This window comes from Rutidosis leptorrhynchoides, chromosome 11, assembly GCF_046630445.1.
Source record: "Rutidosis leptorrhynchoides isolate AG116_Rl617_1_P2 chromosome 11, CSIRO_AGI_Rlap_v1, whole genome shotgun sequence".
In the NCBI taxonomy this organism is placed as follows: Eukaryota; Viridiplantae; Streptophyta; class Magnoliopsida; order Asterales; family Asteraceae; genus Rutidosis; species Rutidosis leptorrhynchoides.
In genome coordinates this window covers 128,296,693-128,440,871 of record NC_092343.1, presented here as the reverse complement: position 1 = coordinate 128,440,871, position 144,179 = coordinate 128,296,693, and the positions used below count along the sequence as shown (strand labels likewise).

Sequence of the window (144,179 nt, the reverse complement as noted above, 5' to 3'; positions counted from 1 at the left end):
TTTCTCTTTAAGAATATTAAAAGATTTGATACACTCATCTGAAAAGATGAATGGCGCATCCTTTTCTAGGAGTTTATTCATAGGAGTGGCAATTTTAGAAAAATCTTTTATGAAACGTCGGTAAAAACCGGCATGCCCTAGAAACCTCCTAACTCCTCTAACATTGGTGGGATGTGGAAGTTTAGCAATTACATCAACTTTAGCTCTATCCACTTCAATTCCTTCTTTTGAAATTTTATGTCCAAGAACGATTCCTTCTTTAACCATGAAATGGCATTTCTCCCAATTAAGAACTAGATTTGATTTTTCGCATCTAATTAGCATTCGTTCCAGATTAACTAGACATGATTTAAATGTATCACCGAAGACTGAAAAGTCATCCATGAATACTTCCATGCATTCTTCTATCATGTCGTGAAAAATCGCCATCATACACCTTTGAAAGGTTGCAGGGGCATTACAAAGTCCAAATAGCATGCGTTTGTAAGCAAAAGTACCATAAGGGCACGTGAATGTGGTTTTCTCTTGATCTTCGGGTGCTATTGGAATTTGAAAATATCCGGAAAATCCATCTAGAAAACAATAGTAACTATTTCCGGCTAATCTTTCCAACATTTGATCTATGAAAGGTAAGGGAAAGTGATCTTTTCTGGTGGCGTCATTTAATTTTCTATAATCAATACACACACGCCATCCTGTTACAGTCCTAGTAGGAATAAGCTCATTTTTCTCATTTGTAATGACAGTCATGCCACCCTTCTTAGGCACGCATTGAACTGGGCTTACCCATGGACTATCAGAGATTGGATAAATTAAACCTGCATCTAGCAGTTTAATAATCTCTTTCTTAACTACATCTTGCATATTAGGATTTAGTCTTCGTTGGCGTTGCACATAAGTTTTATGACCTTCTTCCATAAGGATTTTATGTGTGCAATACGAAGGACTTATTCCTTTAATATCATGAATCTTCCATGCAATGGCTGGTTTATGAGCTTTCAACACAGAAATGAGTTGTGATTTCTCATTTTCAGTAAGAGAAGACGATATTATTACAGGTAATTCAGATTCACCATGTAAATAAGCGTATTCCAAATGGTTTGGAAGTGGCTTTAACTCTAATTTCGGAGGTTCCTCTATCGATGATTTGTATCGATATCTGTCTTCTTCTTTTAGCATTTGAATTTCTTCTGTTGTTGGTTCATATCCATTAGCTATAAGTGTAGCTAACATTTCAGCTTCATCAATTGGTTCATTACCTTCTCCTAAAGAACATTCTCCTGTTCCTTGTAATTCTGGAAATTCTTCTAATAATTCTGCATGTGCATCTATAGTTTGAATATAATAACATGTATCATCTGCAGATTGTGGTTGTTGCATTGCTCTATCAACTGAAAAGGTAACACTCTCATCCTCTATACTTAGGGTCAGTTTCTTACCGAACACGTCTATCATTGCTCTAGCCGTGTTTAAGAATGGTCTTCCTAATATGAGAGGAACTTGAGAATCTTCTTCCATGTCCAAAACAACAAAATCTACTGGAAATACTAAAGTACCAACTTTAACTAGCATGTTCTCCATTATCCCTCTAGGATATTTTATTGATCTATCGGCTAGTTGTATGCTTATTCTGGTTGGTTTCAATTCTCCAATGTCTAGTTTAGTGTATAGTGAATACGGCATTAGATTTATACTAGCACCTAAGTCTGCCAATGCTTCTATTGAACTAAGACTACCCAGAAAACATGGAATTATGAAACTTCCTGGATCAGATAGTTTTTCTGGTATCTTATTCAACAGCACTGCTGAACAATTAGCATTCATAGTAACAGCCGAGAGTTCTTCCATTTTCTTTCTATTTGAAATTAGATCTTTCAAGAATTTAGCATATCTAGGCATTCCTGAAATCACATCAATGAAAGGAAGATTTACATTTATCTGTTTAAACATATCCAAGAATTTGGATTGCTCGGCTTCAAGTTTTTCTTTCTTCATTTTACTCGGGTAAGGAAGTGGTGGTTGATATGGTTTAACATAAGGTTTATCCTTAACTTTGTTATCTTCATTAACCTTTTCAACTACCGGTTCTTTTTCCTTATCTTGATCAGGTTGTGGTTCTTGTGGAGTAGGAATGGCTTCATCAGAAGTTACAGGTATTTCAGGTGGTTTAAGTGTTGTACCACTTCTTGTGGTAATGGCTTTAGCTGTTTCATTCCGGGGGTTAGCGTTTGTATCACTAGGTAGACTTCCCGGTTTTCTTTCACCTATTAACCTTGCTAGGTTACTTACTTCTTGTTCCAGATTTTGAATAGAAGCTTGTTGATTTCTAAATGCTTGAGCATTTTGTTAATTAGTTTGTTTCTGAGATGTGAAAAACTGTGTTTGAGTTTCAACTAGCTTCGTCATCATATCTTCTAAATTCGGCTTTTTATCATCGGTTTGTTGTGGTGGTTTGTTTTGAAAATTCGGTCTTTGCTGGTTGTTGTATGGAATATTTCGGTTATAATTTTGGTTTTGATTGTAAATCGGTCTTGGCGGTTGATAATTATTCTGATAATTATTTCTAGGCCTTTGGTTTATGTATGAAATATTCTCTCTTTGTTCCATTGTTAATTCAATACTGAGACAATCTTTTGTCAAATGTGGTCCTCCACACTGCTCACAACTAATTCGTATTGAGTGAATATCCTTAGTCATCTTTTCCATTCGTCTCTCCACAACATCTATCTTTGCGGAAATGGAATCTAAGTCATGGCTAGAATCGGCTCTAGCTGCTTTAGATGATCTAACGATGTCTTTTTCTTGGTGCCACTCATGTGAGTGGGAAGCAGTGTTATCAATAATTTTGTAAGCATCAGTTTCGGTTTTCTTCATAATAGAACCACCAGCTGCTATATCTATGTCTTTTCTTGTAGTGATGTCGCATCCTTGGTAGAATATTTGTACTATTTGACAGGTGTCTAAACCATGTTGCGGACATCCTTTTAACAACTTTCCATATCTTGTCCATGCCTCATATAGAGTTTCATTTGGCTTCTGTGTAAACGTAACAATTTCTGCTTGAAGTCTTACGGCTTTAGATGCAGGAAAGAATTGTTTAAGAAATTTGTCAACTAAAACATCCCATGTATCAATCGCCCCTTCAGGTAACGATTCTAACCAATCTTTGGCTTCTCCCTTTAAAGTCCAGGGAAATAACATGAGATATATCTGTTCATCCTCCACTTCTCGGATTTTAAATAGTGTGCAGATCCTATTAAAGGTACGTAGATGTTCATTTGGATCTTCCTTCGGCGCACCACTAAATTGGCATTGATTAGTCACCATGTGTAGAATTTGTCCTTTGATTTCATAATCTGGTGCATTAATGTCTGGATGAGTAATTGCGTGACCTTGGCCAGTGCGTTTAGCTCTCATTCGGTCTTCCGTACTTAAAGGTTCCAGATTCTCCATAATTGAATTTGTTGAATCGGTATGACTAGATGATTCTGATTTAATGGTTCGTTCCTCAACAATCTCTGTTTGAATGATTGGTGGTTTCGGAGGAAAGTTTAATGGTTCAGGATCTATGAACCGTTCCTGAATATTCTCCGGATTCTCAATTGTGAGGTTGGGTTCAAAAAATGGATTATCGGAAATTTGAACTGAAGTACTTGGTTGACTGGATGACGATTCTAAAGAAAAATCAACGGCGGTTATATTTGCTAAATGTCTTGATCTAGTTACAGGTGGTGAACGTACAAAAGGTGGTGAACGTCTTGCTCGGTGCATTCACTGAATATCCTATTAGTTTTAAAAAGGAAAGAAAAAATTATAATAAGTTATCCAATTAATAGACTTTTCTGATTTTGCCCACGTTTCGAATAGCCAAAAGATGCAGCAGGGGGGCAGGATTCGTTTGGTCTCAATATAATTGAGGACTGTTTGGCTCCAATAACCCGGTCCACGTACAAATCCAACTATTACTACGAACCAGAAAATTTTGATGTCTATCAATTTAACCACTTAAAATAAATTTTCGTAATTTTAAGAAATTTAGATAAGAAGTAGAATAAAAATCTATGTCCTAAAACTAGAATAGCGAGAAATAAGAAAGAAAAAGAGTTCGTCGAAAAAAAAAAATCGAAAAAGAAAAATGGTTGAAAAATAAAAGGTGACGGAAAAATAAAAGAAACTTATAAAACTTAAAAATACTTGACTAACCTAACCTTATTACTACAACTAACTTAAAATTATAATCGCAAATTGAGATTACTAATTGGAATGATAATTGATACATAGTAAAAGGTCGTCTAAAAATATTAAAGCTTGCAAGAAAAACTAAATCCCAAATGGAAATAACTTAAAAAGAAACTAAAACTTAAAAAGGTGTCGCAAAATTCTAAAGTACCTAAATCTTAGTCTAAAGAAAAAGCACTTAAGGAATTCTACAGCAAAGCCTAAAAATCTAGGAGTAAAAATAACTATAGCAAAAACTAAGTTTAAAACTAAATATGAGCTAAAAATACAAAAGTTACGCTAAAGAGATTAAAAAGGGACAAAATATAAAAATATACAAAAAGTTGTAAAAATTACAATTTTTATAAAAATATTATTTTTATATTATTTATTTAATAAAACTACTAATTTTACAAATTAATTAAACTAATTTAAACAAAATATAAATTAAATAAAACTTTAATTAAAAATAAACTTAATTATAATAATAATAATAATAATTAGGGTTAATAATAATAATAATTAATAATAATCCGTAATAAATGCAGGATTAGGGCTTCCTGTTCGCGTGTCAGAGCAGCTCCGCGAGTCGCGGTAATTAATGCAGAAAACCCCGCGAGTCGCGGGGTTCAGAAATTCAGATGACAGCTTATTAAATTCGACGCGTTTTTCTTTATTTTTTATTTTTTTTATTTTCTGTTTTCTGTTTTTAAATAAATAAAAGATATTTAAATAAAACTTATATTTTTATAAACTAAAATAAAAATAAAGAAACTTATAAAACTTAAATATTTAACAAAATCTTAAAAATACTTATATTTTTGTTTTTCTTTTTATATTTTTGAATAATTAAAACGTATTTTTACAAAAACGAATTTTAATAAAAGTTAACTAAAAATCTCTTTTTTTTTTTTTAATATTAGCGTTGCGCTTCCGGCATTTAAGAGGGTTCCCCGGCAGCGGCGCCAAAAATACTTGATGTCAAAGCTAAGGTATACGAAATAGTTATTAATTTTAGCAGAAAATACTATTAAATACGATACAATTTTACACAAGATATTTATTTATTTATAGAATGGATATACTTAAACCTTGCTACAACACTTATAGGCAGTGTACCTAATCGTACAGTAGTGTAGTTTTTAGTAAGTCCGGTTCGTTCTACAGGGAAATCTTTAAACAAAGCTTAACGCTATATTAGTTTACTTTTATAAAAATACAAATATATATATAAGTAATATTATTATTATAAAGGGGGGTTTTTACCGTTTAATGACCGGTTTGTCGATTTTAAAACTTTAGTCGCAGTTAAAACCAAATGTAAAATATTAAAAATAAATACAAGACTTAAATTAAAGCGTAAAGTAAATAACGATAATGAAATTGCGAATAATAAAAGTGCGATAAAATAAACTTGCGATAATTAAAGAGTACGATAATTAAAAGTGCAATTAAATAAAATAACAATAAAAATGCGATAATTAGAAGTGCAATTAAATATAAAATAAAGGAAATTAAATATGAAATAAAAGAATTATGCTTATTTAAACTTCCATAATCATGATGTTTGACGTGTTGATTTTAGTTTTATGCCCATGGGTTAATTGTCCTTTGTCCTGGATTATTTAATATGTCCGTCTGGTTTTTGTCCATAACAGTCCATCAGTCATAAATATAAAGTGCGAGTGTCCTCATCAAATTATTCTTATACCCGAAGTTAAATATTCCAACTAATTGGGGATTCGAATTGTAACAAGGTTTTAATACTTTGTTTAATGAATACACCAGGTTATCAACTGCGTGTAAACCAAGGTTTTACTACTTTGTTAGCAATTACACCAATTACCCTTGAATGTAATTTCACCCCTGTTTTAATTATTCTAGTGGCTATTAATCCATTCCCGTGTCCGGTTAAATGAACGATTATTCGTACATATAAATACCCCGCCCATCGTGTCCGATCGAGTGTATATAGTAATTTATAGGGACGCCCAATTGTAAATCTTTATATTAACATTAACAAACTTTCATTTAGTTAAACAAATATAAAGCCCATTAATAGCCCATAGTCTAATTTCCACAAGTGTCGTTCTTTTGTCCAAACCCCAATTATGGTACAAAGCCCAATTACCTAATTTTAGTAATTAGCCCAACATCATGATTACTTCGTTTTAAATAAGCATAATAATAACTTAGCTACGAGACATTAATATAAAAAGGTTGAACATAACTTACAATGATTAAAAATAGCGTAGCGTTACACGGACAGAAATTCGACTTACACCCTTACAACATTCGCTAACATACCCTTATTATTAGAATTAGAATTAAAATTAAAATATAAATTATAAATATATATATATATTTTACGTATGAGGAGAAGAAGAAAAAGATGGATATTTTGGTTCACCAAACTGCGAATTTATAGGAGATGTGGCCTGACTTTTCATGCCATGCGATCGCATGGACTTTCTTCTTCCTGGCCATGCGATCGCATGGCCAGTTGGGAGAGCTCACATGTTGCTTGTTTCCTTGTGCCGACGTTTTATAAATAATATAATATATTAAATAATTATAAGAATTATTTAAATATTATATTATATTTATGTGCATAGTTGACTTGTAATTTTTAGTCCGTTGCGTCGAGCATTGAGAGTTGACTCCGGTCCCGGTTCCGGATTTTCGAACGTCCTTGCGTACAATTTTATATTTTGTACTTTGCGTTTTGAATCTTGTACTCTTGTAATTTCGAGACGTTTCTTATCAATAATTGGAACCTCTTTGATTGTCTTTTGTACTTTTGAGCTTTTTGGTCGTTTGCGTCTTCAATTCGTCGAATCTGTCTTTTTTCTTCACCTTTTATTATTTAAACGAATATCACTTGTAAATAGAATAATTGCAACTAAAAGCTTGTCTTTCTTGAGGAATAATGCTATGAAGTATATGTTCGTTTTTAGCATTATCAGGTATAGACCACCGTTTTAGCTAGAACTAGATATGAAAGAAATTTGTCAAAAGCAAAGACAATAGCAAGGAGTTCTTTTTCAGTAGTTGTGTAATTTGTTTGTGCTCCTTGTAACGTCTTACTAGCGTTATAAATAGGTTGAAATCATTTTTCAATCCTTTGTCCTAAAACGGCTCCCATTGCAAAATCACTTGCATCGCACATTAGTTCAAACGGTAGATTCCAATTTGGAGTTATCATAATCGGCGCATTAGTGAGTTTTTCTTTAAGAATATTAAAAGATTTGATGCATTCATCTGAAAAGATGAATAGAGCATCCTTTTCTAGGAGTTTATTCATAGGAGTGGCAATTTTAGAAAAATCTTTTATGAAACGTCGGTAAAAACCGGCATGCCCTGGAAAAATCCAAACTCCTCTAACATTAGTGGGATGTGGAAGTTTAGCAATTACATCTACTTTAGCTCTATCCACTTCTATTCCTTCCTTTGAAATTTTATGACCAAGAACGATGCCTTCTTTAACCATGAAATGGCATTTCTCCCAATTAAGTACTAGATTTGATTGTTCGCATCTAATAAGCATTCGTTCAAGATTAACTAGACATGATTCAAATGTATCATCGAAGACTGAAAAGTCATCCATGAAAACTTCCATGCATTCTTCTATCATGTCGTGAAAATCGCCATCATACACCTTTGAAAGGTTGCAGGGGCGTTGCAAAGTCCAAATGGCATGCGTTTGTAAGCAAAAGTACCATAAGGGTACGTGAATGTGGTTTTCTCTTGGTTCTCAGGTGCTATTGGAATTTGAAAGTATCCGGAAAAACTATCAAGAAAACAATAGTAACTATTTCCGGGTAATCTTTCCAACATTTGATCAATGAAAGGTAAGGGAAAGTGATCTTTTCTGGTGGTGTCATTTAATTTTCTATAATCAATACAAATACGCCATTATGTTACAGTCCTAGTAGGAATAAGCTCATTTTTCTCATTTGTGATGACAGTCATGCCACCCTTCTTAGGTACGCATTGAACTGGGCTTACCCATGGACTATCAGAGATCGGATAAATTAAACCTGCATCAAGCAGTTTAATTATTTCTTTCTTAACAACATCTTGCATATTAGGATTTAGTCTTCTTTGGCATTTCACATACGTTTTATGACCTTCTTCCATAAGGATTTTATGTGTGCAATACGAAGGACTTATTCCTTTAATATCATAAATTTTCCATGTAATAGCTGGTTTATGAGCTTTTAGCACAGTAATGAGTTGAGATTTTTCATTTTCAGTAAGAGAAGACGATATTATTACAGGTAATTCAGATTCACCATTTAAATAAGCATATTCCAAATGGTTTGGAAGTGGCTTTAACTCTAATGTTGGCAGTTCTTCTATCGATGATTTATATCGATATCTGTCTTCTTCTTTTAGCATTTGAATTTCTTCTGCTGATGGTTCATATCCATTAGCCATAAGTGTAGCTAACATTTCAGTTTCATCAATTGGTTCAGTTCCTTCTCCTAAAGAACATTCTCTTGTTCCTTGTAATTCTGGAAATTCTTCTAACAATTCTGCATGCGAATCTATAGTTTAAATATAATAACATGTATCATCTGTAGATTGTGGTTGTTGCATTGCTCTATCAACAGAAAAGGTAACACTCTCGTCCTCTATACTTAGGGTCAGTTTCTTACCGAACACGTCTATTATTGCTTTAGCCGTGTTTAAGAATGGTTTTCCTAATATGAGAGGAACTCGATAATCTTCTTCCATGTCCAGAATAACAAAATCTACTGGAAATACCAAAGTACCAACTTTAACTAGCATGTTTTCCATTATCCCTCTAGGATATTTTACTGATCGATCGGCTAGTTGTATGCTTATTCGTGTTGGTTTCAATTCTCCGAGGTCTAGTTTAGCGTATAGTGAATATGGCATTAAATTTATACTAGCACCTAAATCTGCCAATGCTTCTATTGAACTAAGACTACCCAGAAAACATGGAATTGTGAAACTTCCTGGATCTGAAAGTTTTTATGGTATCTTATTCAATAGCACTGCAGAACAATTAGCATTCATTGTAACTGCCGAGAGTTCTTCCATTTTCTTTCTATTTGTGATTAGATCTTTCAAGAATTTAGCATATCTAGGCATTCCTGAAATCACATCAATAAAAGGAAGGTTGACATTTATTTATTTAAACATATCTAAGAATTTGGATTGCTCGGCTTCAAGTCTCTCTTTTCTCATTTTACTCGGGTAAGGAAGTGGTGGTTGGTATGGTTTAACATAAGGTTTAGCCTTAATTGTGTTATCTTCATTAACCTTTTCAACTACCGGTTCTTTTTCCTTATCTTGCTCAGGTTGTGGTTCTTGTGGAGTAGGAATAGCGTCCTCAGAAATTACAGGTATTTCAGGTGGTTTAAGTGTAATACCACTTCTTGTGGTAATGGCTTTAGCTATTTCATTCCGGGGGTTAGCATTTGTATCGCTAGGTAGACTTCCCGGTTTTCTTTCACCTATTAACCTTGCTAGGTTACTTACTTCTTGTTCCAAATTTTGAATAGAAGCTTGTTGATTTATAAATCCTTGAGCATTTTGTTCATTGGTTTGTTTCTGAGATGTGAAAAACTGAGTTTGAGATTCAACTAGCTTCGACATCATGTCTTCAAAATTTGGGTTTTTATCATCGGTTTGTGGTGGTTTGTTTTGAAAAATAGGTCTTTGGTGATTGTAAGTATTATTGGATACTTGTTGATTGCTAGGACCTTGTTGGTTGTTGTATGGAACATTTCGGTTATAGTTCTGATTTTGATTGTAGATTGGTCTTGGTGGTTGATAATTATTCTGATAATTATTTCCAGGCCTTTGGTTTATGTATGAAACATTCTCTCTTTGTTCCATTGTTTGTTCAATACTGAGATAATCTTTTGTTAAATGTGGTTCTCCACACTGCTCACAACTAATTCGTATTGAGTGAATATCCTTAGTCATCTTTTCCATTCGTCTCTGGTAGAATATTTGTACTATTTGACAAGTGTCTAAACCATGTTGCGGACATCCTCTTAATAACTTTCCAAATCTTGTCCACGCTTCATATAGAGTTTCATTTGGCTTTTGTGTGAACGTAACAATTTCTCCTTGAAGTCTCACGGCTTTAGATGCCGGAAAGAATTGTTTAAGAAATTTTTCAACTAAAACGTCCAATGTATCAATCGCCCCTTCAGGTAACGATTCTAACCAATCTTTGGCTTCTCCCTTTAAAGTCCAGGGAAATAACATGAGATATATCTGTTCATCCTCCACTTCTCGGATTTTAAATAAAGTACAGATCCTATTAAAGGTTCGAAGATGTTCATTTGGATCTTCCTTCGGCGCACCACTAAATTGGCATTGATTAGTTACCATGTGTAGGATTTGTCCTTTGATTTCATAATCTGGCGCATTAATGTCTGGTTGAGTAATTGCGTGACCTTGGCCAGTGCGTTTAGCTCTCATTCGGTCTTCCATACTTAGAGGTTCCAGATTTTCCATGATTGAATTTGTTGAATCTGAATCACTAGAGGATTCTGATTTAATGAGTTGCTCCTCGACAATCTCTGTTTGAATGATTGGTGGTTCTGGAGGAAAGATTAATGGTTCAGGATCTCTGAATTGTCCCTGAATATCCTCCGGATTCTCAATTGTGAGGTCTGGTTCAAAAAATGGATTATCGGAAATTTGAATTGGAGTACTTGGTCGACTGGATGACGATTCTAAAGAAAAATCAACGGCGACAATATTGGCTAGATATCTTGATCGAGTTATAGGTGGTGAACGTTTTGCTCGGTGCATTCACTGAATATCCTATTAGTTATAAAAGATAAAAATTATATAAGTTATCAAATTAATAGACTTTTCTGATTTTGCCCACGTTTCGAATAGCCAAAAGATGTAGCAGGGAGCCAGAACCCTTTAAATCGGAAGCTCACAACTCAGCCACTAACAAATTCAACTATTACTACGAACCAGAAAATTTGGATGTCTATCAATTTAACTGCTTAAAATAATTTTTCGTTGAAATTTAAAGAAATTTTAGAGAAGAAATAGAAAATTCTATGTCCTAAAACTAGAGCGGTGAGAAATAAGAAAGAAAAAGAGCGCGTCGAAAAACGTCGAAAAATAAATGGTCAAAAAATAATAAAAAGAACGTAGCGCGTCGAAACTTAAAAGTCTAAAACTAAGAATTAAAGGTTGCGTCTAAAGGTATTAAAGCTTAAAAGAAATTCTATATCCAAAACGGCAATTACTTAAAAGGGTACTAAAATATTAAAACGGCGTCGCAAAATTCTAAAGCACCTAAATCTTAGTCTAAAGAAAAAGCACTTAAGAGATTTTACGGCAAAGCCTAAGAATCTAGAAATAAAAATAACTATGGCAAAAACTATGACTTAAAACTAAATACGAACGAAAAATACAAATATTATGCTAAAACATACAAAATATAAAAAATAAACTTAAAGTTGTAAAAATACAATTTTTATAAAAATATTATTTTTATATTATTTATTTTATAAAACTATTAATTTTATATATTAATTAAAACTAGATTAAAACTAAATAATACAAAATAATAATAAAACTAAAACTAAATATTAAAAATTAATTAATTAATAAACCCTAATTAGGGTTAATAATATTAATAAAAATTAAATTAAACCCTAAACTGGTCGGCTGAGGTTACAAACCTGTCAACTCAAGCCATGCGATCGCATGGCTTCGAGGTTATATTTCCATGCGGTCGCATGGAGTAGAGTTTTGGGCCAGGATTTGGGCTGCTACAGTTCTCGGGCCGAGGCTTTTATATATATATATATATATATATATATATATATATATATATATATATATATATATATATATATATATATATATATATATATATATATATATATATATATATATATATATATATATATATATATTTTCTATTTTTAAAATTCTGTTTTATAATTATTAAATTATTTATATAAAATAAATAAAAACTTAAATTTTAAAAACTAAAATAGAAATAAAAATACTTTATAATTTATGTATTTTAAACAACTCTTAGAAATATATACTTTATTTTTCTTTTTATATTTTTGTATTTTTAATAATTAAAACGTATTTTTACAAAAGAACTTAATAAAAACTTTAGAAAATTTTTTATATAGCGTTGCACTTTCGGCGTTTAGCTTTCCCCAGCAGCGGCGCCAAAAATACTTGATGTGCGTAGAGGTGTATATGAAATAGTTATATTTTTACTACAAAAAACTATTTAATACGATACAATTTTACACAAGTTATTTATTTATTTATAGAGTGGATATACCTAAACCTTGCTACAACACTTATAGGCAGTGTACCTAATCGTACAGTAGTGTAGTTTTTAGTAAGTCCGGTTCCTCCACATGGATCTTTAGCCAAGTTTAACGCTATATTTTTAAAACTATATTTGTAAATATATAAATATATATAAGTAGTATTATTATTATAAAAGGGGGTTTTTACCGTTTAATGACCGGTTTGTCGATTTTAAAACTTTAGTCGCAGTTAAAACTTAATGTAAAATATTAAAAATAAATATAACTTAATTTTAAGCGTAAAGTAAATAACGATAATGAAATTGTGATAAAATAAAATGACAATAAATAAAGTGCGATAATTAAAAAGTACGATAATTAAAAGTTCAATTAAATACAATGATAGTAAATAAAAGTGCGATAATTAAAAGTGCAATTAAATATGAAATATATAAATTATGCTTATTTAAACTTCCTTAATCATGATGTTTGACGTGTTGATTTTAGTTTAATACCATGGGTTAATTGTCCTTTGTCCTGGATTATTCAATATGTCCGTCTGGTTTTTATCCATAACAGTCCATCAGTCATAAATATAAAGTGCGAGTGTCCTCGTCAAATTATCCTTATATCCGAAGTCAAATATTCCAACTAATTGGGGACTTAAACTGTAACAAGGTCTTAATACTTTGTTTAATAATTACACCAGGTTATCGACTGCGTATAACCCAAGGTTTTAATACTTTGTTAACAATTACGCCAAGTGTCCTTGTACATTATTCACCCCTGTTTTAATAAGTCCATTGACTATTAATCCATTCTCGTGTCCAGTTAAATGAACGATTATTAGTACTTATAAATATCCCGCCTATCGTGTCCGATCAAGTGTATATGGTTATTTATAGGTACGTCCAATTGTAAATCTTTATATTAAATTAACAAACTATCATTTAATTAAACAAATATAAAGCCCATTAATAGCCCATAGTCTAATTTCCACAAGTGTCGTTCTTTTGTCCAAACCTCAATTATGGTACAAAGCCCAATTACCCCATCTTTAATATTTTAGCCCAATATCACGATTACTTCGGCTTAAATAAGCATAATAATAACTTAACTACGAGACATTAATTTAAAAAGGTTGAACATAACTTACATGATTAAAAATAGCGTAGCGTTACACGGACAGAATTTCGACTTACACCCTTACAACATTCGCTAACATACCCTTATTATTAGATTTAAAAATTAAAATTAAAATTAAAATTATATATATATATATATATATATATATATATATATATATATATATATATATATATATATATATATATATATATATATATATATATATATATATATATATATATACGTTGAGAGTAAGAGAGGAAAGAAAAAGATGTGTTTATTCGCTGAAAACTCGTCGCCTTTTATAGATGTGGCCAACATTTCAGGGTCATGCGATCGCATGGCTTTGATGCCTGATTCCCATGCGATCGCATGGAGGGCAGTTCCAGCTCACACTAATTTGTTTTCTTGTTTGCCAACGGTTTATAAATATAATATATATATATATATATATATATATATATATATATATATATATATATATATATATATATATATATAATTTTTAAGAATTATTTATATATTATATTATATTCATATGCATAGTTGACTTGTAATTTTTAGTCCGTTGCGTCGAGCGTTGAGAGTTGACTCTGGTCCCGGTTCCGGATTTTCGAACGTCCTTGCGTACAATTTAATATCTTGTATTTTGCGTTTTGCGTCTTGTACCCTTGTAATTTTGAGACGTTTCTTATCAATAATTGGAACCACTTTGATTGTACTTTGTACTTTTGAGCTTTTTGGTCGTTTGCATCTTCAATTCGTCAAATCTGTCTTTTGTCTTCACCTTTTATTATTTAAACGAATATCACTTGTAAATAGAACAATTGCAACTAAAAGCTTGTCTTTCTTGACGGATAATGCTATGAAATATATGTTCGTTTTTAGCATTATCAAATGTCCATGGAGACTACCGAGTCGACATGCAAGGAGTTAAAGAGTGATTTTAAGAAAATTCAATTGGGAAAGGTTGATAAAGAGCAAAAGGTCGAAACTTTATTACATACGAAGGCGCAAAAGACAGAGGTCGAGGTTTCTACCACATCAACTAAGGAGAAAAATGAAACACGGTCTCACATCTTCAATCACTACATCTTACACATCTAAATGATGTAGATTGTAAGTCAACTTTATCCGACAACGAAAATATTTATGTTAAACTCCCCTTGGCGGAGGTGCTTGAGAATATCCCCAACTATGGGAAATTTTTGAAGACACTCATGGCCAAAAAGGGAGATGTTGAGCAAGCATCCACCGCTTTTTTGAAAAAGGAGTGTGATCGAATTTTAAAGAAATGTAACCTACCATCAAAAATGGGTGATCCCGGACCTTTCCTTATCCCATGCAATGTAAACGGTTCGGAGATTCTCACATCTTTAGCCAATTCGGGAGCAAGTATCAACTTCATGCCCTATTCCGTTTACAAAAGGCTAGGCCTTGGTGACCTTTCACCCATTACAATGGGAATCAAATTAATCGATCAATCAATTAACTCTAGTATGGGGATCGCCGAAGACTTAATTATTAAGGTGGGGGACATGGAATTTCTTATTGTCTTTGTTATTGTGGATATAAAGGAAGACCCGGTTGTACCCCTTGTTTTCAGAAGGCCATTTTTGGCAACCGCGGGCTCTTTCTTTGACTTTAGGACCCAGAAAATTAACTCTTCGGGATAAAGGGAAATGCATGAGCAAATGTGTTAAAACACCATCAATGCCATTGACCACACCACAAGTTGTTGCTAGTACGCAATGCGTTGCAAGCACAAGGCAAGTAGGTTCACCAATTACAGGTAGTGGGGGATTAACCAAGGGAATTCAAGGTAAAGCCAAAAATCAAAACGACGTTGTTGACAAGTCTATGCGAAAGTTATTTGGTCGGGTGCATCGGGCTTCATCTAAAAAGGATGAACACTTGAGAAAACGCCTAGTGTCAAATTTGTCAAAACATGAGAAAGTAAAACTTATGGAGTTAATCAATGAAACTAAGGTAATGAATGATTGGTTAATGTCAATATGAAGTGGTGGTGGTAATGAAAATTTTTCCCTTAGTTCAAAGGGAAGGGAGGTTTACCACCCCGGGATTAGTTGAAATCTCAAGGGGATGGGAGTCGGGTGATAGACTCGTTAAAAACTTTCCACAATTGTGTATATAATTTCTTTTAATTGCATTCCGTTTAGAATTGTACGATATTCCTTTTTTAGTTGCATTTTTATGTTTTTGTATTGCATGCATATGGGTAAACCGGAAAACGTCAAAAATAGTTTGTGAATGGGTCAAATTGAACATAACATTAGAAAAACTGCAATCAGGTATAAAAGCGGCGCTTTTATCCTAGGAGCGGCTCTTTTCATTTACAAGAGTGACGCTTCTTTCACAAGAGCGACGCTTTAACCTGCAAATTTGTGTCAAAAATGAGCAGTAGCAAAGAACGGCGCTTTTGTTTTCAAAAGCGACGCTTTTAGTTTGCCTAGAGCGACGCTTTTCTTTCAAAAGTGACGCTTCTGTTTTGTCTGGAGCGTCGCTCCTGTATGAAAAGCGGCGCTTTTTCATCTGCTACTTAAGAATTCTGCACGACCAAAACTTCATTTTTTCACACCCAACTTCAATTTTCTCTCTAATAGCGGTGCATCTATAACCCTAATCAACCTAAATCGACCCAAGGCTTCAAATTTCATCAATTTTCTTGCAAATCTTCATTATCTAACATGGGAAAAGTAAGAATCTATCATTTTAATTCACACTTTAACATGATTTGATTGATTTTTACCATTTTTCTCTTTATGCTTAATTCGTAGATTATGCTTGATTTATGATGTTAATGGTCAAATTGTTGATGAATCTAGACTACATTGATGTTTATTAACATGATTTACATGCTTTGTTACATAGATTTCAACTTTGAAATTCTAGGGTTCATCCAATTTCGGGTTTTTGATTTTGAGCCAAATTGGAGTGTTAATTGTTATTGTTGATGCTTAATTGTTAGTGTACCATGATTATCTTGCTTTGAATCCATCTTTCATGCTTGTATGATTTGAAATTGAAAATTAGGGTTCATAAGCTAGAATTTTGAATGGGTTTGACCAAGATGAGCTTACTAGTTGAATATAATGCATGTTTAGCTTATGATACTACTTATGATTTATAATTACTTGCATGAGCTAAAATGTTGCAACTTTGTGTAAAGCTTGAAATTTCACCAAATTGTTTGTCTTGTTTGATTTCACATATTAACCATGTCTACATGCAATTTTTTTATTCATGTATGATATACACGCGCATGTTTTGTGTAAGACCCAAATAATTGTTGTGTACATAAGCGTAAATAAGATGCTTGAAATGGGGGTTACGTTGTACATTTTAAAATGAAAAAGAATCTGATCTGGGGGAGTGGCACGCCGCGCAGGCCTTTGGCGCGCCGCGCCATTGGTCTGTGACAGATTCCTTTCTTTTTAATTAGATATTTTGAGGGCAAATTGGTAAATTCACTAAAGGGCCGACTTTAAGACTCTAGATTCAGTTTGGTGAGCCTCATAACACCATTTTCACCTACTTCACCTCTTCCAAATTAATTTAGTGAGAGAAAGGGTTTTCTAGAGTGAGAGAACTCAAATCAAGGAAGAAGAAGCCGATTTCGGGTCTAAGTGCAAGCTTTAAAGTTGTTCATCTATCCTCTAGTTACGTTTTGATTGTAGTGGTATGCTCTAGTCTTGATTTTCTAATTTAATTTTGTGAAAGGGTTAGTGTTAGGGTTAATGGTGAACTTAAAACCCACTTTGTTAGTAAATTGGGTGTTTTGGGTGAATTTGGGTCATGTAAACCTAAAGATGATTAACTAGGGTTTTTCAAAGTATTAATTGATGTTTATGAGCTTAAATTAGTTAGTTAATTACTAGCACACCTAGAGATAAGTAAATGGGAGTTGTGTGGGTTGGTGGATGACCTGAAATGGGTGTGTTGACCTTAATTTGGTCAAATGGGTCAAAATGGACCTAAGTTAGTTAATGTTATTGTGTAATGCATAAACCTTGTGTTGAAATGCGTTTTAAACCTAACTTGGCTAATGATTAGGGTTTTGGGGATGTTAACCCAAATATTAGGGTTAAGGGTGTAAATGGGTCGAAATTGCACCATGGGTCAAGATAACACTAGAATGGAGTTTTAGTTGGTTGACCAACTTGAGTTTGTGATTGATATTATGTATAATGTAATAGGTACATTACATTAAAGATTTTCGAGCTTGATTATCTTTCACAAGAGATTTTGAGGTGAGTGGAGTAATTATACGTATGTGTATATGACGCGTTTATTTGTGGGTGTTATGATATGAACCATCGAGCCGGTAGTTCCATAACATGTGTGCGATAAGATGTGAACCACGAGCCGGTAGCATCGAGTGTGAACCACGAGCCGATAGCACTATAAACTAGATGTGAACCACGAGCCGGTTGCATCGAGTGTGAACCACGAGCCGGTAGCACTATAAAATAAGATGTGAACCACGAGCCGGTAGCATCGAGTGTGAACCACGAGCCGGTAGCACTATAAAAGAGTATGACTCAATTGCGTATGTTGCGAACCACGAGCCGGTAGCACCATAGCGTTTATGGTTAACCATATTTAGATTGTCGATTATTTAGCATATTGTTTATATATATACATTGTGTTGAGTATATGCTAATGCGGTTTTGTGTTAATGTACGACTTGTTAAGTGTTTTGGGTACGATGACATGCTAATTGAGTTACAAGTTCGTATGAGGTATTTGGTGAATGTGATTGCAAATAGATGAGTTATATATATGTATGTGTAATTATTGCATTCACTAAGCTTTGCTTACCCTCTCGTTGTTTACCTTTTTATAGGCTCAGGTATGGACAAAGGTAAGGGCATTTGTTTGGAGTAGAGATCCCGTCGTGTTAGGGGACGCTTTTGGAGATATTAGCTTTTGGGGTTTGACCGAGACTTGGGTAGTTTAACCCCAAACACCATGCTCGTAGGGTCGTTTGGTATTTATACTTTTACGGTCGAAACTCTCGTTATGTATTAAACTCGTAAAACGGCCGATGTGGGCCCCGCTTTGTAAAAATTATTTTATGTTTGAATCGTGTTAGTTTTACATATTTGAAAATGTTGTTAAAAGCGTTTTATCTAATTATGACGGGAAGTGGTCAATCTTTTTCGCGTTTGAAATTTTTGGACAGACCAGATCGACGCGCCGCGCGGGGTCATGGCGCGCCGCGCCATTAGCTGAACAAAGATTTTTTTTTTTTTTTTTTTTTTTGTTGTTGTGATATTTTAAGCGGGTTCGATTGTGATTTGGTTTGGGTTGTTACAAGTGGTATTAGAGCATGGTCTAAGGGATTTAGGTGACTTGAGATAGGCCCCTAGACTTAGACTTTTTGTGTGCGCGTTATGCGGGACTTGTAGGACTTCGGGTCGGATCGGGTTTTGGTTAGTGCATAGGTTTATGTGAACTAATCATGCGCTATTATTTTGTGTGGTATTTGAAATCGTCAAGCGAGATAGACGTGGTACTAGTGAGTTAATGCGATGTGCCCGCGTAACAAGATTAGCTACCATTGTTACGGGTTCAAATCGTGTGAAACAAGTAATGTACGATGATTGTTGAGCAAGATGGGGTAGTGTGGTGTATATGTATATACATATGTGTTAAGTCCTTTCGTTTTGTAGCTTAATTTACTTCGTTTTATAGAATGAAGATGAGAAATGGACACGACACCAACGACGGAAGTACGAGTGAGGACGTTGAACTCACGGCCAAGGTTGAGGCCATCATTAAAAGGCTAAAGAAGGATTTTCTTGACGATGTCCGAAAGGTCTTCCAAGAGTCGGTTGATGGACAAGTGACCGAAATGATCAATGAACGAATGAAAGCCGCAATAGAGGAGGCTTTAGAGGCTAGAAACATTTATCCTCGAGGCGAAGGGGGTGAAGGTAATGGTGGGGGTGGAAGGCGGGACTTCCACTACAAAAATTTCAAGGATACTCAACCTCCGATGTTTAACGGGGTAAGGGATCCATTGAAAAGCACTTGTTGGATTTCCGATATCGAGGGGGAGTTCCGTACCGCGGAGTGTCCTCCTGAGAAGAAGACGAGGTATGGGTCTAGCATGTTGGGCGAAGAGGGCAAGTTGTGGTGGGACGATAAAATCAAATTATATGGAGAAGAGCAATGCATGTGCTTGACATGGGAGGAGTTTAAGAAGGAATTTTTCCAAGAATACCGAACTTCTTCCGATCTTGATAAAATCCGGGACGAGTTGCACAATTTGCGACAAGGTTCAATGGACTTGGTTACTCTTAAGTCTACCTTCTTGGCAAAGACTCATTTTTTTCAGGAGTACGTTGGTGATGATCACAAGTTGATGCTATATTTCTACCGTACTTTAAGTTATGAGTTGAAGGGTAAGATTAGCCGTGGTATGGCTAAGTCTTTTGAAGATTTATACGAATTGGCCTGAGGTTTTGAGCCGGAGGTTCCAAGGAAAAGCGATTTCACTTTTTCGAAGAGAATGTTTGAAGGTTCGAGTTATTCGAACTTTTCAAATAAAAAGAAAAAGAAAGGCTTCGAAAGCGTTAATAGTGTGAAGAAGGGTGCTTCCGGAGGTTTCGCACCCATGTGTTATAATTGTAATCAAAGAGGGCACATAGCCCGTGATATTACCAAGGCGTCGACCAAGCTTACTTGTTTTAATTGTGGTAAAGAGGGACACAAGAGGCCGGAATGTCCCGATTTTAATAATGATCATGTGAAGAAGTTGGAGAGAGCGGCGGGTACGGCTAGGGGTCGCAATTACTTGATGACCAATGATGAGGCCAAGCAATCCAATGAAGTTGTCTCAGGTACTTTTATGGTTAACTCAAATCCGGCAAGGATTCTATTTGATAGCGGTGCAAATTTGTCGTTTGTATCTCCAAAATTTGTGCCTAGACTTAATAGACCGTTAAATAAGTTAAGTAGTCCGGTAGAAGTCGAAATAGCGGACGGCAAAACGGTGCTAGTGGTTGATGTGTGTAAAAATTGTGATGTCGTTTTTGGAGCCGAAAACTTTAAGATAGATCTTATCCCGATGACTTTGGGTAATTTTGATATCGTTGTTGGTATGGATTGGCTCGATCATAATAGGGCCGATATTGCATGCCATGAAAAATTTATTCTTGTGAAAACCCCAAGTGGGGGAGAGTTAATTATTCACGGTGATAAGCGTAGAAGAATTGTGCCGATATGCACTTTTGCACGGGCACGTCGTCTCCTCGATAGTGGTGGCATGGATTTTCTTGCCCATGTTGTTGATACTCGTGATGAGCCACCACCCATTCATGAAATTCCGGTGGTTAGTGAATTCGAAGACGTTTTTCCGGACGAGTTACCGGGTGTTCCGGCGGAAAGACAAGTTGAATTTCGCATTGAGTTGGTTCTGGGGGCTACCCCCATTGCTAAAACTCCTTATCGTTTAGCGCCGACGGAAATGCAAGAGTTGTTAAATCAAACCCAAGAGTTACTTGAGAAGGTTTTTATTCGACCGAGTGCTTCGCCATGGGGCGCTCCGATTTTATTCGTGAAGAAGAAAGATGGTAGTATGCGGATGTGCATCGATTATCGGGAGTTGAACAAAGTGACGATCAAGAATCGTTATCCATTACCTAGGATTGATGATTTGTTTGACCAACTCCAAGGTGCAACGTATTTCTCTAAAATCGACCTACGGTCCGGCTATCACCAAATGCGGGTCCGTGAGGAAGATATTGAGAAAACGGCTTTTCGAACACGTTATGGGCATTTTGAGTTTGTGGTAATGCCTTTTGGTCTTACGAATGCACCGGCGACATTCATGGATCTTATGAACCGAGTGTGCCAACCTATGTTGGACAAGTCGATAATTGTATTCATTGACGACATACTTGTCTATTCGAAGAGTATGAAGGAACATGAACATCATTTACGATGTGTGTTAAAGACGTTGCGGAAGGAGAAGTTGTATGCTAAATTCTCCAAATGTGAATTTTGGCTAAGGGAAGTTCAATTCCTTGGCCATATTGTGAACAGATATGGTATTCAAGTAGATCCGGGGAAGATTGAGATGGTAAACAGTTGGGGACGACCGACTACTCCTACGGAAATCCGAAGTTTTCTCGGATTGGCCGATTATTATCGTCGGTTTATCCAAGACTTTTCTAAGATCGCTTCTTCATTGACGGAGTTGACAAGGAAGAACACGAGATTTAATTTGGAGAACGAACAAGAAATTGCTTTTCAATTGCTAAAAGAGAAGTTGTGTCAAGCTCCGGTGTTAGTGTTGCCGGAAGGAGTGGAAGACATGACGGTTTATTGTGATGCTTCGTTAAATGGGCCCGGGTGTGTTCTAATGCAAAGAGGTAAAGTCATTGCTTACGCCTCTCGACAATTAAAGGAACACGAGAAGAGATACCCGACTCATGATCTTGAGTTGGCGGCAGTTGTGCATGCGTTGAAAATATGGCGCCATTACTTGTATGGTGTCAAGAGTACGATTTATTCGGATCACAAAACTTTGAAACATCTCTTTAACCAAAGGGATTTGAATTATCGTCAACGTAGGTGGATGGATGTGGTAAAAGACTATGATTGTGAAATACTTTATCATCCGAGCAAGGCGAATGTGGTCGCGGATGCGTTAAGTCGAAAGAGTCATCACCCGGAGTTACGATTGGGATTGTTACGTATGATTATTACTAACGATTTTCTTGAAAAACTTGGTGTGATTCAAATAGAGGCTTACGTTCACAACAAGCATGCGGAATGAATCATGGGGCAATCGGAGTTCATTACTATGGGATCGCGTGGTTTGTTGTCTTTTCAAGGAAGAGTGTGGGTGCCTAAGATGGGTGATTATCGACAAGTGCTACTTGATGAAGCACATAAGTCAAAGTATTCCATGTAGTGACCCGAACTTTTCCATGTTTATATATATATTAAATGAAATTGTTATTTACATGATTAAGTGTTTCCAACATGTTAAGCAATCAAACTTGTTAAGACTTGATTAATTGAAATAGGTTTCATATAGACAATTGACCACCCAAGTTGACCGGTGATCCACGAACGTTAAAACTTGTAAAAACTATACGATGAAATATATATGGTTATATATATAGTTAACATGATTTTATTATAAGTATGTATCTCATTAGGTATTTTTACAATGAGTTATATACATAAAAATGAGACTATTAATTTAAGAAACTCGAAAACGATATATATAACGATTATCGTTATAACGTCTTACTAGGTACATATGAATCATATTAAGATATTGATACACTTGGTTAATTATGTTAAATGATAAGTAAATATATTATTAAGTGTATTAACAATGAAATACATATGTAAAAATTAGACTACTAACTTAATGATTTCGAAACGAGACATATATGTAACGATTATCGTTGTAACGACATTTATCTGTATATATATCATACTAAGATATATTATATATCATAATATCATGATAATATAACAATTTAACATCTCATTTGTTATAATAAATAATGGGTTAACAACATTCAACAAGATCGTTAACCTAAAGGTTTCAAAACAACATTTACATGTAACGACTAACGATGACTTAACGACTCAGTTAAAATGTATATACATGTAGTGTTTTAATATGTATTCATACACTTTTGAAAGACTTCAAGACACTTATCAAAATACTTCTACTTAACAAAAATGCTTACAATTACATCCTCGTTCAGTTTCATCAACAATTCTACTCGTATGCACCCGTATTCGTACTCGTACAATACACAGCTTTTAGATATATGTACTATTGGTATATACACTCCAATGATCAGCTCTTAGCAGCCCATGTGAGTCACCTAACACATGTGGGAACCATCATTTGGCAACTAGCATAAAATATCTCATAAAATTACAAAAATATGAGTAATCATTCATGACTTATTTACATGAAAACAAAATTACATATCCTTTATATCTAATCCATACACCAACGACCAAAAACACCTACAAACACTTTCATTCTTTAATTTTCTTCATCTAATTGATCTCTCTCAAGTTCTATCTTCAAGTTCTAAGTGTTCTTCATAAATTCCAAAAGTTCTAGTTTCATAAAATCAAGAATACTTCCAAGATTGCAAGTTTACTTCCAAGTTTTCTAAATCCATTCCAAGTAATCATCCAAGATTAAGAAACCTTTGTTACTTACAGTAGGTTATCTTTCTAATACAAGGTAATAATCATATTCAAACTTTAATTCAATTTCTATAACTATAACAATCTTATTTCGAGTGGAAATCTTACTTGAAATTGTTTTCGTGTCATGATTCTGCTTCAAGAACTTTCAAGCCATCCAAGGATCCTTTGAAGCTAGATCTATTTTTCTCATTTCCAGTAGGTTTATCCAAGGAACTTGAGGTAGTAATGATGTTCATAACATCATTCTATTCATAGATATAAAGCTATCTTATTCGAAGGTTTAAACTTGTAATCACTAGAACATAGTTAAGTTAATTCTAAACTTGTTTGCAAATAAAAGTTAATCCTTCTAACGTGACTTTTAAAATCAACTAAACACATTTTCTATATCTATATGATATGCTAACTTAATGATTTAAAACCTGGAAACACGAAAAACACCGTAAAACCGGATTTACGCCGTCGTAGTAACACCGCGGGCTGTTTTGGGTTAGTTAATTAAAAACTATGATAAACTTTGATTTAAAAGTTGTTATTCTGGGAAAATGATTTTTATTATGAACATGAAACTATATCCAAAAATTATGGTTAAACTAAAAGTGGAAGTATGTTTTCTAAAATGGTCATCTAGACGTCGTTCTTTCGACTGAAATGACTACCTTTACAAAAATGACTTGTAACTTATTTTTCCGACTATAAACCTATACTTTTTCTGTTTAGATTCATAAAATAGAGTTCAATATGAAACCATAGCAATTTGATTCACTCAAAACGGATTTAAAATGAAGAAGTTATGGGTAAAACAAGATTGGATAATTTTTCTCATTTTAGCTACGTGAAAATTGGTAACAAATCTATTCCAACCATAACTTAATCAACTTGTATTGTATATTATGTAATCTTGAGATACCATAGACACGTATACAATGTTTCGACCTATCATGTCGACACATTTATATATATTTCGGAACAACCATAGGCACTCTATATGTGAATGTTGGAGTTAGCTATACAGGGTTGAGGTTGATTCCAAAATATATATAGTTTGAGTTGTGATCAATACTGAGATACGTATACACTGGGTCGTGGATTGATTCAAGATAATATTTATCGATTTATTTCTGTACATCTAACTGTGGACAACTAGTTGTAGGTTACTAACGAGGACAGCTGACTTAATAAACATAAAACATCAAAATATATTAAAAGTGTTGTAAGTATATTTTGAACATACTTTGATATATATGTATATATTGTTATAGGTTCGTGAATCAACCAGTGGCCAAGTCTTACTTCCCGACGAAGTAAAAATCTGTGAAAGTGAGTTATAGTCCCACTTTTAAAATCTAATATTTTTGGGATGAGAATACATGCAGGTTTTATAAATAATTTACAAAATAGACACAAGTACGTGAAACTACATTCTATGGTTGAATTATCGAAATCGAATATGCCCCTTTTTATTAAGTCTGGTAATCTAAGAATTAGGGAACAGACACCCGAATTGACGCGAATCCTAAAGATAGATCTATTGGGCCTAACAAACCCCATCCAAAGTACCGGATGTTTTAGTACTTCAAAATTTATATCATGTCCGAAGGAGGATCCCGGAATGATGGGGATATTCTTATATATGCATCTTGTTAATGTCGGTTACCAGGTGTTCACCATATGAATGATTTTTATCTCTATGTATGGGATGTGTATTGAAATATGAAATCTTGTGGTCTATTGTTACGATTTGATATATATAGGTTAAACCTATAACTCACCAGCATTTTTGTTGACGTTTAAAGCATGTTTATTCTCAGGTGAATACTAAGAGCTTCCGCTATTGCATACTAAAATAAGGACAAGATTTGGAGTCCATGTTTGTATGATATTGTGTAAAAACTGCATTCAAGAAACTGATTTCGATGTAACATATTTGTATTGTAAACCATTATGTAATGGTCGTGTGTAAACAGGATATTTTAGATTATCATTATTTGATAATCTACGTAAAGCTTTTTAAACCTTTATTTATGAAATAAAGGTTATGGTTTGTTTTAAAAATGAATGCAGTCTTTGAAAAACGTCTCATATAGAGGTCAAAACCTCGCAACGAAATCAATTAATATGGAACGTTTTTAATCAATAAGAACGGGACATTTCATTCCATTCATCCGGGCGCGACGAAAATGTATCTAGATTTAAGAAAAGATTATTGGTGGCCGGGCATGAAACATTATGTTGTGAAGTATGTTGAGCAATGCGTCACGTGTTTGCAAGTTAAGGCCGAACACCAAAAGCCGTATGGTAAGTTACAACCGTTAGAAATCCCGAAATGGAAATGGGAGCACATTACCATGGATTTCATCACAAAGTTACCTAAAATGGCGAGAACCCAATTTGATTCGATTTGGGTTATAGTTGATCGATTGACGAAAAGTGCTTTGTTTCTTTCCATTCGGGAAGCGATATCGTCGGAGACCTTGGCTAAGTTGTTCATCAAGGAAGTCATCTCTCGACACGGTGTTCCTATATCTATTATTTCGGATCGAGATACCCGTTCTACATCTCGGTTTTGGGAAAAGTTTCACGAAGATATGGGTACACAATTGAAATTGAGCACGGCGTATCATCCTCAAACGGACGGTCAAACCGAACATACGAGCCAAACTTTGGAGGATATGTTACGGGCGTGTATTATTGATTTTGGTGGAAGTTGGGACGAGCACTTACCTTTGGTGGAATTCACGTACAATAATAGTTATCATACTAGTATCGGGATGCCACCTTACGAGATGCTTTATGGGCGGAGGTGCCGAACTCCGATTTGTTGGGGTGAAATTGGTCAAAGAGAAATCGGGAGTACCGATTTGGTTTTAGAGATGAATAGTAAGATCGATATGATTCGGGATCATTTAAAAAAGGCTCAAGATAGACAAAATTCTTATGTCGACAAACGTAGGCGAATGATCGAATTTCAAGAAGGTGACATGGTGATTCTTAAGGTTTCGCCATGGAAAGGCATTATTCGGTTAAGAAAATGGGGAAAATTAGCTCCTCGGTTTATTGGGCCATTTAAGGTTTTAGCTCGTGTTGGTGAAGTCGCGTATCATTTGGAATTACCCGAAGAGCTTGCGGGGATTCATAATACTTTCCATGTCTCCCATCTATGTAAGTATCTTGCGGATGATTCATTTTGGATACCATTAGACGAGATTGAGCTTAACAATAAGTTAGAGTATATTGAGGAGCCGATTGCTATACTCTATGAGAAGGTCAAAAGGTTGAGACATAAAGAGGTTAGGACTTTTAAAGTCCAATGGCGTCGTAGTAAAGGTTCCGAGTTTACTTGGGAGCCCGAAGAATTTATGTTGGTTTATCTTCCCTCTTGTCATTCGGCTTGGATTGCGAGGACGATCTCCGATTCAAGTGGGGGAGAGTTGTAAGACCCAATTAATTGTTGTGTACATAAGCGTAAATAAGATGCTTGAAATGGGGGTTACGTTGTACATTTTAAAATGAAAAAGAATCTGATCTGGGGTAGTGGCGCGCCGCGCAGGCCTTTGGCGCGTGATAATGCTAAAAACGAACATATATTTCATAGCATTATTCCTCAAGAAAGACAAGCTTTTAGTTGCAATTGTTCTATTTAAAAGTGATATTCGTTTAAATAATAAAAGGTGAAGACAGAAGACAGATTCGACAAATTGAAGACGCAAACGACCAAAAAGCTCAAAAGTACAAAATACAATCAAAGAGGTTCCAATTATTGATAAGAAACGTCTCGAAATTACAAGAGTACAAGATTCAAAACGCAAAGTACAAAATATAAAATTGTACGCAAGGACGTTCGAAAATCCGGAACCGGGACCAGAGTCAACTCTCAACGCTCGACGCAACGGACTAAAAATTACAAGTCAACTATGCACATGAATATAATATAATATATAAATAATTCTTAAAAATTATATATATATTATATTAATATTTAAAACCGTCGGCAGACTAAGATCCAATTTGGAGTGAGCTGTATTTTCAAACTTCGCGACTCGCGGAGTTTGAAGGCAAAAAATGCCGCGAGTCGCGGAGTATCCCTGAACTCAATTCCCTATAAAGCCAACCGAATTCTGATCATTTTATAACTCATATATCCATCCTCTCTATATCTATACGTAAATATTTTTATTTATATTTATATTTTAATTTTAATTTTAATTTTAATCCTAATAATAAAGGTATGTTAGCAAATGTTGTAAGGGTGTAAGTCGAAATTCTGTCCGTGTAACGCTACGCTATTTTTAATCATTGTAAGTTATGTTCAACCTTTTTATATTAATGTCTCGTAGCTAAGTTATTATTATGCTTATTTAATCCGAAGTAATCATGATGTTGGGCTAATTACTAAAATTGGGTAATTGGGCTTTGTACCATAATTGGGGTTTGGACAAAAGAACGACACTTGTGGAAATTAGACTATGGGCTATTAATGGGCTTTATATTTGTTTAACTAAATGATAGTTTGTTAATGTTAATATAAAGATTTACAATTGGGCGTCCCTATAAATTACCATATACACTCGATCGAACACGATGGGCGGGGTATTTATATGTACGAATAATCGTTCATTTAATCGGACACGGGAATGGATTAATAGCCACTAGAATAATTAAAACAGGGGTGAAATTATGTAAAAGGACACTTGGCATAATTGATAACAAAATATTAAAACCTTGGATTACACGCAGTCGATAACCTGGTGTAATTATTAAACAAAGTATTAAAATCTTGTTATAGTTTAAGTCCCCAATTAGTTGGAATATTTAACTTCGGGTATAAGGATAATTTGACGAGGATACTTGCACTTTATATTTATGACTGATGGACTGTTATGGACAAAAACCAGACGGACATATTAAATAATCCAGGACAAAGGACAACTAACCCATGGGCATAAAACTAAAATCAACACGTCAACCATCATGATTACAGAAGTTTAAATAAGCATAATTCTTTTATTTCATATTTAATTTCTTTTATTTTATATTTAATTGCACTTCCAATTATCGTATTTTTATTGTTATGGTATTTAATTGCATTTTTAATTATCGTACTTTTTAATTATCGCAAGTTTATTTTATCGCATTTTTATTAATCGCAATTTCATTATCGTTATTTACTTTACGCTTTAAATTAAGTCTTGTATTTATTATTTTACATTTGGTTTTAACTGCGACTAAAGTTTTAAAATCGACAAACCGGTCATTAAACGGTAAAAACCCCCATTTATAATAATAATATTACTTATATATATATTTGTATTTTTACAAAAGTAAACTAATATAGCGTTAAGCTTTGTTTAAAGATTTTCCCTGTGGAACGAACCGGACTTACTAAAAACTACACTACTGTACGATTAGGTACACTGCTATAAATGTTGTAGCAAAGTTTAAGTATATCCATTCTCTAAATAAATAAATATCTTGTGTAAAATTGTATCGTATTTAATAGTATTTTCTGCTAAAATTTAATAGTATTATATACACCCCGCTGCACACATCAAGTTATTTTTGGCGCCGCTGCCGGGGAACAATCTAGCTTAAAAGCCGGAAGCAACGCTAATATATAAAAAAAAAAAAGATTTTTAGTTTACTTTTATTAAAATTCGTTTTTATAAAAATACGTTTTAAATATTCGAAAATATAAAAAGAAAACAAAAATATAAGTATTTTTAAGATTTTGTTAAATATTTAAGTTTTATAAAGTTTCTTTATTTTTATATAAGTTTTATTTAAGTATTTTGTTTTTATTTAAAACATAAAAAAAAATTGAAAAAAAAATTTAATATATATAAATCTATTTTTAAGATATTTTTAAAAATTATAAAGTAGTTCTATTTTTATTTAAGTTTTTAAATATAAGTTTTTATTATACAAATATCTTAATATAAACCGAAAATATAAAAACATAAAATATAAAATAAAAAAAAGTCAAATTTTGAACTGTACCAGAGTTGAATTTTGGAACCCAGCGACTCGCGGGGTTTGCTGCTTGGAATACCGCAACTCGCGGAGACACTCTGACACCGACAGAAACCCTAAACTGCATTTAATTACGGGTAATTATTAATTATTATTATTATTAACCCTAATTAATTATTATTATTATATTTAGTTTTACTTTTTATTTAATTTATATTTTAGTTAAATTAGTTTAATTAAATTGTAAAATTAATAGTTTTAATAAATAAATAATATAAAAATAATATTTTTATAAAAATTGTACTTTTTACAACTTTTTGTATATTTTTATATTTTGTCCCTTTTCAATCGTTTTAACGTAATATTTGTATTTTTAGCTCATATTTAGTTTTAAACTTAGTTTTTTGCCATAGTTATTTTTACCTCTAGATTTTTAGGCTTTGCCGTAGAATTCCTTAAGTGCTTTTTCTTTAGACTAAGATTTAGGTGCTTTAGAATTTTGCGACGTCTTTTTAAGTTTTAGTTTCTTTTTAAGTTATTTTCATTTGGGATTTAGTTTTTCCTGTAAGCTTTAATATTTTAGACGACTTTTACCTATGTATCAATTATCATTCCAATTAGTAATCTCAATTTGCGATTATAATTTTAAGTTAGTTGTAGTAATAAGGTTAGGTTAGTCAAGTGTTTTTAAGTGTTATAAGTTTCTTTTATTTTTCCGTCACCCTTTATTTTTCAACCATTTTTCTTTTACGACCTTTTTCGACGAACTCTTTTTCTTTCTTATTTCTCGCTATTCTAGTTTTAGGACATAGATTTTTATTCTACTTCTTATCTAAATTTCTTAAAATTACGAAAATTTATTTTAAGTGGTTAAATTGATAGACATCAAAATTTTCTGGTTCGTAGTAATAGTTGGATTTGTATGTGGACCGGATTATTAGAGCCAAACAGTCCTCAATTATATTGAGACCAAACCAATCCTGCCCCTCTGCTGTATCTTTTGGCTATTCGAAACGTGGGCAAAATCAGAAAAGTCTATTGATTGGATAACTTATTATAATTTTTCTTTCCTTTTAAAAACTAATAGGATATTCAGTGAATGCACCGAGCAAGACGTTCACCACCTTTTGTACGTTCACCACCTGTAACTAGATCAAGACATTTAGCAAATATTACCACCGTTGATTTTTCTTTAGAATCGTCATCCAGTCGACCAAGTACTCCAGTTCAAATTTCCGATAATCCATTTTTTGAACCCGACCTCACAATTGAGAATCCGGAGAATATTCAGGGACGATTCATAGATCCTGAACCATTAAATTTTCCTCCGGAACCACCAATCATTCAAACAGAGATTGTTGAGGAACGAACCATTAAATCAGAATCCTCTAGTGATTCCGATTCAACAAATTCAATTATGGAGAATCTGGAACCTTTAAGTATGGAAGACCGAATGAGAGCTAAACGCACTGGCCAAGGTCACGCAATTACTCATCCAGACATTAATGCGCCAGAATATGAAATCAAAGGACAAATTCTACACATGGTGACTAATCAATGCCAATTTAGTGGTGCGCCGAAGGAAGATCCAAATGAACATCTACGTACCTTTAATAGGATCTGCACACTATTTAAAATCCGAGAAGTGGAGGATGAACAGATATATCTCATGTTATTTCCCTGGACTTTAAAGGGAGAAGCCAAAGATTGGTTGGAATCGTTACCTGAAGGGGCGATTGATACATGGGATGTTTTAGTTGAAAAATTTCTTAAACAATTCTTTCCTGCATCTAAAGCCGTATGACTTCAAGCAGAAATTGTTACGTTCACACAGAAGCCAAATGAAACTCTATATAAGGCGTGGACAAGATTTGGAAAGTTATTAAGAGGATGTCCGCAACATGGTTTAGACACCTGTCAAATAGTACAAATATTCTACCAAGGATGCGACATCACTACAAGGAAAGACATAGATATAGCAGCTGGTGGTTCTATTATGAAGAAAACCGAAACTGATGCTTACAAAATTATTGATAACACTGCTTCCCACTCACATGAGTGGCACCAAGAAAAAGATATCATTAGATCATCTAAAGCAGCTAGAGCCGATTCTAGCCATGACTTAGATTCCATTTCCGCAAAGATAGATGCTGTCGAGAGACGAATGGAAAAGATGACTAAAGATATTCACTCAATACGAATTAGTTGTGAGCAGTGTGGAGGACCACATTTGACAAAAGATTGTCTCAGTATTGAATTAACAATGGAACAAAGAGAGAATATTTCATACATAAACCAAAGGCCTGGAAATAATTATCAGAATAATTATCAACCGCCAAGACCAATTTACAATCAAAACCAGAATTATAACCGAAATATTCCATACAACAACCAACAAGGTCCTAGCAATCAACAAGTATCCAATAATAATTACAATCAGCAAAGACCAAATTTTCAAAACAAACCACCACAACAAACCGATGATAAAAAGCCGAATTTAGAAGATATGATGACGAAGCTAGTTGAAACTCAAACGCAGTTTTTCACATCTCAGAAACAAACTAATGAACAAAATGCTCAAGCATTTAGAAATCAACAAGCTTCTATTCAAAATCTGGAACAAGAAGTAAGTAACCTAGCAAGGTTAATAGGTGAAAGAAAATCGGAAAGTCTACCTAGTGATACAAATGCTAACCCCCGGAATGAAACAGCTAAAGCCATTACCACAAGAAGTGGTACAACGCTTAAACCACCTGAAATACCTGTAACTTCTGATGAAGCTATTCCTACTCCACAAGAACCACAACCTGATCAAGATAAGGAAAAAGAACCAGTAGTTGAAAAGGTTAATGAAGATAACACAGCTAAGGATAAACCTTATGTTAAACCATACCAACCACCACTTCCTTACCCGAGTAAAATGAAGAAAGAGAAACTTGAAGCCGAGCAATCCAAATTCTTGGATATGTTTAAACAGATAAATGTAAATTTTCCTTTCATTGATGTGATTTCAGGAATGCCTAGATATGCTAAATTCTTGAAAGATCTAATCTCAAATAGAAAGAAAATGGAAGAACTCTCGGCTGTTACCATGAATGCTAATTGTTCAGCAGTGCTGTTGAATAAGATACCAGAAAAACTATCTGATCCAGGAAGTTTCACGATTCCATGTTTTCTGGGTAGTCTTAGTTCAATAGAAGCATTGGCAGACTTAGGTGCTAGTATAAATCTAATGCCGTATTCACTATACGCTAAACTAGACCTTGGAGAATTGAAACCAACCAGAATAAGCATACAACTAGCCGATAGATCAATAAAATATCCTAGAGGGATAATGGAGAACATGCTAGTTAAAGTTGGTACTTTAGTATTTCCAGTAGATTTTGTTGTTTTGGACATGGAAGAAGATTCTCAAGTTCCTCTCATATTAGGAAGACCATTCTTAAACACGGCTAAAGCAATGATAGACGTGTTCGGTAAGAAATTGACCCTAAGTATAGAGGATGAGAGTGTTACCTTTTCAGTTGATAGAGCAATGCAACAACCACAATCTGCAGATGATACATGTTATTATATTCAAACCATAGATGCACATGTAGAATTATTAGAAGAATTTCCAGAATTACAAGGAACAGGAGAATGTTCTTTAGGAGAAAGTAATGAACCAATTGATGAAGCTGAAATGTTAGCTACACTTATAGCTAATGGATATGAACCAACAACAGAAGAAATTCAAATGCTAAAAGAAGAAGACAGATATCAATATAAATCATCGATAGAAGAACCACCGAAATTAGAGTTAAAGCCACTTCCAAACCATTTGGAATACGCTTATTTACATGGTGAATCTGAATTACCTGTAATAATATCATCTTCTCTTACTAAAAATGAGAAATCACAACTCATTTCTGTGTTGAAATCTCATAAACCAGCCATTGCATGGAAGATTCATGATATTAAAGGAATAAGTCCTTCGTATTGCACACATAAAATCCTTATGGAAGAAGGTCATAAAATGTATGTGCAACGCCAACGAATACTAAATCCTAATATGCAAGATGTAGTTAAGAAAGAGATTGTTAAACTGCTAGATGCAGGTTTAATTTATCCAATTTCTGATAGTCCATGGGTAAGCCCAGTTCAATGCGTGCCTAAGAAGGGTGGCATGACTGTCATTACAAATGAGAAAAATGAGCTTATTCCTACTAGGACTGTAACAGGATGGCGTGTGTGTATTGATTATAGAAAATTAAATGACGCCACCAGAAAAGATCACTTTCCCTTACCTTTCATAGATCAAATGTTGGAAAGATTAGCCGAAAATAGTTACTATTGTTTTCTAGATGGATTTTCCGGATATTTTCAAATTCCAATAGCACCCGAAGATCAAGAGAAAACCACATTCACGTGCCCTTATGGTACTTTTGCTTACAAACGCATGCCATTTGGACTTTGTAACGCCCCTGCAACCTTTCAAAGGTGTATGATGGCGATTTTTCACGACATGATAGAAGAATGCATGGAAGTTTTCATGGATGACTTTTCAGTCTTCGGTGATATATTTGAATCATGTCTAGTTAATCTTGAACGAATGCTTATTAGATGCGAACAATCAAATCTAGTACTTAATTGGGAGAAATGCCATTTTATGGTTAAAGAAGGCATCGTTCTTGGACATAAAATTTCAAAAAAAGGAATTGAAGTGGATAGAGCTAAAGTAGATGTAATTGCTAAACTTCCACATCCCACCAATGTTAGAGGAGTTAGGAGTTTTCTAGGGCATGCCGGTTTTTACCGACGTTTCATAAAAGATTTTTCTAAAATTGCCACTCCTATGAATAAACTCCTAGAAAAAGATGCTCCATTCATCTTTTCAGATGAGTATATCAAATCTTTTAATATTCTTAAAGAGAAACTCACTAATGCGCCGATCATGATAACACCAAATTGGAATCTACCATTTGAACTAATGTGCGATGCAAGTGATTTTGCAATAGGAGCCGTTTTAGGACAAAGGATTGAAAAACGATTTCAACCTATATATTATGCTAGTAAGACGTTACAAGGAGCACAAACAAACTATACAACTACTGAAAAAGAACTCCTTGCTATTGTCTTTGCTTTTGACAAATTTCAATCATATCTCGTTCTAGCAAAAAAGGTGGTCTATACCGACCATTCTGCTCTTAGATACCTATTTTCAAAACAAGATGCTAAACCAAGATTAATCCGTTGGATCTTACTCTTACAAGAGTTTGATATTGAAATCCGAGATAAAAGAGGAGCAAAAAATCTCGCCGCTGATCATCTTTCTCGTCTTGAAAATCCCGAATTAGAAGTTCTAAATGAATCGGCCATACAAGACAACTTTCCTGATGAATATCTATTGAAGATAGATTATAAATAAATTCCATGGTTTGCAGACTATGCAAACTATTTAGTTTGTGGATTCCTTGAAAAAGGATTATCGTACCAAAGACGAAAGAAATTCTTCAGTGATATAAAACACTATTTTTGGGAAGATCCACATCTGTTTAAAAGTTGTCCCGATGGAATAATACGCCGATGTGTATTTGGAGATGAAGCTAGTAAAATATTAAACCATTGTCACACAGGACCAACAGGAGGGCATTATGGGCCTCAACTAACAGCAAGAAAAGTTTATGATACTGGATTCTATTGGCCTACAATTTACAAAGACGCACACCTTCTTTGCAAATCCTGTGATGCTTGTCAAAGGGCCGGAAAAATAAGTCAACGTGATGAAATGCCACAAAATGTCATCCAAGTATGTGAAGTATTTGACATTTGGGGTATTGACTTTATGGGTCCATTTCCAAAATCTCATAATAATCTATATATACTCGTAGCCATTGATTATGTCTCTAAATGGGCGGAAGCACAAGCTCTCCCAACTAACGATGCACGAGTTGTAGTCAACTTTTTAAAACGTCTTTTTGCAAGGTTTGGAACACCGAAAGCTTTAATAAGTGATCGGGGTACTCATTCTGTAATAATCAACTTGAGAAAGTTCTTAAAAGATATGGAGTAACTCACAAAATCTCCACCGCATATCATCCACAAACAAGTGGACAAGTTGAAAATACCAACCGAGCTTTAAAACGAATTCTAGAGAAAACCGTAGGATCAAATCCGAAGGAATGGTCCATTAAATTGGAGGATGAACTCTGGGCTTTTAGAACAGCCTACAAAACTCCAATTGGAACCACACCTTTTAGACTTGTTTATGGAAAAGCATGTCATCTTCCAGTAGAAATTGAACACAAAGCATTTTGGGCTTTGAAGACATGTAATCTTGATTTACATGAAGCCGGACGTCTACGATTAAGTCAGCTAAATGAATTAGAAGAATTAAGACATGAAGCATACAAAAATTCGTTAATCTATAAAGAAAGAACGAAGAAATTGCATGATAAAAGAATCAGAAGTTCAAAAGAATTTAAAGAAGGAGACAGAGTTCTTCTTTTCAATTCACGATTCAAGCTATTTCCTGGAAAATTGAAATCAAGATGGTCTGGACCATTCATAGTCAAAAGAGTTTTCCCATACGGAACGATAGAATTAATAAATTCAAATGGGATTGAATTTAAAGTTAATGGTCACAGAGTTAAACACTACATAGATAGTCCGATGGAAGTCGACAACGAAGTTAATCACAATTTCGACACCACAGCTAACTAAGTGTGGGGAGAATCAAGTCTTTAAAGGATAATATGTATTTCTGTTAGAGTTAGATTGTCTGTTTTCGTGTAGTTCTCGAAAATGGAACCCGAATGGTCTTTCCCTAGCAGACCCTAAAGAACTAGTCTTCTCCCCCCATTCTGAATTTTTATTTTTTTTAGGTTTTTACAAAATGAAGACTGCCTGTGAACTAAACCATGGTCTAATGCTACACGCTTTGATCACAAAACGTAATAATGACAAACTACCGAGTGAAATAGTATCAGTAATCAGAGAAAGATTGGACGGAGTTAGAAAAGAATTCAGATGCGAAGATAATAAGTTACAATTTGGTAAAGGAAAATCAAAATCCGCAGCGAAAAGAAGAGCACGACACCTAGAAATATGTCACAAATGCGGAAAATGGTCACATGGAGGTAAATGTTCAAATAATCAAACCTATTCAAATACCGAATTTGTTACTTTATGCAGAGACGGACCGTTCATATGTTTAGAAGAAAAGACACTGAATGCTCGAGGTTACGCCTATGTAGCTATGGAAAACCAATTAAACCGACTATCTTATGAATGGGATAGATCATATAACTAAGAAATCTATTTCACAGGTATGTTTGTACAGTTTTTATTTTATTTTTTTTTATTTTTAACCTTTTGATAATAAACGCTAATTTGTTCGCTATAAAGTATTAAATTGGTATTGAATAAAATTAGGTTTGGCGACCGAAATTATTGATATCATTCAAAAATTTATTACATCACTGCGAAATTTAACGTTTATTCTTAAGGTATAAATATCTTTAATCAATCAACCCAAAATATTTCAAAAATTCGTCATGAGTTAAATTAGGTCTTGGAACCGAAATTACTTTACCGAAAAGAGGGGCGCATATTTTTGATAATATTTGATTGATTAAAGTGGGATAAAAAGCCAAAAAGATTTTTAATTTTATTTTTACCATGTTTTTAAAATTAATATATAAATCTTAAATTGATATTGTAAACTTTGTAAAAACAATATATTTAAAATTGTAAAAATTAATATAAGTTTGGTGTGAATTTTTAATTTTTAAAATATGAATTTTTAATTTTATGCATTTCAAATTTTAAGTTTGGTGTGAATTTTTAATTTTTAAAATATGAATTTTTAATTTTATGCATTTCAAATTTTAAGTTTGGTGTGAATTTTTAATATTAATTTTGAATTTTATATTTAAGTTGTGTGAATTTAAAAACAAAAATTTACTTTATCTCATTAAGTTAAAAATACGATTTTTAAAATTCGTCGTAAGTTGAAGACTAGGTCTTTGAACCGAAATTGCTTTACCCAAGGGAGGGACGAGAACTTTTATTATCATTATTTTTAATCTTATTGAATTAAAGTATGCCAAAAACATTAAAAAACCCAAAAATCTTAGCTTTTAAAACAATCGCTACAAAAAGACAAATTTTAAAATTTTGTCGAAGGACGGACTAGGACATCGATCCGAAACGACCTCTTCCTAAATAACAAGGGAAACAAAATTTTAAAATTAATTACTTAATTGTTTTAATTAGTATAAGATATAAAAAAAATACAAACTCCGCGAGTCGCGGAGTTTGAAAGGGAAATCCACCGCGACTGGCGGAGGATGAAAAATCCAGAAAAAAATATATACTGATCGAACTGATCAGTCCCAACCCACAACACAGAAAAAAAACTGCGAAAATAAACCCGCAAAAACCCGCAAAAACACCCCCAAAATCACAATTTTTAACCGTTAATCATCAAATCTTTTACTAAAATCATGTTGAGAAGGATGCTATCAAGGAATTACTCAAGAAAAACGGTAAATTTCTACACGTAAACACCATTTAATCCGAAAATTAGTGTTCTTGAGCAATTTTTCCCCAATTTGATTTTGATGCTTTTTAGTGTAATTATGCTTAAATTGTTTATGTATTATGCTTGTATAACCTAGATTGATGCTATTTAACATGATTAGAAGCCTTAAACTTCAAATTTTGAGTAATCTAGGGTTTGTGTTCTTGAGCAAATTTGGGGCTTTTTGATATAAACAGGTTATGGCCGATTTTTGTCATGAATTGTTACTAAATTAAGTAGTGTAACATGTTTAGGTAGTTAAATGATACAAACTTTGAGCCTAAACATGATTTTGAGAATTAAAGTGGACTTTTTCAAGTCTAAAATTCATGAACTTGATTTTTGAGAGATAATGCCATTTGAAACTTGTTTAATTGCTAGTAATGATTATTTTCACATGTTATTTGAGTTGAATGCTTATGAACTTGGCGAACATTTTCGTATATGCTTATTTGAAAAAGTGTAGATTTGATAAAAATGTGAAAATGTGCTTAAGTTTGATATAAATTGATCATGTCATTGTAATTATTTTGATTGATGATTTTGCTGACACTAATGCATATTTGGATGCACAAAAATTGTGTTTGATGTGTTTTGCAGACTGAAAGGGGTGAATCTTCATCCCAAGCTCGCAATGCTCCTCCTGAGAATGCGGAACAACAGGAGGTGGATAACTACTACAAACAAGATATACCTCATCCAGTCATGACATTTTCTGATATGCACTTGGAAGATTTGCATCCGAACCTGAGATTTGACAGACTTTGGATAGATTATCCAAAATACCAAAGGGGTTTGCATACTCTTCATTCTAAAGTTGTTGAGGTACCTAGAGTCATAGAATGTGGACCATTAGAAGCTGTAGAATTGGCCGGGCCAATTAGGGAATTACTTGCATAGAGGTATGGTAATTCTACTTTTAACGACTGGGTACGTTTATTCACCATGCGTAGACCTGTATATAAAGTATGGTGTGAAGAATTGTTGTGTAGTATAGAATTAAATGATCGGGTAGCTAGTTTAACCGATCGATCTTTTATTAGATTTTTGTTAGGAGGTTCGATGCGCCACATGTCTTTACTAGACATGGCTCAGGCTTTACGTATATATACGCCTGAGGAGTTAGCATCTGCAGATTGTAGAGGGTTGATACTAAATGGTAGAAAGATAGATGAAAATTTTGATACACATGGTGTATGGAGTCAAATGACAAGCCATCACCGATTCAAAGGGGGAAATTACTCTTATTTGGATATAGATAGAGCTGAATTAAGAGTGATTCATAGGTTTTTAGCTAATTCGATTACACAAAGAGGTAAGAACAAGGAAAAGGTAAGTGAACAGGATTTGTTTTACCATATGTGTATTCGAGACCCATAAAGTACTGTAAGTATACCTTATTGTGTGGGTTATTATTTATCAGCTATGGTTAGGGGGATGAGACCGCATAGCAAAATAGGAGGTGGTATATTTATTACTTTGATTGCTGAATATCTCGGTGTGGATATAAGTCGGGGGGGATTATTAGTCGAAGAACCAGAACCCCGCGATACAATAGGTTTAAATGTATACCATGGTGCGAAAGTTTTGAAGAGGCGAAATAATGCCGCAGTACAATACCATGGAAGACATCCATAGGTTGAGAGAAACCAACAGCAAGGTAATGTAGGAGGGGGAAATGAAATGCAAGAAATGCAAAGGTTTATAGCTTCACAGGAGTACGAAAATGCTAGACAGAGAGCATTTGAAGATTGACAAGTTCATCAAAACCAAATCATAGCTCATTGCCAACATATAGGTAGAAACTATATTCCTACTCCAAAACCCATATTCCCTCCCTGGTCTATAGAGATGCAACCACCGTATCCTACGTATAACCCAGCCGAAGCATTCTATAACACCTATGGTTATGCTTGGAACCCCTATTGGTATCAGTATCATCCCTAGTCTACTTAGTTTTATTTATTTTGTAGTTTGTAATGTTGATACGTTTAATACTTATGTTAATATTGTAATAGTTTTTATAATTTTCTAACTTTTATTCTTAGATTATAATAATTTTTGAATGTGGGGTAATATACCAAACTTCAAAAATATGTATATATGTTTGCAGTTTATCTTATGTACACAACAGGGTAAAACAACGCATTTTCAAAGACTGGCATTAAGTTCAGCAAAAGCAACTAATTTTGACGACAAGATGCAAAAAATATTTGTGAAATAACAACAAGACGGAATGAACAAATGATGTGCACCATTTATCATTCAGCAAACAAACGCCAATATATTTGGAAACTTTGGTAAAAATTTAATCATTTTCACACAAATCACCCTCAATAATTTAAATTGTTCCTGATTTCTTGCAAATGAGGGCATTGCAAGATCTTAAGTGTGGGAAGGGGTTAAATTCTTTCGGATTTTAAAATTTTTATCTTAAACACTGGGTTACCATTAAAAATACTAGTAAAGCAGTAGTTGTATTAGAATCTAGTGCTCTCTGATAATAAAGAACAGCCCTAGTCTTATATACTGACTACCCAATTCTAGTAAAAATTTTCAAAATTTTCAATTAAATGAACTCAAAATCATGTTTATACATATTTATGAACGATAAAACTAGGTTTTAACACCGAAATTATTGTTACCTCAGAAAGGACATAAATTGAGAAACAAACCAAAATGTTAAAATTCATTTAAAATGGAATAGAGGACAATAAAAAGGAAAATAAAAGCCAAGTGTGGGAAAATTCTCCAAGTTATTCAAAACATATATCACATATTTTTGTACAAATAACTGAAAATACTTTTGCTTTGGACTAAACTAAAAAGTTTTACCTGATTTACTGTAAGAGAAATGGATCTACACGATGAATCAATTCCATCATTAAAAGGAAGTAAAGTCTTCCGAAAAAGACACACGCTTCTTGATTTAGGTCAAGAAGTTGTCGTCCAGACCAGCTGTAGGTTGACGAAAAATCTAGAAAAGTCATCACTAAAATCAGCAGGAAATCCACGGACCTCAGCATTAAACAGGGTCGCCAAGTGGTCAGATTTATCCTAACCATGAAAAGGATTTATCTCGTACAAAAGGGGGCACCATGCAAATTAGCTTGATAAGACTAATGAATCAGATCCCCAGAAAGGATAATCTCCTTAAAGACTAAAAATCAGCTTTTAAGCCTGATATTACTCAATCCTTGAGATTGACCTTAAAGATTGAGAATTACAAGCTCATGGAATTCAATGATATCTAATCTCGAGCTTGAACGAGAAAATATTTTGATCAAAAATAAAACCGATTTGTTTTCTAAAAACCCTATTTTCAATGCGTTCATTACCATTGAACGTAAAATCCTAGGAATTCACCTGGAATTCATTAGGTCACCTGAACTAAATCGGGTGTCAACCGTAAGAACGGTGGTTGCATAGCATGGTCAAAGACAGGACCTTGTGCCAGACCGAAAAATTATAAGGATGAGCTTTACTATTGCTCCTACCAAGGATAGTAATTGCGTCTGACACGTTATAGACCATAATTAAAAGCATGTCAGGGGACATTGCCTTAACAGTTGCTTGTTCAACGCTTTCCTTTACAACCGGACGGTAGTTTACCGAAAGGTAATATACGGGACAAGTAAACTGGACGTGTTGCTTTCCAAATACAAGGTTAGCGAGTGGGTGACACAAAACCATAAGTTTTGAGCTAAAATTTTCAAATCTGAAACCCACCAAACCCACAAAAATATTTTGCAAACACCGGTAAAGGGTTATTCCGGAAAACTTATCTAGGGTAAAAACTAGATTTAATTTTCAAAAGATCAAATGTTTTCATAAAGATCCAATTTCTTAATGGATCTAAATTTTTATAGTCATGTGGGACTGTAAACCATATCGTTACTACCATTGTTTATACCGCCGTATAGAAATCACTGATGTACAAAGTGTGAAGAATAAAGAAGTGATTATAGTATTTCAAGACGATATTGCTTGAGGACAAGCATCGCTCAAGTGTGGGAATATTTGATAATGCTAAAAACGAACATATATTTCATAGCATTATTCCTCAAGAAAGACAAGCTTTTAGTTGCAATTGTTCTATTTAAAATTGATATTCATTTAAATAATAAAAGGTGAAGACAAAAGACAGATTCGACAAATTGAAGACGCAAACGACCAAAAAGCTCAAAAGTACAAAATACAATCAAAGAGGTTCCAATTATTGATAAGAAACGTCTCGAAATTACAAGAGTACAAGATTCAAAATGCAAAGTACAAAATATAAAATTGTACGCAAGGACGTTCGAAAATCCGGAACCGGGACCAGAGTCAACTCTCAACGCTCGACGCAACGGACTAAAAATTACAAGTCAACTATGCACATGAATATAATATAATATATAAATAATTCTTAAAAATTATATATATATTATATTAATATTTAAAACCGTCGGCAGACTAAGATCCAATTTGGAGTGAGCTGTATTTTCAAACTCCGCGACTCGCGGAGTTTGAAGGCAAAAAATGCCGCGAGTCGCGGAGTATCCCTGAACTCAATTCCCTATAAAGCCAACCGAATTCTGATCATTTTATAACTCATATATCCATCCTCTCTATATCTATACGTAAATATTTATATTTATATTTTAATTTTAATTTTAATTTTAATCCTAATAATAAAGGTATGTTAGCAAATGTTGTAAGGGTGTAAGTCGAAATTCTGTCCGTGTAACGCTACGCTATTTTTAATCATTGTAAGTTATGTTCAACCTTTTTATATTAATGTCTCGTAGCTAAGTTATTATTATGCTTATTTAATCCGAAGTAATCATGATGTTGGGCAAATTACTAAAATTGGGCAATTGGGCTTTGTACCATAATTGGGGTTTGGACAAAAGAACGACACTTGTGGAAATTAGACTATGGGCTATTAATGGGCTTTATATTTGTTTAACTAAATGATAGTTTGTTAATGTTAATATAAATATTTACAATTGGGCGTCCCTATAAATTACCATATACACTCGATCGGACACGATGGGCGGGGTATTTATATGTATGAATAATCGTTCATTTAACCGGACACGGGAATGGATTAATAGCCACTAGAATAATTAAAACAGGGGTGCAATTATGTAAAAGGACACTTGGCATAATTGATAACAAAATATTAAAACCTTGGGTTACACGCAGTCGATAACCTGGTGTAATTATTAAACAAAGTATTAAAATCTTGTTATAGTTTAAGTCCCCAATTAGTTGGAATATTTAACTTCGGGTATAACAATAATTTTACGAGGATACTCGCACTTTATATTTATGACTGATGGACTGTTATGGACAAAAACCAGACGGACATATTAAATAATCCAGGACAAAGGACAATTAACCCATGGGCATAAAACTAAAATCAACACGTCAACCATCATGATTACGGAAGTTTAAATAAGCATAATTCTTTTATTTCATATTTAATTTCCTTTATTTTATATTTAATTGCACTTCTAATTATCGCATTTTTATTGTTATTGTATTTAATTGCATTTTTAATTATCGTACTTTTTAATTATCGCAAGTTTATTTTATCGCATTTTTATTAATCGCAATTTCATTATCGTTATATACTTTACGCTTTAAATTAAGTCTTGTATTTATTATTTTACATTTGGTTTTAACTGCGACTAAAGTTTTAAAATCGACAAACCGGTCATTAAACGGTAAAAACCCCCCTTTATAATAATAATATTACTTATATATATATTTGTATTTTTACAAAAGTAAACTAATATAGCGTTAAGCTTTGTTTAAAGATTTTCCCTGTGGAACGAACCGGACTTACTAAAAACTACACTACTGTACGATTAGGTACACTGCCTATAAGTGTTGTAGCAAGGTTTAAGTATATCCATTCTCTAAATAAATAAATATCTTGTGTAAAATTGTATCGTATTTAATAGTATTTTCTGCTAAAATTTAATAGTATTATATACACCCCGCTGCACACATCAGTGCGCCGCGCCATTGGTCTGTGACAGATTCCTTTCTTTTTAATTAGATATTTTGAGGGCAAATTGGTAAATTCACTAAAGGGAAGACTTTAAGGCTCTAGATTCAGTTTGGTGAGCCTGATAACACCATTTTCACCTACTTCACCTCTTCCAAATTAATTTAGTGAGAGAAAGGGTTTTCTAGAGTGAGAGAACTCAAATCAAGGAAGAAGAAGCCAATTTCGGGTCTAAATGTAAGCTTTAAAGTTGTTCATCTATCCTCTAGTTACGTTTTGATTGTAGTGGTATGCTCTAATCTTGATTTCCTAATTTAATTTTGTGAAAGGGTTAGTGTTAGGGTTAATGGTGAACTTAAAACCTAATTTGTTAGTAAATTGGGTGTTTTGGGTGAATTTGGGTCATGTAGACCTAAAGATGATTAACTAGGGTTTTTCAAAGTATTAATTGATGTTTATGAGCTTAAATTAGTTAGTTAATTACTATCACACTTAGAGATAAGTAAATGGGTGTTGTGTGGGTTGGTGGATGACCCGAAATGGGTGTGTTGACCTTAATTTGGTCAAATGGGTCAAAATGGACCTAAGTTAGTTAATGTTGTTGTGTAATGCATAAACCTTGTGTTGAAATGCGTTTTAAACCTAACTTGGCTAATAATTAGGGTTTTGGGGATGTTAACCCAAATATTAGGGTTAAGGGTATAAATGGGTCGAAATTGCACCATGGGTCAAGATAACACTAGAATGGAGTTTTAGTTGGTTGACCAACTTGAGTTTGTGATTGATATTATGTATAATGTAATAGGTACGTTACATTGAAGATTTCTGAGCTTGATTATCTTTCACAAGAGATTTTGAGGTAAGTGGAGTAATTATACGTATGTGTATATGACGCGTTTATTTGTGGGTGTTATGGTATGAACCATCGAGCCGGTAGTGCCATAACATGTGTGCGATAAGATGTAAACCACGATCCGGTAGCATCGAGTGTGAACCACGAGCCGATAGCACTATAAACTAGATGTGAACCACGAGCCGGTAGCATCGAGTGTGAACTACGAGCGGGTAGCACTATAAAATAAGATGTGAACCACGAGCCGGTAGCATCGAGTGTGTACCACGAGCCGCTAGCACTATAAAAGAGTATGACTCAATTGCGTATGGTGTGAACCACGAGCCGGTAGCACCATAGCGTTTATGGTTAACCATATAGAGATTGTCAATTATTTAGCATATTGTTTATATATATACATTGTGTTGAGTATATGCTAATGCAATTTTGTGTTAATGTACGACTTGTTAAGTGTTTTGGGTACGATGACATGCTAATTGAGTTACAAGTTCGTATGAAGTATTTGGTGAATGTGATTGCAAATAGATGAGTTATATATATGTATGTGTAATTATTGCATTCACTAAGCTTTGCTTACCCTCTCGTTGTTTACCTTTTTATAGGCTCAGGTATGGACAAAGGTAAGGGCGTTTGTTTAGAGTAGAGATCCCGTCGTGTTACGGGACGCTTTTGGAGATATTAGCTTTTGGGGTTTGACCGAGACTTGGGTAGTTTAACCCCAAACACCATGCTCGTAGGGTCGTTTGGTATTTAAACTTCTGTGGTTGAAACTCTCGTTATGTATTAAACTAGTAAAACGGCCGATGTTGGCCCCGCTTTGTAAAACTTATTTTATGTTTGAATCGTGTTAGTTTTACATATTTGAAAATGTTGTTAAAAGCGTTTTGTCTAATTATGACGGGAAGTGATCAATCTTTTTCGCGTTTGAAACTTTTGGACATACCAGATCGGCGCGCCGCGCGGGGTCATGGTGCGCCGCGCCATTTGCTGAACAAAGATTTTTTTTTTTTTTTGTGATATTTTAAGCGGGTTCGATTACGATTTGGTTTGGGTTGTTACATTTTGCATGATGAAATTAATTGTGAATCTTTTGAAATCAACTTGGAAATTATGATTGGACTTTGAAAGTAAATTGTTTATGTGCTAACTTTTATCTCTTCACAATGTTTTTCTCTTGTTGTCTTGTCTCGTAGACTAACGTACCAACAAAGTCACATGGTGGGTCGGCAAGCAGAGCAAAAAGACAAAAGAGTATTTGATGTGTGTAAAGGTGTATACGAAATAGCTTATATTTTACTAGGAAATACTATTAAATACGATACAATTTTACACAAGTTATTTATTTATTTATAGAGTGGATTTACCTAAACCTTGCTACAACACTTATAGGCAGTGTACCTAATCGTACAGTAGTGTAGTTTTTAGTAAGTCCGGTTCATCCACAGGGAACTAGCCAAGTTTAAAGCTATATTTTTTAAAAACTATATTTGTAAATATATAAAAATATATATAAGTAGTATTATTATTATAAAAGGGGGGTTTTTACCGTTTAATGACCGGTTTGTCAATTTTAAAACTTTAGTCGCAGTTAAAACCTAATGTAAAATATTAAAAATAAATATAACTTAATTTAAAGCGTAAAGTAAATAACAATAAATGAAATTGCGATAAATTAAAATGCGATAAATTAAATGACAATAAATAAAAGTGCGATAATTAAAAAGTACGATAATTAAAAGTGCAATTAAATAAAATGACAGTAAATAAAAACGCGATAAAATATGAAATAAAGGAATTATGCTTATTTAAACTTCCATAATCATGATGTTTGACGTGTTGTTTTTAGTTTAGTACCATGGGTTAATTGTCCTTTGTCCTGAAATGTTTGATATGTCCATACGATTTTGTCCATAATAGTCCATCAGTCATAAATATAAAGTGCGAGAGTCTTCGTCAAATTATCCGTATACCCGAAGTCAAATATTCCAACTAATTGGGGATTCGAACTATAACAAGGTCTTAATACTTTGTTTAATGAATACACCAGGTTATCGACTGCATGTAATCCAAGGTTTTACTACTTTGTTAATAATTACACCAATTACCCTTGAATGTAATCCACCCATGTTTCAACGAGTCTATTGATTATTAATCCATCCCCGTGTCCGGTCAAATGAATAATTATTGGTATTTATAGATATCCCGCCCATCGTACCCAGTCAAGCGTATGTGGTTATATATAAATACGTCAAATTATAAGTTTATATATTAAATTAACAAGGTATCATTTAGTTAATATAAAGCCCATTAATAGCCCATAGTCTAATTTCCATAAGTGTCGTTCTTTTGTCCAAACCCCAATTATGGTACAAAGCCCAATTACCCCGTCTTAATATTTAGCCCAACATCACGATTATTTCGGCTTAAATAAGCATAATAATAACTTAGCTACGAGACATTAATTTAAAAAGGTTGAACATAACTTACAATGATTAATAATAGCGTAGCTTTACATGGACAGAATTTTGACTTACACACTTACAACATTCGCTAACATACCCTTATTATTATTAAATTAAAATAAAAATTAAAATTATAATATAAATATAATTATATATCGTGAGAGAGAGAGAGATTGAATTGTATGTTATGAGCTCGAGCACCAAACTGCTTTTTATAGGAATGTGGCCAGAAAAAGTTGTCCATGCGATCGCATGGGAATTAGGCCTCCAGGCCATGCGATCGCATGGAGTAGGAATCCAGCTCACATTCGTTTGTCACCTAGTTTGTCGACGGTTTTTAATTTATAATATAATATATATATAATTTTAAGAATTATTTATATATTATATTATATTTATGTGCATAGTTGACTTGTAATTTTTAGTCCGTTGCGTCGAGCGTTGAGAGTTGACTCTGGTCCCGGTTCCAGATTTTTGAACGTCCTTTCGTACTATTTAATATTTTGTACTTTGCATTTCGCGTCTTATACTCTTGTAATTTTGAGACGTTTCTCATCAATAATTTGAACCACTTTGATTGTACTTTGTACTTTTGAGCTTTTTGGTCGTTTGCGTCTTCAATTCGTCGAATCTGTCTTTTGTCTTCACCTTTTATGATTTAAACGAATGTTACTTGTAAATAGAACAATTGCAACTAAAAGCTTGTCTTTCTTGAGGGATAATGCTATGAAATATATGTTCGTTTTTAGCATTTTCAAATATTCCCACACTTGAGCGTTACTTGTCCTCAAGCAATATAGTCTTGAAATAAAAATACTAGATTCACTTCTTTATTCTTCACACTTTGTACATCATTGATTTTGATACGGCGGTATGAACAATAGTAGTAACGATGTGGTTTACAGTCCCACATGACTATGAAAATTTAGATCCTTAAGGAAATTGGATCTTTATGAAAACATTTGATCTTTTTAAAAATTCAATCTAGCTTTTACCCTAGATAAGTTTTTCGAAATAACCCTTCACCGGTATTTGCAAATTGTTTTTGTGGGTTTGGTGGGTTTCAGATTTGAAAATTTTAGCTCAAAACTTGCGGTTTTGTGTCACCCACTTGCTAACCTTGTATTAGGAAAGCAATACGTCCAGTATACTTACTCCGTATATTACCTTTCAGTAAACTACCGTCCGGTTGTAAAGGAAATCGTTGAACAAGCACTGTTGAGGCAATGTCCCGTGACATGCTTTTGATTATGGTCTATATCGTGTCGGATGCAATTACTATCCTTTGTAGGAGCAATAGTAAAGATCACCCTATAGTTTTTCGGTCTGGCATAAAGTCCTGTCTTTGACCATGCTATGCAACCACCGTTCTTACGGTTGACACCCGATTTGGTTCAGGTGACCTAATGAATTCTAGGTGAACTCCTAGGATTTTACGTTCAATGGTAATGAAAGCATTGAAAATGGGTTTTCAAAAAACGAATCGGTTTGTAATTTGATCAAATTTCAAGCTCGAGTTTAGATATCATCGAATTCCATGAGTTTGTAATTCTCATTCTTTAAGGTTAATCTCAAGGATTGAGTAATATCAGTCTTAAAAGCTGATTTTTGATCTTTAAGGAGATTATCCTTTCTGGGGATCTGATTCATTAGTCTTATAAGCTAATTTGCATGGTGCCCCGCATTGTACGAGACAGATCCTCTCATGGTTAGGATAAGTCTGACCACTTGGCGACCCTGTTTGATGCCGAGGTCCGTGGATTTCCAGCTGATTTTCGAGAAAACTTTTCAAGGTTTTTCGTAGACTCTACAACTGGTCTGGATGACAACTTCCTGACCTAAATCAAGAAGCGCGTGTCTTTTTCAGAAGACTTTACTTCCTTTTAATGATGGAATTGATTCATCGTGTAGATCCATCTTTCTTTCAAATATATTAAAATTTACCGGGTAAAATAGCTAATTTTGTCCAAAACAAAAGTATCTTCAATTATTTGTACAAAAATATGTGACATATGTTCTAAATAACTTGGTAAATTTTTCCCACACTTGGCTTTTATTTTCCTTTCTTTGCCTTTTTATTTTCCTCTATTCCATTTTAAATGAATTCTAACATTTTGGGTTGTTTCTCAATTTATGTCCTTTACGAGGTAACAATAATTTCGGTGTTAACACCTAGTTTTATCGTTCATAAATATGTATAAACATGATTTTGAGTTCATTTAATTGAAAATTTTGAAAAATTTTACTAGAATTGGGTAGTCAGTATATAAGACTAGGGCTGTTCTTTATTATCATAGAGCACTAGATTCTAATACAACTACTGCGTTACTATTATTTTTAATGGTAACTAAGTGTATAAGTCAAAAAAATTTAAAAATCCGAAAGAATTTAACCCCTTCCCACACTTAAGATCTTGCAATGCCCTCATTTACAAGAAATCAGTAACAATTTAAATTATTGAGGGTGATTAGCGTAGAAAAATGATTAAATTTTACCAAAGTTTTCAAACATATTGGCGTTTGTTTGTTGAATGATAAATGGTGCACATCATTTGTTCATTCCGTCTTGTTGTTACATCACATTTATTTTTCGTTTTGTCGTCAAAATTAGTAGCTTTTGCTGAACTTAATGCCAGTCTTTGAAAATGTGCTGTTTTACCATGTTGTGTAAAAATACATACAATACAAATATAAACATGCATGGTAATTTGAAATGGGACTTAACATCTCACTTTCAAATCAATTATGAAATATTAGTACAACATAATAAAAATGTTAAAACTTACATAAAAGTATCATAATATTATATGTTTAAACATAAATAAATAAAAATTATAAAAAGATAAAAATCATAGAAATCACCAACAGAACTATATCAATCTGGATAGGGGTTCCAGTTCATGTCGTCGAGCGGGTTCCATGGTTGGTTATAGGTGTACTGATAGGCCTGGTTAGGGTCTTAGAAAGTAAATGGTGATCGCATATCGGGCTGGTGTGGAGGATAGTAAGCAGGTCGGGTCGGTACGTAGTTATTTGGTACCTGAGGTGATAGCTGGCTCATGATCTGATGCTGATGATAGTGCCATCTATCATGCTGTCATTGCTTGGAATGCTCGTACACATTCTCGGCGTGCCACTGCTCGTATCGACTATGTCTATCCTCGTTTGTCATTTCTACCTCATCTATACGCTGGTAGACGTCAGTCATAGCCTCCCTATTGACATCCCTAATGTCATCCGCTTCCTCCATTTCCTCATCTGAACCTCTCTCTACCTGATGATGACTACCATCATATGGTACTGCCTAATTGCGTCTGCTCTTTAATACCTTAGCACCCTGATAGAACTTCAATCCTAAAGTATCAACCTGTTCCCTACACACCATCAGTGGACCCCCTTGATCCCTATCTACAACCAAATACTCTCCAATGAGAGTAACAAAAATACCTCCTCCTATTACTCCCCCGTCCTGTATTCCTGCCACTACTTTTGACAGATAAAAACCAACACAGTAGGGGATATTAACAAAGCTTCTAGTGTTTCGAATACACTTAAGGTAAAATAAGTTGTGTAAGGTCATCTTCTCCTTGTTTTTACCTCTTTGTGTAATCGAATTAGCTAAAAATCTATGTATGATACGTAGCTCTGCTTTGTTAATATCTAAATAGGAGTGTCTTCCTCCCAGCGAAAAAACATTATAATTTGACATACGCCTCCAGATGGCGTCTGCGTCAAAATTCCTATCTACCCGCTCCCCATGATAAATCAAATTTGTACAATCGGGTAGTAGTAATTCACCAGGAGTGTAAATCTGTAAAGCCCTGGCCATGTCCAGCATGGACATCCTATACATCCTACGGCCAAGCAAAAATCTAAGAAAACTTCTATCATCTAACCTAACTACATCCGCATTAAGTGATATAGTACTCATAAGCTCAACACACCATTCCATATATACAGGCCTACGAATGGTGAATAAACGTTCCCAATCGGGAAAAGAAGAGTTCCCATACCTTTGAATCAGATGCTGCCTAACTGAGTTAACTAGTTGGACCCTTTCCAAAGGCTCCCAATGAATTACCCTCGGCACTTCTACATTTTTCGTTACCAGTTTAAATTTGTTACTTTGGTACGCCGGGTAATATCTCCAGCTTCGATCAAATCTCAGATTAGGATGCAACTGTTCTTCATGAATCGTTGGGTGTTCTACTATCGGATGAATCGAAAAAAATATGTAGGCATTAACATATTCTTGTTGCGGATCATAATATGGTACGTGTTGATCAGGTTGTTGTTGTTGTTCCTGTTGTTGCTCCTGTTCAGGTTCTGGTTCATATTGTGGCTCATATTGCATTTCTGGTTCAGGTTCTGGAGCAGGTTGCCTAGATGATGATGATGCACCATCAGTATCGGTATTTCTCTGCAAAACACATTAAACACAAAATTTTTGCATCCAAATATGCATTAGTGTTAGCAAAATAACAACTTGAAACAATTACAATAACATGTTTAATCAAAATTAAACTTATACACATTTTCACAATTTTAACAATTCTACACTTTTTCAAATAAGTATTTATGAAAATGTTTACAAAGTTCATAAGCATTCAACTCAAATAACATGTTAAAATAACCATTACTAGCAATTAAACAAGTTTCAAATGGCATTTACATCAATTTAATCAAGTTCATGAATTTTAGACCTAAAAAGTCTACTTTAATTCTCAAAAATCATGTTTAGGATCAAAGTTTGGATCATTTAGCTACCTAAACATGTTACACTACTTAATTTAGTAATAATTCATGACAAAAATCGATCATAACCTGTTTATATCAAAAAGCCCCAAATTGCTCAAGAACACAAACCCTAGATTCCTAATAATTTTGAAGTTTTTTGCTTCAAATCATGTTAAATAGCATCAATCTAGGTTATACATGCATAATATACTAACAATTTAACTCTAATTACACTAGAAATTAACAAAATTAAATTAGGTAAATTATTGGTAATTATCACAAAAACTAAGAAATTTAAGAGTTTAGGGATGTAATTTTTACCTTCTTGCTAAAAAATCCGAACCTAGGCATGATTAGAGGTGTTTTTGAGAGGTATTTGCGTATGTGTGTGTGTTGTGGAATGAGACAGAACAGACGAGCTGTTCTTTATTTCTGCCCAGGTTTTCATGGCCATGCGATCGCATGGATTGACAGTTCAAACCCCATGCGATCGCATGGGGTGCAGGTATATTTTTTTTTTATTTTTTTTGGCATACTTTAATTCAAAAAGATTAGAAAATAATGATAATAAAATTTCTCGTCCCGCCCTCGAGTAAAGCAATTTCGGTTCAACGACCTAATTTTTTAGAAATCACATTTTTAACTTAATGAAATAAAGTACATTTTTGTTTTTAAATTCACACCAAACTTAAATTTAAAATGCGTAAAATTAAAAATTCATATAAATATCATTTTTATACATACCAACTTATATTAAAAATATTAATTTTTTAAATATTTACAAACTTAAATATATTGATTTTAAAAAGTTTACAATATTAATTTAAAATTTATATATTAAATTTAAAAACATGGTAAAAATTAAAATTAAAAATCTTTTTGGTCTTTTATCCCACTTTAATCAATCAAATATTATCAAAAATATACGCCCCTCTTTTCAGTAAAGTAATTTCGGTTCCATAGCCTAGTTTTACTCCTGACGAATTTTTGAAATATTTTGGGTTGATTGATTAAAGATATTTATACCTTAAGAATAAACGGTAAATTTCGCAGTGATGTAATAAATTTTTGTATGATATCAATAATTTTGGTTACGCATACCTAATTTTATTGAATACCAATTTAATACTTTATAGTGAACGATTCAGCATTTATTATCAAAAGGTTAAAAGCAATAAATAAAAAAAATAAAAACTGTACACACTAACCTGTGAGATAGAATTCTCAGAGACCTGCTTTAGCAGACTCATAGGAGATTCGTGTGATTTTATTTTCCATAGCTACGTAAGCGTAACCTCGATTCTTCAATATCTTTTCTTCTAAACATATGAACGGTCCTTCTCTGCATAGAGTAACAAATTCGGTATTTGAATATGTTTGATTATTTGAACATTTACCTTCGTGTGACCATTTTTCGCATTTATAACATCTTTCAACGTGCCGTGCTCTTCTTTTTGTTGCGGATTTTGATTTTCCTTTACCAAAATGTATCTTATGATGATCTTTTCTGAGTTCTTTCCTCACTTCTTCACATCTACTTCTTATTACTGACACCAGGTCACTCGGGAGTGTGTCATTCTTACGTTTAGTAATCAAAGCGTGTAGCATTAGACCATGGTTCAGATCAAAGGAATTCTTCATCTCGTAAAACCTAAAAAAAATAAAAATTCAGAATGAGGGGAGAAGACTAGTTCTTTAGGGTCTGCTAGGGAAAGACCATTCGGATTCCATTCTCGAAAACTACAGGAAAACAGAATATCTAACTCTAACCGAAATATATATAACCCTAAAAAGATTCGATTCTCCCCACACTTAGTTAGCTGTGGTGTCAAAATTGTGATTAACTTCATTTTCAATTGGACTATCAACAACTTGTATATCTCTGACTTTTACTTCAAGCCAATTGTTGATTTCCTCTGTAACTTTCACAAATTCAACTAACATTGCCTTTTCTTTAGGCGAAAAATTGGATACTAATCGGTTAACTTAAAGTTCCCCTTAATCCTAGCATCTTGAATCCGTTTATAAAGTTTCTTCGTTGAACTGGTAAAAATGGGTTCATCTAAATTCGTATCACAACGGGGTTCTTTGTTATCAGGTCATCATTGGTTGTTGCTTTATCTTCCCCACACTTAGGCGTTTTTATTGGTTCAAGAGTTTTGGTTGGTGGAGATCTAAACTTTCGGTTCACAAAGGTAACCGATTTGTCACCATCCCTTAGTGTTATTCTACCTTCTCTTACATCAATGAACGCTTCGGTGGTGGTTAAAAATGGGTGACCTAAAATTAGAGGAATATCAAGGTCTTCCTCCATATTAATAACTATGAAATTTGCAACAAAGGTCAAACTTCCCACTTTAACAAGTAAATTGTTTGCTATTCCAACCGGGTGTTTAATGGTTTGATCAAATAATTGAACACCTATTCTGGTTGGTCTTAATTTACCCACACCTAATCTTTTATATAAGGAAAGAGTCATAACATTTGCACTTGCTCCTAAATCTGCGAGTCATTATACATAGCACCATCGTTAAGCAAGCAAGAAATGATAAATTCACCTGGGTCTCCTACTTTAGTAAGTAGAGTTGGTTTGTTACCCTTTTCCAAGTGATCTTTTCTTGGTTCTTTCACTTCTACTTGAACTTCTTGTTCACATTTTTCTTCGTTTCTTGGAATGGGAGGTTTGTATAAGAATTCTTCTTCATCACTCCAATTTGAAGCTTCCCCGTCTTCCAGTTTTGGTTTTTCATATGTTGTTGATAACAAATTTATGTTTTCATTCTGAGGATTTTCTTGGGTGGTGAAATTATGATTGACTTCATTGCCGACTTCCATCGGACCATGTATGTAATGTTTAACTCTGTGACCATTAACTTTAAATTCAATCCCATTTGAATTTATTAACTCTATTGTTCCATATGGGAAAACTCTTTTGACTATGAATGGTCCAGACCATCTTGATTTCAATTTTCCAGGAAATAGATTGAATCGTGAATATAAAAGAAGAACTCTGTCTCCTTCTTTAAATTCTTTTGAACTTCTGATTCTTTTATCATGCCATTTCTTCGTTCTTTCTTTATAGATTAACGAATTTTCGTATGCTTCATGTCTTAATTCTTCTAATTCGTTTAGTTGACTTAACTGTAGACGTCCAGCTTCATGTGAATCAAGATTACATGTCTTCAAAGCCCAAACTGCTTTGTGTTCAATTTCTACTGGAAGGTGACATGCTTTTCCGTAAACGAGTTTAAAAGGTGTGGCTCCAATTAGAGTTTTGTAGGATGTTCTAAAAGCCCAGAGTGCATCCTCCAATTTTATGGACCATTCCTTCGGATTTGATCCTACGGTTTTCTCTAGAATACGTTTTAATGCTCGGTTGGTATTTTCAACTTGTCCACTTGTTTGTGGATGATAAGCGGTCGAGATTTTATGAGTTACTCCATATCTTTTAAGAACTTTCTCAAGTTGATTATTACAAAAATGAGTACCCCGATCACTTATTAAAGCTTTCGGTATTCCAAACCTTGCAAAAAGATGTTTTAAAAAGTTGACTACAACTCGTGCATCGTTAGTTGGGAGAGCTTGTGCTTCTGTCCATTTAGATACATAATCAATGGCAACGAGAATATAGAGATTATTATGAGATTTTAGAAATGGACCCATAAAGTCAATACCCCATACGTCAAATACTTCACATACTTGAATGACATTTTGTGGCATTTCATCACGTTGACTAATTTTCCCGGCCCTTTGACAAGCATCACAGGATTTGCAAAGAAGGTGTGCGTCTTTGAAAATTGTAGGCCAATAGAATCCAGCGTCATAGACTTTTCTTGCTGTGAGTTGAGGCCCATAATGCCCTCTTGTTGGTCCTTGTGACAATGGTTTAAGATTTGACTAGCTTCATCCCCGAATACACATCGGCGTATTATTCCATCGGGACAACTTTTAAACAAATGTGGATCTTCTCAAAAATAGTGTTTTATATCACTAAAGAATTTCTTTCGTTTTTGGTACGACAACCCTTTTTCAAGGAATCCACATACTAAGTAGTTTGCATAGTCTGCAAACCATGGAGTTTCATTATAATCGATCTTCAAAAGATGTTCATCAGGAAAGTTATCTTGTATGGTCGATTCATTTAGAACTTCTAATTCAGGATTTTCAAGACGAGAAAGATGATCAGCGGCGAGATTTTCTGCTCCCTTTTTATCTCGGATTTCAATATCGAACTCTTGTAAGAGTAAAATCTAATGGATTAATCGTGGTTTAGCATCTTGTTTCGAAAATAGGTATCTAAGAGCAGAATGGTCGGTATAGACCACCGTTTTAGCTAGAACTAAATATGAACGAAATTTGTCAAAAGCAAAGACAATAGCAAGGAGTTATTTTTCAGTAGTTGTGTAATTTGTTTGTGCTCCTTGTAACGTCTTACTAGCGTAATAAATAGGTTGAAATTGTTTTTCAATCCTTTGTCCTAAAACGGCTCCCATTGCAAAATCACTTGCATCGCACATGAGTTCAAATGGTGGATTCCAATTTGGAGTTATCATGATCAGCGCATTAGTGAGTTTTTCTTTAAGGATATTAAAAGATTTGATGCATTTATCTGAAAAGATGAATGGAGCATCCTTTTCTAGTAGTTTATTCATAGGAGTGGCAATTTTAGAAAAATCTTTTATGAAACGTCGGTAAAAACTGGCATGCCCTAGAAAACTCCTAACTCCTCTAACATTAGTGGGATGTGGAAGTTTAGCAATTACATCTGCTTTAGCTCTATCCACTTCAATTCCTTCCTTTGAAATTTTATGACCAAGAACGATACCTTCTCTAACCATGAAATGGCATTTCTCCCAATTAAGAACTAGATTTGATTGTTCGCATCGAATTAGCATTCATTCAAGATTAACTAGACATGTTTCAAAAGTATCACCGAAAACTTAAAAGTCATCCATGAAAACTTCCATGCATTCTTCTATCATGTCGTGAAAAATCGCCATCATACACCTTTGAAAGGTTGCAGGGGCGTTACAAAGTCCAAATGGCATGCGTTTGTAAGCAAAAGTACCATAAGGGCACGTGAATGTGGTTTTCTCTTGATCTTCGGGTGTTATTGGAATTTGAAAATATCCGGAAAATCCATCTAGAAAACAATAGTAACTATTTCCGGCTAATCTTTCCAACATTTGATCTATGAAAGGTAAGGGAAAGTGATCTTTTCTGGTGGCGTCATTTAATTTTCTATAATCAATACAAACACGCCATCCTGTTACAGTCCTAGTAAGAATAAGCTCATTTTTTTCATTTGTGATGATAGTCATGCCACCCTTCTTAGGTACACATTGAACTGGGCTTACCCATGGACTATCAGAAATTGGATAAATTAAACCTGCATCAAGCAGTTTAATAATTTCTTTTTTAACAACATCTTGCATATTAGGATTTAGTCTTCATTGGCGTTGCACATACGTTTTATGACCTTCTTCCATAAGGATTTTATGTGTACAATACGAAGGACTTATTCCTTTAATGTCATGAATCTTCCATGCAATAGCTGGTTTTTGAGCTTTTAGCACAGAAATAAGTCTAGATTTTTCATTTTCCGTAAGAGAAGACGATATTATTATAGGTAATTCAGATTCACCATGTAAATAAGCATATTCCAGATGGTTTGGAAGTGGCTTTAACTCTAATGTCGGTGGTTCTTCTATCGATGATTTGTATCGATATTTGTCTTCCTCTTTTAGCATTTGAAGTTCTTCTGTTGTTGGTTCATATTCATTAGCCATGAGTGCGGCTAACATTTCAGCTTCATCAATTGGTTCAGTTCCTTCTCCTAAAGAACATTCTCCTGTTCCTTGTAATTCTGGAAATTCTTTTAACAATTCTGCATGTGAATCTATAGTTTGAATATAATAACATGTATCATCTGCAGATTGAGGTTGTTGCATGGCTCTATCAACAGAAAAAGTAACACTCTCGTCCTCTATACTTAGGGTCAATTTCTTACCGAACACGTCTATTATTGAAAGGATCCGTTCATATACATTATAAACGATTCACAATAGTTGATTACATCGCGAGGTATTTGACCTCTATATGATACGTTTTACAAACATTGCATTCGTTTTTAAAAGACAAACTTTCTTTACATCAAAAATTGACGGCATGCATACCATTTCATATTACATCCAACTATAATTGACTTAATATTAATCTTGATGAACTCAACGACTCGAATGCAACGTCTTTCAAAGTATGTCATGAATGACTCCAGGTAATATCCTTAAAATGAGCTAATGCACAGTGAAAGATTTCTTTAATACCTGAGAATAAACATGCTTAAAAGTGTCAACCAAAAGGTTGGTGAGTTCATAGGTTTATCATATCAATCATTTCAATATATTAATAGACCACAAGATTTCCGTTTATAAATATATGTACACTCGCAAGTGTATAAAAGTATTCTATAAGTTGTAGGCACCCGGTAACAAGCCTTAACATTCATGTATTACCCTCTGAAGTACACCAGATCAGGTGTGTTTAAAATAACCTCGAAGTACTAAAGCATCCCATAGTTAGGATGGGGTTTGTCAGACCCAATAGATCTATCTTTAGGATTCGCGCCTACCGTACATAGACAAGTAGTTTAATGTTACCAAGCTAAGGGTATATTTCTAGTTTAAACCCACGTAGAATTAGTTTTAGTACTTGTGTCTATTTCGTAAAACATTTATAAAACAGCGCATGTATTCTCAGCCCAAAAATATATATTGCAAAAGCAATTAAAAAGGGTGCAAATGAAACTCACAATACTGTATTTCGTAGCAATTATGTATATGACGGCACTGAACAAGTGCAGGGTTTGTCTCGGATTCATGAACCTATATTAAGTATATATATATTTATATGTTGGTCAATATCTGTCTAACAATTTAGGTCAGGTCGTAGTGTATCACAATCCTAATGCTCGAGACCGACATGCAAAAGTCAACAAAAGTCAACTTGACCCAAAATGACTTCCAAAATCTATACATGTTTATTATATAACTTATATATAGTCGTTTTATATATTTAAATATATTTATCAGATCTTATTATACTAAATAATACAAGTCATTTATTAATAAATAAAAATTTATATTTAAATTCATATATGATAAAAATATACTTTTATATATCTCAAGTAATAAAATTTATAAAATTCACTTAATATCATAAAAATATAGCGGTATGTATTATTAATGTAATTATATTACGTGTGGTAAAAATATCTTTGTACGCATATTTATTTGATTAAATAATATTGATAATAATAATAATGATAAAAATAATAAAATGATAGTTTCAATAAAAATATTAATTTTTAGTAATAAAAATAATTTTAGTAATAACATCAACTGATAACAATTATAATAATCGTTTTAATAATAATATTAAAATTAATAATAATTCAGTTGACCATATCTTTTAATCCGTTCATCGAACCCACACGATTTCTAAATGAAAAGTTATTAATTTTTCTTTAGCTTTTCAACGACATGCATATCATATACCTTATCTCAGTAGCATATGTATCAAATTCGTGATTTATCATAAACTATTTAACGACGAAACTAAGCATACAAACATGCATAATCATATATACTCGAGCACTAGTCAGGGATACACTATTAATATATAAAAGATAAGATATGAATGCTCACGTATCAATATTGTGATTCAATATTGCAGGAAAGTACGTAGACGCAACGAAAATGATAAACGTTAGGTTGACCTCACGAGCAATACCCTCGAACAATATCCATAACCTCCGTAGCTATAACCCATAATTTCCTTAGCTCTATCCCGTTTGAAAACTTATTTTGAAATTGTCTGAATATAACTCCGTCGTAGTATTTTATGTATACTAATAATATCTTGAAATAATACTAAGTAAATATATATATGTAATTCGATTGAGAGAGTTTAGAGAAATATATTTTCAAGTTTCTATGAAATAATAAAACCTATTGAATTCTATTTATAATAGATTTTTAAATTATTAAAGTGAATTATTAAAGTATGAAATATTAAAGTGAATTATTAAAGTATGAATTATTAAAGTGAATTATTAAAGTATGAATTATTAAAGTGAATTATTAAAGTGAATTATTAAAGTGAATTATTAAAGTTAAAGTAAAGTAAAAGTAAAGTAAAAGTAAAGTAAAGGTAAAGTTAAAGTATAGTAAAAGTATAAAACTATGTACGTATAATACGCGTATAAATATATTTAATATTCATTTAAATCGTTATATCATAAAACATTTTAGAAAAGTAGAATTATATTTATTCATAATAGGTTTCAAGTTTTTAAATTACAGTCTGTTGGTGAAGCATGAGATAAAATCCAAAGGTTTAATAAACGTATGAAATCATCTTAATGAAAAATGTCGAGTTACTTAACTTGTCGATATCCAACATCTAAGTTATTTACACTCCACGTTCTTACTTATAGATCACTTTACCATTTTCCGAATATTGTCAAAAAGAATAGATTTCTTAAATCACAGTGGACCTCATAACATTGGCCCGTAATCATATCATAATGTATCTGATAATTCAATCATTTGATATTATCTCTTAATTCTGTCGATAAATATATCGAAACAAATAAGTTCATGTAAAGTATCATATATATCAAATACTTTGTTAATGTTTTCAGTTATTATATATTATATATACATATCTATATACACATAATTGTTCGTGAATCGTCGAACACGGTCAAAGGGTAATTGATTACATGAATGTAGTTCCAAACTTTTTGAGATTCAACATTACAAATTCTGCTTATCGTGTCGGAAACATATAAAGGTTAGGTTTAAATTTGGTCGGAAATTTCCGGGTCGTCACAGTACCTACCCGTTAAAGAAATTTCGTCCCAAAATTTGATCGAGGTCGTCATGGCTAACTTTAAAAATGTTTTCATGACGAATATGAGTTGTTAAATAGAGTTTTATCATCATTGAGTAATATAGATAAAACAATTTGATTACGCAAAGAGTATAAGTGAAGCTATCGCAAGAGAGTGAAATGAGTAAACGTATATTCGTTTTAACCGATGACGTAGTTATGATTGATTTCCGGAATTCATGGAATTTAAAGAAAATCTTTGCAATAAGATTTGGTTCTTTGGCGATTAAGGAAATCAGGATCTTATTTGATTAAATGCGATAATCTGTCTCGATTTCTCTGTCTGATATTTTACTATAAATCCACCCCTTCGTTTCTTTATTTCAACAGCTCACACCTTCTAGTCTTTCTCCCCAATTCATACTTTAAAGCATTCATTAATATGCTTCATCCAGTATTGATTCTTGATATACTCTTAACTTTCATATCTGTCATTCTTCTTTTTCATCTACCACCGGAGGAAGTTATTTTCTTCTACCATTACCTTGGGGTTATTGTGTTTTTCATCCTCCAGTGTCTTTATATTGCTATACGCATTGATATACAAGGTTTGTAATTTCGGGGTTATTATCAGGCTTTATATTCTCCATTATATTTCGGAGCTTCATGCTTTCGTTTTCTCTTCCCGACCTTAAGTCAAGCGGATAATGGTCCAGAATTTGTAGATATGAATTTTTGGATGAACATAGTTAATGTTCCAAGAAGAAAATCGTAATGGCACGATCTTGATTTGGCAAATTACCAGAATATCCTAAAATATAGAGATATCAAGATGATATGTTCTTAATATGTTAGGAAATTGGGTAGAATGTAAGAGTCGTGTAAATAGTACATGATGACGGTATGTTCTGTGAATCATCACTTTCCATTAGAAACTCAGTATGACTTACTGTAATATAATCACATTGATCAAGTGTCATTATATTATACTAACTCATGCTTCAGTTCCCAATACTACTTCAAAGACATTCCTATTTTAAATTCGAATTTTTTTTCTTCAGAATTTAGAAACTAATACAGTTTCTTTTTATGTTGTAACGCAGATATTGCGAATAGATAGAAGATTTTGGATAAGAATAGTTGTGAAAATATCTTCAGGAATATCGAAGATATTTATAATAAAAGATATGATAATATCTTAGAATTCTTAACATAGATGGATGATGAAGAAGATTTGTCTATGAAGGTTTAGAATAAGAAGTAAGGTGTTTGCTAACTATTTCAGTAGACACTGAATCATTTGGATCCTTTGAAGGCAGGTTTAGTCTTTGTGATTTGTCCACAGCCTCCTTCATGGTCTGCTCAATCCATTTTCCAGTTTCAAACCTTCTCTTTTTCTCAGCTTTACCACCATACTATTCTTTATCATCAAACTTTTGACTGTTAAAGTCGTTTACAGTTTTTGCTGCTTCATCAGCATTTTTCCAATTTCGGAGAACTAGTTCATAGTTTGGGATGTTTTTCAGAAAATTCACATTCGAAGTATGTAAGTCTATGAGATAGACGTTATATGTATACATATAACTTTTGACGTAAAATTGTCGCGAAATTCAAAATACTGATTGCTAATTCCCAGTAGTTGGTGTGATAATTATTGTTACAGGATGTAGGTGAGTACATGATGGGGTTTTAATGAATAAGTATCGTGGCTTTTCGGAGAGGCTTAAGTCAAAGGTTAATGAAGTTGTTGATAAGTTTACTGCTAATGTGGCGAGATATGAAAGGTTCCCTGGTAACAATGATGAAGGGGTAATTGTTATAATAAGGGTTATTCGTATAAACAAATGAAGGTGATTTGTTGAAGCTATGACAAAACTGTCTATTTTGGAAAGAGATTGAAAAATTATATTTGGTAATAAATATCAAAGGATCTGACACGGATACATGTTAAACTATAACTTTGGTTTCGGGAGCTTTTCAGGTGCATGGCAGTGGGTAATGTGTGGTTGGATCATCATCTCGCATGTCTTTAATAATTTCGAAGTGTTTGAACACATATTGTAATTGTTAATATACATATGATGTTCTAAGATTTTGAATGATACAAATATTTTTGTAAGTTCCATGAATAGAAATGAGGTTCTAGGACAGTTTTGAAGTCAAAGTATAGTTTTGAAAGATGAAGAAATATAAGAGTGATGATTTCGGTTATATCTTGAATCGAATTCTGAGATTTCAAAATCAGAATATGTAATTAGATTTTGAATGAGTATGGTTGTTTTGATTTCTATAAAAGAATGTATATTGTTGTGAAAGTAGGGAGTATAATGGATGATTTGCTGAATCAGATTCGAAGAATGTAACATATTAATTGTGAATTTATATATCTCTCGGGTATTACCTACCCGTTAAAAAAAATTTCACAATTAATATTTTGTACAAAAGAATTTTATTACAGTCTTTATGGAAATATATATGTGTATATTTCTTCAGATGTAATATAGATTTAATGAGTTAATATTAAATTAAACTCATTTAATTTATGGTTAAGGCTAGGATAGATAATTTCTAAACTTTAGAAATTACATAATCATCGTAGAATGTTTTCCCAATGAAGTTATGAATCAGTACTTCATCGTTGTGGTATTCCTTGGTATCTACATGGCTTATGACGTCGATGCTCGTGGGACAGATTGTGAAGTTGAGGTTTTCCATGCGGTTGTTGTTGGTGGTGGTAATGGTACTGTTGATGTTGTTGATGGTGGTACTGGTTATGCTGCTGGTGCTGCTGCTGGTGTTTGTAACCTTTGCACCATATTCTCCAAAGCCACTACCCGAGCGCGAAGCTCGTTGACTTCTTCTATTACACCGGGGTGATTGTCGGTTCGGACGAGCGGATAAATAAGATCTAGAATTTGGTGTAGTATATAATCATGACGAGATACTCTGGAAATGAGAGAGAAAATGGTGTTTCGGACAGGTTCGCCGGTAAGTGCTTCAGGTTCATTGCCAAGAGGGCAATGTGGTGGATAGAAAGGATCGCCTTCTTCTTGTCTCCAATGATTAAGGAGGCTACGAACCCATCCCCAATTCATCCAGAATAGATGATGGCTGATTGGTTGATCCATTCTAGTCACACTGCTTTCGGAGCTTGAGTGGGATTCCATTTCGGAATCCGAGGAACTTGAACTGATGACGAATTCCATTTCGTACGATTTGATAAAGGATTTTTTTGATACGAAATGATTTTCCGGCTATCGGGTGGTATTCTAACTACATAGAATATATATATATATATATATATATATATATATATATATAGATCAAAAGATTTCATAGATTACGAAGGAATTTACGGAATATGTCAGGCAAAGTTTACGGTAATAGATACGATAAGATATGATTTAGCAGATACGCTAAGATATGAATTTTGTCTATACACTATTCATGCAATCAATGCAGCAAGACGTGTCTAGACTAAGAATGATAAGCAGGTAATTTCCTAAGGATGGTAAGTAGATGATTTTCGACTAAAAATGATAAACAAAACTTTTGACATGCAGACACGGTCGAAGTCCAGACTCACTAATGCATCATAACAACTATCAGTTAGACACACTAATGCAAGACCTGGTTCGCTAAGACCACCGCTCTGATACCAACTGAAAGGATCCGTTCATATACATTATAAACGATTCACAATAGTTGATTACATCACGAGGTATTTGACCTCTATATGATACGTTTTACAAACATTGCATTCGTTTTTAAAAGACAAACTTTCTTTACATCAAAAATTGACGGCATGCATACCATTTCATATTACATCCAACTATAATTGACTTAATATTAATCTTGATGAACTCAACGACTCGAATGCAATGTCTTTCAAAGTATGTCATGAATGACTCCAGGTAATATCCTTAAAATGAGCTAATGCACAGCGGAAGATTTCTTTAATACCTGAGAATAAACATGCTTAAAAGTGTCAACCAAAAGGTTGGTGAGTTCATAGGTTTATCATATCAATCATTTCAATATATTAATAGACCAAAAGATTTTCGTTTATAAATATATGTACACTCGCAAGTGTATAAAAGTATTCTATAAGTTGTAGGCACCCGATAACAAGCCTTAACATTCATGTATTACCCTCTGAAGTACACCAGATCAGGTGTGTTTAAAATAACCTCGAAGTACTAAAGCATCCCATAGTCAGGATGGGGTTTGTCAGACCCAATAGATCTATCTTTAGGATTCGCGCCTACCGTACATAGACAAGTAGTTTAATGTTACCAAGCTAAGGGTATATTTCTAGTTTAAACCCTCGTAGAATTAGTTTTAGTACTTGTGTCTATTTCGTAAAACATTTATAAAACAGCGCATGTATTCTCAGCCCAAAAATATATATTGCAAAAGCAATTAAAAAGGGAGCAAATGAAACTCACAATACTGTATTTCGTAGCAATTATGTATATGACGGCACTGAACAAGTGCAGGGTTTGTCTCGGATTCATGAACCTATATTAAGTATATATATATTTATATGTTGGTCAATATCTGTCTAACAATTTAGGTCAGGTCGTAGTGTATCACAATCCTAATGCTCGAGACCGACATGCAAAAGTCAACAAAAGTCAACTTGACCCAAAATGACTTCCAAAATCTATACATGTTTATTATATAACTTATATATAGTCGTTTTATATATTTAAATATATTTATCAGATCTTATTATACTAAATAATACAAGTCATTTATTAATAAATAAAAATTTATATTTAAATTCATATATGATAAAAATATACTTTTATATATCTCAAGTAATAAAATTTATAAAATTCACTTAATATCATAAAAATATAGTGATATGTATTATTAATGTAATTATATTACGTGTGGTAAAAATATCTTTGTACGCATATTTATTTGATTAAATAATATTGATAATAATAATAATGATAAAAATAATAAAATGATAGTTTCAATAAAAATATTAATTTTTAGTAATAAAAATAATTTTAGTAATAACATCAACTGATAACAATTATAATAATCGTTTTAATAATAATATTAAAATTAATAATAATTCAGTTGACCATATCTTTTAATCCGTTCATCGAACCCACACGATTTCTAAATGAAAAGTTATTAATTTTTCTTTAGCTTTTCAACGACATGCATATCATATACCTTATCTCAGTAGCATATGTATCAAATTCGTGATTTATCATAAACTATTTAACGACGAAACTAAGCATACAAACATGCATAATCATATATACTCGAGCACTAGTCAGGGATACACTATTAATATATAAAAGATAAGATATGAATGCTCACGTATCAATATTGTGATTCAATATTGCAGGAAAGTACGTAGACGCAACGAAAATGATAAACGTTAGGTTGACCTCACGAGCAATACCCTCGAACAATATCCATAACCTCCATAGCTATAACCCATAATTTCCTTAGCTCTATCCCATTTGAAAACTTATTTTGAAATTGTCTGAATATAACTCCGTCGTAGTATTTTATGTATACTAATAATATCTTGAAATAATACTAAGTAAATATATATATGTAATTCGATTGAGAGAGTTTAGAGAAATATATTTTCAAGTTTCTATGAAATAATAAAACCTATTGAATTCTATTTATAATAGATTTTTAAATTATTAAAGTGAATTATTAAAGTATGAATTATTAAAGTGAATTATTAAAGTATGAATTATTAAAGTGAATTATTAAAGTATGAATTATTAAAGTGAATTATTAAAGTATGAATTATTAAAGTGAATTATTAAAGTGAATTATTAAAGTTAAAATAAAGTAAAAGTAAAGTAAAAGTAAAGTAAAGGTAAAGTTAAAGTATAGTAAAAGTATAAAACTATGTACGTATAATACGCGTATAAATATATTTAATATTAATTTAAATCGTTATATCATAAAACATTTTAGAAAAGTAGAATTATATATATTCATAATAGGTTTCAAGTTTTTAAATTACAGTCTGTTGGTGAAGCATGTGATAAAATCCAAAGGTTTAATAAACGTATGAAATCATCTTAATGAAAAATGTCGAGTTACTTAACTTGTCGATATCCAACATCTAAGTTATTTACACTCCACGTTCTTACTTATAGATCACTTTACCATTTTTCGAATATTGTCAAAAAGAATAGATTTCTTAAATCACAGTGGACCTCATAACATTGGCCCGTAATCATATCATAATGTATCTGATAATTCAATCATTTGATATTATCTCTTAATTCTGTCGATAAATATATCGAAACAAATACGTTCATGTAAAGTATCATATATATCAAATACTTTGTTAATGTTTTCAGTTATTATATATTATATATACATATCTATATACACATAATTGTTCGTGAATCGTCGAACACGGTCAAAGGGTAATTGATTACATGAATGTAGTTCCAAACTTTTTGAGATTCAACATTACAAATTCTGCTTATCATGTCGGAAACATATAAAGGTTAGGTTTAAATTTGGTCGGAAATTTTCGGGTCGTCACAATTATTGCTTTAGCCGTGTTTAAGAATGGTCTTCCTAATATGAGAGGAACTCGAGAATCTTCTTCCATGTCCAGAATAACAAAATCTACTGGAAATACTAAAGTACCAACTTTAACTAGCATGTTCTCCATTATCCCTCTAGGATATTTTACTGATCGATCGGCTAGTTGTATACTTATTCGTGTTGGTTTCAATTCTCCAAGGTCTAGTTTAGCGTATAGTGAATACGGCATTAAATTTATAGTAGCACCTAAGTCTGCCAATGATTCTATTGAACTAAGACTACCCAGAAAACATGGAATTGTGAAACTTTCTGGATCAGATAATTTTTCTGGTATCGTATTCAAAAGCACTGCAGAACAATTAGCATTCATAGTTACAGCCGAGAGTTCTTCCATTTTCTTTCTATTTGTGATTAGATCTTTCAAGAATTTAGCATATCTAGGCATTCCTGAAATCACATCAATGAAAGGAAGATTGACATTTATCTGTTTAAACATATCCAAGAATTTGGATTGCTCGGCTTCAAGTCTTTCTTTTCTCATTTTACTCGGGTAAGGAAGTGGTGGTTGGTATGGTTTAACATAAGGTTTAGCCTTAACTGTGTTATCTTCATTAACTTTTTCAACTACCGGTTCTGTTTCCTTATCTTGATCAGGTTGTGGTTCCTGTGTAGTAGGAATAGCGTCATCAGAAATTTCAGGCATTTCAGGTGGTTTAACTGTAATACCACTTCTCGTGGTAATGGCTTTCCAGTTTGTATCACTAGGTAGACTTTCCAGTTTTCTTTCACCTATTAACCTTGCTAGGTTACTCACTTCTTGTTCCAAATTTTGAATAGAAGCTTGTTGATTTCTCAATGCTTGAGCATTTTGTTCATTGGTTTGTTTCTGAGATGTGAAAAACTGCGTTTGAGATTCAACTAGCTTTGACATCATATCTTCTAAATTTGGCTTTTTATCATCGGTTTGTGGTGGTTTATTTTGAAAAATAGGTCTTTGATGATTGTAAGTATTGTTAGATACTTGTTGATTGTTAGGACCTTGTTGGTTGTTGTATGGAACATTTTGGTTATAATTCTGGTTTTGATTGTAGATTGGTCTTGGCGGTTGATAATTATTCTGATAATTATTTCCAGGCCTTTGGTTCATGTATGAAACATTCTCTCTTTGTTCCATTGTTTGTTCAATACTAGGACAATCTTTTGTCAAATGTGGTCTTCTACACTGCTCACAACTAATTCGTATTGAGTGAATATCTTTAGCCATCTTTTCCATTCGTCTTTCGACAGCATCTATCTTTGCAGAAATGGAATCAAAGTCATGGCAAGAATCGGCTCTAGCTGCTTTGGATGATCTAACGATATCTTTTTCTTGATGCCACTCATATGAATGGGAAGCAGTGTTATCAATAATTTTGTAAGCTTTAGTTGCGGTTTTCTTCATAATGGAACCACCAGCTGCTATATCGATGTCGTTCCGTGTAGTGATGTCGCATCCTTGGTAGAATATTTGTACTATTTGATAAGTGTCTAAACCATGTTGCGGACATCCTCTTAACAACTTTCCAAATCTTGTCCACTCCTCATATAGAGTTTCATTTGGCTTTTGTGTGAACGTAACTATTTCTCCTTGAAGTCTCACGGCTTTAGATGCCAGAAAGAATTGTTTAAGAAATTTTTCAACTAAAATGTCCCATGTATCAATCGCCCCTTCAGGTACCAATTCTAACCACTCTTTGGCTTCTCCCTTTAAAGTCCAGGGAAATAACATGAGATAGATCTGTTCATCCTCCACTTCTCTAATTTTAAATAGAGTACAGATCATATTAAAGGTTCGAAGATGTTCATTTGGATCTTCCTTCGGCGCACCACTAAATTGGCATTGATTAGTCACCATATGTAGGATTTGTCCTTTGATTTCATAATCTGGCGCATTAATGTCTGGTTGAGTAATTGCGTGACCTTGGCCAGTGCGTTTAGCCCTCATTCAGTCTTCTATACTTAGAGGTTCAAGATTTTCCATGATTGAATTTGTTGAATCTGAATCACTAGAGGATTCTGATTTATTGGTTTCTTCCTCGACAATCTCTGGATGAGTGATTTGTAGTTCAGGAGGAATGATTAGTGATTCAGGATCTCTGAATTATCCCTGAATATCCTCCGAATTCTCAATTGTGAGGTCGGGTTCAAAAAATGGATTATCGGAAATTTGAATTGGAGTACTTGGTCGACTAGATGACTATTCTAAAGAAAAATCAACGGCGACAATGTTGGCTAGATGTCTTGATCGAGTTACAGGTGGTGAACGTATGAAAGGTGGTGAACGTTTTGCTCGGTGCATTCACTGAATATCCTATTAGTTATAAAGATAAAAATTATATAAGTTATCAAATTAATAGACTTTTCTGATTTTGCCCACGTTTCGAATAGCCAGTAGATGCAGCAGGTAGCCAGGACCCTTTAAATCAGAAGCCCACAACTCGCCACTAACAAATCCAACTATTACTACGAACCAGAAAATTTTGGATGTCTATCAATTTAACCACTTAAAATAATTTTTCGTCGAAATTTAAAGAAATTTTAGAGAAGAAATAGAAAATTCTATGTCCTAAAAACTAAAGCGTCGAGAAATAAGAAAGAAAAAGAGTGCGTCGAAAAAGGTGGAAAAATAATAAAAAGAACGTAGCGCGTCGAAACTTAAAAGTCTAAAAACTAAGAATTAAAACTTACGTCTAAAGGCATTAAAGTTTAAAAGAAATACTATATTTAAAACGGAAATAACTTAAAAAGTACTAAAATTTATTAAATATTAAGGCGATAAGCGACGTCGTAAAATTCTGAAGCACCTAAATCTTAGTATAAAGAAAAAGCACTTAAGGGATTTTACGGCAAAGCCTAAAAATTTAGAAATATAAAATACTACGGCAAAAACTAAATTACGAACTAATTACGAACGAAAATTACAAATATTACGATTAAACTATTAAAAAGATACGAAGATATAAAAATAAAACTAAAGTTATAAAAATATAATTTTTATAAAAATATTATTTTTATATTATTTATTTTATAAAAGTATTAGTTTTTATATAAATAATAAAATTAGATAAAACTTAAAATACTAAAACTAATTAATAAATAAATAAAACCCTAATAAGGTTTTAATTAATAATAATAATAATTAATACTCCGTAATTAATGCAGAAATAGGTCAAACCTGGCGTGTCAGATCCGGACATGCGATCGCATGGATATCGCGTTATATTTTCATGCGGTTGCATGGGTTAGGGTTCCAGGCCAGATTATGGGCTGCTGCAGTACCAGGCCCGAAAATTTTTAATTTTTTAATTTTTCTGTTTTTATAAAATATTTATATAAATAAATAAAAACTTTTATTTTAAAAACTAAAATAAAAATAAAGAAACTTTATAATTTTATATATACATATTTAACAAACTCTTAAAAATATATATATTTTGTTTTTCTCTTTTTATATTTTTGTATTTTTAATATTTAAAACGTATTTTTACAAAAAGAAATTAAAATTTAAAATTTTTTTTATAGCGTCTCGCTTCGACGTTTAGGGTCCCAGCAGTGGCGCCAAAAATACTTAATGTGTGTAGAGGTGTATACGAAATAGCTTATATTTTACTAGGAAATACTATTAAATACGATACAATTTTACACAAGTTATTTATTTATTTATAGAGTGGATATACCAAAACCTTGCTACAACACTTATAGGCAGTGTACCTAATCGTACAGTAGTGTAGTTTTTAGTAAGTCCGGTTCGTCCACAGGGAACTAGCCAAGTTTAACGCTATATTTTTTAAAAACTATATTTGTAAATATATAAAAATATATATAAGTAGTATTATTATTATAAAAGGGGGGGTTTTTACCGTTTAATAACCGGTTTGTCGATTTTAAAACTTTAGTCGCAGTTAAAACCTAATGTAAAATATTAAAAATAAATATAACTTAATTTAAAGCGTAAAGTAAATAACAATAAATGAAATTGCGATAAATTAAAATGCGATAAATAAAATGACAATAAATAAAAGTGCGATAATTAAAAAGTACGATAATTAAAAGTGCAATTAAATAAAATGACAGTAAATAAAAGTGCTATAAAATATGAAATAAAGGAATTATGCTTATTTAAACTTCCATAATCATGATGTTTGACGTGTTGTTTTTAGTTTAGTACCATGAGTTAATTGTCTTTTGTCCTGGAATGTTTGATATGTCCATACGGTTTTGTCCATAATAGTCCATCAGTCATAAATATAAAGTGCGAGAGTCTTCGTCAAATTATCCTTATACCCGAAGTCAAATATTCCAACTAATTGGGGATTCAAACTTTAACAAGGTCTTAATACTTTGTTTAATGAATACACCAGGTTATCGACTGCATGTAATCCAAGGTTTTACTACTTTGTTAACAATTACACCAATTACCCTTGAATGTAATCCACCCATGTTTCAACGAGTCTATTGATTATTAATCCATCCCCGTGTCCGGTCAAATGAATAATTATTGGTATTTATAGATATCCCGCCCACCGTACCCAGTCAAGCGTATGTGGTTATATATAAATACGTCAAATTATAAGTCTATATATTAAATTAACAAGGTATCATTTAGTTAATATAAAGCCCATTAATAGCCCATAGTCTAATTTCCACAAGTGTCGTTCTTTTATCCAAACCCCAATTATGGTACAAAACCCAATTACCTCGTCTTAATATTTAGCCCAACATCACGATTATTTCGGCTTAAATAAGCATAATAATAACTTAGCTACGAGACATTAATTTAAAAAGGTTGAACATAACTTACAATGATTAATAATAGCATAGCTTTACACGGACAGAATTTCGACTTACACACTTACAACATTCGCTAACATACCCTTATTATTATTAAATTAAAATTAAAATTAAAATTATAATATAAATATAATTATATATCGTGAGAGAGAGAGATTGAATTGTATGTTATGAGCTCGAGCACCAAACCGCTTTTTATAGGAATGTGGCCAGAAAAAGTTGGCCATGCGATTGCATGGGAATTAGGCCTCCACGCCATGCCATCGCATGGAGCAGGAATCCAGCTCACATTCGTTTGTCACCTAGTTTACCGACGGTTTTTAATTTATAATATAATATATATATAATTTTATGAATTATTTATATATTATATTATATTTATGTGCATAGTTGACTTGTAATTTTTAGTCCGTTGCGTCGAGCGTTGAGAGTTGACTCTGGTCCCGGTTCCGGATTTTCGAACGTCCTTTCGTACTATTTAATATCTTGTACTTTGCGTTTTGTGTCTTGTACTCTTGTAATTTTGAGACGTTTCTCATCAATAATTTGAACCACTTTGATTGTACTTTGTACTTTTGAGCTTTTTGGTCGTTTGCGTCTTCAATTCGTCGAATCTGTCTTTTGTCTTCACCTTTTATTATTTAAACGAATATTACTTGTAAATAGAACAATTGCAACTAAAAGCTTGTCTTTCTTTAGGGATAATGCTATGAAATATATGTTCGTTTTTAGCATTATCAGTATTGGAGTTAAGGGTAGGGGTAAACGCCCAGCTCAACAAGAGGTTGAGGTTGAAGATGAGGAAATGCCACAAATCCCAGAGGATATCCAAAGACTTTCATTAGACTCGTGGTTACAACAGATTTTGCTAAACCCACGTTTTAGAGATGGCTTAGAGCTTAGGATCAAGGACAGTTTCTATCCAGGGAAATGCATTGACTGGTCTCTTCTTGATGAGGCTGGAATGACTGCTCGGGCTGAGGGCCTTTTTAATGCTCCATATGAGAATAGGGAAATCAACCCTTGGGTTCCAATCTTTAGGTATAATGAGCCCATTTACATGGTCCCAACCTTAGAGTTCACTTCCACCCTTATTATCAATTTCAGGGTAGAAACAATTACTGACCCAGAATACATGACCTTTAACCTGGGCGGCCAACAACGAAAAATAAGCATGCTCCAACTTATCATGGCCTTAGGGATTTACACAGAGTTTAGGAACAACACCGATGCCCTTTGGGACTATCTTTTGACTTGCCGAATCCCCACTACCAACACTGAAGAGTTTAACTTTCAAGCCGCTTGGCATGAAATGGGCAATGGGGCTTTCTTCTCGGGTAAAACCGTAGCCAACACCCTTAAGACACATAACCTTCGGATCATAGCCCGATTCATTACGAATACTGTCAACTACCTTTTCCATAGCAATGAGAAGATGTCCTACTTAGACATTTGGCTCACTGATCGAATCTCAAATAAGGTGAATGTCCATGTCCCTCATGTTATTACTGACTATCTTTTAGATAAGACTGGGACAAAAGGGAAGAAAGGCCCGGTGGGTGGTATTTTTGTTACAAGGATAGCAAGGTATTTGGGAATTGATGTTTCGAGGTTCACGGCCAATGAAATGGCCAAATTTGGGTAAGTTAACTGTTAGGACCCCGAAGTTGTATAGTGTTAATGTGAATTAAGCTTAAATAAAGGTTCCTTAGAAGAGGGCTATATAAGGAACCTAAGTAGTCCTAATTAGATAGCCATTGCATTGTAACTGAGTTCTAGAAGCTGTGGAATGTAATTTGTATCGATTCTCTCTCATACCGAGTCTTCTTCCTACATACCGAATCTCACTCTATCTTATCATTTCTCTCAATCTCATCATGATCTGACCTATCATTTGGTATCAGAGCTTCCAGGAAGTGATTCTACATCACTATATCGATCCAGAGATTGTAGATTACAGAATCTGAATACTCTCGGTAAAATGAATCAGATTCGGTATTATCGAATTTGATAATCTGACGTTCAAATTCTTGTGATAAGTTCAGCGAAGGTGTATTAGGTCTATTAGAAAGAGTTTCGATCATCATTACAGCTTATTAACTTCAATTATGGAGAATCAAGTTGATTTTTAGGGTTTGTGGCTAAAACTCTCGGTATTGCTTAATTCAAGCTTGATTCTGGATTTTTGTGAAGATTTAAAGATTCAGTTGTGTTCGTGAGGTGTTAAATCACATTTCTGTCAGTTCAATTTCTTCAATTCTTCAAGTTTTAAAGATTTGATCAACATTCGGTATCGTAACTGTCATACCGAATCTGCTTCATTACTGAAAATTCATCTTAAGTGTTGCAGATTGTGGTGTGTTTGTGAATCTATCACATTCGGTTTGATCATACGCAGCTAATTGGTGTGGTTTGAGAAAGGATTCTGTTATGTTTCTAAGTTTTAGACTTAGACTCGATATTGTCAACTGCTACAGTTGACATTTGGTATCCTGAATCTTCGGTATCATTGATATTCTATTTGTTACTAACTTGTTTTCTTGTGCAGCAAGGTTACCGAATCTAATTCAAGGGAATTGGATTGAGTTTACATATAATATTTTACAGAATTTGACTACCGAGTCATTTACCGAATCAGAATCTCGGTTTCATTTAATTCTTTGGTTTTAAGTATTCTGAGGCTTCAAGTTGTGTGGTTACCGAATCCATACCGAATTTGGGTGTGTTACTTGTGATTCTTATCAGTTTCTGATACAGAATCTGGTATACCGAATTGTTACCGAATCTGCTACAGTACCGAACCACTTACCGAATCTGCTACTGTACCGAATCTTTACCGAATCTGACATTCTTGTTAGATTTTATACTGAACCCTGATCATAGATTGTGTTTAATACCGAATCTATACCGAATCCACCTCAATTTAAGATGTCTACTCAGGATACTCTTATCATTGGATCAGATTCCTGACCTCCAGTGTTGTTTGATGGCAAGTACACTCAGTGGCTTCATCGTATCACTCAGTACATAGACTATAAGGGTGAGAAAGCTAAACATATATGGGCTTCTCTGAGAGATGGTCCAGTTGTTGATTTTCATCCGGATACTAGTATGCCAATTCCAGTCTATGAACTTTCTGGTGATAAACGTGAAAAAGCTCAGGGTGACATAGAGGCTAAGAATATTGTCATGCAAGCTATCCCATATGAGCTATTTGAAAATGTTGATAGCAACACTACTGCAAAAGATATATGAGATGAGATCAAACGACAACAAGAAGGTTACGACATGTCAGACGTTACTAAATTGAATAAGGCTCTGGGATTGTATGAAGATTTCAAGCAGGAACCAGAAGAACTACTCAAGGACACCTACCGTCGTTTCAATGGTGTTCTCAATGAGTTGAAAAGGTGTAAGATTGTAAAAGTACATGCTGAAGTCAACATGAAATTCCTCAAAAAGCTCAATGCTGATTGGCTTCTTTATGGAACCATTGTTCGATCTACCAAAGAGATTGACAAGTTGACTATTCATGAGCTTGTTGAAGTTCTTATGCATTACCAACCTGAGGTGTCTAAACTTCAAGAAGGAAGGAAAGAGTCTTCTCCGGGCGATCCTCTTGCTCTAATTGCCAAAAAGAAGAGTAAATCATTTTCCAAAAGCTTGTCCAAGAAAGTGCTTGTTGAAGAATCAACTGATTTCGAAGAGTTGAATCTTTCTGATGTTGATGATTCTCACCTTGAATTAGTCAAGATGGCAGCCATGTTCACAAACGCCTTGAACAAACACAAGTTTAAAGGTAAATCAAGCAATCACCGCAAACACTCATCATCTTCCTCGTACTACAAGAAAGCTGATCAATCCAAACAACAACGTGCTGATGATTCCAATAAGGAAGATTCAATCTGTTTCAATTGTGGAAAAGCTGGTCATTACTCTCGTGAGTGCAAGATGCCTAAGAAGAAGGACGCAGCTTACTACAAGAAGAAAATGTTGATGGCTAAGATTGTGGAAACTGGGGGAGAGCTGAAACCGGTTGATGATACTTGGTTTAACTGGACTGATGATTCAGACTCAGAGGTGGAACATGCAAATGTTTGCAATGTGACTAAGCTCATCAAAGCTAAGGAAGCATTGGAGAATTCTGACTCAACATCTGACGATGATGACGTACAATCAACTGAAATCTCACCTGATTTTATAAAAATGCAAAATGACTTGATGAAGAATCTGGTCTCAATGTCAAAAGAAGTCAAAGGCTTAAAATCTGAAAACAAGATTTTAAAAGATAAAATCAAACTAAGTGAGACCAGACCTTCCTCATCCAAATTGCAAACGGATGTGCAACGATTGACTCTCCAACTCAACTCTACGAAAACTGAGTTGGAAGATCTTAAGAAGACAATTCATCCGATTAAATTCGAACGAACTGATTATCGTTTAAAATCTGAATGACTTGCAGAAAAAGTTCAATTCTTAGAAAAAGATCTTTCTGATTTAAAAAACCAACATGAACCCACACTTTCAAAGCTAAACAAGAAAATTATTCATTTGGAAAATGCCATAATTGAAAAAGACACTGAAATTTCTTCGTTGTCAAAAGAGTCTGTTCAAATGAAAGCACAACTTGCTCGATATGAGGAGAAACTCTATCGAACAGAGCAATCCAAAGCTATCATGGATATGGAACTTTCAAAATAAACGATTTTCATGAATAGACCAAAAACGATTCATGGTGAAAAATGGGGGTTGGGTTTTGAAGATCCTAAGATCTTAGATGGAGCTTCCAAAAAGATTCCAGGATTATATCATTCTGATTACTTTCAAGCTGGTTTACCACCGCATTTTTTGCATTCTTCTGATGCTGATTTTGATGATATTATTGTTACTCGCAAATCTAAAAAATACCATCAAATTAGCTTAATGTATGAGAAAATTAATGCAAAAATGGGTAAATCAAATCCTGATTTCTTGAAGGAACTTGTTGAAACTGAAAAGAATGTGCAATGTGCTAATTATGTGCCGACACGTAGATTGGTTTACATTCCTACACTCATGCTAGAGAAATACATTTTAATGCTTGAGAATGACGTGTTTAACAAACCTAGTTCTAGCATTGTTAATATAGATGAGGTGTTTGATGAATCAACTTTTGATGTGAAACCAATTCTACCTGCTTTACCTGCATGTTCTGACAATGTTTTCCGTGAAGACCTAGCACATGAACTAACTGTTTTCTTTGAGACAGAATCTCTAGGTCAAAATTCTTTAGATAAAAAAATAGAACCTCATAATGAACCGATCATTGAACCTTTGATAGATTTTGAAAGTCAACTTGATCCTTTGCACGATTATTATTTGCATTTACCTGCTGTACGTAATTTGAATCGTATAGTAGCCTAACTGGAAAAGGAGAATATTGACTTGTAACTTAAGTGCCAATCATTAGAACAAATGCTTGTTTTGTGTGACAAATTGCCTTCACTGCCTAAGAAAGAATGTACCTATGCTTTTAAGGAGGGTGAAGTGATAGTTTCTGCTGAAGAATTATGTCTTGAGATTAAAAGCTTAAAACAAAAGATAATTCAACTGAAACAGGCTAACACACTTAAGCAATCGTCTAATGTTGAAACCAATGTGCTTGAATGTATTGGTGGGATTACTAAGAAGGGGAAGGGAACAACGACATCTAAGGATGTAAAACCCATTACTATTCTTAAAAATCCTCTACGTTCTCAATTTGGCAATCGTGGTTCAAAAGTTGTTTCTACAACTCAATTTGTTGTCAAAAAGGTTCATTCTCTCGATGGTTCTGTGTCAACTGAAAAGATTCCTATGATTCCAATGCCAAAAACTTCAAAAGCGAGTCTTTTAACGACATCAGTTAAGTCCACACAACACACAAGTCCTAAACCTGATTTAAGTGAGTATGATGCAAAAGAAAGTAAAATCAAATTGGAAATTTTGTAAAATCAATCATCTCATGTGTCAACTGAAAAGTTTGGACGTCTAACTAACAAAGGTATTTTTCGTGTCACAGGTCATAATCTAAACTTGAATTACAAATCTGTATGGCTTTCTAAGTCCACGACTAAGAAAGTAGCAACCAAACCAACGCAATTTGCTAGTCGGCCTAGGAAATCATCTCATGTTTTTCAATTTTCGTCTGTGAACAAAACATCTACTTGGAATAAGTTGTGTGTTAAGACTTCTGATAACGATATAAAACTTGATATTGCGTATGATGCTTCATGTAATGTGGTTTTAAATGATGCTTTATTGTCTAAACTGCATGATGCTTTACGTGATTATCTTGTTTTTGATCTAAAGTTTATTGCTGGTACTAACCGTAGAGGACCCAAGAAACTTTGGGTACCTAAACTCTAGGAAATTCACATTTACAGGGTTTCGACGTCTGTGTTTGGTATATCAATTCCGGTTGTTCTCGACACATGACGGGCGATAAATCCTTGCTTGTCAACTTCATTGACAAATTCCTAGGAACGGTTACTTTTGGAAATGATGAAATTGCAGCGATAACTGGTTACGGATATTATGTGCAAAATGGCATAATAATCAAACGGGTTTCATATGTTGAGGGTTTGGGGTGCAGTTTATTTAGTGTGAGTCAATTCTGCGATGGAGATCTTAAAGTTCTGTTTGAACGTCGACAATGCTCGATGCAATCCACCGAAGGAAATGATCTTCTTGTTGGTAAACGTTGTGGTTCACTATACACTATTGACCTCAATGATGAACCTTCACATGCAACCATGTGTTTGGCTACTCGTTCTACCAAAGAAAATTCATGGTAATGGCATCATCGGATGTCACACCTGAATTACAAGGGTATCAATCGACTAGTCTCTAAAGACTTAGTTGATGGTATTCCAACCTTTCAATATGATAAGCATCATGTGTGTCCATCATGTGCAATGGGTAAGCTGAAACGGTCTAATCATCCGCTTAAGCAAAACCCCAGTACTTCATTGTCTTTGCAATTATTGCATATGGACTTATGTGGACCCATGCGTATTTCTAGCCTCGATGGCAAGAAACATGTCTTGTCATTGTCGATGACTATACCCGGTTTATATGGATTTTTCTTTTGCGAACTAAGTCAGAAACCCCCGCCATTATCATTGAGTTCATTAAAAAGACTCAACGCTCTTTTAACAAACATCTTAAGAGCATTCGAACTGATAATGGGACGGAATTTAAGAATGCCCCGCTTGATAGTTATTTGAAAGACTAAGGCATTGAACATCAGTTCTCTACTGCTCGGACCCCCCAACAGAATGGAGTAGTCGAACGATGTAATCGTACGTTGTGCGAAGCAGCTTGAACGATGCTTGCTTACTCCAAACTACCTCCAAAAATGTGGGGGGAGGCCATTTCAACTGCATGATATACCCAAAATTATTGTATTATTAATAAACGTTTTGATAAAACTCCATATGAGTTATTATATGGTAGACGCCCGAATGTCAAATATTTCCGTGTCTTTGGTTGTATATGCTATGTGCTTAACGATTTTGATAGCCTCGGAAAGTTTGATCCAAATGGAGATCAAGCCATATTTCTCGGTTATTCTTCGAACAAAGTTGCTTATCGGGTTTATCACAAACGGACAAAATCGATTAAAGAAAGCATAAATGTCAAGTTCGATGAATTTTCGGGAATGGCTTTTTAACAACTCGGTTCAAAACCCGATCCTAACCTGGCTACTTCTTCTTCCGCACAAAACTCAATTTTCTCTACGAAGGGTGTTCCTACGGCTACATCAGAGGAACTGGATATTTTGTTTGATAGTCTTTATACTCCTCAACGGAATTCAAATGTTCAAGCCGTACCGGTTACACCGTCACATTCAACTACTATGGAGACTCAACAAAGTCTTTTTGATGAAGATACAACACTAACTGATTCACCTGTTGCTTCTTCATCCTCCCTACCACCTCCTGTTACTGATAATCTTGAACCAATTCAAGATTCATCAGTTGATACAACTCCAGCTGTTTCTCCAGAAAATCAATTGAATCCATTAGATCATGTTACATCAGATCAAGCAAATCAAGGCTCAACATCAACAACGGTTGATGTTTCAATGGATGCCACTGATGTACAACATCTTCCACACAACTGATGGACTACAAGTCATCCAATAGATCTTATTATTGGTGATGCATCTGCTCCAGTCTCAACTCGAAGGGCTACTTGGAATATGTGTTTATACACTGCCTTTCTTAGTAAGATTGAACCAACAACGGTTGCTCAAGCTTTACTAGATCCGAAATGGGTGGTTGCAATGCAAGAAGAGATCAATCAATTTGAACGATCGAAAGTATGGCGATTAGTTCCAAGACCAACGGGTCAACGACCAATAGGGGTTAAGTGAATTTTTAAGAACAATAAGGATTCTGATGGAATTGTGGTTCAGAATAAGGTACGTCTTGTGGCCAAGGGATATCGACAAGAAGAGGGTATTGATTATGACAAAACGTTTGCTCTGGTTTCTAGGATTGAGGCTAATCATCTTTTCCTTGCATTTGCTTCTCATATGAAGTTCACAGTGTTTCAAATGGACGTCAAAACTGCTTTTCTAAACGGTCATCTTCAAGAGAAAGTCTATGTCGCTCAACCAGATGGCTTTGTCGATCCCATTCATCCAAATCACTTATACTACTTAGAGAAAGCTTTATATGGTCTGAAGCAAGCACCGCGTGCATGGTACGAGACCTTAACAAAGTATTTGCTGGACAATGGCTTCTCTCGTGGAATGATTGATACAACGCTATTCATCCGTAAAAACCACGGTCACATTCTCTTGGTTCAAATTTACGTTGATGACATTATTTTTGGTTCCACATCCCCGGCCTTATGCAAAGAATTTGGTGACCTTATGGCCAACAAATTCGAAATGAGCATGCTTGACCAATTACCAAACGGGATTTTTCTCAGTCAAACAAAGTATATCAATGATATGGTAACACGTTTTAAAATGACTGCTTTAAAACCAATGACAACCCCAATGAGAACTTTACTGGATGCTGATACTAATGGGGAACCCTTTGATATTACGCTTTATCGAAGCATGGTTGGTTCTTTAATGTATCTGACTGCAAGTCGACCTGACATTACACTTGCTGTAACTGTCTGTGCCCGCTTTCAGTCAAACCTTAAGAAATCTCATTCCAAAGCGGTTGTTAGGATTTTTCAGTACCTTAAAGGTACACCTAACCTTGGGATATGGTATCCTCATGGATCCGATTTCAATCTCACTGCCTACACTGATGCGGATCATGGCGGTTGCCATGTTGATAGAAAAAGCACATCTGGATTAATTCAGATGTTAGGGAATCGGCTAGTTGGTTGGTCATCCAAAAAGCAGAACTGTGTGTCTTTATCAACAGCTGAGTTTGAGTACATTACTGCAGCTCATTGTTGTTCACAAGTTTTGTAGATGCAAATTCAACTTTCAGACTATGGCTTTAAGTTTTCTAAGACCCCGATTTACTGTGATTCACAAAGTGCTATTGCAATAACAAGTAACCCGGTCCAGCATTCTAAGACTAAACACATAGATATTCGCTATCATTTCATTAAGGACCATGTAGAGAAAGGGGATGTCGAGTTATACTTTGTGCCTACCAAAGTGCAATTAGTTGACATGTTCACTAAGCCCTTAGATGAACTTAGGCTAAAGTTCTTGATCAAAGAGATTGGCATGGTAGAGTATAGTGCTTGATATTCCTTAGATCTGTTGGGACTTATTCTTGGGATCTTGTATTTAGGGGGAGTAGATACATTCTAGGAGGAGCAACTACTTTCATATGCTTTGGATATCATCTTTTAAGGGGGAGCCTTTAGACTTATGATAACTTCCTAGATATAATTGTTCAATGGTTACGAAAGGGGAAGGTAACTCATTGATATCATATTTCAAGGGGGAGTTAATTCATTTTCTTAGAAATTTTATCAAAATGCTGATTTACATTCTTGTATATCACATTTTGAGGGGGAGAAAAAGGGAGAAAATGATAAAATTACTCAAAAATATTGTTTTTCAAAAAGTGAATTCATAAATTCTTTGTTTTATATCTGAAATAATTCACTAAGGCTTGTATACATCTCAGTATGCAACCCGTTTTAATAATTGGTATCACTGAAGATTTGTACTTTGTTCACAAATTCAAAGTTCTTTTAAGTACAAATCTTATTTTGAAAAATTCATAAAAATTAGAAAAGATAAAATTCAAAAAATATTTGATTTTTACTGAATAAATGCTATTTTAAGCATTATACCGAATCTGACATCCAACAGTACAAATTCGGTAAGTTCAAAGTTTTCAAAAATTGTCTCAGAATTGTTTACCATGAAAAGATTGAAATGAATTTTAATAGAAAAAATAAATTTGTCAAGATTTTGAAGTTAAATTGATAAAGTTTTGAAAAGTGGACTGTATTCGGTAAAATAGGCTCATTCGGTAAAGCCCATTCTGTACTTTATCTTCGGTATCTATAAAAGGAGGGTCAAAGTCAAACTAACTCTCTTACTGTGCTTAATTACCTACCGAGTCTTATTGAACATACCGAATCTGCCTAATCTACCGAATCCGTTCTTCTATTCTTCAAATCTTTGGTATAATTTCATTTTAATCATTGCTTTAGATACATACGTGTAGATCTGAGATAATTAAATGTTTTTCAACCAGAAAAGATCAAAATAACTGGATTGTGACTCTCAATTTTGAAATTTTGTTGATTATACCGAGTCTGAGTCGTATTCTACTAATCTTTGATTAAACTCAATTGATTTGGTTAATTAACATGAATTCTTGTCTACTATGAGTTATATTAATTGATCTATCATTTGACCAAGTTTGATTACATGTTTAATTGATTGTTTGATGGATTCTGTATCTACCGAATATGTTCTATCTACAGTACCGAGTCTGTTCATACGATTAACATGTTGATCTGCTTCTAATTGAGTGGTTAATTGATTATGGTTGTGATTTTACATGATAGAATATGCATGTTTGAGTGACTTTATGTTAATTTTGGAGATACCGAATCTGTTCTTCTCTTGATACCGAGTCTAACTTTTGGTACCTTGAAACTTTCTGATTTTTATCTTCAAACACTTAACATGTTTATTTTATATCTTTCTGATCTGAAAACTCAAGCTTATTTGGTTACAGAATCTCAAGTTTTCATGACTACCGAATCTGCTTGTATTGTGTTTAAAAATTGACTAAGTGTTGTTCTGATTCTTTGTGTTATATAATTGATTTTGCATGATGAATTTGTATTGTGATGAATATCATATGAATGTCATAATTGTCAATTACTTGTTCATATTTGAGTATAAAGGATTTTTATATCTTTGAAAAACCATAAAAATCATAAAATATAAAAGATAAAACATATACAAAGGATTTCAAAGGCAAATAAGAATAGAGATATATGCTTTATGTTAAATATCTTGTGGTCTTCTATTTCTTATTTATACAGCTAAATGACGAACAATCACTTCATCAACTCTGAAACCAACATTCCCTGCAACTACTGGACTGCAATTCTAGAGAGACACACTCTGTGGCCTGCTCTAAACTCTAAAGTCAGTGTACCTGTAACAGATCTGGAGCTACTTAACAGAACAAATAGGTTTGTGGAAGCTACACAACCTACTGCTGAAAATCCAGAGGGAACACAAGCTCGTTTTGAATTTCAACTGAGAGGAGTTCAAGGGAGGAAGAGTATCACTAAGGCTGATTTCAGGAGGATATTCAGACTTCCTATTGTGCAGAATGCTCCTGCTTTTCCTGCTACTCAGCAGATGATGTCATCTGTCTTCGATCTTGATTATGTTGGAGCCCGCAATGTTCCTCCGGCTAAGTTTCAGAAGAAATATCTACACTCAAGGTGGTATGTGATCTTCTCAATCATCAACAGATGCTTGCTGATGACAAGGAGTGGATCCGACAGCCTAACTGTGCCAATGCTGAAGTTATTCTACTCTTTCATAAGAGTAGAAGCTCCTGACTATGCAGAACTAATATGGGATTTGGTTCAAGCTCAAATTGATAAAACAAGGGGTTCATACATCCCTTGCGAAAGGTTTTTCTGTATCTTTATCCATGATGCTATAAATGCTTGCAGAAATACAAATATATTTGTACCAGGTACACAGATGAAACGATTTGGGGAGCTGAAGATGAATACCCCGATGGTATCTGATAATCAATTCACTGCGCCGATTCCAAATTGGCTAGTGAGGCTAGCTGAACCCCAAGACGCTCGTATGCGTTCTTATTTTGAGGTTGTAGGAATACCTCTTCCGAACCCGGTACAACAAGAACAAGTTGAACCCGCCGTGGTTCCAGCCCCAGAGGTTGCAGAGGAACCTGTAGTACAACCACCCGGACCAGCTAATCCTCCACTTAGGGTGAACCTTAAACGATCTAGGGCAGCACACCAAGCTTAACCCGTGAGGATCAGGGAACCTTGACCAACTAGGATTGAACCAACCCTTTCCACAACACCCGAAGTGAGCAGTGACACTGACACTTCAGCAACAGCATATGAATCATCTCCCGAACATTCTCCTAAGAGAACTCGATATATACCTGATGAGATGATTCAGACTCCGCCAACCCAACGAGTAACTAGATCTAGGACTTCGACACCTATCGTCCGCCAAGCAGTTACTACAACCGTTGGTGATACGGACCAAGACATAGAATCAATTAGATCACCCTCACCCATTTCCGTATCACATCTAATAATAACAGTAAGCCCTATGCTAAATGAAGCGCAAGCTTCGGTAAGCAAGAGATTTAAACGTACGGATGGTAAAAAGACCACTAAGCCCATCCAATCTAAACAGGACTTAATAATAAATCCTACAAAGCAAGGTGCTTCAGCATCTAAGGAAGTAAAGTCTTCCTCTGCAGTAAAGTCTGTGTTGACTCAATAGATTGAGGCAACTCAATCATTGAAGTCCAGAACGGCCGAAGGGGAGCCGAAAAGTCTAGAAAAGGCACCCTGCGTATCGACTGGAAATCCTCCTATGCCTCAACGTACAACAGGGTCTCGAGGTCCAGCTTATCTTGATGAGGGAGATCTGTCGTATCCCATGGAAACGAGTCAACATGACAATCCTTTGGGATATTTATCAGACTTCCAGCAGACTGATCCCTTGGTTCATGAAAGTGATCCATTGGATCAAACCACTTCTCTTCTGGATTCTGAATCTCAGGGTCTGGAGGAAGAGTCTTTAACTGAAAGAGATGTGCCACCTCATGGTATATCAATGATTTCAGGAGTCGAAGATAGTAATATCTCTACAAGAGCTAAACCGACTGGTAGTTCAGCTACTCTGTCAGAGTCCCATGAGACTAAAGTCATGGAGGCGGATGCTTCGAAAAAAACTTCGCAGGTGACAACTCCGGTTGTTACCCAACCTCCATCAGAAGAGGATATCACGAATCTGACTAGTAGTATGTACAGTCCTACATATAAGAATAATACCGCACAATCATCCTTACCTGCCTCACGACAACTCAAACACTTCCATCAACATCACCTTCAACAGATGCTGCTGATGCTGCTTTTGTTCATGGTTACACCGTTGTTTCACCAACTGGTTCACCTTCTCGGATTTCAAATAGATATGGATTACAGTATCTCTCTGACAATGAGTTGGAGGAGCTCTATCTTTCTGAGTTTGCTAAACGGACTGATCTTGATGAAGTTCGCGAGACTATGATGATTTATCTTGAGCAAGCAAGGATAGTGTATCCTTTCTCTCCATGCAAATCACCTGGACCAATTCACATACCTGATCATGATGATTTCATTCCCGATAATCTTCATGAGGAGGAGAATAGACAAAGTGGTCATAGGTCCAGTGGTTATGAAGATGGTACATCTAGTCAACAGAAGGATAAATATGTTGTTGATATATCTGATTCCTGTTAGTGTGAAAGTTTTCTAGATGAATCAGAAAGTCAGAGAGAGGGTGACTCAGGAATGTTAATGATTATGGATACAGCTGATCAATTAGAGAATAAGTCATCTCAAGAGAATAATCAAAACTTTGACAACATTGAAGATATTTTGAAGGGGTCATCGAGTATCGCCAATGAATTCAATGATCATCAATTTATTAACTTGACATCTCCAACTGATGAATTTGGAATACACTTTGAAAAGGAGATTTTCTCTAATGGCAAAGAAGATACTACGACTCCTCCTAATTTGAATGTTCCATTTCAAACTGCAGAGATTGTTCTTGAGCGTGATGCTGATTACCAACTAAGTGAGGATGAAGAGAAAAAGATTCTTCGTTCACCATTCATTGAACAACAAGCGTATAGAATCTATGGTGATTCTGATCTCGTTCTTTCTGCATCAATGAGTGTTCTGGGTGCATGGAAATTTCATAAGAAGCCAGAATATCTCAAAGCTTATCTGAGTGTTCGCAATAAATTCAAATTGAAGAATGAAGAGAAACTTCAAATTCAGCGGAATTCAGAGATCAAAAGCATTAATAAGGTTTTGATGATTAATAAGGATGGAGTGAAGATGCCATTGTTTCAAGTTACAAGAATGGATGATGAGGATTATCAGTTTTCAGAAGCGGATTTTGATAAACTAAAGATGGACGACATTATTTTCATTTACAATTATCTGATTAACTTGAATGAATCTGCAACAACTTATCATGCTACTGCAATGAAGGCAGTTTACAAGTTTATTCTTGATTCGATGAGATGGATGTATGTTCATGATTTTCAAATGGGATTAGAATCTGGACACAAAAAGCTCGGAATCAAACCGCCAAATCAAGTGATTGAAGAGCTAAGATACATGTCCTTACTTGAAGTGAGCGACTGTCCATATGGGTTTGCATTTGTCAATTCTCATTATACAAAGATCTTCATCAGAGTCTCAGATTTCAGAAGATACTCAGACGGAACGTTGATGTATGCTTTCAAATACATGAGATGGAGACTGATCAATAATTGCTATTCAACTGAAGATAATGAGATTGTCAAATACATTCTCACAATATTGAAAAGTCATCTCAAGACAAGAGTGAATATACAAAGATATGAGAATCTCAAAGGATTCAAATCTAAAGTTCACTTCAGAGGAACAAAGTTCCTTTAGATATTTTCAATAGGATTATATTGTAAAGTTCACATTTAACACTAAGGGGAAGATTGTTAGGACCCTGAAGTTGTATAGTGTTAATGTGAATTAAGCTTAAATGAAGGTTCCTTAGAAGAGGGCTATATAAGGAACCTAAGTAGTCCTAATTAGATAGCCATTGCATTGTAACTGAGTTCTAGAAGCTGTGGAATGTAATTTGTACCGATTCTCTCTCATACCGAGTCTTCTTCCTACATACCGAATCTCACTCTATCTTATCATTTCTCTCAATCTCATCATGATCTGACCTATCATTAACTTTAAGGGCGGCAAGATTCTCAAGAGGGGCGCGAAAAAATAACTGAGGAGGTGATTTGATCTAAATGTTATTGGGAGGAGGAGGAGGAGGAGGAGGAGGAGGAGGAGGAGGAGGAGGAGGAGGAGGAGGAGGAGGAGGAGGAGGAGGAGGAGGAGAAGAAGAAGAAGAAGAAGAAGAAGAAGAAGAAGAAGAAGAAGAAGAAGAAGAAGAAGAAGAAGAAGAAGAAGAAGAAGAAGAAGAAGAAGAAGAAGAAGAAGAAGAAGAAGAAGAAGAAGAAGAAGAAGAAGAAGAAGAAGAAGAAGAAGAAGAAGAAGAAGAAGAAGAAGAAGAAGAAGAAGAAGAAGAAGAAGAAGAAGAAGAAGAAGAAAGGGTGACGCATGAATATGAAACGGGTAATGTAGGAGCGAGTAGTGGAGCACAAGGTGCGGGGAGTAGTGCTTCGAGTAGGTATGACCAAGCTTGGCTTGAAAGTCGATTTAATCAAATTAATATTAACCATGCAAACCAAGAATATGAAGCGCGCTACAACTTCTCGGGCCTACGGGCACATACTCAATGCGAAGCTCATTGTAGCCAACTTCATCAAGCGGACCCAACTTCCCTGAGGCCATTTACTCCTACCTTTAACCTGTATGATTACAATCAACCTAGAACCTAACCACTAATCGACTATGACCCAAACGATGCACTAAGACGAGCTCAAGAGTTTGAGTATTTTGAAAGGATGAGGGGAGAACGACAACAATCAAGCGAGAAAAGTATATGGGATAATCCACCAAACTACGATCAATACCCAACTCAGGACCAATCATACGGGAGCTCGAGCTCATATTATGGAGGGTACAATTGGTGGTGATTCCTATGGTTGCATTCTCACTCTCTCTTGTTTTTTAATTTAGTTAATTTTATGATGGTTGATTTGTGAAGCAATTTATTTGAATTTGTTGGCATGTAAGAACTAAGGGAGGTTGGTTTGGGAATGTTGGAACAATTCGATACTTTTATGTGTGTGTGTGTGTGGTGAAAAGAATTTGGTTTATGTTTAATTGTGTTTATGTTGTAAGTTATTTGGATCTGGATGGCTTGTAGTTCCTGGATAAAACAATTTGAACTTGAATGTGGCATGTAATAACTTAAGACTATTTAGGATTGTGATGTTTTCATTTTGTTGATTGTGTGTTTAATGCCGATTTGATATGTTGGTTGATTCGTCGAATTATGCATGTGTGATGTTGATCATGGAAATTTTATGTTTGGTTGTTGAAATATGGAGTTTATATTTTGCTAGTGATCTTATCGGTTGAGTAGTTTGGTTGAATATCTTATTGTGTTGGTAAATATTTGTATGATTTTGTTGACATATTTGGAGCGTTATGATTTTATTGTGGGCGCACATACTCTCCCGAGTATGGCCCCGCACATTTTGTACCTTGTGAGCATACTTCAATTGTAGGGAATGCCATATGCACTTGGCTCCTTCTTTTGGCTCAACAAGTGGTGCAACAACATGCAAGTGAATTTGATGATTAAGTAATACTCGAATGGTAACAATAAAGATCGTTTGATCTTCACTGGTTTTTATTTTCTTCCGTCTCATCTTCTCTATTTCAAAATGTCCCTCATTTTCACTTATTCTATCGCTTTAATGCAATGAGGGCATTGCATACGCTAAATGTAGAGGGGAGAGTTAAAATTTCGGGCCATTTTTAAACTTTTTCAGGTAAACTAGTCACATATACTCTCTAAAGATTAAAACTTGTATTGTCGAACAATTTTTGGAACAAGTTTTTAACCATTACACTAAATCATATCATAAACATCTAAAAATGGTTAAAACTTGTAAAATTTTCAAACTTTTTGGAAAAGTAAAGTCTTTTCCTTGTTTTCAAAAAAAAAAAACAAAAAAAAAACTAAGGAAGTAAAGTCTTCCTTAGTTTCATGCTTGTATTTCACCAAGTGAAAGTAAAGTCTTTCACTTTTCTTATGATTTTACGCGAAAATGATAAAATTTTGAGAAAAATCAAATTTATGCTTGAAAGTTAAAGTCTTTCATGCATGTACACCAAAACCAAGTGTTTAAAGCTTTATGCTTTAACACTTTCGGATGAATCGAGTCCATCCATTGTAGGGAGTCAAGTCTCCCGAATGTCGCATTACTTGGTGTGGGAGACTTCCTAATCCACACCATTTCATATTAACATCGGTTGTCTCATCATTTCATGATGTTTCAACCGATGTATCATACCGTGGGAAGAGGAGCCCTGAGCTTCACAAAGTGCTATCCTTTTTAGGAGCAATGGCTTCGTGCTAGTGTTGCTAGACAACACAACCCATAGCCAAAAGCTATGGCACCCTTGCGCTTGCAATTAACGGAAAGGTAGTAACTACTTCCTACCTTTTCTAAAAATAAGCATAAAAGCATGTTATATGGGAAGTAGATAAGCATCATCTCGTTTTGGAAGTAAAGTCTTCCAAATTTGGATGTAAAGTCTTCCAAGTTATGTTGATCCAAGCTTGGGAGTAAAGTCTCCCAAGTCAAGCTCGATTGTTTGAAAGGAAGTTAAAGTCTTCCTAATGCTTCAAAAATTTGAAATTGGCGGACTCTCTTATTTAGCCACGTGGGGCCCTAATTCCACGAACCTCCGTTAATGCTTTCGCCCTACTATGAGAGAAACCATAGAGTTGTGATAGAAAGCTTGATGAGTGTCGGTTACCCCGTGCCCGGGTAACCAAATAAAGGTGGGTACCCAGTCCCTTACCTTTGGGACACCCACCTTAACCGTATACTTGTAATTGACGATATATATTTGGAATTGACGATTATCAATTGGAATTGATGACATATATTTGGAATTGACGATCATTCTTGGAATTGATGAAAAATGGGTGTTTTGGGGGCATGGAGGGGGAAGAGGGATAGCCATTGCGGGTTGATGAGGTGCGCATTCTTTTTGGAAGCGTATTTTTAACACGATGCATTTCATGATTAGTGTTGATGTGTGCGATTTTCATGGCCCTTATTCATTTCGGGGTGCATTTTACATACTTTGGGTACACTTAGAGTGTGTTTGAATAGGCTTGTATTTGATATGATCGATTTGTTTGATGAGTTTATGGCTATCCCGTGAATCCTACATATTTGGTCAAGGTCAAGGAGGTCAAGTTCGAGTTTGCAATGATTTGATACTATTGTGATTGGTGTTTGAGGACCTTCTCGTAGATGAAGTTGACTTTGACCGGGGGCATGATTGGTTCGGGTAGATTAGGCTTGAATTATGTTTATGTTAGCATTTGATGATTGAAGATTTGAAGATACTATTTGGAGCTTGAGTTAAGCTAGTGTTAGTAGAAAGAAGAGGATGATTGTGCTTGGTCCTAGCAAGTGCAAGTTTTTGGAGAACGCTATTAAAGCCTAGTGCATATTCATGAAATGTATCATTTTGAGCTTAACCTTCTTGCGCTTTGGCAATATTTACTTATTTGTTCTCTATCTCCAAAGCTTGTTTTGTCGATTGTTTGCTTGAGGACAAGCAAAGGTTCAAATGTAGTCTAATGACCCGTCCTAATCCATCTGGACGAATAAATTACATTTGGTTACATCGCGAGTTACTTGACCTCTATATGATACATTTTACAAACATTGCATTCATTTTTGAAAAGACAATCTTTCATTACATCGAAAGTTGACGGCATGCATACCATTTCATAATATATCCAACTATAATTGACTTAATAATAATCTTGATGAATTTAACGACTCGAATGCAATGTCTTTTGAAATATGTCATGAATGACTCCAAGTAATATCTCTAATATGAGCAAATGCACAGCGGAAGATTTCTTTCAATCTTGAGAATAACCATGCTTTCAAGTGTCAACCAAAGGTTGGTGAGTTCATTAGTTTATCATAATCATTCATTTCCATCATTTAAATAGACCACGAGATTTCATATATTGACACGCGTAACTCGCGAATTAAAATTCATTCATATGGATTGAACACCTGGTAACCGACCTTAACAGGATGCATATAGAATATCCCCATCATTCCGAGACTCACATCGAACATGATAAATCGAAGTACTAAAGCAGTTCAAATTCTCTGACTGGGGCTTGTTAGTGCCCATAGATCTATCTTTAGGATTCGCGTTAATTAGTGGCAATTATAATAAACACCAATTCTTAGGCTACAAAGCTAAAAACGGGCATATTCGGTTTGATAATCCAACCATAGAATGTAGTTTTGATCACTTGTGTCTATTTCGTAAAGCATTTATAAAAGCAGCGTATGTATTCTCAGTCCAAAAAATATATATTGCAAAATCATTTAAAAAGGGGAGAAAATGAAACTCACTCTACGATATTTTGTAGTAAAATATGTATACGACGGAACTGAACAAAGCAGGGTTGGCCTCGGATTCATGAACCTATATCATTTGTGTATATATATTAATACACATAATTGTAATCGAATAAATTTATATATTATATCTTAATTTATATATTATATATTTAATTTGTGTATGTATTCAAAATGATTAATATCTATATAGTTATATTAATATATCCATATGAAAGGACCCGTTCATATACATTATAAACGATTCTCAATATTTGATTTCATCGCAAGGTATTTGACCTCTAAATGATATATTTTTCAGATATTGCATTCGTTTTTAAAAGATAAACTCTCTTTACATTGAAAATTAACAGGCATGCATACCATTTCATAATGTCCAACTATAAATAACCTAATCTGTAATTTACTTAATAATAATTTCTACTGAACTCAACGACTTGAATGCAACGTCTTTTGAAATATGCCATGAATGACTCCAAGTAATATCTTGAAAATGAGCAAACGCACAGCGGAAGATTTCTTTCAATCCTGAGAATAAACATGCTTTAAATTGTCAACCAAAAGGTTGGTGAGTTCATTAGTTTATCATAATCATTCATTTCCATCATTTTAATAGACCACAAGAATTTCATTTCCAGTTCTCATAAATATAAGTCCCATGCATAGAGACAAAAATCATTCATATGATGAACACCTAGTAACCGACATTAACAAGATGCATATAAGAATATCCCCGATCATTCCAGGAAATCCTTCGGACATGATATAAAACGAATTCGAAGTACTAAAGCATCCGGTGCTTTGGATGGGGTTCGTTAGGCCCAATAGATCTATCCTTAGGATTCACGTCAATTAGTAGATCGGTTTACTAATTCTTAGGTTACCAAGCAAAAAGGGGCATATTTGGCTTCGATCATTCACCCATATAATGTAGTTTCGATTACTTGTGTCTATTTCGTAAAACATTTATAAAAATTTCGCATGTATTCTCAGCCCAAAAATATAAAGGGTAAAAAGGCAAATGAAACTCACCATACTGTATTTCGTAGTAAAAAAACATATAACATCATTGAACAAGTGCAAGGTTGACCTCGGATTCACGAACCTAAATTAATTATATATATTTATATGTTGGTCAATATTTGTCTTAACAAATTAGGTCAAGTCATGGTGTACCACAATCCTAAGCTCGAGACTAATACGCAAAAGTCAACAAAAGTCAATTTGACTCAAAATGATTTCCAAAATTTATACATGATTATTATATAGTTTAAATATCATCGTTTTATATTTTTAAATATTTTTAAAAGATTTATTAGAGTAAATAATATAATTCATTTATTAATAACTAAAACTTTATATAAAAATATACTTTTCTATATCTTAAGTAATAAAATTTATAAAGTTCATTTAATATCATAAAAATAATATAATAGGTAGTATTAATGTAATTATATTATATGTAGTAAAATATCTTTGTATTACATATTTATTTGATAAAATAATATTGATAATAATAATAATAAGTAAAAGTTGTATTATTTTGTAATAATAATAATTATTATTATAAAAATAACAATACTTATATTTACTAAAAATAATATTAATTATGATAAAATGATAATTTATAATAACAATTATATTTCTATTAAAAATAATAGTTTTAGTAAAATGATGGGTTTAATATTAATAATATTTTTAATAATAATAATAATGATAAAAATAGTAAGAACGATAATTTTAGCTAAATCAATATCTCACAATATTTTAATTTCATCATGATACTCATACTCATTATTTTCTAATCGATTTGTTAATAGCTTTTAAATCATCTTTTATATCGCGCTCATATTAATGATAATAATAGTATATATAATAATTAGGTGTTACTAATATTAGTTTTTAATTATAATAATACTAATAATAATAAATATTATGATAATATTAATGATAATACTAATAACTATGATAATAATAATAATAATAATACTAATTATAACTTTAACGATAACTACGATAGTAATAATATTAAAAATAACAATTTTTAATGATAGTACTTTTTATTGAAAATGATAATAATAATAATAATAATAATAATAATAATAATAATAATAATAATAATAATAATAATAATAATAATAATAATAATAATAATAATAATAACTTGATAAAAACTAGAACGATGATAATAACGACGATAATAATAATCATTTTTAATAATAATACAAAAATTCAATTGACTATAACTTCAAATCCGTTCATCGAAATCATTCGATATCTAAATGAAAAGTTCTTAATTTTTCGCTAGCTTTCCAACGACATGCATATCTTATACCTTATCTCAACCGCATATGTAACTAATTTAGGATTCAACATAACCTATCTAACGGCAATATCAAAAGTACAAGCATGCATAGTCCTATATACTCAAGCACTAGTCAGGGATACACTATTAATATGTAAAGGTTAAATTATGAATGCTTACGTATCAATATTGAGATTCAATATTGCAGGAAAGGTACGTAGACGCAACGGAGATGATAAAGACTAGATTGACCTCACAAGCATACCCATGAACCACACCCATCACCTCCATAGTTATAACCCATAATTTCCTTAGTTTTATCCCGCTCATAAAACTCGTTTCGAAATAGCTCGCTCATGACCTCGTCGTAATATTTTATGTATAATAGTTAATAATATCACTCCTAACACTACTAATACTTGTAATAATAAGATTAATAATAATAATAATCTTAATAATAATAATAATAATAATAATAATAATAATAATAATAATAATAATAATAATAATAATAATAATAATAATAATAATAATAATAATATTGATATATATTAATTTAGAGAGAGATCGAGAGGTTGAGTGCATCAAAACTGGAACCAGCATCGAGTTAGTTTTATAGATGTGAGCTAGCACCGACACTCATGCGATTGCATGAGTGTCTTATATAAATTTCATGCGAGCGTATGGTAAAAAAAATACTGGCACATGGTTTACGTTTTCCCCCGTCGACATAATCATTAATTATTTATTATTATATATAAATTATTATTTAATCTATATAATTAATTATATATTATATTATATTTACGTGCATGGTAAAAATATAATTTTTACTCAAATGGCACGGACGTTGTCACTCGACTCATGTACCATTTTTGGTTTTTCGAGCGCACTTTTGTACGTTTAGAAAACTAGCCTTTTTCGTTACGCGACGTGTACCTTTATTAATAATTTGACTTACTCATCAATAAATTACCTTATAAAAAATGTAACTTATAAAATTGAGCGTTGTGGTCATTTGCTTCTATAAATTAGTGACTCGTTGTTTATCAAAATATATTATTTTAATTCATGACGTTTTATGACTAAGTTAAAATGTATATATATTTTTATTTAGAATTGTTAATTTGTACATAATAAATATGTTTGAAATATTTAACTAATGACATAATATTTAGTCTTTCAAAACCAATTACATTTCAAAGTTCATTTTATATAATTTAACTCATTTTAAAGAATAGTAGTTATTTTACCAAATAATATTTTTAATATGAAAACTAAATAGTTGATTTATCAAGGGACACGAGTTAATCAAAGTAAGGTACACTTTTGAAATTTAAAAGGAAATGATTACTAACTTTTGACTAACTCTCGTTAATGACACTTTTGTAAATCACTTTTACCAAATATTTCGGATACAGTTAAAAAGGAAAGGTTTTCTAATTCAAAGTGGACCTCTTAACAGAGTTTCGTTATTATAATTCAATGTATCTAATAATTCAATCATTTGATATCATCTTTTAATTCCATTGATAACTATCAGAATATATTTTGAAACAAATACGTTTATATAAAGTATTATACGTCTAATACTTTGTTAATGTTTTCAAGTTATAATATATACACATATACATATATAATCATGTTCGTTCATATAATGGTTCGTGAATCATTGGAATTTGGTCGAGGTTAAATGAGTGTATGAACACAGTTTAAAATTCTCGAGATTCAATTTACAAACTTTGCTTATCGTGTCGGGAATATATAAAGATTAAAGTCTAAATTTGGTCGGAAATTTCCGGGTTGTCACAGTACCTACCCGTTAAAGAAATTTCGTCCCGAAATTTGATTGGGATGGTCATGGCTGACAATAAGTATGTTTTCATGATGCATATAAGCTGAGGATTAGGGTTTTATCATCATTGAGTAATATGGATAAAACCATTTGATTTTTATGAAGAGTACGAGTGAAGCTATCACCAAAAGAGTGAAATGAGTAGGGATAGATTCGTCATATCTTTTAACGTAGATAGGATTTGATTCTTCGATAATCAAGGGAATTAGAATCTGCTTTAAATGCGATCATCTGTTTTGATTTCTTCGTCGAATATTTTACTATAAATCCACCTCCTTTATTTCCTTTTAACTCACACCTTCCATTATTTATAACTCATACTTTAAAGCATTCATCAATATGCTCCATTTAGTTCTGCTTCTTGATATATTCCTAACCTTCATATCGGTCATTCTTCTTTTTCATCTACCGCCGGAAGAATCTATTTACTTCTAATATACACTTGGTTTTATAGTGTTTTTAGTTCTCCTGTGTCTTTATATTGCTATATGTATTGATATATACTATTTATAATTTCTGGGTGGTTGTTGGGTTTTATATTTTCTCTTATATTTCGATGTCCCTGCTTCTGTTTCTCATAATTATTGTCATCTCCAGTTAATGCTTTCTTTTATTTGCTGCGATTTATACCCCAACTTCTGTTTCGGAGCTTTGTTCTTTCGTTTCTTTTTCTTGCGATTAAGCACCACTTGTAATGGTACAGAATTCGCAGATATGAATTTCGGAATGAACATTGTTAATATTCTAGGAAGGAAATTGTAATGGCACGATCTTGACTTGTCAAATTACCAGAATACCTCGGAAAAATCTGAATCATCAAGAAATATTTTCTTGATATTTTAGAGTTTAAGTAAAATACAAGAGTCGTGTAACATGGCACATGATGATGTTATGATCTGTGAATCATCACATTCCATTTAGAAACTCAGCATGACTTACTGTAATATAATCACGTTGATCAAGTGTCATTATATTTTACTAACTCATGCTTCAACTCCCAACACTACTTCAAAAATGTTCCTATTTTAAACTCGAATGTTTCAGAATTTAGAAACTAAAATAGTTTCTTTTACGATTTAATACAGATAGCGCGAAGAGATAAATGATTTCAGATAAGAATAATTATGAAAATATCTTCAAAAATATGGAGGATATTTATAATGAAAGATATGATGATATCCTAGGATTTCTAATATCAGAGGATGATGAAGGATATTGTCCGCAGGGTTTTAGAGTCAGGAGCAAGGTATTTGTTAATGACTTCAGCAGATACTGAATCATTTAGATTCTTTGAAGGCAGGTTCAGTCTTTGTGATTTGTCCACAGCCTCCTTCATACTTTGCTCAATCCGTTTTCCAGTTCCAAAACTTTTCTTTTTCTGCGCTTTGTCAGCACACTATTCATTATCATCAAACTTTTTACTGTTAAGATCGTTTACAGTTGTTGCTGCTTCGTCAGCATTTCAAGAACTAGTTCGCAGTTCAAGATGTTTTTCAGAAACTTCTCATTCAAAGTATGTAAGTCCAGGAGATAGACGTTGTACGTACACATATAACTGTTGGCGTAGACATGCTGCGAGATTTCAAAATACTGATTGATAATTCCCGATGATTCGTATGGCAATTCTCGTTACAAGATTGCGAATGAGTAAATGATGGGGTTTCGATAAATATAATGATTCTTCGGAAGGTCAAACATCAGTGAAGTTGTGAATAAGTTTATTGCTAATGTGGTGGAATATGAAAGGTTCTCCGGTAACAAAAGGGTAATCATATATATCAAGATTATGATAAGGCTACTCCGAATGAAAAAAAAATCTAAGTTGTTTTGCTGGAGCTGTGATAGAATTTGCTACTTTGAAAAGGAATTGCAAAGTTATTTTTTCTAATAAATGCCAAAGGATCTGACACAGATATGTATTGAATTATGACTTTGGTTTCGAGAGCTTTTTAAGTACATAACTGTGGGTAATATGTGGTTGAATCATCACCTCAATTGCTCATTATTTGAAGTGTCTTCAGAAATTTTCGAAGGGTTTGAACACAGATTGTAATCATTAATATACATTTGATGTTCTAACACAGTTTTGAAGTCAAAGTATAGATTTGAAAGATGTAGGAATCTAAAAGTGATGGTACCGGTTATATCTCGAATTGAATTCTGAGGTTTCAAAATTAGAATATGTAATTGGGTTTGAATGAGTATGGTTGTTTTGATTTCTTATAAAGGAATGTATATTATTGTAAAAGTAGGAAATATAGTTGATAATTTACTTAATCTGATTCGAATAATGTAACATATTAATTGTGAAGATATATATCTCTCGGGTATTACCTACCCGTTAAAAAATTTCACAATTAATATTTTGTACATAAAAATTTTATTACAGTCTTTATGAAAATATATATGTATATATTCTCCTCAGATGTAACATAGATTTTAATGAGTTAATACTAAATTAAACTCATTCGATTTACAGTTGGAATTAGAATTGAATAATCCCTTGAAGGCATTTAGAGATTACATAATTATTTCTTCAATAATATTGAAATTATGAATCAATACATCGTTATTTGTTGAGGCGTGATGTTGGTTTTCGTTAAATTCTTGTGAACTTCGCAAAGTACGAATGATGTTATCTGAAAAGTTTCGGGTACATCGATGATGAAAGTGAAAAATCAAATATATACTTGATTTATTATAAATTGAAATTTGTTGAATTGCGACAGAGATTGTAGTTAACGATGGTTAAGTTGCGGCCGAAGGACGTACATTATTGCATATTTGTAATATGAATTAACCGAGTAGTTAAGATTCACACACAATAGCTTAGCACGAAAAGATTTATTTTTATTTCAAAATATATATATATATATATATATATATATATATATATATATATATATATATATATATATATATATATATATATATATAAAATATACATATAATTTCTTCAGAGGGAATGAGTTAATTCTTCATAACTCGCTGATACAATATACACGTTATTGATTCATAATGATGTCCACAGTGATTCTTGAACTGACGGAGTTTGTGATGTTATAGATGTTGTTGATTCTGATGCTGACTGCACTAACGATGCTTGTGATGCTGACGGTACTGATGATGCTGTTGGTAAAACAAGTATAGCTGGTTAATCACACACCATTTTTGTCAGGGTTTCTACTCTTCCTTCTATCTTTTTGGTTAGCTTAACTGCTTTATTGTTAGGGCTAGATTAGATAATCTCTAAGACTTTAGAGATTACATAATCGCCGCAGAATGTTTCTCCAATGAAGTTATAAATTAATACTTCGTCAGTTATTGTTGTTGGTACTCCTTAGTATCCATGGTGCGTATGACGTTGATGCTCGTAGGACCGATTGTGAAGTTGAGGTTTACGACGTGGTTGTGGTTGGAGATGGTAATGGTACTGTTAGCGTTAATGATGGTGGTACTGGATATGTTGCTGGTGCTGCTGCTGGTGTTTATAATCTTTGCACCATATTCTCCAAAGCCACTATCCGAGCGCGAAGCTCGTTGACTTCTTCTATTACACCGGGGTGATTGTCGGTTCGGACGAGTGGATAAATAAAATCTAGAATTTGATGTAGTATATAATCGTGACGAGATACTCTGGAAATGAGAGAGAAAATGGCGTTTCGGACAGGTTCACCGGTAAGTGCTTCAGGTTCTTCGCCAAGAGGGCAATGTGGTGGATGGAAGGGATCACCTTCTTCTTGTCTCCAATGATTGAGAAGGCTACGAACACATCCCTAATTCATCCAAAATAGATGATGGCTAATTGGATGATCCATTCCGGTCACACTGCTTTCGGAGTTTGAATAGGATTCCATTTCGGAATCCGAGTGACTTGAACTGATGACGAATTCCATTTCGTACGATCGGATAAAGGATTTTTCGATATGAAATGATTTTGGCTAATGGATGGTATTCTAATTACATAGAATATCCATATATATAGAACAAAAGATTTCGTAAATTACGGAGGAATTTACAGAATATGTCAGGCAAAGTTTAAAGTACCAGATACGATAAGATATGATTTAGCAGATACGCTAAGATATGAATTTTGTCTATACACTACTCATGCAATCAATGTAGCAAGACTTGTCTAGACTATTAATGATAAGCAGGTAATTTCTTAAGGATGATAAGTAGATGATTTTCGACACAAAATGATAAGCAAAACTTTTAACATGCAGACACGGTCGAAGTCCAGACTCACTAATACATCCTAAAGACTTATCAGTTAGACACACTAATGCAGACCTGGTTCGCTAAGACCACCGCTCTGATACCAACTGAAAGGACCCGTTCATATACATTATAAATGATTCTCAATAGTTGATTTCATCGTGAGGTATTTGACCTCTAAATGATACATTCTTCGAACATAATAAAACAACATCGAAGTACTAAAGCATCTGGTACTTTGGATGGGATTCGTTAGGCCCAATAGATCTATCTTTAGGATTCGCGTCAATTAGTAGATCGGTTTACTAATTCTTAGGTTACCAAGCAAAAAGGGGCATATTCGGCTTCGATCATTCACCCATATAATGTAGTTTCGATTACTTGTGTCTAATTCGTAAAATATTTATAAAAATTTCGCATGTATTCTCAGCCCAAAAATATAAAGGGTAAAAAGGCAAATGAAACTCACCATACTATATTTTGTAGTAAAAATAGATATAACATCATTGAACAAGTGCAAGGTTGGCCTCGGATTCACGAACCAAAATTAATTATATATATTTATATGTTGGTCAATATTTGTCTTAACAAATTAGGTCAAGTCATAGTGTACCACAATCCTAATGCTCGAGACTAATATGCAAAAGTCAACAAAAGTCAATTTGACTCAAAATGATTTCCAAAATTTATACATGATTATTATATAGTTTAAATATCGTCGTTTTATATTTTTAAATATTTTTAAAAGATTTATTAGAGTAAATAATATAATTCATTTATTAATAACTAAAACTTTATATAAAAATATACTTTTCTATATCTTAAGTAATAAAATTTATAAAGTTCATTTAATATCATAAAAATAATATGATAGGTAGTATTAATGTAATTATATTATACGTAGTAAAATATCTTTGTATTACATATTTATTTGATAAAATAATATTGATAATAATAATAATAAGTAAAAGTTGTATTATTTTGTAATAATAATTATTATTATTATAAAAATAACAATACTTATATTTACTAAAAATGATGTTAATTATGATAAAATGATAATTTATAATAACAATTATATTTCTATTAAAAATAATAGTTTTAGTAAAATGATGGGTTTAATATTAATAATATTTTTAATAATAATAATAATAATGATAAAAATAGTAAGAACAATAATTTTATCTAAATCAATATCTTACAATATTTTAATTTCATCATGATACTCATACTCATTATTTTCTAATCGATTTGTTAATAGCTTTTAAATCGTCTTTTATATCGCGTTCATATTAATGATAATAATAGTATTTATAATAATTAGGTGTTACTAATATTAGTTTTTTAATTATAATAATACTAATAATCATAAATATTATGATAATATTAATGATAATACTAATAACTATGATAATAATAATAATAATAATAATAATAATAATAATAATTATAACTTTAACGATAACTACGATAGTAATAATATTAAAAATAACAATTTTTAATGATAATACTTTTTACTGAAAATGATAATGATAATAATAATAATAATAATAATAATAATAATAATAATAATAATAATAATAATAATAATAATAATAATAATAATAATAATAATAATAATAATAATAATAATAATAATAATAATAATAATAATAATATTAGTAATAATAATAACTTGATAAAAACTAGAACGACGATAATAACGACGATAATAATAATCATTTTTAATAATAATACAAAAATTCAATTGACTATAACTTCAAATCCGTTCATCGAAATCATTCGATATCTAAATGAAAAGTTCTTAATTTTTCGCTAGCTTTCCAACGACATGCAAATCTTATAACTTATCTCAACCGCACATATAACTAATTTAGGATTCAACATAACCTATCTAACGGCAATATCAAAAGTACAAGCATGCATAGTCCTATATACTCGAGCACTAGTCAGGGATACACTATTAATATGTAAAGGTTAAATTATGAATGCTTACGTATCAATATTGAGATTCAATATTGCAGGAAAGGTACGTAGACGCAACGGAGATGATAAAGACTAGATTGATCTAACAAGCATACCCATGAACCATACCCATAACCTCCATAGTTATAACCCATAATTTCCTTAGTTTTATCCCGCTCATAAAACCTGTTTCGAAATAGCTCGCTCATGACCTCGTCGTAATATTTTATGTATAATACTTAATAATATCACTCCTAACACTACTAATACTTCTAATAATAAGATTAATAATAATAATAATAATAATAATAATAATAATAATAATAATAATAATAATAATAATAATAATAATAATAAATATTAATTTAGAGAGAGATCGAGAGGTTGAGTGCATCAAAACTGGAACCAGCATCGAGTTAGTTTTATAGATGTGAGCTAGCACCGACACTCTTGCGATCGCATGAGTGTCTTATATAAATTTCATGCGAGCGTATGGTAAAAAAAATACTGGCACATGGTTTACGTCTTCCCCAGTCGACATAATCATTAATTATTTATTATTATGTATAAATTATTATTTAATCTATATAATTAATTATATATTATATTATATTTACGTGCATGGTAAAAATATAATTATTACTCAAATGGCACGGACGTTGTCACTCGACTCATGTACCACTTTCGGTTTTTCGAGCGCACTTTTGTACGTTCAGAAAACTAGCCTTTTTCGTTACGCGACGTGTACCTTTATTAATAATTTGACTTACTCATCAATAAATTACCTTATAAAAAATGTAACTTATAAAATTGAGCGTTGTGGTCATTTTTTTCTATAAATTAGTGACTCGTTATTTATCAAAATATATTATTTTAATTCAAGACGTTTTGTGACTAAGTTAAAATGTATATATATTTTTATTTAGAATTGTAAATTTGTACATAATAAATATGTTTGAAATATTTAACTAATGATATAATATTTAGTCTTTCAAAACCAATTACATTTCAAAGTTCGTTTTATATAATTTAACTCGTTTTAAAGAATAGTAGTTATTTTACCAAATAATGTTTTTAATATGAAAACTAAATAGTTGATTTATCAAGGGACACGAGTTAATCAAAGTAAGGTACACTTTTGAAATTTAAAAGGAAATGATTACTAACTTTTGACTAACTCTCGTTAATGACACTTTTGTAAATCACTTTTACCAAATATTCCGGATACTGTTGAAAAGGAAAGGTTTTCTAATTCAAAGTGGACCTCTTAACAGAGACTTGTTATTATAATTCAATGTATCTAATAATTCAATCATTTGACATCATCTTTTAATTCCATTGATAACTATTAGAATATATTTTGAAACAAATACGTTTATATAAAGGATTATACGTCTAATACTTTGTTAATGTTTTCAAGTTATAATATATACACATATACATATATATCATGTTCGTTCATATAATGGTTCGTGAACCATTGGAATTTGGTCGAGGTTAAATGAGTGTGTGAACACAGTTTAAAATTCTTGAGATTCAACTTACAAACTTTGCTTATCGTGATGGGAATATATAAAGATTAAAGTTTAAATTTGGTCGAAAATTTCCGGGTTGTCACAGTACCTACCCGTTAAAGAAATTTCGTCCCGAAATTTGATTGGGATGGTCATGGCTGACAATAAGTATGTTTTCATGATGCATATAAGCTGGGGATTAGGGTTTTATCATCATTGAGTAATATGGATAAAACCATTTGATTTTTGTGAAGAGTACGAGTGAAGCTATCACCAAAAGAGTGAAATGAGTAGGGATAGATTTGTCATATCTTTTGACGTAGATAGGATGAAAGAGTGAAACTTGGCTAGCTCCCGGCGGAATGAACTGGACTTACTAAAAACTACACTACTTTACGATTAGGTACACCGCCTATACTGTTGTAGCAAGGTTTAGGTATATCCACTCTGTAAATAAATAAATAACTTGTGTAAAATTGTATCGTATTTAATAGTATTTCATAACAAAAATATAACTATTTTGTATACATCTCGCATAACATCAAGTATTTTTGGCGCCGCTACCGGGGAACATCTTAAACACCGAAGCGAAACGCTATTAAAAAAAAGATTTTCTTTATTAAGTTTTAATTTATTTTTGTAAAAATATGTTTTAAATACAAAAATATAAAAACAAGAAAAAGAAAAATACATATCTATATTTTTAAGTTTTGTTAAAATTAAAAAATTTATATTTTTGTTTATTATTAAAAATTATAAAAACTAATAAGTAAAAAAAAAATTTTAAGTTTTTATTACATTTTATTTTCTATAAAATTAAAATCAGAAAAATAAAATAAATAAAATAAAAATAATCGGGCCTGATATTGTAGCAGCCCATAATCTGGCCTGGTACCCGAAGCCATACGACTGCATAGTATTAAAACACTCAGCTCATGCGATCGCATGAGCTGATTGGACAGGTCTGGTACCTTTGACCAATGAATTAGGGTTAGTTTTATTATATAATTAATTATAATTAGGGTTTAATTAAAATATTAATAGTTTAAATTAGTTTTATTTTTAGTTTTAATTAATATTATTAAGTTTAATAATTATTATTAAATATATAAAACTAATAATTTTATATAAATAATATAAAAATAATATTTTTATAAAAAATTGTATTTTCATAACTTTAAGTTTTATTTCTATATTTCGTATGTTTTTAATCGTTTAATCGTAATTTGTATATTTATCGTTCGTAATTAGATCGTAACTTAGTATTTTGCCGTAGTTACTTTATTTCTAGATTTTTAAGCTTTGCCGTAAAATCCCTTAGGTGCTTTTTCTTTAGACTAAGATTTAGGTGCTTTAGAATTTTGCGACGCCGTTTTAAGATTTTAGTACTTTTTAAGTTATTGCCGTTTTGGATATAGAATTCCTTTTAAGCTTTAATTCCTTTAGACGCAATTTTTAATATTTAGTTTTTAGACTTTTGAGTTTCGATGCTTTACTTTCTTATTATTATTTTTCGACCTTTTATTTTTCGACGTTTTACGACGCACTCTCTTACTTTCTTATTTCTCGACGCTCTAGTTTTTAGGACATAGAGTTTTCTTTATTTTCTTTAAATTTCAACGAAAAAATTATTTTAAGTGGTTAAATTGATAGACATCCAAAATTTTCTGGTTCGTAGTAATCGTTGGATTTGTTAGTGGCGAGTTGTGGGCTTCCGATTTAAAGGGTCCTGGCTACCTGCTGCATCTATTGGCTATTCGAAACGTGGGCAAAATCAGAAAGGTCTATTAATTTGATAACTTATATAATTTTTATCTTTATAACTAATAGGATATTCAGTGAATGCACCGAGCAAAACGTTCACCACCTTTCATACGTTCACCACCTGTAACTCGATCAAGACATCTAGCCAACATTGTCGCCGTTGATTTTTCTTTAGAATCGTCATCTAGTCGACCAAGTACTCCAATTCAAATTTCCGATAATCCATTTTTTAAACCCGACCTCACAATTGAGAATCCGGAAGATATTCAGGGATAATTCAGAGAACCTGAATCACTAATCATTCCTCCTGAACTACAAATCACTCATCCAGAGATTGTCGAGGAAGAAAACAATAAATCAGAATTCTCTAGTGATTCAGATTCAACAAATTCAATCATGAAAAATCTTGAACCTCTAAGTATAGAAGACTGAATAAGGGCTAAACGCACTGGCCAAGGTCACGCAATTACTCAACCTGACATTAATGCGCCAGATTATGAAATCAAAGGACAAATCCTACACATGGTAACTAATCAATGCCAATTTAGTGGTGCACCAAAGGAAGATCCAAATGAACATCTTCGCACCTTTAATAGGATTTGTACTCTATTTAAGATCAGAGAAGTTGAGGATGAACAGATATATCTCATGTTATTCCCTGAACTTTAAAGGGAGAAGCCAAAGATTGGTTAGAATCGTTACCTGAAGGGGCGATTGATACATGGGATGTTTTAGTTGAAAAATTTCTTAAACAATTCTTTCCGGCATGTAAAGCCGTGAGACTTCAAGGAGAAATTGTTACGTTCACGCAAAAGCCAAATGAAACTCTATATGAGGCATGGACAAGAATTTGGAAAGTTATTGAGAGGATGTCCTCAACATGGTTTAGACACTTATCGAATAGTACAAATATTCTACCAAGGATGCGACATTACTACACAAAAAGACATCGATATAGCAGCTGGTGGTTCCATTATGAAGAAAACCGCAACTGAAGCTTACAAAATTATTGATAACACTGCTTCCCACTCACATGAGTGGCATCAAGAAAAAGATATCGTTAGATCATCTAAAGCAGCTAGAGCCGATTCTAGCCATGGCTTTGATTCCATTTTTGCAAAGATAGATGCCTTCGAGAGACGAATGGAAAAGATGACTAAAGATATTCACGCAATTCGAATTAGTTGTAAGCAGTGTGGAGGACCACATTTGACAAAAGATTGTCTTAGTATTGAACAAACAATGGAACAAAGAGAGAATGTTTCATACATGAACCAAAGGCCTGGAAATAATTATCAGAATAATTATCAACCGCCAAGACCAAACTACAATCAAAATCAGAATTATAACCGAAATGTTCCATACAACAACCAACAAGGTCCTAGCAATCAACAAGTATCTAATAATACTTACAATCAGCAAAGACCTATTTTTCCAATTAAACCACCACAAACCGATGATAAAAAGCCAAATTTAGAAGATATGATGTCAAAGCTAGTTGAATCTCAAACGCAATTTTTCACATCTCAGAAACAAACCAATGAACAAAATGCTCAAGCATTTAGAAATCAACAAGCTTCTATTCAAAATCTGGAATAAGAAGTAAGCAACCTACCAAGATTGATAGGTGAAAGAAAACTGGGAAGTCTACCTAGCGATACAAATGCTAACCCCCGGAATGAAACAGCTAAAGCCATTACCACGAGAAGTGGTATTACACTTTAACCACCTGAAATACCTGAAATTTCTGATGACTCTATTCCTACTCCACAAGAACCACAATCTGAACAAGAGAAGGAAACAGAAACGGTAGTTGAAAAGGTTAGTGAGGATAACACAGTTAAGGCAAAGCCTTATGTTAAACCATACTAACTACCACTTCCTTATCTGAGTAAAATGAGAAAAGAAAGACTTGAAGCCGAGCAATCCAAATTCTTGGATATGTTTAAACAAATAAATGTCAATCTTCCTTTCATTGATGTGATTTCAGGAATGCCAAGATACGCTAAATTTTTGAAAGATCTAATCACAAATAGAAAGAAAATGGAAGAACTCTAGGTTGTTACTATGAATGCTAATTGTTCTGCAGTGCTGTTGAATAAGATACCAGAAAAATTATCAGATCCAGGAAGTTTCACAATTCCATGTTTTTTGGGTAGTCTTAGTTCAATAGAAGCATTGGCAGACTTAGGTGCTAGTATAAATTTAATGCCGTATTCACTATACACTAAACTAGACCTCGGAGAATTAAAACCAACACGAATAAGTATACAACTAGCCGATCGATCAGTAAAATATCCTAGAGGGATAATGGAGAACATGCTAGTTAAAGTTGGTACTTTAGTATTTCCAGTAGACTTTGTTATTCTGGACATGGAAGAAGATTCTCGAGTTCCTCTCATATTAGGAAGACCATTCTTAAACACGGCTAAAGCAATAATAGACGTGTTCGGTAAGAAACTGACCCTAAGTATAGAGGACGAGAGTGTCACCTTTTCTGTTGATAGAGCCATGCAACAACCGTAATCTGCAGATGATACATGTTATTATATTAAACTATAGATTCACATGCAGAATTGTTAGAAGAATTTCCAGAATTACAAGGAACAGGAGAATGTTCTTTAGGAGAAGGAACTGAACCAATTGATAAAGCTGAATTGTTAGCCACACTCATAGCTAATGAATACGAACCAACAACAGAAGAACTTTAAATGCTAAAAGAAGAAGACAGATATCGATACAAATCATCGATAGAAGAACCACCGACATTAGAGTTAAAGCCACTTCCAAACCATTTGAAATACGCTTATTTACATGGTGAATCTAAATTACCTGTAATAATATCGTCTTCTCTTACGGAAAATGAAAAATCTCAACTCATTTCAGTGCTAAAAGCTCATAAACCAGCTATTGCATGGAAGATTCATGACATTAAAGGTATAAGTCCTTCGTATTGCACACATAAAATCCTTATGGAAGAAGGTCATAAAATCTATGTGCAACGCCAACAAAGACTAAATCCTAATATGCAAGATGTTGTTAAGAAAGAAATTATTAAACTGCAAGATGCAGGTTTAATTTATCCAATCTTTGATAGTGCCCAGTTCAATGTGTACCTAAGAAAGGTGGCATGACTATCATCACAAATGAAAAAAATGAGCTTATTCCAACTAGGACTGTAACAGGATGGCGTGTCTGTATTGATTATAGAAAATTAAATGACGCCACCAGAAAAGATCACTTTCCCTTACCTTTCATTGATCAAATGTTGGAAAGATTAGCCGGAAACAGTTACTATTATTTTCTTGACGGTTTCTCCGGATATTTTCAAATTCCAATCGCACCGGAGGATCAAGAGAAAACCACGTTCACATGCCCTTATGGTACTTTTGCTTACAAACGCATGCCATTTGAACTTTGCAACGCCCCTGCAACCTTTCAAAGGTGCATGATGGCAATTTTTCACGACATGATAGAAGAATGCATGGAAGTTTTCATGGATGACTTTTCAGTCTTCGGTGATACTTTTGAAACATGTCTAGTTAATCTTGAACGAATACATATTAGATGCGAACAATCAAATCTAGTACTTAATTGGGAGAAATGCCATTTCATGGTTAAAAAAGACATCGTTCTTGGTCATAAAATTTCAAAGGAAGGAATTGAAGTGGATAGAGCTAAAGTAGATGTAATTGCTAAACTTTCACATCCCACCGATGTTAGAGGAGTTAGGAGTTTTTTAGGGCATGCCGGTTTTTACCGACGTTTCATAAAATATTTTTCTAAAATTGCCACTCCTATGAATAAACTCCTAGAAAAGGATGCTCCATTTATCTTTTCGGATGAATGCATCAAATCTTTTAATATTCTTAAAGAAAAACTCACTAATGCACCGATCATGATAACTCCAAATTGAAATCTACCATTTGAACTCATGTGTGATGCAAGTGATTTTGCAATGGGAGCTGTTTTAGGACAAAGGATTGAAAAACGATTTCAACCAATTTATTACGCTAGTAAGACGTTACAAGGAGCACAAACGAATTACACAACTACTGGAAAAAAAAAACTCCTTGCTATTGTCTTTGCTTTTGACAAATTTCGTTCATATCTCGTTCTAGCTAAAACGATGGTCTATACCGACCATTCTGCTCTTAGATACCTATTTTCGAAACAAGATGCCAAACCACGATTAATCCGTTGGATCTTACTCTTACAAAGTTCGATATTGAAATCCGAGACAAAAAGGGAGCAGAAAATCTCGCCGCTGATCATCTTTCTCGTCTTGAAAATCCCGAATTAGAAGTTCTAAATGAATCGGCTATACAAGATAACTTTCCTGATGAATATCTTTTGAAGATCGATTATAATGAAATTCCATGGTTTGCAGACTATGCAAACTACTTAGTATACGGATTCCTTGAAAAAGGGTTGTCGTACCAAAAACGAAAGAAATTCTTTAGTGATATAAAACACTATTTTTGGGAAGATCCACATTTGTTTAAAAGTTGTCCCGATGGAATAATCCGCCGATGTGTATTCGGGGATGAAGCTAGTCAAATCTTAAATCATTGTCAAACAGGACCAACAGGAGGGTATTATGGGCCTCAACTCACAGCAAGAAAAGTTTACGATGCTGGATTCTATTGGCCTACAATTTTTAAAGACGCACACCTTCTCTGTAAATCCTGTGATGCTTGTCAAAGGGCCGAAAAAATAAGTCAACATGATGAAATGCCACAAAATGTCATTCAAGTATGTGAAGTATTTGACGTTTAGGGTATTGACTTTATGGGTCCATTTCCAAAATCTCATAATAATCTCTACATTCTCGTTGCCATTGATTATGTATCTAAATGGGTGGAAGCACAAGCTCTCCCAACTAACGATGCACGAGTTGTAGCCAACTTTTTAAAACTTCTTTTTACAAGGTTCGGAACACTGAAAGCTTTAATAAGTGATCGGGGTACTCATTTTTGTAATAATCAACTTGAGAAAGTTCTTAAAATATATGGAGTAACTCATAAAATCTCAACCGCTTATCATCCACAAACAAGTGGACAAGTTGAAAATACCAACCGAGCTTTAAAACGTATTCTAGAGAAAACCGTAGGATCAAATCTGAAAGAATAGTCCATGAAATTGGAGGATGCACTCTGAGCTTTTAGAACAGCCTACAAAACTCCAATTGGCACCACACCTTTTAGACTCGTTTACGGAAAAGCATGTCACCTTCCAGTAGAAATTGAGTACAAAGCATTTTGGGCTTTGAAGACATGTAATCTTGATTTACATGAAGCCAGACGTTTACGATTAAGTCAACTAAACGAATTAGAAGAATTAAGACATGATGCATACAAAAATTCGTTAATCTATAAGGAGAGAACGAAGAAATGGCATGATAAAAGAATCAAAAGTTCAAAAGAATTTAAGGAAGGAGACAGAGTCCTTCTTTTCATTTCACGATTCAAGCTATTTCCTGGAAAATTAAAATCAAGATGGTCTGGACCATTCATAGTTAAAAGAGTTTTCCCATATGGAACAGTAGAATTAATAAATTCAAATAGGATTGAATTTAAGGTTAATGGTCACAGAGTTAAACATTACATAGATAATCCAATGGAAGTTGAAGATGAAGTTAATCACAATTTCGACACCACAGCTAACTAAGTGGGAAGATTCGAATCTTTTAAGGGTAATATGTATTTCTGTTAGAGTTAGATGTTCTGTTTTCGTGTAATTTTCGAAAATGGAATCCGAATGGTCTTTCCCTAGCAGACCCTAAAGAACTAGTCTTCTCCCTCCATTCTGAATTTTTATTTCTTTTAGGTTTCACGAGATGAAGAATTCCTTTGATCTGAACCATGGTCTACTACTACACGCTATGATTACTAAACGTAATAATAACATCTTCCCGAGTGAACTGGTATCATTCATAAGAGGAAAAATGGACAAAGTGAGGAAAGAACTCAGGAAAGATCATCATAAGACACATTTTGGTAAAGGAAAATCAAAATCCGCAACAAAAAGAAGAGCACGACACCTTGAAAGATGTCATAAATGCGGAAAATGGTCACACGAAGGAAATGTTCGAACAATCAAACATATTCAAATACCGAATTTGTTACTCTATGCAGAGAAGGACCGTTCATATGTTTAGAAGAAAAGTTATTGAAGAATCGAGGTTACGCTTATGTAGCTATGGAAAACCAAATCACACGACTCTCCTATGAGTCAACTAAATCAGGTCTCTGAGAATTCTATCTCACAGGTAAGTATGTACAGTTTTTATTTGTTTTTATTTATTGCTTTTAACCTTTTGATAATACACGCTGAATCGTTCGCTATAAAGTATTAAATTGATATTCAATAAAAATAGGTATGCGAAACCGAAATTATTGATATCATACAAAAATTTATTACATCACTGCGAAATTTACCGTTTATTCATAAGGTATAAATATCTTTAATCAATCAATTCAAAATATTTCAGAAATTCGTCAGGAGTAAAACTAGGTAAAATAGCCAAAATTACTTTACCCAAAAGAGGGACGTATATTTTTGTTAATATTTGATTGATTAAAGTGGGATAAAAGACCAAAAAGATTTTTAATTTTAATTTTTACCTTGTTTTTAAATTAATATTAAATTATTATTGTAAATTTTTAAAACCAATATATTTAAGTTTTTAAATATTTTAATAATTAATATTTTCAATAAATTTGTAAAATTTATGTATATAAATATTAATAATATTTATATGAAATTTTATGCATTTTAAATTTAAGTTTGGTGTGAATTTAAAAACAAAAATGTACTTTACTTCATCAAGTTAAAAATTGATTTATAAAATTCGTCGTGAGTTGAAGACTAGGTCATGGAACCGAAATTGCTTTACCCAAGGGTGGGACGAGAAATTTTATTATCGTTATTTTTAATCTTATTAAATTAAAGTATGCCAAAAACATAAAAAATAAAAATAAAAAAAAAATTCATTGCTTTTAAAACATCGCTTTAAAACAACAAATTTTAAAATTTTGTCGAGAGACGAACTAGGATAACGATCTGAAACGCCCTCATTCTAAAAGAAAACAAATTTTTAAAATTAATTAATTGTTTTATAAGTAAAAGGTTTTATATAAAATAAAAATAAAAAAGATCAGGGACCTCATGCGATCGCATGGGATTTACCCTGTAACCTCATGCGATCGCATTGGGACAGATATCCGGGCAGAATCATAAAAACATGACCTGGCTTCTGTCTTCCACAATTCACACACACATATACACGAACACATATACAAACACTCTCAAAAATTCCCAATTTTTAACCAAAATCAATCAAATTTCTCACAATAATCTTCTACAATCATGCCTATATTCAGATGGGGAGGCAGGAAGGTAAAGATTTCACCCTAAAACTCTTTAAATTCGAATTTTAGTGTTCTTGAGCTAATTATTTATCTAATTTGATTTTGTTAATTTCTAGTGTAATTAGAGTTAAATTGTTAGTATATTATGCATGTATAACCTAAATTGATGCTATTTAACATGATTTGAAGCCAAAAACCTCAAAAAATTTAGAAATCTAGGGTTTGTGTTCTTGAGCAATTTGGGACTTTTTGATATAAACAGGTTATGGCCAATTTTTGTCATGAATTATTGCTAAATTAAGTAGTATAACATATTTAGGTTGCTAAATGATCTAAACTTTGATCCTAAACATGATTTTTGAGAATTAAAGTAGACTTTTTAAGTCTAAAATTCATGAACTTAATTAATTTGATATAAATGCCATTTGAAACTTGTTTAATTACTAGTAATGATTATTTTAACATGTTATTTGAGATAAAAGCTTATGAACTTTGTAAACATTTTCATATATGATTATTTGAAAATGTGTAGAATTGATAAAAAAATGAAAATGAGTATAAGTTTAATATGGATTAAACATGTTATTGTAATTGTTTTAATTTGTTATTTTGCTAACACTAATGCATATTTGGATGCACAAATTTTGTGTTTAATGTGTTTTGCAGAGAAATACAAATACGGACGGTGCATCAACGTCTAGGCAACCTGATCCGGAACCACGGCCAGAGATGCAATATCACGAACTGGAATAACAACCTGAACAACAACAACATTATGATCAACACGTACCATACTATGAACCAGAACCACAATTTTTTATTACCTACGTTGTATTTCCCGTTCACCATATAATAGAACACCCAACAATTCATGAAGAACGGTTGCATCCCCATTTAAGGATTGATAGAAGTTGGAGAGATTACCCGACGTACCAAAGTAACAAATTTAAGCTTTAGACCAAAAATGTAGAAGTTCCAAGGGTAATAGATTGGGAGCCTTTGGAAAGGGTCCACCTAGCTAACCCAGTTAGGCAGCATCTAATCCAAAGGTATGGCAGCTCTTCTTTTCCTGATTGGGAACGTTTATTTACCACTCGTAGGCCTGTATATAAAGAGTGGTGTGTTGAGCTAATGAATACTATAGCTTTTAATAAGTATGTAGATAGGTTAGACGATAAGAGTTTTCTTAGATTTTTACTTGGCTGTAGGATGTACAGGATGTCCATGCTGGACATGGCTAGGGCTTTACAGATTTACACTCTCGCTGAATTACTATCACCTGATTGTACAAATTTGATTTATCATGGTGAGCGAGTAGATAGAAATTTTGATGGTAACGCCATCTGGAGGCCTATGTCAAATTTTAATGTGTTTACGCGGGGAGGAAGACACTCCTATTTCGATATTAATAAAGCCAAGCTTCGTATAATACATAGATTCTTAGCAAACTCGATTACACAAAGAGGTAACAACAAGGAGAAAATGACTTTACACGATTTATTTTACCTTAAGTGCATTCGAGACACTAGAAGCTTTGTTAATATCCCCTACTGTGTTAGTTTTTATCTGTTCAAAATGGTGGAAGGAATACAGGAAGCGGGAATAATAGGAGGAGGCATTTTTGTTACTCTCATTGGAGAGTATTTAGGTGTAGATAGGGATCAAGGGGGTCCGATGATGGTATGTAGGGAACAGGACGAGACTTTAAGTTTGCAAGTCTATCAAGGTGCAAAGGTATTGACTAGGAGATGCAATCAGGCAATACAATATCAAGGCCGCCATCCACAGGTAGAGAGGGGTTCGGATGAGGAGATGGAGGAAGCGGATGACATTAGGGATGTCATTAGGGATAGTGCTACTGACGTTTTCCAGCGTATAGATGAGGTAGAAATGACTAATGAGGATAGGCATCATCAGTATGAGTAGTGGCAAGCCGCGAATTAGTATGAGACTTCCAGGCAACGCCAACACAATAGCTGGCAAGTTCATCAGCACCAAATCATGAGCCAGCTATCATATCAGGTACCAAATAACTACATCTCGACTCGACCTGCTTTTTACCCACCACATCAGCCCGACATGCGACCACCCTATGACCTGTACGACCCCAATCAAGCATACCAGAACACCTATCACCAACCATGGAACCCGAACGATGATGTGAACTGGAACCCCTATCCAAATCAATAATGTTCCATTGGTGATGTCTTCTCTTTTATTATTTTTATCTATTTATGCTAAACATTTAACATTTTGATACTTTAATGTAATGTTTAATATTTTTATTATTTTGTACTAATATTTCATTTTTATAATTTGAAAGTGGGATATCAAGTCCCATTTCAAAATACCATGCATGTTTATATTTGTATTGTATGTATTTTATCTCATGTACACAACAGGGTAAAACAGCGCATTTTTAAAGACTGACATTAAGTTCAGCAAAAGCTATTAATTTTGACGACAAAATGAAAAACAAGTGTGATGTAACAACAGATGGAATGAACAAAATGATGTGCACCATTTATCATTCAACACAAACAACAATATGTTTGGAAACTTTGGTAAAATTTAATCATTTTTCTACGCTAATCACCCTCAATAATTTAAATTATTACTGATTTCTTGCAAATGAGGGTATTGCAAGATCTTAAGTGTGGGAAGGGGTTAAATTCTTTCGAATTTTTAAAAAAAATTTAATTTAAACATTTGGTTACCATTAAAAATACTAGTAACGCAGTAGTTGTATTAGAATCTAGTGCTCTCTGATAATAAAGAACAGCCCTAGTCTTATATACTGACTACCCACTTCTAGTAAAATTTTTAAATTTTTTTTCAAATAAATGAATTCAAAATCATGTTTATACATATTTATGAACGATAAAACTAGGTGTTAGCACCGAAATTATTGTTACCTCGAAAAGGACATAAATTGAGAAACAACCCAAAATACTTGAATTTATTTAAAATGGAATAGAGGAGAATAAAAAGGCAAAGAAAGGAAAATAAAAGCCAAGTGTGGGAAAAATTTACCAAGTTATTTAGAACATATATCACATATTTTTGTACAAATAATTGAAGATACTTTTATTTTGAACGATATTAATCAGTTTTACCCAGTTTATTGTAATATAAATGAAATTTAAAAAGAAGTAAAGTCTTTCGAGAAAAAGACACGCGCTTCTTGATTTAGGTCAGGAAGTTGTCGTCCAGACCAGTTGTAGAGTCTACGAAAAACCTTGAAAAGTTTTCTCGAAAATCAGCTAAAAATTCACGGACCTTAGCATAAAACAGGGTCGCCAAGTGGTCAGACTTATCCTAACCATGAGAGGATCTGTCTCGTACAATGGGGGGACACCGTGCAAATTAGCTTATAAGACTAATGAATCAGATCCCCAGAGAGGATAATCTCCTTAAAGATCAAAAATCAGCTTTTAAGCCTGATATTACTCAATTCTTGGGATTGACCTTAAAGATTGAGAATTACAAACTCATGGAATTCGATGATATCTAAACTCGATCTTGAACGAGAAAATATTTTGATCAAATTACAAACCGATTTGTTTTCTGAAAACCCTATTTTCAATGCGTTCATTACCATTGAACGTTAAATCCTAGGAATTCACCTGGAATTCATTAGGTCACCTGAACCAAATTGGGTGTCAACCGTAAGAACAGTGGTTGCATAGCATGGTCGAAGACAGGACCTTGTGCCAGACCGAAAAACTATAGGGTGATCTTTACTATTGCTCCTACAAAGGATAGTAATTGCATCCGACACGATATAGACCATAATCAAAAGCATGTCACGGGACATTGCCTTAACAGTTGCTTGTTCAACGCTTTCCTTTACAACCGGACGGTAGTTTACCGAAAGGTAATATACGGAGCAAGTAAACTGGACATGTTGCTTTCCTAATACAAGGTTAGCAAGTGGGTGACACAAAACCATAAGTTTTGAGCTAAAATTTTCAAATCTGAAACCACAAAAACAATTTGCAAACACCGGTGAAGGGTTATTCCGGAAAACTTATCTAGGGTAAAAGCTAGATTGAATTTTCAAAAGATCAAATGTTTTCATAAAGATCCAATTTCCTAAAGGATCTAAATTTTCATAGTCATGTGGGACTGTAAACCACATAGTTACTACCATTGTTCATACCGCCGTATTAAAATCACAGATGTACAAAGTGTGAAGAATAAAGAAGTGATTCTAGTAAAGTTATATTCAAGTTCTATATTACTTGAGGACAAGCAACGCTCAAGTGTGGGAATATTTGATAATGCTAAAAACGAAGATATATTTCATAGCATTATCCCTCAAGAAAGACAAGCTTTTAGTTGCAATTGTTCTATTTACAAGTGATATTCGTTTAAATAATAAAAGGTGAAGACAAAAGACAGATTCGACAAATTGAAGACGCAAATGACCAAAACGCTAAAAAGTACAAAGTACAATCCAAGAGATTCAATTTATTGATGAGAAACGTCTCAAAATTACAAGAGTACAAGCCGCAAAACGCAAAGTACAAGATATTAAATAGTACGCAAGGACGTTCGAAAATCCGGAACCGGGACATGAACCAACTATCAACGCGCGACGCAACGGAGCTAAAATTACAAGTCAACAATGCACAAGAATATAATATAATATATAATTAATTATATAAAATTATATATATTAAATAAATACGCGCAGCCCACGTTTAAAACTCAATGTGAGCTGGAACAGCGGGCCATGCGATCGCATGGCCAGAAGGCACAAAAGTCATGCACTCGCATGAGCTACTGTAGCTGGCCAAGTTCTATAAAAAGTCAGTTTTTCGGACGAGTTAAACACATCTTTTTCTTTCCTTTCTCTGCACGCTCTCAACATATATATATATATATATATATATATATATATATATATATATATATATATATATATATATATATATATATATATATATATATTAATTTTAATTTTAATTTTAATTTTAATTTTAATTTTAATTTAAGATTAATAATAATAAGGTTATAGTGGCGAATGTTTTAAGTTTGTAAGTCGAAATTCTGTCCGTGTAACACTACGCGATTAATACTCATTGTAAGTTATGCTCAACCTTTTTAAATTAATGTCTCGTAGCTAAGTTATTATTATGCTTATTTAAGCCGAAATAATCGTGATGTTGGGCTAACCATTAAGATTGGGTAATTGGGTTTTGTACCATAATTGGGGTTTGGACAAAAGACCGACACTTGTGGAAATTAGACTATGGGCTATTAATGGGCTTTATATTTGTTTAATTGAATGATAGCTCGTTAATTTAATATAAAGATTTACAATTGGACGTACCTATAAATAACCACATACACTCGATCGGACACGATGGGCGGGATATTTATAAATATTAATAATCGTTCATTTAACCGGACACGGGGATGGATTAATAGTCAATGGACTCATTAAAACAGGGGTGGATTACATACAAGGACACTTGGTGTAATTGTTAATAAAGTATTAAAATCTTGGATTGCACGCAGTTGATATCCTGGTGTAATTATTAAACAAAGTATTAAGACCTTGTTACAGTTTAAGTCCCCAATTAGTTGGAATATTTGACTTCGGGTATAAGGATAATTTGACGAGGACACTCGCACTTTATATTTATGACTGATGGACTGTTATGGATAAAAACCAGATGGACATATTGAATAATCCAGGACAAAGGATAATTAACCCATGGTAATAAACTAAAATCAACACGTCGAACATCATGATTACGGAAGTTTAAATAAGCATAATTCCTTTATTTCATATTTCATCGCACTTTTATTTATTGTCATTTTATTTATTGCACTTTTAATTATCATACTTTTAATTATCGCACTTTTATTTATCGTCATTTACTTTTCGCTTTAAATTAAGTTATATTTATTTTTAATATTTTACATTAGGTTTTAATTGTGACTTAAGACACAAAATCGACAAACCGGTCATTAAACGGTAAAAACCCCCCTTTTTATAATAATAATAATATTACTTATATATATATATATATATATATATATATATATATATATATATATATACACAAATATAGTTTTAAAAATATAGCGTTAAACTTGGCTTGCTCCCTGTGGAACGAACCGAACTTACTAAAAACTACACTACTTTACGATTAGGTACACTGCTTATAGTGTTGTAGCAAGGTTTAGGTATATCCACTCTATAAATAAATAAATAACTTGTGTAAAATTGTATCGTATTTAATAGTATTTCGTAACAAAAATATAATTATTTCGTATACACCTCGCATAACATCAGAACTGTAACTAATACTTATCTTAGTGAAAATAATAATAACTGTGTTATTTTCATAATAATACTATTAATACTTATCATAATCATAATAATAATAATACTTGTATCAATAATAATAATAATAATAATAATAATAATAATAATAATAATAATAATAATAATAATAATAATAATAATAATAATAATAATAATAATAATAATAATAATAATAATAATAATAATAATAATAATAATAATAATAATAATAATAGTACTTGATGATATTATTTAGTAATAACAAAAATGATAATAATATTAATCCTATTATTTATATTAACCTAACAACAATAATTATAATTATAATTATTAATAATAATAATAATAATAATCACAATAATCAATACAATAATAATAATAATAATAATAATAATAATAATAATAATAATAATAATAATAATAATAATAATAATAATAATAATAATAATAATAATAATAATAATAATAATAATAATAATAATAATAATGAAAATGATAATTATAATAATAAAACTAATAAGAATATGAAGCTACCTTCAAGGAAAATAGGCATAAAAAATACTGCCTCAACAGAGACTCGAACCCAAGACCACTCGCTCCCCGCTAACACCTCAAACTGTTGGGTTGTTCCCCATAATCCGAAATATGACAGAACCCAATAACATTTAACCCGGTTTTAACTGTTTCCTATTTTCTCTTCTTCTTCTAAGTACTTCGTCGACCAGAGAGTGTAGCAAGCAACACAAACAAACTAAATGATTTAAATTCATCATTAGAAACAGAAACGTCTAGTGAAGGATACACTTGATCAAAAGAAAAACAAAAACAAAAAAAAAATTTACAAGCTTGCTGCTGTCGCAGCTTTTCTAAAAAAAATATTGATTTTCGTTTTAAGAATGTTTTAGCTCAAGGTTTCAACATGAAATGGTTTGTAAATCAGTCCAAGAATCTAGTGGAATCGTCAATTGAACTCAAAACATTCATACGAATTCGGATTTGATGAATGTTCATACGATTTGACTTTTTGAAACAAAAGTTTGACTCGAAATTCGAATTCAATTAGAAGAATTGCAGCTTGAAATTTTGCAGGTAGTTTGAGTAAAATAATCCTAACGAAACTACATTATTACATTTTGAAAGTTGAATCGAATTTGAGGTTTGCATTAAAAGTTCAAGAGCAGAGGTTCCGGTGACTTTTCTATCTTTCTGATTTGATAATTTTTTTTTTTTTGAAGTATAGTAAATAGATAGCAGGATTGATTGGTGATAATCTAATTCTTGAGTAGTACAACTGATAAGATGGATTTGTTATGTTGTGATGGTGGGGATCAACTATAGAGTCACGAGCAGAGGACAAGAAACAAAAGAGTAAAATAAAAAGATAGGAAATCAGATTCTGTACGCGATATATTACTTTCTATATATTATATATAATATAATAATATTATTAATTAATATTTATAATTAATAATAATAATAATAATATTAGCAATAATATTAGCAATAATAGTAATTAATTATATTATTAAAAATAATATTAATAATAATAATAACACTAATAAAAATATTATAAATAATAAAAATGATAATTGTTAGTAATCTTGTTAATAATGATAAAAATATTGATAAAGATAATAATAATAATAATAAATAATCATTAATAATAATCAAAATTGTAATCTTACTACTAATTATGATATGAATAATGATAACAATAATATTAATAATATAACAAAACAATAGTATCAAATTTCATATTTATGTATTTTACATAATGATAATAACACTGATATTTATATTAAATATCTATTCCAATAATAGTAATGAGGGTAATAATATTATTAGTAAGGATAATAAATTAGATGCACTAGATTTCATATATATATATATTATCTATAATAATATAACTAATACTGATATTAATGAAAATAATAATAATGTTATTATAACAACTGTATTTTAACTTATTAATAATTTATTATTAATTATGTAATATTTAATAATTATATATTATTATATAATCAACTTTATTAATTAATTATTATTTATAAATTATATATATTTTAATTTTAATATATGAAAGGACCCGTTCATATACATTATAAATGATTCACAATAGTTGATTACACCGCGGGGTATTTGACCTCTATATGATACACTTTACAAACATTGCATTCGTTTTTAAAAGATAAACTTTCTTTACATCGAAAATTGACAGGCATGCATACCATTTCATAATATTCACTATCCAACTATAAATTGACTTAATAATAATCTTTGATGAACTCAATGACTCGAATGCAACGTTCTTCGAAATATGCCATGAAAGACTCCAAGTAATATCTTTAAAATGAGCAAATATACAGCGGAAGATTTCTTTAATACCTGAGAATAAACATGCTTTAAAGTGTCAACCAAAAGGTTGGTGAGTTCATTAGTTTATCATAATCGATCATTTTCATCATTTTAATAGACCACAAGAATTTTATTTACATTTCTCATAAATATACGTCACATTCATAGAGACAAAAATCATTCATATGGATTGAACACCTGGTAACCGACATTAACTAGATGCATATAAGAATATCCCCTATCATTGTTATTTATATTAAAATTTATATAATAAAATATATTTTTATATATATTAAGTAATAAAATTTATAGAGTTCGTTTAATATCATAAAGATAATATGATAGGTATTATTAAAGTAATTTATTACAAGTAGTAAAATATGTTTGTATCACATATTTATTTGATAAAATAATATCTATAATAATAGTAAGTAAAAGTTGTATTATTTTGTAATAATAATTATTATTATTCTATTAATAAAAATATCAATATTTATATTTACTAAACGTGATATTATTATAAGACGATAATTCTAATTATGATAACTTTAATATTTACAATACCTTTTAATATTAATTTTAAAATAATAACTTTATTTAAAATGATAATAATAATGATATTTTATAATAACAATGACATTTCTATTAAAATGATAATTTTCATTAAAATGATAGTTTTAATACTAACGATACTTTTAATAATAATAGTAATGATAAAAATAATAAGAACGATAATTTTATCTAAATCAATATCTTATAATATTTTAATTTCATCATGATATTCTTACTCATTATTTTCTAATCGTTTCGTTTAATAACTTTTAATCGTCTTTTATAACGTGTTCATAATAATGATAATAATAGTAATCAAAATAATTAGGTGTTACTAATATTAGTTTTAATTACAATAATACTAATAATGATAATTACTATGACATTATTAACGATAATACTAATAATTATTTTAATGATAATATAATAATAATGATAACAATAACAATAACCATTTTTAAATAATGTTATATATATTAATAATGATAATAATAATAATAATAATAATAATGATAATAATAATAATAATAATAATAATAATAATAATAATAATAATAATAATAATAATTAGATAATAATAATAATAATAATTATAATTTTAATGATAATAACGATAGTAATAATAATAAAAATAACAATTTTTAATGATAATTCTTTTTATTGATAAAGATAATAATAATAATAATAATAATAATAATAATAATAATAATAATAATAATAATAATAATAATAATAATAATAATAATATGATAAAACTATAACGACGATAATAATAATCATTTTTAATAATAATACAAAAATTCGATTGACTATAACTTCAAATCCGTTCATCGAAACCATTCGATATCTAAAGGAAAAGTTCTTAATTTTTCGCTAGCTTTCCAACGACATGCATATCTTATACCTTATCTCAACCGCATACGTAACTAATTCAGGATTCAACATATCCTATCTAATGGCAATATCAAAAGTACAAGCATGCATAATCCTATATACTCGAGCACTAGTCAGGGATACACTATTAGTATGTAAAAGTTAAATTATGAGTACTCACGTATCAATATTGAGATTCAATATTGCAGGAAAGGTACGTAGACGCAACGGAGATGATAAACACTAGATTGGCTTCACAGCATACCCATGAACCATACCCATCACCTCCATAGCTATAACCCATAATTTCCTTATTCCTATCCCACTCATAAAACTCATTTTTAAATTAATCAATCAACACTCTGTTGTAGTATTTTAGGTATAAATACTAATAATATCGATCCTAATAATACTAATACTAATACTAATAATAATATGATTAATATTCATAATCTTAATATTAATAATAATAATATTATTATTATTAATAATTATAAATATAAGTATAGAGAGATCGAGAGATTGAAATGAAATGAAAACTGAACCCGAAATCGTGATATTTAAAGGATGTAAACCCACCTACCACCTCATGCGATCGCATGAGGTTTGTGAGAAGGACTCATGCGATCGCATGAGCCTCTCCTTCATCTCATTTTCGTTCAACAAAGTGTGCCGACACTTTATTTTTTACTTACATTACATGATATGTAAATTTATATATTATTTAATATATATATTATATTTAATCTTTAGAATTAATTAAATATTATATTATATTTTTACTAAAATGACTCATACATTGTCACTCGACTCATGTACCACTTTCGGTTTTTCGAGCGCACTTTCGTACGTTTAGAAAATTAGCCTTTTACGTTACGCGACGTGTACCTTTAATAATAATTTGACTTATTTATCAAAAATTTACTTTATGAAAAAGTATCTTATAAAATTTGAGCATCGTGGTCATTTGCTTCTATAAATTAGTGACTCGTTGTTTACCAAAATATATTATTTTAAATTGGGACATTTTGTGACTAAGTTAAAATATATATATTTTTATTTAGAATCGTAAATTTGTACATAATAAATATATTTGAATTATTTTAACTAATGATATAATATTTTTATTCTTTCAAGACCAAATATATTTCAAAGTTCATTTTATATAATTTAACTCGTTTTATATAATAGTAGTTATTTTACCAATAATGTTTTTAATATGAAAACTAAATAGTCGGTTTATTGAGGGACACGAGTTAATCAAAGTAAGTACACTTTTGAAATTTCAACAGAAATGATTACTAACTTTTGACTAACTCTCGTTAATGACATTTTTGTAAATCACTTTTACCAAATATTCCGAATGCCGTTAAAAAGGAAAGGTTTTCTAAATCAAAGTGGACCTCTTAACAGAGACTCGTAATCATAATTCAATGTAACTGTTAAATCAATCATTTGATAACATCTTCTAATTCCATCAATAACTATTTGAATATATATTTTGAAACAATTACGTTTATGTAAAGTATTATACGTTTAATACTTTGTTGACGTTTTCAAGTTATAATATTTACACATATACATACCTAATCATATACGCTCATTTAGTGGTTCGTGAATCATTGAAATTTGGTCGAGGTTAAATGAATGTATGAACACAGTTTCAAATTCTTGTGATTTAATTTAACAAACTTTGCTTATCGTGTCGGAATAATATAAAGATAAAGTTTAAATTTGGCTGGAAATTCCCGGGTCGTCACAGTACCTACCCGTTAAAGAAATTTCGTCCCGAAATTTGATCGTGGTCGTCATGGTTAATCATAAAAATGTTTTTATGATGAATATGAGTTGGTATATAGAGTTTTATCACTATTGAGCAATATAGATAAAACGATTTAATTACTTAAAGAGTACGAGTGAAGCTATCATAAAAGAAGTGAAATGAGAAATAAAATTTTATTTTAACTGTTGACGTTGTCTTGGTTGAATTCCGAAATTCAAGGGATTTAAAGAAAATCTTCAAAATCTAAAAGATTTGATTCTCCGGCGAATAAGGAAATTAGGATCTCTCTAATTAAATGCGGAGATCTGCCTTGATTTCCATATCAGATATTTCTCTATAAATTAACTTCTTCCGTTCCGTTACTTTTACCATTCCTATACCCAATTCCCAAATTCCAAAGATTATGAAAATGCTTAATCCAGTTCTGATCCTTGTCCTTATTCTTACTATCGCAACAATCATTCTCCTTTTCCATCTTCCACCAGAGGAATCTGCTTACTTCTACTTTGCCCTTGGGGTTATAGTGCTTTTAATTCTCTCGTGTCTTTATGTTGCGATCAACATTGATATACATGGTTTGTAATTTATGTACTGTTGCTGGGTTTTATATCTTCCCTTATATTTCAAAGTCCCTGCTTCTGTCTTCTATAATTATTGTCATCCCTAGTTAATGCTCTCTTTTATTTGCTGCGATTTATACCCCAAATTTCTATTTTAGAGTTTTGTCCTTTCGTTTCTTCTTCTTGCGATTAAGCACCACTTGTAATGGTCCAGAATTCGCAGATATGAATTTCAGAATGAACATTGTTAATGTTCTAAGAAGAGAATTGTAATGGCAAGATCTTGACATGTCAATTTACCAAAATATCTCGGAAAAGGCCGAATTATCAAGAAATATTTTCTTGATATTTTAGAGGTTAAATAGAATACAAGAGTCGTATAACATGGCACATGATAATGTTATGATCTGTGAATCATCACGTTCCATTTAGAAACTCAGCATGACTTAATGTAATATAATTACGTTGATCAAGTTCATTATATTATACTAACTCATGCTTCAGCTCCCAACACTACTTCTAAAATATTCCTATTTTAAACTCGAATGTTTCAGAATTTAGAAACTAAAATAGTTTCTTTTATGATGTAATACAGATAGCACGAAGAGGTAAATGATTTCAGATAAGAATAATTATGAAAATATCTTCAGAAATATGGAGGATATTTATAATGAAAGATACGATGATATCTTAGAATTTCTAATATCAGAGGATGATGAAGAATATTGTCCGCAGGGGTTTAGAGTCAGGAGCAAGGTATTCGTTAATGACTTCAGCAGGTATTGAATCATTTGGATTCTTTGAAGTCAGGTTCAGTCTTTTGGATTCTTTGAAGTCAGGTTCAGTCTTTGTGATTTGTCTACAACCTCCTTCATACTTTGCTCAATCCGGTTTCTAGTTCCAAGACTTCTCTTTTTATGCGCTTTGCCAGCACACTTATTCATTATCATCAAACTTTTACTGTTAAAGTAGTTTATAGTTTTTGATGCTTCATCAGCATTTTTCCATTTTCGGAGAACCAATTCGTAGTTCGGAGTGTTTTTCAGAAACTTCACATTCAAATTAAGTCCAGAAGATAGACATTATATATACACATATAACTGTTGGCGTAGACATGCTGCGAGATTTCAAAATACTGATTGCTGATTCTCAATGATTGGTATGGCAATTCTTGTTACAAGGTGCGGATGAGTATACGGTCGGGTTTTAACGAACAAATATAATGGTTTTTTTCGGAGAGACTTAAACCATTGAATCACGAAGTTGTTGGTAACTTTACTGCTAATGTGGTGGAATATGAAAGGTTCTCCAGTATCGATGGTGAAAGGGTAACGTATCTATTGAGGTTATAATAAAACTAGCCTGATTGAAAAGTCGCAGTTGACTTGTTGGAGCTGTGACAAAATTGGCTACTTTAAGAAGGAATTGAAAAGTTATTTTAGCTAGTAAATGCCAAAAGGGTCTGACACATATACGTGTCGAACTATGATTTTGGTTTCGAGAGTTTTTCAAGTACGTAACTGTGGGTAATATGTGGTTGGATCATCATCTCGATTGCTCATTATTTGAAGTGTCTTCAGAAATTTTTGAAGGGTTTGAACACAGATTGTAGTCGTTAATATACATTTGATGTTCTAACACAGTTTTGAAGTCAAAGTATAGCTTTAAAAGATGTAGGAATCTAAAAGTGATGGTACCGGTTATGTCTCGAATTGAATTCTGAGGTTTCAAAATCAGAATATGTAATTGGGTTTGAATGAGTATGGTTGTTTTGATTTCTATAAACGAACGTATATTATTGTGAAAGTAGGAAGTATAGTTTGTAATTTACTTAATCTGATTCGAAGAATGTAACATATTAATTGTGAATATATATATCTCTCGGGTATTACCTACCCGTTAAAAAAATTTCACAATTAATATTTTGTACATAAGAATTTTATCACAGTCTTTATGAAAATATATATGTATATATTCTCCTCAGATGTAACATAGATTTTAATGAGTTAATACTAAATTAAACTCATTCAATTTACAGTTGTAACAAGAATTGAATAATCTCTTCAAGGCTTTAGAGATTACATAAGTATTTCTTCAATAATATTGAAATTATGAATCAATACTTCGTTATTTGTTGAGGCGTGATGTTGGTTTTCGTTAAATTCTTGTGAACTTCGCAAAGTACGACTGATGTTATCTGAAAAGTTTCAGTTACATCGATGATGAAAGTGTAAAATCAAGTATATACTTGATTTATTAGGAATTGGAATTTGTTGAATTGAGACAGAGATTGTAGTTAACGATGGTTAAGTTGCGGGCAAAGGACGTAGATTATTGCATATTTGTAATATGAATTAACCGAGTAGTTAAGATTCACACACAATAGCTTAGCACGAAAAGATTTATTTTTATTTCAAAATATATATATATATATATATATATATATATATATATATATATATATATATATATAAAATACATATAATTTCTTCAGAGGGAATGAGTTAATTCTTCATAACTCGTTGATACAATATACGTGTTATTGATTCGTAGTGATGTCCACAGTGATTCTTGAACTGACGGAGTTTGTGATGTTATAGGTGTTGTTGATTCTGATGTTGACTGTACTGACGATGCTGGTGATGCTGACGGTACTGTTGATGCTGTTGGTAAAACAAGTTTAGCTTGTTAATCACACACCATTTTTGTCAGGGTTTCTACTCTTCCTTCTATCATTTTGGTTCGCTTAACTGATTTATGGTTAGGGCTAGATTAGATAATCTCTAAGACTTTAAAGATTACATAATCATCGTGGAATGTTTCTCTAATGAAGTTATGAATTAACACTTCGTCAGTTATTGTTGTTGGTACTCCTTGGTATCTATGGTGCGTATGACGTTGATGCTCGTGGGACAGATTATGAAGTTGAGGTTTACGACGCGGTTGTGGTTGGAGGTGATAATGGTACTGTTGGCGTTGATGATGGTGGTACTGGTTATGCTGCTGGTGCTGCTGCTGGTGTTTGTAATCTCTGCACCATATTCTCCAAAGCCACTACCCGAGCGCGAAGCTCGTTGACTTCTTCTATTACACCGGGGTGATTATCGGTTCGGACGAGCGGATAACTAAAATCTAAAATTTGATGTAATATATAATCGTGATGAGATACTCTGGAAATGAGAGAGAAAATGGTCTCTCGAATAGGTTCGCCGGTAAGTGCATCAGGTTCTTCGCCAAGAGGACAATGTGATGGATGGAAAGGATCGCCTTCTTCTTGTCTCCAATGATTGAGGAGGCTACGAACCCATCCCCATTTCATCCAGAATAGGTGATGACTGATTGGTTGATCCATTCCGATCACACTGCTTTCAGAGCTTGAGTGTGATTCCATTTCGGAATCCGAGTGACTTGAACTAATGACGAATTTCATTTCATACGATTGGATAAAGAGTTTTTTTTTCGATATGAAATGATCTTCCGGCTATCAGATGGTATTCTAATTACATAGAATATCTATATATAGAGCAAAAGATTTCGTAAATTACGGAGGAATTTACGGAATATATCAGGCAAAGTTTAAAGTAACAGATACGATAAGATATGATTTAGCAGATACGCTAAGATATGAATTTTGTCTATACGCTACTCATGCAATTAATGTAGAAAGACGTGTCTAGACTAATAATGATAAGCAGGTAATTTCCTAAGGATGATAAGCAGATGATTTCCGACTAGAAATGATAAGCAAAACTGTTGACATGCATACACGGTCGAAGTCCAGACTCACTAATGCATCCTAACGACTTATCAGTTAGACACACTAATGCAGACCTGGTTCGCTAAGACCACCGCTCTGATACCAACTGAAAGGACCCGTTCATATACATTATAAATGATTCACAATAGTTGATTACATCGCGAGGTATTTGACCTCTATATGATACACTTTACAAACATTGCATTCGTTTTTAAAAGACAAACTTTCTTTACATCGAAAATTGACAGGCATGCATACCATTTCATAATATCCACTATCCAACTATAAATTGACTTAATAATAATCTTTGATGAACTCAATGAGTCGAATGCAACAGTCTTCGAAATATGCCATGAAAGACTCCAGGTAATATCTTAAAAATGAGCAAATGTACAGCGGAAGATTTCTTTAACACCTGAGAATAAACATGCTTTAAAGTGTCAACCAAAAGGTTGGTGAGTTCATTAGTTTATCATAATCGATCATTTTCATCATTTTAATAGACCACAAGAATTTCATTTCCATTTCTCATAAATATACGTCCCATGCATAGAGACAAAAATCATTCATATGGATTGAACACCTGGTAACCGACATTAACTAGATGCATATAAGAATATCCCCTATCATTCCAGGAAATCCTTCGGACATGATAAAACAACATCGAAGTACTAAAGCATCCGGTACTTTGGATGGAGTTAGTTAGGCCCAATAGATCTATCTTTAGGATTCGCGTCAATTAGTAGATCGGTTTACTAATTCTTAGGTTACCAAGCAAAAAGGGGCATATTCGGCTTCGATCATTCAACCATATAATGTAGTTTTGATTACTTGTGTCTATTTCGTAAAACATTTATAAAAATTGCGCATGTATTCTCAGCCCAAAAATATAAAGGGTAAAAAGGCAAATGAAACTCACCATACTGTATTTTCGTAGTAAAAATATATATAACGTCAATGAACAAGTGCAAGGTTGGCCTCGGATTCACGAACCTATATTAATTATATATATTTATGTGTTGGTCAATATTTGTCTAACAAATTAGGTCAAGTCATAGTGTACCACAATCCTAATGCTCGAGACTAATATGCAAAAGTCAACAAAAGTCAATTTGACTCAAAATAATTTTCAAAAATCTATATATGATTAATATGTAGTTTAAATATCCTCATTTTATATTTTTAAATATCTTTAAAAGATTTAATAGAGTAAATAATATAATTCATTTATTAATAAATAAAATTTTATATTAAAATTTATATAATAAAATATATTTTTATATATATTAAGTAATAAAATTTATAGAGTTCGTTTAATATCATAAAGATAATATGATAGGTATTATTAAAGTAATTTATTACACGTAGTAAAATATGTTTGTATCACATATTTATTTGATAAAATAATATCTATAATAATAGTAAGTAAAAGTTGTATTATTTTGTAATAATAATTATTATTATTCTATTAATAAAAATATAAATATTTATATTTACTAAACGTGATATTATGATAAGACGATAATTCTAATTATGATAACTTTAATATTTACAATACCTTTTAATATTAATTTTAAAATAATAACTTTATTTAAAATGATAATAATAATGATATTTTATAATAACAATGACATTTCTATTAAAATGATAATTTTCATTAAAATGATAGTTTTAATACTAACGATACTTTTAATAATAATAGTAATGATAAAAATAATAAGAACGATAATTTTATCTAAATCAATATCTTATAATATTTTAATTTCATCATGATACTCTTACTCATTATTTTCTAATCGTTTCGTTTAATAACTTTTAATCGTCTTTTATAACGTGTTCATAATAATGATAATAATAGTAATCAAAATAATTAGGTGTTACTAATATTAGTTTTAATTACAATAATACTAATAATGATAATTACTATGACATTATTAACGATAATACTAATAATTATTTTAATGATAATATAATAATAATAATAACAATAACAATAACCATTTTTAGATAATGTTATAATAATAATAATAATAATAATAATAATAATAATAATAATAATAATAATAATAATAATAATAATAATAATAATAATAATTAGATAATAATAATAATAATAATTATTATTATAATTTTAATGATAATAATGATAGTAATAATAATAAAAATAATAATTTTTAATGATAATTCTTTTTATTGATAAAGATAATAATAATAATAATAATAATAATAATAATAATAATAATAATAATAATAATAATAATAATAATAATAATAATAATAATAATAATAATAATAATAATAATAATAATAATAATAAGATAAAACTATAACGACGATAATAATAATCATTTTTAATAATAATACAAAAATTCGATTGACTATAACTTCAAATCCGTTCATCGAAACCATTCGATATCTAAAGGAAAAGTTCTTAATTTTTTGCTAGCTTTCCAACGATATGCATATCTTATACCTTATCTCAACCGCATACGTAACTAATTCAGGATTCAACATATCCTATATAATGGCAATATCAAAAGTACAAGCATGCATAATCCTATATACTCGAGCACTAGTCAGGGATACACTATTAGTATGTAAAAGTTAAATTATGAGTACTCACGTATCAATATTGAGATTCAATATTACAGGAAAGGTACGTAGACGCAACGGAGATGATAAACACTAGATTGACTTCACTAGCATACCCATGAACCATACCCATCACCTCCATAGCTATAACCCATAATTTCCTTAGTCCTATCTCACTCATAAAACTCATTTTTAAATTAATCAATCAACACTCCGTCGTAGTATTTTAGGTATAAATACTAATAATATCGCTCCTAATAATACTAATACTAATAATAATAAGATTAATATTCATAATCTTAATATTAATAATAATAATAATAATTATTATTATTATTATTATTATTATTATTATTATTATTATAAATATAAGTATAGAGAGATCGAAAGATTGAAATGAAATGAAAACTGAACCCGAAATCGTGAAATTTAAAGGATGTAAACCCACCTACCACCTCATGCGATCGCATGAGGTTTGTGAGAGGGACTCATGCGATCGCATGAGCCTCTCCTTCATCTCATTTTCGTTCAACAAAGTGTGCCGACACTTTATTTTTTACTTACATTACATGATATGTAAATTTATATATTATTTAATATATATTATATTTAATCTTTAGAATTAATTAAATATTATATTATATTTACGTGCATAGTAAAAATGTAATTTTTACTAAAATGACTCATACGTTGTCACTCGACTCATGTACCACTTTCGGTTTTTCGAGCGCACTTTCGTACGTTTAGAAAACTAGCCTTTTACATTACGCGACGTGTACCTTTAATAATAATTTGACTTATTTATCAAAAATTTACTTTATGAAAAAGTATCTTATAAAATTTGAGCGTCGTGGTCATTTGTTTCTATAAATCAGTGACTCGTTGTTTACCAAAATATATTATTTTAAATTGGGACATTTTATGACTCAGTTAAAATATATATATTTTTATTTAGAATCGTAAATTTGTACATAATAAATATATTTGAATTATTTTAACTAATGATATAATATTTTTAGTCTTTCAAAACCAAATATATTTCAAAGTTCGTTTTATATAATTTAACTCGTTTTATATAATAGTAGTTATTTTACCAATAATGTTTTTAATATGAAAACTAAATAGTCGGTTTATCGAGGGACACGAGTTAATCAAAGTAAGTACACTTTTGAAATTCAACAGAAATGATTATTAACTTTTGACTAACTCTCGTTAATGACATTTTTGTAAATCACTTTTACCAAATATTCCGAATGCCATTAAAAAGGAAAGATTTTCTAAATCAAAGTGGACCTCTTAACAGAGACTCGTAATCATAATTCAATGTAACTGTTAAATCAATCATTTGATAACATCTTCTAATTCCATCAATAACTATTTGAATATGTATTTTGAAACAATTACATTTATGTAAAGTATTATACGTTTAATACTTTGTTGACGTTTTCAAGTTATAATATTTACACATATACATACCTAATCATATACGCTCATTTAGTGGTTCGTGAATCATTGAAATTTGGTCGAGGTTAAATGAATGTATGAACACAGTTTCAAATTCTTGTGATTTAATTTAACAAACTTTGCTTATCGTGTCTGAATAATATAAAGATAAAGTTTAAATTTGGTCGGAAATTCCCGGGTCGTCACAATATACATATAATAATTATTAATCATAAAAATATATATGTTTATATATATAGATTCATTTTAAATTTACGTTTAATTATTTTGTATCCTATTTTACATATTTAATTCAAATGTTTATTTTATAATTCCATATTATTATATATATACTTTCACTTATATGTACATGCATATTTATTTATACAACATTGTTCGTGAATCGTCGGGCACAGTTCAAAGGTAAATGATTACATGAAGATAGATTTTGATATTCAACATTACAAACTTTGCTTATCGTGTCGAAACTCAAATAAAAATAAAGTTTAAATTTGGTCGGAGATTTCCGGATCGTCACATGTAGGGGGTTTGATATCGCTCCATTTATATATATTTTATTTCGCGATATCTACCTCACTTTGATTGGTTTTGACTATCTCGAAGCCTATTTAGTGTGTTATTGAGCTAATTGGTAAATTAAGGGCTAAGGAGTTGATTTGGTGTAAAATTGATCAAATCATGCATAAAATTGGCTAAGAAAATGACAAGTGCATAAAACAGCTCCAAACGCTGCTCCTGAAGGCCCAAAAGCACGTTCCAGAAGGAAAAGCGGCGCTATTATGCACGATTTGTCTCCATTTTTCTTCAGTGAGCAAAACGCCGTTCTAAATGTCAAAAGCGTCGCTCCTGATCAGCCAGCGTCGCTCCTCAACAAAAGCGCTGTCCCTGTTCAGAGCCAAAAGCGGCATTCCAAAGTCAAAAGCGCCGCTCCTCACCAAGCCTAAAGTGCCGCTCCTGAAGTAAAAGCGGCGCTCCTGGTGCTGTTTTAGCCCAGATTTTCATCACTATAAAAGGAACGAGATTAGGTCATTTTTCATATGCATCTTTGGGAGCAGCTGCTTAAGGTCCGAATTTCACATAATAAACCCTAATTTCATCATCCATTGGTGTTTAAGGGTGGATTCAAGGATGCTAGCTCAAGATTCATCATTGTTTAGTTTATATCTTCATCTTCTTTACATTTTGGGTTGTAATCTTCACTTTACTTTTCATATTTAACATTGATTACTTGTAATAACTTGAAGATGATGATGATTTACATTTCTATGCTTATTATTAGTTTAATTTTAGCTATGATTGGCTAAATCTCTTGTGTTTGCTTATCTATGAATCTCTAATGCTAGTGTTTGCCCCAAATCAATTGATTATTGTTGTTTGAATGAATTACATGATCATGTGTTGTTGAGTTGGCTAAAGATCCATTACTATGAGTTTGTTTTAGGCTTGACTTTGATTACATATGTTGTGTAGCTCTCTTAGTGATTTGAGAAGTGAATCAATATGTGCTTCAACACCTTAGGTGATCTAGACAACTAGTTTAAGAATTGCAAGTGATTGTGTTCTTGATCTAGGTTGGTTTTCAATTGGCCTCTAGTCAACATAGTAATGCCGATTATCTTAAGTGATTTCGATAGTTGGAGGTTTTAAGTGATTTTAACCTAATCTCAATCTCAATAACCAAATCATGCTTAACTCGATCTTAAGATATAAAGCTTATGTGAATTCGTGGAGTATCATTTGATTTGAGGTTTAGTAGTAATGCTAAACATTTAATAGTTCAACAACTAATGAGATAGCAATATAGGCAAAACGGGGCAAGCCAAGCATAGAGAGGATTAGTTAAGTGAACACGTCTTAGTTAATTTGTTTTAAGTCTTAATACTTCACTACTTGTTTCTTGTCACTAGTTTAATTGGTAAATTTATGTTTGTTTAATTGTGCAAGTTTTAGTTGTTAGTTGATATCAATCAACCCCCCCCCCCCCCCCCAACAATCAAACAAACCCTAGGACAATTGATAGTTTCAAATATCCGACTTACACCGTGTCTCTTGGGACGAAACTTGATAAGAATACTTACATCAAAGTGCTATAATAACCGGGTTCTAAGTGCTCGTTAGTTGTTTGTGCTTGATTGTAGTGTTTAAATCAAATATAAATTTAGAGGGTAAAAGATGTATATCGCACGAACGCATCATTTGGTCACAATTTTGTTTAAGGGTAGTGTTTGGTTACAATGGTGTTAGTGCATAGATTCATTAGTTCAAGATGTATTTTATCTCATAGATACTGATATGGATTTCAGTACCAAGCTGGTGGTTGTTTTAACCATGGTACAGTTTGACGTGCTTCATTTTTCTTCTAGTATGACGCTCGTTTGTTCTTGTTTTTTTCCGTTGAGCTATGTCTTTGTCTTGTGTCGTTGCTCTTTCTTCTTTGTTGGATGCTACCTCTTTACTGGGTCAGGTTTCTTGGTGTTGTGGATTTACTTTCAATGGCCTGGTGAGATTCAAGGATGCCTTTCTAGTATCCTTTTGTGTCTCATCCCCGACGTTGATCTCATGTTTTGGTTGGGTTTGCCTCTCAAAGATGGTCACGGCTTGGTGATGGCGACTTTTGGTTGATTGATGTAGTTAAAATGACTCCTTGTTCAGATTTGGTTAGAGTTTGCTGCCACTTATGCCGTTTGGATGCAATCCTTTTTCTGGTTGTTTGCGGGCCTTCAAAAATGTTTCAACGCCATTTTTAGTAGGAGTTTGGGGAAGTTTCATTTGTACGTTTACGTGTTTGCCTACAGTAGGTTGTATTTGTGTAAAGTAAGGGATTGTAACTGAGTGTAGTTTCATTTGGTTGGTTAAATAGATCGTAGGGTCTATTAATAAGACGATCGTGTCTGACTCAATTTGTAACCCTTTTTTAACGGCAATTTTGTTAGCAAAAAACTAACGGCTCCTTTGTAAGACATTAGGAAACCAACAACTATCATTTTGTGTTACAATGGCTTTTTAGCCAATCGAACCAAGATACATTTGATCTACTGCTATAACACTTCTAACACTTGTAGATCGTTTTGATCTACTTTTATTTAAAAAAATCTGCTAAAGAAATCTCAATAAAATTTCCACAATCATATTTGATAGATTAGTTACAGATCTACAATAAGTAGTTACAAACTTACGGTACATGCAGAAATAGTTGTACTTCATGGTGGATTTATCGAATATTGTTATGGAAATATCATCAATCATGCATGAATATATTACAAATCTAAATAATTGTCATTAAAATGTTAATATAAACCGATATATAATACGTCATGTTAACGACACTACTAAAGGCCGTCTTACTTAAAAAATTCTTAAAACTAAAATTATTATACATATATTTTACTCTATAAATTATATTATTTTTAGTCAAAGAATAATTAAATTAGAATGGAGATAGTATATTATTAATATTATTAATATAATAATATGTATAACCGGCGTTGGAACTACATTGTAGATAAGATAACTTTGTCTACGAGTCCATTCGCACAATATAATTTTTTCTATAAATAAGTTATATTCTTTGTTCGTGTTAACAATATTATATGTATTTGCAAATATAATATTTGTTAACAAAGAAAACTACACAAACAAGTGAAAAAACAGGAACAAAAGCTTTTAAAAAATTATTATATTTTGGACATGTTGAATACAAGTTGTATGAAATCGGTACATATAACCCTGTGGTGGGGGTGTAGGGTGAACCGTGTATTTACAGGTAAATAGAGACATAGTGATGAGCTAAAAAGAGTGGGGTTTGGTCAAAGAAAGGTTCATCATATCATCCTTATCTCACGTGACCTATTCTTATTTCATAATCTTTTATCCATTTATCTTTCGGGACTTCTTAGAGCGGCACCAACGTTACCATAGTGGTACCATCTTCACCATCCAAAGAAAGACGTCGATAGACTGGCATATTTCAAACAACATCGTGCGGTTTGTTTGGATATCGATTCGATAGATTGGATATCGATTCGATATTATAAATTGAGAATCAATTTGTCGGTTTGGATGCAAAACCTTGTACTATGTGTTGCAGTGTGAAGTAAGATTTCAAAACAACGTGGATCTCAAGTTTGAAGGCTATATCTCACAAAACGTAATGTTGTTTAAACATGAGTAAAAAGCTTGAAACATTAGAAAACTGGCAGGGATTTCTTGGAGTTGTTGCCTTCAAGTTTTGGTGGTAAATGTCAAGTTTGGTTGGGCTCACGAAACGTGTGATGTCTTCACGAAACATGACATTTTGCGTAGCCAAGAAGTTTTTCAGTTTTCGAACGATTTAGTTTTTTGCACTATAAATTATAATCCTAACCTCATTGTATCTGCAACACCTACGAAAAATCAATAAGAAAACTCTATTTGTTTGGTCGTGGACTAAACCAATCGTTAGATTGAACAATTGGATATAACCACGTTAAATTACCGTGTTATTTACTTTTCTTTATTCGTTTTCTTTGCGTGGTCTTGCCATTTATCTGCTTATTTTGTGGTGCTTGATAACTAGGGTGATCCAGTTATGGTTAGGGCTCGCTAATACTCCTTACACTTTCTTTGTAATTTTTCTCCAACTCCTCACTAGTTTCTACTCCATATTATGTTGTTAAGAAAGAAAACGTCTTCTAACATTCTTCTTCGTTTTCAATTGTATTGTCTGGAAGAAGGAGAAGAAAGACGTTGGAGGTTGGAGGTGAGTCATGACAAATGCATTAGTGACGGAGATAAAAAAAAATTATGTCCAATTTCTTTTACAATGGTTATTAAATAATTGTTTTTTTAGTAGCGAGGAAACCCTACATTAACTCTGTCATAGAGGGTAAATTTCGAGTAATCAAGCCTTATAAACGATAGATCTGATACCGGATAAAAAAATAAATGAAAAGTTTGGTCGCTTGAAAAAGTCAAACGACAATTCAACTTCCAATTTAACCCCATTCATTTTTAATTCTTGCACACGTGGATCTTAGTCACTCGATGTGGCATTTGTTTCTAACTAGAAAAAATTCCGCCGTCGCATTGTTGCGGGTGTGTTTAGATCACGTAGTTAGTGTCTAGTATACCTAATGCATGCGCATTTTTAACGTCTTATGAAAGTAATGTCGAGGGAGAACTGAAGTGAAAATCGCAAAAAAAAAAAAAAAAAAAAAAAAAATGGGACGAAAGGGCTGGAATTTAGGTCTTTTCCTTTATAAGCTCATGAAGTTAGCAGTTGCTCAGTCCATCGACATGATATAGTTAGTTTGCGTTGCTTATTATATGTGTGTATATATTTACGAAAGGTAGCCCGAAATGGTTAGCGTTTTTTAAAAACCTTCTGTATCGCGTATAGTTAGTTGCGCTGTGTTCGTAAAATTATTTCGAGTTTAGTGGTGATGTCGGTGGAAAATAAATCACGACGTATAGAAAGATAAGCTCCGTCTAAGATGTCGAGGTGGATAACGTTTTTTAAAAAGTGGTTCTTTCAAGCGTAGTTAGTTGCGTTTTGTTCCTAAAATTATTTCGAATTTAATGGTGTGGGCGGTAGAAGTTAACTCGATACGAATAGAAAGATAGATCCCGTTTAAGATATTGATGGGTTTGTGAATTTTGTTTTAGATTAAATAATGAGTAATGAATTTACTCTATAGGCTGCTGGAAGTTACGCTTTTGGTCCCTGGAAGAGGGGGTGAAAGTATGAAAAATTGAGTCGTTGCGAGTCGTTTCATGGAGTGTAAAGCACCGAATTCGGGTCTCCGTTTAGTATGTATGGAAATTCATTACCACATAGCATGTGGTGTTTTTTCCCCCTTATTTTCAACCTAATTTTTTAAGTGTTTAATTTTTGTTTTTTTTTTTAAAAATACTCCCTCCGTCTCAAATCTATTGTCCATTATTCTACTTTGGAATGTCCCAAATTAATTGTTCAGATTCTTTTTCAACCAATCAAAAGAAGTTAATCTGGAGAGAGAAGATATATTATTAGTGGAGAATGAAGTTAGTGGAATTTCCTAAAACTGCGTGTTTTTTGTCTGAGGACAATAGATTTGGGACGGAGGGAGTATATAGTTTTAAATTTTTAACTTTTAACTTTTATAATTATATATATTCTTTTAGATTTTTGTAACGATAACTCTGTTGATGTTGTTAATGTACATTAATAAGTTGTACATAACAATTATTATTAACTTTTGTTTACATTATTTTTTGTGCAAACATTATAATCAACTATATTATGTCGGTTTAATTATATAAAATCAAATTATGCGTGTTTGGTAGCTTTAACTCGATTTGTTTACTTTTATTAAATATAGTACATGTATTTTAATGAAAAACATACAATTTTATATAATGATAATCATCCCGCCTGTAATAATGCGGCCTACCGAAATAGGCCCAACCCTTTACTAGTTAAAATTAAAACCAAATAGGAACTTTAAAATGTAAAATAGATTTTAATTGTTTTTCTACTACAACCTTTTTATTATTTACATATAAGATCACAGATAATGATGACTATGACGTGAAATGAATATGGAGTTTTTCATTCTAGTGTTTTAATATAATACAACAACAGCAGCAGCAGCAGCAGCAGCAGCAGCAGCAGCAACAACAACAACAACAACAACAACAAAAACAAAACTCAATCCCACAAAGTGAGGTATGAAGAAGTAAGATGTAGACAATTCTTCCCCTATCATAAAATAAAGAGAAGTCATTTCTCTACCCAGAGAGAAACACCCCAAGAGTAGAGAAAGTCATCCCTTCCAATATTTTATGGATGGAGAGATTGCTTCTGAATGTACCTCCGACCAATAAGTAGGTTTAAAAAAGTGTGTGACGTCATGAAATGGTAGAATCAAATTTCCACGGGTAATGGGTTTTAAACATGTTTGATGTTCAATTTAGGCTTTAAGTGACATTCAAGTCGTCAATAAATTGACGTTTGTTGTTTAAAATGATTGAAAATGAAAAATTAAATAAATAGTGGGTTTCAAAGAAGTTCATTTCTTCATTAATCGAATGACATCACCCTGTCTTTCTATGAAAGTGTTGACATGGTGCTAAAATTGCAGTTCATTCCTTCAAATTTTCAGCCATCAAAGATGTTAGGAACGATTAGTGAACTCCAACAAGACCCAACAACCCCCTAGTTATCAACCCACAAGACAATAAATGAAAATTGGTGATGAACACGAAGAAATTGGAAAGAACGATAGAAAGACAAGAATTTAACGAGGTTATATGTGATCAAAGTGATTACTTTAATCCTTAGTCAACCAAAGAGTATTCTTATTGATAAATTTCGTAGGTATACATTGCATGTTACATATGGGGTTATTTATAGTGCAAAAAACGAATTAGAATCATGATACAACGAGGAGTCCAAAGTCAAAAACAAGTTTGGTCACAAAACTTCCCGATCACCATGTTTATCTCGCGGTCGCGAAATGTGTTGCTCCAGCAACTGTTTCTTCTGATGACATCTCGCGGTCACCACTCCCCTCAGAGGCGGATCCAGGATTTTCTATCATTGGGGTCACAAAAGAATACTCCGAGTAACAAAATTTTAATTGACAAACTATGATTTTACAAGCTTCTCGAAAACATCTATCAACCATTGTAGTTGTAATAGGAATAACAAAAGAAAATTTTAATATCCGATAGACAAAACGATATGAAAAAAGTTTTTCAAAGTCAACCTGTGATGCCCCGTACAAAACCATCGTGTACGAATCATCAACAACAGGATCATTACAAGGTTAAGTACTATATGCGTTTTCAAAAAGAGTTTACATTCATTAATAAGAGGTGACGTCATAACTAACGCCAATTGTTTTACAATCCAAAAGCATGCTTCACTAAGTAGAAGCAAATAATAAGTGTATGTGTCCACAATGGTCGTTACAATTCATAGTTCAAAAGTAGTAAAGTATGAATGCAAGATAAAATAGTTCATGCGATGACAACTCTAAGCAGCGGGTGTCTACAGCACGATGAAAGGATCCGAAACTAATCATCCGGACGTTGTCCATATTGATTACAAACGAATTACAATAGTTGATAACATTGCGAGGTACTTGCCCTCTATATGATACATCTTACAAACGTTGCATTTATTCTTAAAAGGCAATCTATAGTTACATCCAGAATTGACATAATCGCCTGACATTTCATAATATTCAAATGATCTAAACCGCCATTTACTTAATAATAGTCTCTATGAACTTCAATGACTCGAATGCAACGCCTTATGATATAAGTCCTTAATAGCCTCAAGTAGTATCCTTAGTACGAGCTAATGCACAGCGGAAGACTTAATTCATACCTGAGAATAACATGCTTTAAAATGTCAACATAAAGTTGGTGAGATATAGGTTTAATGCCGGCAGCGATATATATATATATATAGACCACAAGATTTCATATATAAACATTTTCATAAAAATATTCTAAGTGGTTGAGCACTTGGTAACCATACTTAACATTCAATCACGTCGCATATTCCCTTTAATATGAAATCTTACTACACCGTACCAAGTGTAGTCACAAAACGAAGTACTGTGCAACCGTTGAATACTGATCGTCCAGTCCGGTTGGGGTTGTCAGGCCCGATAGATCTATCAACAGGATTCGCGTTTACAATACCGCTGTAAATATTAGTTACCAAGCTATAGGGAAGTATGCCAGTGGTACAACTCAACGTAGAATATATTTTTCAGTTACTTGTGTCCATATCGTAAAACATAAAATACATGTATTCTCATCCCGAAATATTTAGAGTTTAAAAGTGGGACTATATACTCACTGTTGTCTTGAAGATATAAATATTTTGACTTGGTCTTCCGGTTGATATCACGAACCTATCCATATATAATATATCAATATATTTTCATTTTTAAACAATCGTCACATATATATATACTTGTTATACTTTTAATACTTTTAATAATTCCTTAGTCCGTAGTTAGCAGTCCGATGTTAGTAATTCAATTTTAATGGTTCATTTTTAGGTGTTTAATAAACCCCCAATGAAATGAATAAAACCCCCATCGTATATGTATTGGTCGAGATTAATCTTGACCCACGGTACCGGTGTTGTCAAATGACGTGTTGCGTACATAAAGTACCGGTGTTGTCAAATGACGTGTTGCGTACAATCATGGGATCTTATGATTAATCTTCTCGTATTGTTTACGAGTGATCCTGAACCATATAAAATTGAATTATGAGTACATATATATAAAATATCATGTTATCTTAGAAAGATGTGATTTATTTAATTTCTCCCAATTATTTTCGTGGCTAAACTAGTCTTGGATATCCGATTTTGTTTCGGTCATAGTTTCTTCGTTACAACTCCGTTTTTGTTGATTCAACTTGCCATCTCCTTGGATCGAGTCCCTCTTTAAGACTATGAACTGTAAATACCTTAGTATGTATTCAAAATCACACGGCATAGGTGAAACTTTAGTGAAACTTATGAAGTTAAACATTTTTGTTACAAAAATATCATTTAATGACCATTTTTCTAAAAATACCTATACTTTGAATTAAATCATGAAATTTTTATGTGTTAACATATTTATAGTAAAAATCATTTTTCCAGAAAATAAACCTCCAATTCAAAGTTTAAGATGGTTTTTAATTATCCAACCCAAAACAGTCCCCGGTTGCACTCCGACGTCGTAAAAACAGTTTTTAAGGTATTCTTTGAAAAACCAAGTTTTACCTTGTTAAATTAGCATATAATTAAGTTATATTACAGGTCTTGAAGTATTTTAAAAGTTAAGTTAGAAGGATCTATTTAGTTTGCAAACAAGTTTGAAAACTTTCAAACTATGTTCTTGTTGTTAAAATTTTATACCACAAAATAAGATAGCTATATATATATGAATCGAATAAGGTTATGAACATAGTTACTACCTCAAGTTCCTTGGACAAGGTTGCTGTAAAAGAGGAGTAAGAACCTAGAACCAAAAGGGTGATGGAAGTGGATGAAAGATTGGAAGTAAGTTTGTGTTCTTGGAAGGATTTCTTGAAGTGTTTTTGTATGGTTTTCTTATGGTGATTAAGTAAGGTTTTTGAAGCTAAATGATGGGGAAAATGCTTGTAGATGATCAAGTATGAAGTTAAGAGTATTTTGAGAGAGAAATGGGAGTGTAAGTATGAGAAAATGGGGTGAAGAAATGGTGTGCATGCATAAAAACGTTTTTAGTATATAAAGAAAAAAAATGATACCTAACTTTGTTTTCTTGCTAAATAATTCATGCTACTTGACAAATGGTTGGTTCCACATGTTTATTAATCATTTAAGGCTGCTAAGGAGCAGATTTTT

General features: G+C 32.6%; 1 protein-coding gene across 1 annotated transcript; it reads left to right on the top strand.

Moving 5' to 3' along the window:
* The first annotated feature begins 14,857 nt into the window (after positions 1-14,857).
* Positions 14,858-15,313, top strand: LOC139874935 (uncharacterized). Its single transcript, XM_071862324.1, has one exon. The coding sequence runs from the start codon at positions 14,858-14,860 to the stop codon at positions 15,311-15,313; it is 456 nt and encodes a 151-aa protein (XP_071718425.1).
* The last annotated feature ends 128,866 nt before the right edge of the window (positions 15,314-144,179 follow it).

Bases quoted from the DNA above. Each gene is read 5' to 3' on its own strand.
- LOC139874935 (XM_071862324.1), top strand. From the start codon at position 14,858: ATGGCCAAAAAGGGAGATGTTGAGCAAGCATCCACCGCTTTTTTGAAA.